General features: G+C 41.9%; 4 protein-coding genes across 4 annotated transcripts; 1 reads left to right on the top strand and 3 right to left on the bottom strand.

The window, feature by feature from the left end:
* Positions 1 to 7403: 7403 nt before the first annotated feature.
* tecta (tectorin alpha) lies at positions 7404 to 35733 on the bottom strand. The gene is made up of 24 exons (XM_034237228.1): positions 35645 to 35733; positions 35426 to 35565; positions 35041 to 35328; positions 34112 to 34249; positions 32786 to 32951; positions 30785 to 31197; positions 29734 to 30304; positions 28714 to 29324; positions 27892 to 28462; positions 26634 to 27262; positions 22539 to 22799; positions 21234 to 21624; positions 20539 to 20738; positions 19444 to 19824; positions 18770 to 19056; positions 16984 to 17264; positions 16105 to 16215; positions 13461 to 13663; positions 12613 to 12776; positions 11867 to 12115; positions 11105 to 11267; positions 10931 to 11015; positions 10118 to 10237; positions 7404 to 8852 (listed from the first exon to the last, which is right to left on the bottom strand). The coding sequence occupies exons 1-24, from the start codon at positions 35706 to 35708 to the stop codon at positions 8773 to 8775; spliced, it is 6567 nt and encodes a 2188-aa protein (XP_034093119.1). The 5' UTR covers positions 35709 to 35733; the 3' UTR covers positions 7404 to 8772.
* Positions 35734 to 49163: 13430 nt separating this feature from the next.
* Positions 49164 to 73051, bottom strand: LOC117560368 (tubulin-specific chaperone cofactor E-like protein). The gene is made up of 9 exons (XM_034237227.1): positions 72975 to 73051; positions 68570 to 68649; positions 66765 to 66916; positions 65706 to 65845; positions 64102 to 64283; positions 63264 to 63520; positions 59121 to 59247; positions 58920 to 59036; positions 49164 to 49996 (listed from the first exon to the last, which is right to left on the bottom strand). Exons 3-9 carry the CDS (start codon positions 66904 to 66906, stop codon positions 49648 to 49650), a joined length of 1314 nt encoding a protein of 437 aa, XP_034093118.1. The 5' UTR covers positions 66907 to 66916; positions 68570 to 68649; positions 72975 to 73051; the 3' UTR covers positions 49164 to 49647.
* An 843-nt stretch (positions 73052 to 73894) lies between these two features.
* Positions 73895 to 98350, bottom strand: LOC117560370 (protein NLRC3-like). Its single transcript, XM_034237229.1, has 11 exons — positions 98195 to 98350; positions 97716 to 97850; positions 96641 to 96775; positions 95592 to 95635; positions 93590 to 95429; positions 92641 to 92814; positions 87563 to 87733; positions 84653 to 84823; positions 84197 to 84240; positions 84008 to 84035; positions 73895 to 75534 (listed from the first exon to the last, which is right to left on the bottom strand). The coding sequence occupies exons 2-10, from the start codon at positions 97838 to 97840 to the stop codon at positions 84022 to 84024; spliced, it is 2718 nt and encodes a 905-aa protein (XP_034093120.1). The 5' UTR covers positions 97841 to 97850; positions 98195 to 98350; the 3' UTR covers positions 73895 to 75534; positions 84008 to 84021.
* A 2837-nt stretch (positions 98351 to 101187) lies between these two features.
* Positions 101188 to 112457, top strand: plekhb1 (pleckstrin homology domain containing B1). Its single transcript, XM_034237225.1, has 6 exons — positions 101188 to 101278; positions 105895 to 106047; positions 109751 to 109853; positions 110483 to 110522; positions 110609 to 110699; positions 112175 to 112457. The coding sequence occupies exons 1-6, from the start codon at positions 101188 to 101190 to the stop codon at positions 112306 to 112308; spliced, it is 612 nt and encodes a 203-aa protein (XP_034093116.1). The 3' UTR covers positions 112309 to 112457.
* Positions 112458 to 112500: the final 43 nt, after the last annotated feature.

The following is a 112500-nucleotide window of genomic DNA, read 5'->3' as shown; positions in this document are numbered from 1 at the left end:
TAAACTGAACACATTGAAGAAGAATGTGATGCGCTCACTTAAATACTTTCAATAATGAGATCACATTCCAGGTTTATTACAGTAAGAACAACTTGTTTAAGGGCACATAGAATCACTATGTACTCTTGAACAAGTTGTTCTTACTGCTTTGAGGTGGGGAGCTGCTGACAATGGTTTGTTTCCATTATAGAGAGGTGCAGAAATGAGTTCTCAAACCTGGAAATGGGTCAACATTTTACCACTTCCTGTTCTTTTGTGAACATGTTTGTGGTAAGACATCGGAAACACGAGCTGAAGAGACTTTCATGTATTGATCTGCGACATAAAAGAGTCAGTGTAAACCTGTTTAATTTTGGAAAGCTTCCTTAAATCAGTAATTATTTGACCTACCAAAGTCTGGCGACCATGAATGTGTGTTGTGCTAAATGTAATTGCTAATTATCTAATTGTTTTAAAGATAATTTAATCTGTGAACCAACTATCTAAAAGGCCAACACGGCATCCCTAATTTAGTTTTGGATATTCATTTCCCCCAGAGGATAAACCCATTTTGTTTTGGAAAGCTTTCCTAAATCAAGAATTATTTGACCTTTCTTAAACCTTTTGTTACGACTGCATGTATTCCCTGTTTTCTGTTTCTGGAGGAGAGGGACGAAGATTGATATTTGAACATGTTAATTGTATCAATCCTATGAATTTGGTTGATTTTAAAGGTGTCTTTTGTGTTGAATTTGAGCAGCAGTAGATTTTGTTAGCCCCATTGTGCCATTTTAAGGGTGGGGCGTAACCCTTTCTTTCAAAAAATAGTAAAGTGCGAGAAAGAAAGACTTTTACTTTTCAAATGAAATATAAAACAACCAATATGGGTAATTTTTCTGCCACTGGTAAACAAATAAAATAAGGAATGACACAGCGGTAGACAAAATTAAGGGGTGAACTCAAAATAATTAAGTATTGAATTACCTTTCTTGAATCAGTAATTATTTGACCTTTCTTTTAAAATAAATAGCTCGTGACAATTTAATCCAAAGGCAAAGAACAAAGAAAAAATAGAAATCCGCTTTCTTCATAATGTATCACATCGATTGGTATAAAAGCTGCTTGACTTTCTTTGTATGCCCCCAATGGCCTTTTGTTCTAGCACATCTCTGAATCATTAATCATTAGGGTCAATAAAATGTGGTTTAAAATGACATTTATGGGGTGGATGAATCCTGATAAGAGAGAGATAATTAAACAGCCATGTGCCTCACACTATGATAAGAAATATTTGTTAATAATTACCTCTGAAAGCCATGTGATGTAAACAAGCAAGAGCACATGCATGCAATCAAAGTATTATGTCACAGATATACAAGTTTCTCAGAAACCTTAGAACTCACCTTTGCCGTTCTAACAAAGCCGATCCCTTTATTGAATAATGCAAATATGTATTTGATCATCCCACACACGTAATTGAAGGAATATCTTTAGCAAACTCAGTGAAACCTTTTCTATAAACTTCACCTTAACTAAACTTTAAAGTGACTCACTAACCGCCTTTACAAAGAGAAGTGAATCATGCGCGAGTGAAATACCTGCAACGTGACGAAATACGTAACAGATGCATGCAAAAATACTTTAAGCATCATCTAACTAGTCATAATTGATATGGACTACTGAAATCAATTAGTTGCAACATTGATGATTTTGTCCTTTGTTACTTGATTCTGATTGGTCAATTTGGACATTTAAAGGTCTGTTGTTTTTCACTAACAGACCGTTGCTAAGGAGAGCACACCGTTGCTAAGGAGAGCAGTCAGTTGCTAAGGAAAACAGACCGTTGCTAAGGAGAGCAGACTGTTGCTAAGGAGAGCAGACCGTTGCTAAGGAGGATCAAGGGACTATGTGCGGTCATATCAATCGGGAGAAAGAAGTTCAGTAAAACATTTTTTATTAATGATGACTAAACTTTCCTAAAGAAAATAAAAAAGGGAGCAAGAGAAGGAAAGAGGTTAAAAGAGAGAGCTGGACGTCAGAGAAATGAAAGAAGAAGACAGACAGGAAGTAAACACTAAAGGGAAACAGCAGAAGAAGACAGACAGGAAGTAAACACTAAAGGCAACAGCAGAAGAAGACAGACAGACAGACAGACAGGAAGTAAACACTAAAGGGAACAGAAGAAGACAGACAGGAAGTAAACACTAAAGGGAACAGAAGAAGAAGACAGACAGGAAGTGAACACTAAAGGGAACAGCAGAAGAAGACAGACAGGAAGTAAACATTAACAGGAAGTTAGTAAGTTACGTTGCTGTTTCCGCAATTACAGCCACGAAGTGGAATGGACTGCTTTTTCTTAGTGGAAGCAATATGATCAATTTTAAAGCATTAAAATCATTTTAAATCTATATTGTGAATTAAGTCGTTGGTTTATTACGCGTGTAGCCATTTCACTTTGAGATCCTACTCACCCTGTCAGTGTTTGTTTTTTAATAATGACCCATAAAGAAAGGCTGACATCTACAAAACAACAAAGATAAGAAATGACAAAGCAAGTATTTATATATATTGTTTAATGCTTGTTTGCAGCCCAGCCTTTCACTCGTCATTCAGTCACTGATAGCTGAGTGATGACTACTTAAAGAGTAACACAATCACTAGGCGTGTGCTGCATGAGACGGATGCAGGGCCGGCCCTTGCCACAGGCAGTATAGGCAAATGCGCATCAACCCATCAGGGGCGCCGACAATTGGGGAGAAAAAAAAAAAGTTAGAAATTTCACAACAACACAATTTCCCGTGATGAGTCTCCATTGTGATTTGAAAACTTCCATCAAACGAGTCCTTTGGTGGGCGGGAAAAAAAACGCGTCAGAATCGTCACTTCCTGTACTGACAGCGGAGGTGTCCTGAGAGTGGAGGTCTGCAGGCAGGCTCCCATGGGAATAACCGCCGAAACTGAATATGTGACGTGGATCATAAATAGATCAGCAATCAAACAAAATCTTCAATTTCTCTTCACACAATATACGTCTCCTTGCAGTATCAATACTAATTCGACTGACTTTTATATTTGATCCAATCGGTATATTGGTATTGTACACCATAACGGCGCACAGCTGATAGAAAGGGACACCTGGTGGTTAAAGCACGTTATTGACGTGTATTATTTGTATTATTAGATATTAATAGGAGACACAGACAGACAAACTAATAAGGCTTTATTTAAACATTAAAGAATACTTTAGATTAAGGTCTTATTTTGAATAAGAAAAAAGCTTTGGGGGTATAAATATTAAGCCTGACAAAGTACTAATATATTGCTTTCCTGCAATGTTAACTACTGTATGTTTAAGCACTTATTTTAACTGATATTATACATATGTATTATACTCTTATAAGATGTATGTAGATAGTATAAGAAATGTGCAGAATATGACAGTTTAATGGTGGAGGTATACACACATATTGATAGATGTCTTGTAATGCGCTGTTGAGGAACCTGCGACCCAAGTTTTTCATCTCCGACCTTGTCAGGTATTGAACAATCAATAAATAAAGAACACAGAATTATTAAATATAAAACAAAGAATTTGTGTGATTATACTAAATGATTTACAAATAAACACCACTGCATATTTACAACTGTTACACATGCTGCTGTAACGCAAATGTTTTCAACTTAGGATCAATAAAGTATATCTTATCTCTCTCTTATCTCTTTCGACTCCACTTCGAGCGATATAATTACCAACAAAGCACTTATATACTAACAAAGGACTGGCTTATCTAAAGCCAGTTGAGTAGCACTTGAAATGTTTTGGCTCTATGAAACCTGATGTACTTATATGATTCTGTTTTCTTCAAGTTTGTATCTTCTTGGTCGAATGTACTTATTGTAAGTCGCTTTGGATAAAAGCGTCAGCTAAATGCAATGTAATGTAATGTAAGATGATCGATGGCTACTGCCATATTTGCCTCTGAACCTTGACAAGTGCATGTTTCAGGCTTATCAATGAACAACAGGAGGGGTCACAGACATAAGACCAGCTGTTAAATAAAGCTCTTCTGACCTTAGCTGTCATGTGTGTATATATTAATGCTGCCCATTATGGACACAAGCAATTTTCACCCATTTATTAATTATATGTTTTAAATGTGAGTGTTTCCTATCCCCTAAACCTCCAGGGATGTACACAGTTTAATACTGGCAACTTCTTATTATGGGAAATACCAAAACGTCTTTTAAAACTACAATTCCCAGTAGAGACGTGCCATAGATAGAGAACATGTTGCGAAACACACAATAGCCAGCATGTGTAGTTCTGGGGACGGGGTGGGGGAGGGGGGGACGGGGTGGACCCGTTCAAATCCAGTTTTGGACAGTCTGCCGTGGTTCCATCCCATTTCAAAGTGCTGTTCGACGCTCGGAGTAACCCTCGGCGCACACTCAAACATCCAATCACAGAGCTTGAGGACTATCACAGGGTTTGTCAAGCGAAGCGGAGAGAATACTTACTTCCGGGTGTAATATTCTCTAAAGAAAATGAGCTGCTCCGACCCTCGGTCCTGACGGACTCCAACTTGTGTTTATTTATCAAACAAATAAATAAACATAAGGATAATTATGTGTTATTGTTGAGTAAATAACAGTGTGTGGTTTAGAAAAGAATACAAAATTAGAAGGAAAAAACGATGAAACAATACAGATTTCAGTTTTCTGAGCCCTGACTCTCCCCAGAACTGACGGAAACAAAAGTCCTAAATTATTCAATTAAAATAAAGAAGTGAAAACAATAAGTGTGGCTTGATATTGAGTTAGAAAAAGGTTGATAAACGCTGTGAGAATGGATCTGCGGAGAGCATTTCGCCACGATCTCAACCCGTCTATTACCAACGTTCAGGGAGCTCTATGCAAGTCAATGGGACGCCCTGCCCGTTGAAAACTGACTCTCAAGGGGTACCCTGTCCGTAATACAGTGACGGGGAGGGGCCCTGACCGACCGTCAACATGTGACGGGTTGGGAGTGAGAACGTGTTGGTTAGAGACCAGCGCCCACCTATAGCTCTCCCCAGGCAGGTCCCTCCCCATCCTGTTCCGGATGCGTCCGTGAACACTGTGATGTAGGAGGTCACCCGTCCCAGTGGAGACCCCCTCCGGAGGTGATCCGGGGACCCCCAGAACCAGAGGTTGCCCTCCACTGAGGGGGGGATGGTCACCAGACGCCGTTTGTGCCTCTTGGTATCTAAACGCAGGCTGGAGAACCACCTCTGCAGGCGGCGCATATGAACCCGAGCGGGACCACAATATGAGCCGACGCCATGTGACCCAGAGTTTGCATGACTGTCAAAGCTGTCACTGTTGCCCCCTGTCGCAGTCTGCAAACTGCCCGAAGCAAGGATACCTGCTCTCTGACAGGGTGGCGCGTAGCCTGCCTGCATCGAGCACCACTCCCAAATACAGCGCCTGTTGGTGAGGTATGGGGGTGCTCTTCTTCCAATTGATCGCAAAGCCCACCACATTGCCCGTTCCCTGGACCCGGCCATGACTATGAGGTCGTCCGGATAAAAGAAAACTCACATGCCATGGGCGCGCAGCAGCTGGAGCACAGTGGCCACACATTTGCTGAACGTGCGTGGGGACAGGGAGTAGCCGAATGGTAGTCTGTTGTACTCGTAAGCTACTCGCTGGAAGGCAAAACGCAAATACTTTCTGTGTTTCTGAACACTCTCGACATGAAAGTAAGCGTCCTTCAGGTCGATGGTTGTGAACCAATCGCCTGGCTGCACCAGTCCCAGTAACTGTTTTATAGTTAACATCTGGAATTTTCTGCGTGCAATGTGGAGATTCAGGCTGCGAAGATCCAGAATTGGCCTGAATTCGCCTGTCTTCTTGGGAACCAGGAAGTACAGGGAATAGTGCCCCTCCTCTCTGTGCTGAGGGTGCACAACAGACACCGCCTGTTTTTGCACCATCCCCTCGGGATGATAGCTTTGTCTCTCTTATGCCTGTGAATGGCGGAGGGATGCTGCAAAACGGAATAACCCAGTCTCAGCTTCCTGTCCATCCACTCCGTTAACACACAGCTGCGCTTCCATTCCCCATAACACTGCGTTAGGGGATGTGCAATCAGCTGTGGGGCCCCAGCGATAAAGCTGTGGTACTCTCTGGTGACCCGTCCCGCCGCAAAACTCCCCGCGAAGGGAAGCTCTGCCGGTGGTCGACACAGAAAGGGCCGACTCTCTACTGAGGTCCTTGAACGCGCGCTCCGCCATGATACATTCACCCAAACAGTGAAATGCATCAAGCAGAGTTTTTACACTCGCCGTTATGTGTCTCCTAACCCTGCTATGCCGGCCATAATGTCCCTGTACCCGCATAGCGCGGTTTATCACTCCCACCCGCGCATGCTGCCTCCTTTACTGGAGTTACAACCAGGGCAGCAAGTGGGGAATCTGTACGGTTAACATTATGTGGGAGTGTGGGTTTGTGGAAAGAAAAGACACTGGGAGATTTTTATCTTCCCATTTTATTCTTCCTGGGTATGGTGACGTGACCATACCCAAATGGACCCATTAGTCCAAAATTAGTCCGAAACTGTGACGCGCTGGGGGGGGGGGGGTGCTAGTGGAACCTCGCAGATGGGGGTGCTGCAGCCCCCTCAGCACCCCCCCCCCCTTCCCGCTATCATTCGTGATGTCTCGCTGTCTCGCTGACCCCCACGCAGCAACCAGGAAATGATCCCAGCTCACACTGTCCGCTCCTCACAGCAGCGAGCCGTGCAACGTCCCGCTGTCAGACCCCACGCAGCATTCTCATCTGTTTGTCAAACACTGATGTTCCACTGTAACGGTGGTGGACTCATCAGAGCAGAGTGGGCGAGCCGACCAATCAGAGCACAGTGGGCTCACAGGGGGGGGGGGGGGCAGGAGCTCCAACAAGCCGTGTAGGACAGAGAGTGAATACACATACTATACAGAGATGCTGTATGAGAAACCAATGTGAGTTTGGAACATTGAACAATGTGAATCTATTCTAGTCGACCTCAACAATGGAATTATGATCAGTAGAAATGGCCGTGACACGGGACCTTTAAGTTCTCTTTTCGTTACGTTTTGTTTTTCCTCCTTTTGAGCGTTTTTTGTTAAACCAGTTACCTACTCGGTTAAGAGGGATTTTTGTTCATCGATATTAAAGATAGTTACATTCAATACTGTGTCTCTGGGTTGTGCATTTGGGTTCTCCAGGTTGTGTCGAGGATGTGACATAAATTATATTTTGATGCAGTTTTTACTTGTGATAAAGTGTTTTCTCCGATGTATTTGTATCCGTTTAGTAAAGTCAAGGATCTTCTGAATGTGGTGCGTTAAATAAACTGGACTCACACTGACTTTGAGAACTTCTTCATTTATTAAAAGTCGGGTGGTGCTGCTCTCAAAGGAAAAAAAAGGCTTTCGGTCACGTTTTAAAACCCAAAAAGACTCTGAAATAAAAAATAAAAGTCATGACATAAAGCACCACACTGACAGACTGTACATTTGTACATAGAAGGTAATAAAACAGGCCTACCTATAACAAAACTTACTGACTGTAACTAACCCAACATTTCATTACATTTATCCACATTTAAAACGCATAAGATGCCAAATGGACAACATGAACCAGGAGAACATCACGCTATTGACAGTATAGCTATTATATCGATTAAAATACAACTGATTGCATATCTTACAGCCTGGGCACTACGAGAACAAATAATGAGTTAAAAACTTATTTAGAGTATGTATTTCTCCTCACACATAAATATTTCATTCATTTACTCCTCCTTGACTTCCCAGATAAAAGTATTACAGTATCTTCAGCCTCTTTTATTTGATTTTTAAAAGTCTGAAACTCGGATAAAGGTTGGGAAAAGTTGTTTACTCGCTCGATTCCTGTTTGCCTGCAGGGAATGTTAACCACAATGCATTCTGGGTTCCTATACGTGACGTGAACGTTAACATATTAAATATTTGGAGGCCAATGTCAAGTTAACAAATGGGGATACAGGACACCGAACAGACAGAAGTAACATAGCTAATGTTATGCTAACTGGATGCCAACAAATCCTGGGCGTATCATGCTAAATGTTCATATTTCTTCTTTTGTACGGCGAGTAAAATTAAACAAAAGTATTGATTGATGTCCAAAAATGAAAATTCTGTGAATAAATTAAACAGCTAATTGATAAACGGTAAGTTTCAAGATATGGTATTACACTATACCGAGGTTTGATGTGGACTTAATTAATTATTGAGTGTTAAGACAGAGACAGAAAGGTGTAGATACCAAATATCAATATAACAGCTGCTACCTACAACTCTTAGTAATCAATATTAAGATCTAATGTAAATCAGGGTGTGTTAATAGCAGTGGCTGTGGAGCCCTGGAAATTGGGGCCCATATTTTGCATTTCATTGACATTAAAAATACCTATAACAGTCACACGTTGGCTCCATCTTGTGGCGGTGTAAAGAAGAAACAGACTTGAATGCATTCAAAGTAATTTGAAAGATAATCACATTAATAATGATCAGTGGCTTTACATCGAGGGTAACAGAGTGAGATGTCCTGATATATGTGGGGAATATTATACAATTATGCCAAGTAAAATAACTCACTTTTCCTCATAGAAATGTGCATTTCAGTCTATTTTTCTGACTGTAACGCAATCCAACATTAATCCTTGCTGATAAACTTTGTGCATCTTCAAGTCTTTTTCTGTGTTTTGCTTCTTTTCCTTTGCTGGCAGGTGTTATGAGAGCAGAGAGAGAAACACAGCGCTGACGCTCAGCAGAGGAAGCACAGGTGTGAGGTTACAGCTGGAGCTCACCGCTGGGAAAACAGAAAGAAAAACACTTATTGTTATTATTTTTGGTATTGTGGAGAAACAGGGCAGATGTACTGTATTCGTCAGAGTCAGGTTTATTACCAGTTAGGTTAACACATACAAGGAATTTGACTTGGTTTTGTGACGCATTCAAAATGTAATTAAAATCACAGATAGAAAAATATTTTAAGAAAAATATAAAAACATAAAAAACATTTAATTGACGTTGAAATCGTAGAAATAGAATTGGAAGAAAATATATGCAGTAATAAAAAACAAGTTATAAAACGGACAAGTCAAATCAAGCAATCTGATTGGTTCTTAGTCGTGATATAATGAGCGTATGTCACGGGTAGAATTGTAGTTACTTTTCACAAGTCAGTATCCCTCCGCGTCTGAGAAAAGCTACAACCGTTACAACCGTTACATTACGTCTAACTAACAAAGCTTAAGATGGAAACATTTAAGGTTAACTTCGACCTCCGGGGGGGTCTTACAATGGAGGAGTGGATTGAGGAGTGCCTATCTCCAGAAAGCACCTAAACAACGACATGCAGAGCTACGTGGAGAGCAGGTAGACCAACTGGAGAAGTACCACCATTCAAAAGCTTTCTGATGCAGGTCTTGAAAGCAGAGAAATGATGGCCGTTAGTGGCCACAGGTGCGAAAGCTCTCTCCAGAGCTGCTGGAAGCCGAATCTCGGGGACCGGAGAAAGTGGAGCAATATTCTCACCAAGCCGAGCAACAGCCTAGAACAGCCTCAACCTATACAAGTGACCTCGTAAGCATGCTGCTGATGCTGGACAGGTTTTCAGTGGGTGCACAATAAACGGCAACATACAAACTGTTATTAGCTATTGCTTGAATATTGTATACATTGTGCACATTCATTTAATGCATAAAGTCTAATGAAAGTCAGCATGTCAGATATGTCAAATTTAGAGAAGAAAATCAGGGATGATAACAATACTAATATTTTTTTTAATATTTAATTTATAAATATAATCCCCAAGAAATGATCATATAACAGTAATAATAATAAAATAATAATTAAGTAAATAAATAAATACAAATATCTTCCCTTAAAAACAATAAGGAAGACGTCCTGACTCAGATATCTGCTTTTCAACCACGTCATCTTACATTCAAGTGCAGAAAGAATAGTGTCAACTAAGATAACGTCTGTATGTCCGTCTGTATGTCCGTCTGTCTGTGTGTGTGTGTGTGTGTGTGTGTGTGTGTGTGTGTGTGTGTGTGTGTGTGTTCTCACTCCGGCAGCTCTTCCCGTCTCTCTGCAGCATGCCGGTCACGCAGCTGCAGACAGGTCCGCTCGACTTGCTGCTGCAGATCTGCTCACAGCCGCCGTTTCCAAACTCACACCAATCTGACTCTGAGGGCGATACATTTGAGACTTTAGAATACAGGGAAAGTCAGAATTCTCCCAAAAAAAAGTCAGAATACTGAAATTGTACAAATTTGAAAAAAGTACAAAAAACTGAAAAATATAAAGATTCTAAAAAATTCCTCAAATAAAGTCAAAGGTCTCAATAAAAGTCCTAAAAAATTATTCCATTCGCATTCTCACTCCAGTCCAACTCTGAGGGGATGACACATGTGAATCTTTAAAATACAGGAACAAAATCTGGATTCTTTTAACAAAGTCAAAGTTCTGAAAAACACAAAACAAGTCAAAAAAATCTAAAAACTACTGAAAAAAAGTTAACTATTGAAAAAGTAAAAATTCTGACAAAATAGTCAAAATTCTAGAAATAGTCAAAAAATCAACATTCTGTGAAAAAGTAAAAAAAATAATTAAATGAGTCAAAATTCTGAAAAAGTGAAAAATTCTGAAAAAAAGTTAACATTCAGAAAATAAGTCAAAAATCTGGGGAAAAAAATCAAAGTTCTGAAAAATGGTCACAACATTTTTATATAAAAGGTTCCAAAGTTCAACGTCCAAAACATACATAAAATGTTTGTTGTGGAAAAATAATACATGTGTTTAATTATAATATGCTTTGCTTTGAGTCCCCTGCAGAAGAATAGTAAACAAACTTTCAAAACCTGAACTGATTTGACTCACCTCTCCTTCTGATGGGCCCCACACTCAGAATGTGCTCTTGATGGTTACCTTCCTCTGAGTACATCCTTCTTTTGTGAGGACAGTTCTGTGTACACAACATAATATCACATTAATGCAGCAGACAAAGTTTCATAACCTTTATTAAAACACAACAACATTTGAACAAGTCCTCACCACTTTGCAGGCGCTAGTTTCCGAGTCGCACAGCGTGACGTCGCAGTGGAGATGAACCTCGTCGTAATCTCCGATGAATTTGAAGACGGTGACGTGGAAACGGCAAGTCAACGACACGCCGTTTTCTGCCATCCCGATGGTGTTGTCCTTGATGTTCGGACACCTGGAGAGAGTGAAGAAGATTTACTTTACTATTGTGTTTTTCAAAAAACGATTGTTAAAATGATATTGAACCTTTTTTTAAATAATAAAAATATATGAAAAGATTTATTTTCAAAAAAAGATATTTTAAATAAATCTAAAGACGGATTGTGGAATGAAAACCTAAAATAAAAGATATTTTAAATAAACCTAAAGACGGATTGTGGAATGAAAACCTAAAATAAAAGATATTTTAAATAAACCTAAAGACGGATTGTGGAATGAAAACCTAAAATAAAAGATATTTTTAAAAGCATAAGAAGTAAAATATGTAATACAAGTGCAAAAAATATTTGTATGGACATAAGAAGTTCAAGTAAGAATTGGTAAGAAAGAATAAGTTAAAGTTTTTAAATAATAATAAATTATGATATTCATTCAAGTAAAATTTCCACTAAATGATTGCATTTAACTTTATTGAATACAATTATTTATAGCTATTTATCATCACACCACAAGATGAATCAATGTTTGTGATGCTAAGCTCTACATTGTGTGTGTGTGTGTGTGTGTGTGTGTGTGTGTGTGTGTGTGTGTGTGCGTGTGTGTGTGTGTGTGTACCCTCTCTCGATGATGATGTAGCGCAGGCGGTCGCTGCTGTATCGTGACGGCGTCGCCCAGCACATGTTGACGATGAGGATAAGCTGGTTCTCGTCGGCTCCCTCGACGAAGACTCCGACGAAGAGGATGTCCCGCGTGCTGAGCACCACTTCACCCTCTCTGTAGGGGTTTCTGTACGAAGAGTTCTTATACAGAGCCATCTTCGTGACAAAGTTCCCCTCCTGAGTCGGTAGCGTCAGGTTTATCACACTGCAAGGGGGGGGGGGAATGAAGCCGGGGTTTGAAATCACAAATAATATTTAGTTTTGTTGAAATTGAACGGATTCAAATCTGTTCAAAAAACAGATGCTACATTTAAGAATGAAAACAATTATGATGATAACATTTAAATTAGTATACATTCAAATAAATATAGATCCAAAATATTGTTTTAAAAGTCAAAATTCTGAAAATAAGTCAAAGTTTTGAAAAAAGTCGTAATTTAGCAAATATTAAAAAATTCTGAAAAAAAGCCAAATTCTGAAAAAAAGTCTAAACTCTGTAAAAAAAAAAGTCAAACTACTGAAAAAAAAGTCAGAATTGTGAAAAAAACACATTCTATAAAAAAAAGTTGAGATTTAGAAAATATTTCAAATTCTGAGAAAAAAATCTGAGAAAAAACCCTGAAAATTCGATAGAAAAATTAAGATTTTGAAATTAATTCAAAATTCTGAAAAACTATATTAAACATTAATAAAGTGTCGGACCTGAGCATGGGCTTGAGGACGGTCTCCAGGGAGATCTTCAGGTCCAGCTCGTAGGCGCAGGAGAACTCAACGTTGATGGTTCGGTCTCTCGTGATCACGTTCCCCGTGTTGTTCACGCTCTCAATCCACACCGTGTTCTTATACATGATGTGGGTCCCGTTAGACTGTCGAAAAACACATTTAAACTCAAATTATAAGTATATATTTCACTGGAGAACATCTTACATTTTGGGAAACATTGCTTCAGAGTGAAATTAGAGGTTATTATTAATCTCATGTCTGTGTGTTAAATACAGAGCTGTTAGCTTAGCTTAGCATGGCCTAGCATACACCTCTAAAACTTACCAATAAATGTATGCATTTCATAAATAAAATCAATAAACACACAAATTATTATTATCCTATCCTATATTTAATTTGGTGTTCGAACTTCTTGTGATTAGATATATTTTAATTTATTATTACATGTTTGGTTTGGTTCTATTTTAGTTTGTCTGTTTCATCTGAAGTGTAGGTCTTTGTATTGTATCATATTTTTGCGTTGAAAAAAACAACTTGATACTTCGTCCTGCAATGTCCATATTTAATGATATATTTTAATATAATATAATATTACAGAAAATGATGTTACATCCAAGTTTTAAAGGCTTTATTGACATTTGCATAAAGGTTGTTGGAAATCAAAATGTTAAGTCCCTCTAATAGTGAAACATACAATATACATAAGACAACAAATAAATAAAGTAATTGAATAGTGCAAGAAAAAAGCAGTATGTTTTTTATATACCAATTCATGTTTGATTAATTGTCTGAGTACATTATTAATAAACAGATGAATATATCATCACCTGTACGATGGATCCGCAGTGGCCCTTGGTGTTGTTGATGTGGAAGGAGATGAAGTCTTCACCCTCGATGCCTCCGCAGTGCTCGTCGTTGATCCGGACGTCTTCCCGCTCGAAGCCCAACTGGAAGAGCTTACACTTTGAGATGGAGACCTCCATCTTAGTGTGTTTACAGGTCACCTCCGCCTGAATGATGTCATCATCACCTGCAGAGACACACACACACACACAATTTAGTTGATTTAAAATGAATGGCATTGCTTCCGCTAAGAAAAAGTAGTCCGTCCCACTTCTGGCGAAAGATAAAAAACCTCTAGAGCAGGGGTGGCCAACCAGTCAGAGGTTAAGAGCCACATTTTTTCTATGTTACTGCAAAGAGCCACATCAAACACACAGTCACTGATACCGCTTGTTTCAGTTTTTTGTTTTCTGGAGACAAGATTTCAACCACGTCACTGATGCATTTTTGTGGCATTGGGATATATATTTTTAAAATCCTCTGGAGCAGAGAGAGGAGCTGTGGATTATTGTTATTGATTAATGCATCAGTGTTTCTTAGGGTCAAAAACACTAAACTCACAACTTCAAATGAAAGCGTTTAGTTTATTTAATAAAAGAGCACATGTTCAATGTGAAAAGTGACAGTAGTTATAGATTATTTGCAATTTGGTGCTATATATATATTTTTTTTTAAAAAAGTATATATATATTTTTTTTAAACACCTTGAATTTCAGGAGGGCGCAGGGCTCCGTTGGCGGGGCTCCGTTGGCGGGGCGCAGCGCCCCTCCAAGACAATGGCAGGGGAAATACTGGATAATGTTTCATCAACGATAGGTTTTCCCCCCCCTCAAAGGTGATTGGTTCACTGCATCGCAGGTATTATTGTGATTGGCTCTTGGGCCACATCAAAATTATACGCGCTGTCATCCTCTCATACTGACACCACACATACACAACATACATAACACGGGACGAAAGTAACGGAGCGATTTTATCCGAACCCAAACAACTTTGACCGGCCAAATTACGTCAGAATTATCAGCATTCAATACTTAACAGACCTACTAAATATCAGGTTTAACTGTCAGGAGTAGCTGGTGTTGTCACGATACCAACATTTTGGTTTTGATACCAAGTCAAGAATTGCGATTCCGATTCTTTTTCGATATTTTCTTAAAAAAAGGGAAACAGTCTTAAATGTAATTATTGTGCTTTATTTCACACCAGAACCATAACCATAACACAAACGTTTAAACAATGAGAACAATAAATAAAATAAATGACAAGAATTCGTATTAAATACAATTAATAAATGTCTTACAGACAGGCCTCGTGGTGTCCGTAGGCTTGCCCTCACTGTCAGAGATATCGCTCAAATACTTCCAAATTTCGCTCCTGGCGTCTTTTTTGTCAACAAGCCGAGGCGCAGCGGCAGTTGCACTCCCACTTGCAGCCATACTTCTCGTTTTCTCAGATGCTCTGGCAGCTAGCGCGTGCACGAGAGAGGGGAGGCACTTAGAGCGTGCTTGAGAGGGGAGGGACTGCAGGCACGGCTGCAGTGCAGGGAGTGGAAGCAGAGCGCTGATCATACACGGCTCTTATTAAAACGGCGCTTTCTCACCGGAGTACTTTTCCCCGTCATTCTTAAAGTACCGATACTAATGAAACGGAGGAATCGTAACGTTTTTAACGGCAGGGTATCGCGGTACCTTTCAAGTATCGGTACACCGTGCAACACTAGTAAGGAGTCAGTGTCTCTCCCCCAAACTCACACATATAAAATTCGATATGAACTGAAGAGCCGCATGAAACTAGGCAAAGAGCCGCATGCGGCTCGAGAGCCGCGGGTTGGCCACCCCTGCACTAGAAGGTTCAAGGTATTCAATAAGAATCGAGTATTCAACTAAGCCGTGTAATACAGGATATTTAAAGTTCTACTATTATACTATTTGTAGGCCTACATAGGTCTGCTGCTGGCCACGCTCCTTTGGAGCATCCGCATGCAAGCAGTGAGCTCTGTGAAGAGAGTGATTGAACGCCATATTATGTTCCAAACCACATCAAGCATTATTTCTTAAACAGTTTGGAGCTCAAAGGCTTTCTCTCGCTGGTTTACCACAAGGTGAGTTCCTTTTTTTATCCTGCTTCTTTACAGATAGGCTACTCTCTCCAGTACAGGTTAGCTCTGAGTGTTAGCAATGCTAATGTAAACAAAGACCATATTACTTCCAAAACACGTTGCACATTGTTTCTGATAGCAAAGTTTCTGATAGGCCCGTGGGTGTAAAGCCCGCCCACATATTGGTAATGACGTCATTACGCAGCAAATCTGGATCAGCTCCGTTGTTCCCCCGTTTTTAGAGATGTGGGTACGGAGGAAAAGAGAGAGGGTTGTATTTGTATTGTATTACACACCAGGGACACATATTTAAGTATAAAAGACATCAGAAAGGGCATTTTGCATAATATGTGACCTTTAAAATTAAAGTAAAACACGTAAAATATTGGGATAGAATGCAAAAATTATCCCAGTAGAGATTTTCTTTTTTCTGTAATGACGGGCTCGCTGCACATTAACCCATTACGTGTGGCTAACAGGACACGGTTAGAGCAAGCGATGGATGATTTGCCGGTTTCGTTGCTCACCGCCGGTGCTTGTGGGTAACTCCGGACAGCCGCACAGGTCTCCTCCGTTCTCCAGCTCGCAGGTGAAGTTTGTGCAGATCTCTCCTGCACAGGGGTCGTAGATCCATTCTGCTAAAGACAGGTCCACACACAATGTTAGCTGTCACACACGCTGTTAGCTGTCACACACACTGTTAGCTGTCACACACACTGTTAGCTGTCACACACACTGTTAGCTGTCACACACATTGTTAGCTGTCACACACATTGTTAGCTGTCACACACATTGTTAGCTGTCACACACACTGATAGCTCCAGTTAGCATGCATTCACTAAGGGGACTCAAAGAGACGAACACAATACTACCCACCATTATTATGGAAGTCAGTGTCCTCTTAAGGTCCAAGATAGACATAGTTGTGTGTGTCGTTGTATTTGTGTGTCCTCACAAGTTGCATTTAAAGCAGGTCTACAGCCTTAGAGAAAACCCCCAGATATGTAAGTCTTCCTAGAAGCATGGAAATTAATCACTTTGATTCCCAGGTCTGTAGGACTTTGGGAAAGATGAGTCCCCAATCATCACTTTGTTTTTGCTAGTCCTGATATATCATGTAAAAGTGTATGTGTGTGTGTCCTCACAAGTAGCATTTAAGAAAAGTCTACAGCCTTAGAGAACATCTCCACAGATGTAAGTCTTCCTAGAGTCATGGACATTATTTACTTTGATTCCCAAGTCTCTAGGATGTTGGGAAACACGTGTCCCCATTCGTCACACCTTTTTACAAGTCCTGATATATCCTGAAAATATGTATGTGTGTGTGTGTGTGTGTGTGTGTGTGTGTGTGTGTGTGTGTGTGTGTGTGTGTGTGTGTGTGTGCTCCAGGAGGCTGGTGCCCTTACAGCAGTTCTCCTGGGTGATCCACTTGGTGGTAAGGGTCCCCATGGAGCGGCAGGCCTCAGCGTAGGCAGCCAGCGAGCCGCACACCTGGGCCTTCTGGTGGTTGTAGCAGCCGTCCAGGTAGCAGGACTGGTAGAAGGGTCTCGGGTCCAGAAGCCCGTGGCACGGCTGGAAGAATCCCTTCGGCTGGGTCAGCTTCTGGCAGGCGTCCTCGCTCTGCAGAGCCAGAACCGCCGTGTTGTCGCAGGACTGAGCCAGAGCTACGAACTGGGTCTCATCACAACTGCAGGAGGAGGAGAAACATCAACCTTATGGTTTAAATCAGGGGTGGGGAACCTTTTTCCTCTCAAGGGCCATTTCAATTTTTTCAACATCCTCCGAGGGCCGTACAAATTATTGACGTCTGCTTAAAAATACTAAAATCACAGCCCATTCATTTGGCCATTCTTTCATTCTGTGCAAAGAAAAAGCAACCTCTGAATCCAGATATCTCACCATGACTCGCGCATGCATGCACGTGCACGATTGTGGCATGACCACCAAAACAGAAAGATATGGGCACAAGATGTGTGCAATTTAGTTTCCTATCCATGTGAACATGATTTAAGTGGGGGGGGGGGACCTAACCTCCTCTAGGGGGGTCCGGGCGGCATGCTCCCCCGGGAAGATTTTTTTTTAAATGTAGAAGTGAAAAGCATCAATCTGTTGCACTTTGAGAGCAACATGAAGAGATCTATGGATACATCTCTCAACACCCAGATGAAACAGAACTGGAAGCAGATTTATTTTTCTTTATGGATATTTTACAAATCACTCCTCTTTCAAACTGTATTCTTGTTTATTAATAACAACTTTTTTTTACTGTCATATAGTATTTTATACCTGTTTACTTTATTCTCTTATTTTTGTATAACTATAATGATCATATAAAGATGTGCCTTTACCTCACTGGTTGGAGAAAAAGCTTCTTATATATTCGTTAGCATAGCTAGCTAACCAGATGCTAATAACAACAAAGTTATTGACTGTATGATCAGTATGACAGATGAACAGATCGCCACTGGGCTTTCAACTAAAGACACAGCCACGCAGAAACTGCGGCATGTGTATGGGTCCCGCCCGGAGCGACGTCCTGGTGCTCTCCGGCAGCTCTAAACCCCTGTCGGACGAGACATATACCACGTGATGACACGTTAGCCTCGTGTTGTGTTCAAGGACCCTGACCTTGGCCAGGAAAAACAGGCACTCGCTTGTTTAATTATTTTGCGGTCTAGATTTCTTAATTTGTTTTCTTTTTTGCGTGAGTTACCTCGCGGGCCGTATCGAATTGTCTCGCGGGACGTATACGGCCCGGGGGCCGGAGGTTCCCCACCCCTGGTTTAAATGTTTCTAAATCAGCTTCGGTTCATTCATACTACCACTGGTTCAAAAACAGAAACATGAAATGTAGCCTGTCAATGACACAATGGGAGATCAGCAATGCTAGAAACAACAATAATAAAAGTTTATCAAAAGACAAATCTATAACCTACCTTAGAAACATATTTTTAAAAGGGTTCAATCGTAAACAAAAAGGGTTTTCTGATTCCTTCTCGCTCTAAACTCTTTTATTGGCACTTAAACATACTGAATCATCTTGTGTTTTGCAACAAAATTAGTTTATCTTTTCTTACATTGATATATTTTCGATTATCCCAATAATATATAATCACCACAAGCGACAAGCTTCTCTATTTGCTCCTATCCCTAGTACAGTATTTTCCAGTATTTCCTGAGAGCCTCACCCACCTGTTCTGCATACCGTTGGTCTTCCAGCTCTGGGCGAGCTCCAGCGCGCTGACGGCCGGTTTCCCCCTGGATGTGATGTAGTCGTCACCGGGGTCTCCGTTGAAGTTTCCACAGAGTCCGCACACCTTGTTCTGCAGCCGCTGGCCCATCGTGATGCTCAGCGTGTTGAAGCGGTTGTATCGGATCTGGATGTCCTGTGGCGTGTCGATGACGAGGAAACCTTCGGACGTGGACAGACGCGTCATCAGCCCGGTGAGAAACGGGACTGAAATTGGGGTACCGTTCACCTGCGGAGAAACAGCAACATTTGTTAGAAATATTTTACCCTTACATTTTGTCTGTATCCTGGGTTACATTTATTTGGCAGGTCGTGTCCATGTGTACAAAGGGTGTAATAGCAGTGAAGTTACGGTGTAATAGGGGGTAATATTGGTGTTACATGGGTGTAATATGGGTAAAATAAAAGTCTAATCACAGTGCAATATGGGTCTAATTACAGTGTAATTATGGTGTATTATGAGTGTTGCATGGGTCTAATAACGGCTTAATAACAGTCTAATTATGGTGTGATATTGAGTTAATATTGGTGTTACATGGGTGAAATAGGGGCTTAATAACTGACTGATCCAACAAATATTGGAGACTAAAACAATATGTACTCGATCCCCTCTCACCTTGACCGTGCTCCCAGAGATGAGGATATTCTCCTCGTTGAGGTAGAGGTAGACGTGGGAGATGGTGGTGAGGTTGGGCGTGCTCCACTTATCAAAGTTGGCGATGAGTTGGAAGGAGAGGTCGGGCAGCTTGTGACAGTTTGTGGAAAGGACGAAGGAGCAGGAGGCCGGGAGGCGGAGCGAAGCACCGTCGAAGGTCCTGAAAACCCCCCCTCCCGAGGCAACGCAGTGTTGGGAACGTCGAGCGAAACATCCACGAACCCCGTAACGTAGCGCACACTCTTCTTCAGCTTTACAACGCCGCGGGTCGCACTGGATCAGGTTTCGTCCGATGCACTGGCAGCGTTTGGTACAGTCAGTGTTCCAAAACAGCTGTTTGGGCTGAAATAAAGAAAGATTTCTGTTAAAACCGAGATGTAATATTAAGTCTGTTTTGTCTCCGAGATATATTCTGTGACCAAAACAGAGCTAAAATGAGTGTAAAAGTTAACTAAGGGTATTCATTTTTCTTCATAGTTAGAAAATGGGTCATCCACACTATTCCTGTACTTTCCTGGTATTCCTGGTGCATTTAAAAACTGATTCAAAACCATTTTGAGTCATGAAAACTTTATACAAAACATAAAAATCCCTAACTTCCAACAATACATTTTAGGTTCAAGTGTTCTTAAATTTGTCAGCCGGATAGAAACATAACCTGAAATGATTGTAAACAGTTTTCCGTTGACATTGTTTTGAGTTAACTCTGCATCTTTGCAGCTAAAAGTCAGTATGGGAGAGGGAGGGTGGAGACCAAAACTGAGCAAAATTGGCTGTAAAAGGTTGACTTAAATTTGTCAGTCGGACTGAAACGGAACCTGAAATGATTGTAAATGTTTCTTTATGCTAAATACAATGTTATTCATAGATAGAAAAGAAATACAACTTCACCTCTAGTAAATGGCACTAATAGAGTGTTAACTTTAAACTTGATCTCCCAGTTAAGTAAGATAATTTGATTGCAACGTTGTAACACCAGTCTGATTTGGTGTTTAGCACTAAAAAGCCAGTTTTGTCACTGAGTTTCTTCCATGTGGTGCTGGATGTGAGACTGACCTCATAGTACTTGCCATCAGTGTAGCAGCCACAGTTCTGCGGCAGGATGCAGCTCTTTCCGTTTAGAACGTAACCCGGGTCGCACTGACATCCCTCCACACACTCATGACTGCAGTCCCTCTGCCCGCGGGCGGGGGCGCACTGCGGCGGGCACACCGACACACAGCTGGAGTAATGGCTGTTCGGGGGACAGCTCTGAACTGGGACCACACAGGGAGGAAAGACGTTAGCAAACGATTACACTGAATACAATAAGTGTGGTCCGATAAGTCAAATGTCTAAAAGCCCGATGGATGGAGCTCTCATAACGGTGTAAGAGTTGAGTGAGAGATGCTGGACTATTCTCACACTCAACTACATAACGTCTTATCAAAGGTGAACTTTTTTGGGAGTTCTTAGAGACGTCAGATAAACACTTCTCTTTCAGAACTCTTATTTTCCCCAAAAAAATCTGAAAACAATTCTTGGAGACTAAAAAATATTCAAAAAGAAAGCATCTTGAGAAGAAAAACCTTTTTAGAATTGTTTTTTGAAGAATTCAGATTTTCAGGGAGAAAAAAATAGAAACTTATATTTTTTTACTGAATTCTGGTATTCAGGGAAAAAAATTAGAAACAAATATAAAAATAAAGCTTTATTATTATCATTTTTTGCAAGCTGCAAAGATGAGACATAGCTGCAGTTCCCAGACTCACCACAGGGGGTGTCGCTCCTCCAGCCGCTCACAGGAACCCCTTGTGTCAGACACGTGGTGGCGTACATCCCGAGCCAGTTGCACACCGTCTCCTGCGACCCCTGGTCCAGACAGGTGTCCTGCAGGCAGCTCTGATAGAAGAACGCCGGCGCCACCTTGCTGTGGCATCGTGCAAACACACCTCCTCGATCCACAATCAGCCCGCATAACCTCACAGCCTCGGGCTCCACGTACACATACAGTCCGTCTCCCATGTGGAAACGAATGCCAGTTTCCACTTCATTCGCCGCGTTTTCAGCATCCAAGTTTGCGTCCGCCACCATGAGAGGAGCGTCGTTCAGCGAGCTGGTTTCTCCGAGGCCACATCGAGGGCACGAGTCTCCGCAGCCCACCTTTTATTTGATTTTTTGTGTTAGTCAATTCATTGAACATATCAGAAACAAAACATACAACAATACATTCTCAAATAGTCTCTGTCATGTACAACGGGGGCAAGAAGAAGCTTAAAAACGTTCCTGGTCCCTCTAGCATACATTTTTCTTGAAAATAAAAGATTAGGTCATCTTCATCCGTGATATTGGATTCATGGATTCATTGATTGCATTATATTTGTTACTGGAAAGTTGTATTTTCCACATCCACGTATATATGTTTTTTTCTTTAAATTTTAACGCTATTTTATTTCTATTTCAGAAATATTTTGGACTGTTTATTTCTTGTGTCTTAATTTCTCTTATTTACATTGCCTATCATTGTTTTCTTGGCGCGAGATGTTTATTCAGCGCCACTCTACGGCAAGAACATATCAATATCGGCAAAAACTAATTGATACGGTTTGTTTCACCAAACTACGAGTCAATCGGATTAAAACTGTATGAGTTAATGGTTTTGGTGCGAACACTGAAAAGGGCAAAAGTTGAAGATTCAAAAAATGATGGCAGACTTCCTGTTGGGTTTACGATATGCCTCGTGCTGACTTTTCTCTGCTTCCCATCATGCTACATATATCTACCGAGTTTCAGATTTGTAGGTGAAAGCACAACCAAACGCTGCTTGTTAGGGGGCGCTATAGAGCCATTTTGTGTGCGCCACTTATGAAACCCCCAATAGAAATATATTTACACCTGACCCGACAAGTGTCTTTTAAGCATTCTAAGGCCCTCAAAAAGGCAATTCATTTGGTAGAAAACAATTATAATAAAAATAATTCCAAGGATTACAATAGGTCTTCGCCTTCGACTTTCAGGCCCTAATAACTTTTACAATGACAAGAAATAACAAGTATGAGTTGACAGGTCCTGCTCACCTGGCAGAAGGTGTCCCTCTCGGCCCACGCCATGCCCCAGTCGGTGGTGGTGAGGGTGGGGGGGGATAAGGGCATTCCCTGGCAGAGGCCACAGGAGGAGTTGAAGAGGTCGCGGGGTAACGTCAGCAGCAGCAACGTGTTCCAGTCAAACGCCACCTTCAGGCCGAAATCTGTCTCCAGAATGAGCTGCATGCCCCACGAGAAGATGTGGATCTTCCCCGGGCCGAGCTTCAGAGGCAGGTACAAACGCTCCTTATTCACCTGAGAGAGGAGAATCAGAATTCCTTACTTACAGTTCGAGATTGAAGGCTTTATTGTCATTAGCAACGCAATGAACAACAATGAGAAACTGAAGTCACAGGCTCCTCCAACAGTGCAACATATATATAGGACATAGAAGAAATAGAAATACATGTTAGACATAGAACAAATAAAACAGATAAAATAGTGCAAGACAATGTTTAGAGATGATATATAATCATTTAAAACATATAGTCTTATACTCTGATTGCCTTTTACTCTGTGAAATTGTATTTCTTGTCTGGTATGTGTTTAACAGAGGCACATGTTGAGGAGTTAAATTTCAGGAAGGTAAAGGAAGTTAAACACCTGAACTTTTGAAAGAACATCCATAACATTCATCTGTTTGCAACTTGCAAATTATTTAACTAATATATCATATTCAAACTACTTGTATATAGACCCTCCTTGCACTATTTATATTCTATTTGTCTATCTTAACTATTTTATCTGCTTTATTGTGTTGCACTGTTGGAGGAGCCTGTGACATGTCTACCCTGTAGCTATGTACACATGACAATAAAAGCCTTGAATCTTGAAAAGTGTAAAAGCTGGATTTGCAAATGGTTAAGGACTGGGAGGTTTTATGGTTTAATGATGGGATGGAGGACCAGTTGTTTCTAGGGATGCACGATAATTATCGTTCCGATATTAGGAATTATGACGTCATCCCGATAAACCCGATACCAGTATTAATAGCCCCGATAATATACAATATATTTTTTGGGTAAAAAAAAAGAAAAAAATACTGCGGTGTGGGTGGATTGGGATGAGAGGCGCTTGTTTTTCACTCGGCTCCTCCCGTTTTACCAGTACTGTGGTATTAGTGGTCTAGGAAGAGTGGAGTTCTTCACAAATCCAGCGCTCCCTAACTCATGCCTGGCTGTGACGTAAATGGTGTGCAGCCGTGAAGCCAGGACAGTAAACAAACATGTCGTCGGTGGTATGGGCGTTGGAGCTATGTGCAACTCAAGGCATATGCTCGAACCGGAGCTGCCTGGACGCTGCAATCATGAGTGTGCTGACTTTTCGTACAATGTCCCACTGTCTGGCTTCCTGCATAAAGTCAAGTGCTCGGCGCAGTTGTGGCGAAATGTCGCTCCTCTGTTTTCATTTAAACAGCTCCGTATATCCGTTAGCGCAGCTAGCTAGCACCAGATGCTAACAACAACAATGCACGTAAGGTCTCTCTCTCGCTCGCTCGGGCCACACATACACACACCCTCCCGGTCCTCCAGATGGCCAGTCGGTGCCTGCCGGTGAGCGTGGAAGTGTGGTCTGCCGCAAGCGGACGGCAGGAGCGGGGCTGTCAGCATCAGCTTGTAGATGGTATTTTAAACTCGATGCGCTCTGAAACTACGGGGCGGCCAAGGAAAAAAAATACACATGCGTTAATCGCGTTAAAATAATTAGTGGCGTAAACAATTTTTTATTATCGGTTATCGGTTTCAAAAAACCAATATCGTGCACCCTAGTTGTTTCCTTAATGAATATATAGAGAGACTGTAAGCAGAACTTCTCTATCCTCTGAGGATGAAGCTTCTCTGTTCCTGCATTTGGGATCGTTTTCAATTGTATATTTACTTTCTTTATTACTTTATTAAATATACAAAAATACAAACTTTGTCCATGAATCATTTATCAGTTTCTCTTAAAGTGGACCTATCATGCTATATAAGGCATATTTATACTTTTTATTTTTCAAAATACCAAACGGATCATGCATTTTAGCCATTCCTCATTTCGCTCAATTTAACACAGTCTTTGCACGGGCTGATTCTGTGAGAACAGCACCACCTACAGGCCTGGCATATGTACTACAGCGTCTCCAGCGCGTTCGAACGGCAATGTCCGTGGCTGTCTCCTCCTGATTGGTGGAGTTGGCCCAATAGCCGTAGCGCCACTTCTGTGACGTCATAGAAGTGTTCAAATCTGGATCAGTCTGTATCAGATCCGTTGCAGCCCCTTTTTAAGAGATTTGGGTATGGAGGAAAAGAGAGAGGGTTGTGTTTTCTGACACTTGGTGAGTTCCCTGGAACACCGGGGACACATGTTCATGTATAAAAGACGTACAAAAGTGCATTTTGCATGATAGGTCCCCTTTAAGCATTTCCTCCACAAGGAGAATCAGAATTCCTTTATGAGTCCCACAGCGGGGGAACTTACAGTGTCACGGCAATAGTGGCATTGCAGGTAAAAAAGGCAAGCAATAATCCAAAAGAAAAGTACACATTAGTGAAAAAACATGGCTTAATGATGAGTAGCAGCAATTTAAAACGACTTAGTGACATAAATAACAATAATGAGACCTTATAAAAATGTATGTTGTTACGCTATTGTATTATTCACCTGAGTGAGGAGAATCAGAATTCCTTCATTAGACCCACAGCGGGGAAACTTACAGTTCAAGATTCAAGGCTTTATTGTCATGTGCACAGAAGCTACAGTGTAGATATGGCAATGAAAAACTTAATTCACAGGCTCCTCCAACAGTGCAGCATGAATATATATAGGACATAGAAGAAATACAACTGATAAAATAGTGCAAGAGAATGTTTTGAGATGTACAAGTAACTAAAAATAAAATAGTGTCACAGTAATAGTGGCATTGCAGGTAAAAAAGGCAAGCAATAATCCAAAGAAAAGTACACATGGCTTAATGATGAGCAGCAGCAATTTAAAACTACTAAGTGACTTAAATAACATATTTAAGTATTGAGACCTTTATAAAAATGTATGTTTTTACGCTATTGCACACTACAAAGTGTTTATATTGCACATTGCAGGTTTATTGCACAATATTGCAACGTTAAACAGGGGCTAAGAGAGATTCAATAAAACGACTTATTGTTGGAGGATTAGCACACTCTCCTACGGAAAGCCTGTTTCGCACGTCTGAGCAACAAGTATGAGGGGGAATCCCGGTGTTGAACGGATGTGATTAAGACTCACTGAAAGAGTGTTTCTCATATAATCTAATTCTATGAGAGAATGAAAAAATGGTGTGTGTGTGTGTGTGTGTGTGCGTGTGTGTGTGTGTGTGTGTGTGTGTGTGTGTGTGTGTGTGTGTGTGTGTGTGAGCATTGTGTCATTTCTATTCCTCCTCAGATCTTTGAGTCGGTTTGTGAACCCGGTCCAAATGTCGCTCAGGGTCGGGGGTTCTGAGCCAAATCCAGCCTGATAAAAGATGCCTATTGAAATTAGATCCACCTTAAGCCAATCAAAGAGGAATTCACCCTCTGCCCGGTTATTCAATCGGCTTGATTCGAAATAAAATGTCCTCAAATGTCTTCAAATAAAACCACAATGACTTTCAGAGGGCCATGTTTGAAAATGGCTTTAACATAAATATCTATATCATGATACAGTAACCAAAATATTAATTAACTCACCGTGAGCTTTGAGACGCTTTCAATCTTATTCTTGTAGACCTCCAGTTTTTTGCATATTTTTTATTTTTGAGATTCTGAAATGTGTTAGAATTTAAGCTTTTTAAATTCTGAGAAAAAAAATCATTTATTTGTTCACATGTGGCAGTAATCGTCTTTCATACTTTCACAATGTAAGTCAATAGGGAAAGTATTTTTGGACCAAATGATGTCGCAGACTGAAATTGAAGTTGTAGTACCACCGTTTGGCTTAACGACAAATAGATTAGTGTTTCACCCAATTGGGAAAATAATAATAAAAATGTCCTCTCACTTATCTCTATTGGAAACTAGCCATGCGCATTTTGAAATATGGTTTTAAGATAAGTATTCATATCATGATACATTTTCCACAACAGTTACTCACCGTGACAGTGTTTTTGTAGCTCCGAGACACTTCAATCTCATACTCGTAGACCTCCAGTACAAAGCCCCTCACCCAGATTGCCTGGCCTGTGTCTCTTTCCTCGTTACGAGCTGCCAGTTTGAACTGAGGAAAAGCCCCACCGATGGTTTCCTGACCCGTGTTTTCTCCCCCACACACCGTGGTGGCCATCTTGAGAGTACAAGAGCTCTGCAGGTCAAACGGGACGCTACCAAACGGCAGGAAGTGTCCGTAACCCGCCGCCACGCACAGGGCTTCGGTGCGGGGAAAGCAGAAGTACAGGTCGTCGTCTTCCTGGCAGTATTCCTCGGGGTTGCAGGGAGCGAGCTGACAGTAAACGCTGTTGTCGGAGCCGTTGCAGTAGCAGCGTTCCTGACATTCCCAGTCCGTCCAGAAGGTCAGATTCGTGGCGAGCGTTCGGCCGTGGCTCATGCAGCCGCAATCACTGCGCGCCACGCAAAGGCCATCTCGAAGAGCAAATCCTTCCTCACACTGACAGCCCTCCTGACAGGGCAGAGGGCACGGCTCCTCGGGGTCGTCGAGGTTGTCACAGGTCAAAGGGCAGGCGCTGGTGCACTCGTCAAAATGGCTGTTCGGTGGACAGGGAAGAGCTGAAACACAAGAGAGAAGGAAAATCATTGTACGATTAAAAGGTGGCTTTGAAGAGTTTTTTTTAAAGGTAACCGGTTTTTCCCTCTCCTGTAGTGTGGTATATAGGTTTGTGTGGATGTAAATGGTCTGCAAAGGCTAAAATCCATGTGGTCCTTTGTTTACTTCCGGAACATAGTTCTCTATTGGCTAGTGATGGCTTAAAAAAAATCCTGATTTGGGATTAATAAAGTATACGTATCTTAAATTCTATTCTATTTAAACCTTTAAAGAAAAAATTAAAGGGGTGACATTTATATTTTATGGCTTCCAAAGGAGGAGCACCTGTAGAGGAAGTTAAATACTGGTATTTTTGTGGATCTACTACAGAAACAAGAAGCTGAAAGCAAACTAGCTAGCCAAGAAGGATGGGCCTACAACCCAATTCCAAGTCTGTATGTTGTATGTTTGTATATTTGAGTTGTTAATCTGTTAATGAATATAAAACCTGTACAGATATTGTTGAAGAAAGGCTTTCTTGCTAGTTTTATGTTTAGACAAAAAATGTTGAAGGGATTCTTTTAATGTTTTTTTTATCTCCGTTTTGGACTGATTGATGATAATCCAAATATATAAAGATAAGTGAACTCACGGCAGTTGGTGACACTCCTCCAGGACGCGAGGCCTACTTGAGCGTCCTGACAGGCGCTGGCGTACGCCTGCAGGGACGAACACAGCACTGAACGGTTCCCTTCCTTCACACACATGTTATACAGGCAGTTCCTGAAGAATGGCGAGGGGTTCACCACTGCGTGACACGCCAGAAATGAACTATTCCCCGGGTCGTTGATGTTGCCACACATCCACGGATTCTGGTAGAGACGCAAGTCCGTGCACATTCGATAAAGATCGTCGCAGTCGCCGTTACACGTGAGATCATCGGCGATGGAGCGCCATCCCTCCGTGAACTGCTCAGTAGAGTCCGCCAGGCGTCCGTTGGGAAGGCGGAGGTCGTCGGTGGTGTTGCTGTTGAAGACGCCACATAGTCCACATGTGGCGTTGTAGAAGATGGTGGACAGGGAGATGTTGAGGAATCCCTGGCGATTGTACTGGACACGAAGCAGACCACGGGACTCCACCACTGTGGCGTTGCCTGGCGCTTTGTAGATCATCATCGTCTCCATCGGATGGACATATGGGAGCGTCACTGGTTCACCATTCACCTGCAACACAATAATGTCATAATGTCATTTTACTAGGAATTTAACCACATATTGTAAAAGGTTGTTGGTAGTTCAACTACTGTCTCATTTGTGTACTAATTCAAGTATTATTTGGAGTTAACGGCCGGAGAACTGACAAAACGGGTGCTGCCGCCACAAGGTGACAAAGCCAAACCAATTCTGAAGATCTCTAAGTTATGGACCTAGGAAGATATTAGATTTCCCCAACACACAGTGTATAAAATACTAACCTTTACTATGTCAAAATCGGACCCTCCCATCTGAGCTTCCAGGTTAGCCACTGTAACTACCACAGGTCTTTTCCACGTTGGGCCTTTGTTCACAAACCGCCGGCCCATCTTCACCTCCACCATGGAGCCGTTAGCTGGCACCGGACTGCACAGCTTCAGCAGGTAGTAGGAGCTGTCATCTGGGAACAGCAGGAAGGTGCCATCAAAGGAGGTGGTCACTGAGTTCTGGGTGATTGAGCACACTCCCTCCCTCCGCGGGTAACAACCCAGCAAGCCCACCTCGGCCACACACACCTCACCCTCCTTGCAGGACGAGTTGAAGCAGGAAACTTCCCCATTTGGCCTGCAGGTGCAACGAAGGGTACATTCACCTTCTTCCCCGCTGGCACCTACCCAGAAAGTGTTATTGAGGGGGTAATAGAGGCCGTTATGCTCACAGCCACAGTCTTCGCGCTGTACACAACTACTCCCGCTGAGAATGTGGCCTGGGTCACACTGGCAGCCCTCGGTGCAAGGGTGGACACAATGCAGGGGGGAGGTGAGGTCCGAGCAGGACGCCGGGCAGGCACTTGTGCACACTTGGTAGTTGCTGTTTTCTGGACAAGTCAAAGCTAAGACCCAGAGAGAGAAAAATAAATCAAGTTAGATGACACAAAGATCACAAATCTGCAAGAACTATTCTGGTTTGAATGCTGAGAACATGCTCCAAAACATATGTTCTTCATCTGTAAACAAATCTGACACGTTTTTTGATTGCCTTCTTCTCACACTTTTTTCTATCCTAGAAGCGCAGTTCAAACATCAAAATGTGCAGCTCAATAAGGACATGCGTGCTATTACTCCGGACATCCATAATTCCAGAAATATTAAACATAGTTCATCGACATTTTACATATAAGTCTTTGCCCTTGTATTACACATCTAAGCCAACATTGCAGTTTAGCGATAGCTTTTCAGCATACATCATTCACACCGCAATTTCCTCAGGTATTGCATTCTCTAGTTAAAGCTGAAACTCACCACAGAAGGTACGAGATCTCCAGGATCGTATGGTGACTCCAAGAGCCTGACAAGCCAGAGCATAGGCTTGGATTGCCTGGCAAAGTGTGGTGATGTTATCCCGGTTGCTGCACATGTCATACACACAGCTATACACAAAGGCGGTAGGGTCCACTACGGCTCGGCAGTCCCTGAAAGGTCCATCGGTTTTGTTAATGAGTCCACAGTAGTCTGGGCGAAAGTAGAAGGCTTCTGTAACGGGATCACACACACTGCAGTTCTGAGCACAACCATCTGTACACCTCCAGTCCGTGTCTTCTGCTCGCCAGCTGCCTCCTAACTCCACCACGCTTTCTGCTAGCGAGCCGTCGGGAAGCACGGGATCATCGGACGGATCGTCGTTATAGTTACCACAAAGGCCACAAGTGTTGTTGAAGTAGGAGCTCGGTAGGGAGATGGATGCATAGTGTTGGCCGTCGTAGGTCACCAAGAGTCCAAAGTCTGTTTCTAAAGCAATGGCAACCCCGGACTGGTATACCTTGATAGCACCAAGCTCGAGTTGGACCGGCAAAGTCTTCATCAAGCCGTCCACCTGGAGAGAAGAGAAGGATGAACAATAAAGCATGATGGTAGAAAACTTGGTCCATTGTCAACATATGCCAATCGAGAATACCATTACTTTCTTGCTCTCCTTTTATCATGACAGAACCTTAAAAACTTGTATCCTGGATCGTCAGAGTGTACTTGGATATTTTGCCAGATACATCCAAGAGCAACTGCCCAAACTACTCTTCCAAGGTGGTCAAAGAAGGACTTGCCTAGCAAAGTATGAATGCAGCCACATAATCTGAATAAACACTCTTGCATCAGGCCCAACAAGAAGGAATCACAAGGCAAACACTGCGATAGACCCTGGTATAAGATAAGATAAGAAGTAATTTATTGATCCCAATTTGGCATTGTACAATATAAATGTAAAAGACTAGAAATAAACAAAAAAGTAGAAAATATACATGTTGAATTTACAAATTAACAATAACAAAAGGGTATAAAAGGGTCTAAAGTGTCTTACCTGGACTGCCCCAACACTGCCTTTGGGTAACATGACTCTGTGTCCGTACACCTCCACTGTCACATCTCTAAGCCAAGAAACCGAGGCCATGCCACGGTTCTCATTTTTGGCCTCCACGCTGAAGAAAGGCAGCCCTGTCACCTCCCAGCAGGGCCGAGCCAGCAGGTAGGAGCAGGTTCCCTGGAAGTGATAGAGGAAGCCGTCGAAGGTATGGTAATGAGGGTCTCCGAAGACCACACAGGTGCTCGTGCGGGTCGGCTGGCAGTAGAAGGCGCCTTCTTGCAGCTCGCAGGTCTCCAGCTGCCCACATGGAGCCTCTTGGCACTGCACCTCGTTGTCAATGTCAAGGCATCGGCATCGCTGGGAACACTGGTCCGACAGCCAGAAGACTTCCCCTCGTCTGTAAAAACGCCCTGGAAAATATGAACGCATGAAAGTACAGTTCTGCATAAGAGAAATGTGTGGTCAAATATTTGTATTGAGAAGAAGCAAACAAGTTTAAGTAATAGTACAGACTTTGTAGGAGCCAAAATGCTGTGGTAGCCTGTGTTTATAGTTATATAATCTTCATTATTTGTTAACACCACACACACTTGTAATTGGTTGTTTCCGGTGATGGTCACATTACATTACATTACATTACATTGCATTTAGCTGACGCTTTTATCCAAAGCGACTTACAATAAGTACATTCGACCAGGAAGACACAACCTTGAAGAAAACAGAATCATATAAGTACATCAGGTTTCATAGAGCCAAACATTTCAAGTGCTACTCAACTGGCTTTAGGTAAGCCAGTCCTTTATTAGTATAAAAGTGCTTCGTTAATAGTTCTAACGCTCGAAGTGGAGTCGAAAGAGATGAGTTTTCAGTTTGCGCCGGAAGATGTGCAAGCTATCTGCCGTCCTGATGTCAATGGGGAGCTCATTCCACCATCCTGGAGCCAGGACAGCAAACCCACGTGTTTTCGCCGATGGGAACTTGGGTCCCCCTCGCAGCGAGGGTGCAGCGAGTCGTTTGGCTGATGCAGAGCGTAGTGCACGCGCTGGGGTGTACGGTTTAACCATGTCCTGGATGTAGGAAGGGCCAGATCCATTCGCAGCATGGTAAGCAAGTACCACATGGGTGTGGTTAATGATATTTAGGGCACCTGGTGTATGTGGAGGTTTGGGTAGCATGACAATGGGGGTGAGCTTAGCTCTGATATCTTTTGTTGACCGTATGATTCTGTTTGTTTATTGTTTTGAGTTACAATATCAAATATTCTTAAAACATCGAGTTCAGTACAGACTTTATTATTTATACGCGTCACATCAATGAGCGAAGTTTAGCCTCAGGACGGCCGTATTCAATGGGAATATAGCCGCCACAGACTTCTTTGGGGTGGAAATCATGCTTCCCTTTTTCAACATAGAAGACAAACATAAAAGCCAACAAGAAATAATAAAGAAAAAACATAGCATGACAGGAATACCATACTTAATGACAGTGGCGAACCGTATTGTTCTGGGTCTCTGGGTAGAATATCCTTCAACCAAGGTATTCTACATCCTTGATCGAATGCCCTGGCCGTTGCACTGAATGAGAGCGTACGTTTGGACTGACAGTTTGATCAACCAATCAGATATTGATTTGTAGCCAATGGGCGTGTTCTTTCAGAGGTTCCCTCGGTTCCAGGGTGCTCTAGAAGGCCCGCTAGTTAACTGGCTCCAGACAGAGGATTTAGATGAATGCAACGAAGCAATTCATGCCGTTTTATTGTTTTTAACGTTGAAATGACAAGTGCAACAGGTGAAGATTAAGTTGTTGCGAAATTGTTGTGAGTTCCCTTTTCTAGACGACAATTCAGTGAAAAGACGGACATTATAACGGTTGTGTGTGTCTACAGAAGGTCCAGTTGTGATAGACACGGTTTGCGACATACATAGTCATAGTGGGAAAGAACATACAAAATAGTATATATGTGGTCAGAATGATTAAGTGTTAGATGTTTGAACTTGCCATTAAAGCTGCAACCATTGGCAGGATTGATCAGTTCAGTGTCGACGCGGAATAACCAGCGCCCGGGCGTGTTCACATTGGTCGTCTGTTCGATGTTCACCACGTCGTTTGACCGAGATCCCGGCAGGTTGAAGAAGTGACCGATGTCTCCACCGTTAAAACCTGACTGGAAAGGGGAAAGGTGTGAGGGACGTGAGGTCAAATGTTTGCTGATGCTAAATCCAAAGCTGTCATCCAAAGCAACTTCAATCAATCATGAAGATACAAACAAAAAAAAAGCAAGAATCCTGAGAGTATTTTAGTTATCAATAACAATAACAGACCCTTCAAGTTGCAGTTGAAACAGATGGGTTTTTACTATGTGGAAGAAATGTAGACATTCTGCTGTCCTGATATCAATGGGGAGCTTGATCTATCATTGTCTATCCTGTCAATTCTATATAAGGAAATGAATTGATTACATATTGTGGGAAAATACTGAATGTCCTCTTCCAGTATGAGAGTAACGTGATAACAAAGGCATCCCAACTGTAGCTGTGTTCATGACAGGATGTGTGATTACCTAGAAGAGCATCAGGACTGTTTGAGGCAGATGATAGCTATGTGATTAACATGATGATTCAGCCTCTATGGAGAGAGACATCAAGCATGCTCATTTCTGACGTGGAGCTAATCTGAAGTAAACATTGAATACTGCTTTCTATTCCTCCATCTTGTGACTGTGTAACTCCCTCTCTTGGATATCAGCATGTGAAGGACACTGTTCAGGAACTAGTTGATGCTCTGTATGTGATGACTCCTTCCATTCTGGAGAGGATCACAGATACATGGATCCTGAGATTGAAGGTGACGAGGGATTATTAACATTAAGTATTCAGAAAAAGTCCGAATTTCGAAAAAAAAAAATAATAATTAGATTTTTGAGAAAAAGTCAGATTTTTGTGATTTTGAGAAAAAGTCATTTTTTTGAGAAAAAGTCAGATTTTTGAGAAAAAGTCAGATTTTGGGGGATTTTGAGAAAAAGTCAGGATTTTGATATTTTGAGGGAAAAGTCAGGATTTTGAGAAAAAGTCAGAATGTTGAGAATTGTGTACAGTACAGGATGTACTGCTTTCTATTCCTCCATCTTGTGACTGTGTAACTCCCTCTCTTGGATATCAGCATGTGAAGGACACTGTTCAGGAACTAGTTGATGCTCTGTATGTGATGACTTCCATTCTGGAGAGGATCACACATACATGGATCCTGAGATTCAAGCTCAAGCCGGTGATCGGTGAGATTTTTCTTCCACATATGGTTTTGGTTTTAGAGACATTGTGAGAATACCTGAGCTGTCGTCCCACCCAGTCCCGTTAAAGGATCTCCACCACTGGCGGTTCCTGTGCTCCATGAGATTTCTCCATAGTTGAACATAGTGAAGAACGCCTCGCCATCTGCGATTAGTACAGTTTGGAATGTGTTCACCTTTTAATCAAACAAGAGGATGAGAAAAGTTTTACAAACAGAAAAACATAAACTCCAACAACGAAACAAATGCTTTCAAAATTGAACACGTTTTACCTGCAGACAAAACTGCAGATTGACTCAATTGCGTAAAATCAATACATGGGATTTCAAAATGGCAATGAGATAAACTGTTCACCATGTGGCCAATTGCTTTAAAATCAAAGCACTTGAATATATTTTCAATCCTTCAAGGTTTTGGTGTTTTGCAGATAAACAATTAGTCGGACTCGTTACAATGATATGAAAACAATAGGTTAAATGTAAAGATTTACAAGTGTATTCCAGTTTAAACACTACGTACAAATGTCAATATAAGCAAATCACTAGCAAAATGCTAACTTGACTGGTAGAGTGCTACAGTTTGCCTTGCATTGTTTTATTCTAGCTAAGCAAAAAGACTGGAAGCAGGGTAACTGCTAGCATCGAGCTAACCCTAACCCTAACCGCTAAAGTCAAACAATCACCACCAAAAATAGCATTAGCAACTTACAATGTTGATGTACAAATCATTAACTTGACTTAAGCCAACGTTGATACCTATCTCTGTTTCTGTAGTTTGTTTGTGCATTCCAACACAAAGTAGATACTGAGCTAAAGACGGGATGCGCTTTTTTTTTTGTCAGATGAGCAAATGTTAAAAGGCATTTTTGTTTTTTATCCACCTAGGCTAGCAGTTGCTAAGCTAGGTTAAACTCTGGAACTGTGTATACGTGCAACAAACATGTTTTATTAGGTGATTTAGACTTTACCGGGGTTGTCTGGCTTCCTCCATAGAAGGTGACTTGGTGCCATGTTGTAATAAAGGCCCAGGTGGCTGTAAACGTGGGCATCTTTTTAAAGTATCTCCGAATATCTTGTGTAGCCCTTTCCAGTATTTCCGGCTCAGTGGTCTCTCGGTAGTACACATCTCCTCGGATGCCGTTGTGCACATCGGCCCAAAGTGGAGCAATGAAGGATCTGCTGTCGCTCAGAGGGAAAGCCTCCGGTGTGAACTGGCTAACCTGCACGTTGAAGGAGATCACACCATTGTTGTTGATCTGTGGACAGAAAAAAAACAGTGTTTCAGCTACATTGCAAATACGTTGTTCAAGTCTAACTTTATATGCAATAACAAGAGCCAGGGTCAAGACTTACATAGATGATACGATATGGTGCATTGAAGAAAACGAAATTAGAGCTTAAAGTAATTTCAGGAGAACTCCCATCATCCATCTTTGGGGTTTCTAGATCCCTGTGGTTGGGTCCATATGGATACAGGATTTCCCAAGTATGAGCTACAAAAGAAAGACAAGGCATAAGGGCTCATTGAAATGACGTTTCTCCACCCTAGAAGACAAAGACATTGACTCATACCTCCTGACTGCACAAAGATGCCGAAGAGGTGGAGCAGAATGACTGGACAGCCTGGCCTGACCATTCTTTAAAAAAACAGAAGAAAAGAGACGGTTAATTTGCTTATTATGTTACCACTTCCTGAACAAGAGTAACAGTCACATGAGTCATAGGACAACTTCTCATAAACGAGGCCGTTAAAAAGGTCGATAGGAGGGAGAACCATGAAACCAACGTCACTGTTCCTTCTTTAAGATCAGGCTCCCAGGTCTCCCCTGAGGACCCTTGAAAAGGCCCTTTTATGCATGCCAGAACAATGTGTCAGGATCACATTTGCCTTACGGTCCCAGGTGAGCCGGTGGACTACGGGACTCTCTGTGCTTCGGTTCCCTGCAGCTGACCGACCTGGCCCTCGGTGCTCCGGTGTCTCAGTGTGTGAAGCCGCGAGAATGCTTAGGACCTCATTACCACTTCTGTTTGGGAGCCATCCATGCCTTGTTTGGCTGGAGGGAGAGGAGCGAAAATACTCTAATGGCTTTAAGTGAGCAGGTTTGAGTTGCCGTGCAGTGGTCCTTAGGGGCTGTTCAGTGGTTTGGCAAGCTTCCCATTGGGTACAGCCAAGCCATTTCCCTAAAACACTATTGTTGTGTATTAAAGATACAACTGCTGACAATTCATCAGAAGTTGACAGATCAACCACAGAACCAAAGGTCATTCTTAGCTTTCTGACGATCAATATAATAGCAGTAACCTATTCAAAGCTGCACTGTTCAGATCTAAATTGACACTGAAAGAAAAACTAGTACCTTTTGGTCCTACAACAATTATGCTGAGCGTTATCAAACTACTCTGTACTGCAATGTATTTAAAAAATAGACATGTATACAAAAGCAATCCAGTCAAAAGACAAAACCACATTGTATGGATACAAACATGTTGACCCTTGGCTCTTTAATATAGAATTTTAAACATTTGTTCAATGAAACTGATTGAGACTTTAAAAGGTGGCGTCCATATGAGTGAATTAGTGGGCCTGCGCATCACTGCCACCTTTAGCCATTAGTTAAAACGGCTGCATCCCATGTATACCATCATGCATTTTGTTAATAGAGGAATATATGAAGAAAACTGTTGAGAAATTAACCGTTAATATTTCTTAAACGTGGTTGATTCATCAAAATGTTGTAGTGTTTTAAATGTACCATATAACCCATTAGTACCTGGGTCAAAATCCAACATTTGTCTCACTTAACTTTGAGGTAGTAAGGTTTTTATTAGTTGACAATATCGCTGTAACTGTATAATTTTAAATGGAAATGAACAAAGTCAGGTTGATGCATGATGCTGACCAACACACATTATCGAGGATTACATATGTTATATGTTGACTTTAGCTGATGTCATTGAAGGCTAAAATAGTGGACCTAAGATATTTAATTTGGAATCTAGACTCTGCTATACACTTGGATATTGGACTCTCAATCTCTCAATGTGTGAATTGCACTCAGCTTGAAGGTAAATTGTGTCCAGGTGAGCCCGGCTGAGTCTGACTGCTGAGAGAGTTCTGCTCTCCTGTCATCAGCCTCTCATCGAACATCATCAACAGAAAGATTAACACAATTGCTCTTTTGACCCTGTAGCTCTCCATCTTATCTGACCGTTGTTAACTCGGTGTCTTTTAGCGAGGCCATTTAGATAAAGCCCCGAAGACTTAAAAGATGAACAAGCCACTTTAACATCCTTATCCTTCAAAAAACAAGTGAGAAAGGTAATGCAAGTAACTAAATACAATCTAGCAAACTTTAGATATACAAGGAATTGTTTGACAACACCTGTAGCAAAACTCTATATGACTGCCATGATCCTTCCCCACCTAACATACTGTATGACCAGCTGGACCCAGGTGAACCAGCTGGACCCAGGCGAACCAGCTAAACCCAGGTGAACCAGCTGGACCCAGGTGAACCAGCTGGACCCAGGCGAACCAGCTAAACCCAGGTGAACCAGCTGGACCCAGGTGAACCAGCTGGACCCAGGTGAACCAGCTGAACCCAGGTGAACCAGCTGGACCCAGGTGAACCAGCTAAACCCAGTTGAACCAGCTGGACCCAGGTGAACCAGCTGGACCCAGGTGAACCAGCTAAACCCAGGTGAACCAGCTGGACCCAGGTGAACCAGCTAAACCCAGGTGAACCAGCTAAAACCAGGTGAACCAGCTAAATCCAGGTGAACCAGCTGGACCCAGGTGAACCAGCTGAACCCAGGTGAACCAACTGGACCCAGGTGAACAAGCTGAACCCAGGTGTACCAGCTGGACCCAGGTGAACCAGCTGGACCCAGGCAAATAGCACAACATTAAGGCCTATCCTATCACTTCACAAACAAGCTCTCAAAGTGTTGGACAGAAAGCCTAAGCTATACCACCATTGCAAAATCCTGGACAAACATAACCTGCTCAGCTGGGGAAATATTTTAAAACACACTGATGCATGTCTCATTTTTAAAATTCTAAACGGCAAGGCACCCCCACCGCTCTGCACTTTTATACAGCAGAAACATTCAAACAGCAGAACCACAAGGTCTGCCCTAGAGGGGACTGTGTAGTCCCTCTTAGGTCCAGCTCCTTTGGTAAACACTGTTTCTCTGTGAGGGCATCAACACTCTGGAACACAACACCAATACAGATAAGGAATAACACTTCCTATCATACATTTAACCGCAATCATAACAACTGGCTTTTAAGCAATCAAAAATGTGAACACTTTTAACTGTATCAAGGTATGATGATATTTCATCTGTTTGCATGTTTGTTCCTCTCGATTGTTGTACTGCTATTTATTTATTGTTGTCTGCTGTACTCTACTTAATTATGTTTTTATTTTCTAGTCTTGTTGTGGTCATTTAACATCTTGCCAAGGACAACAGTTGAAAATTAGCCTGCTGGCTAACACTGGCTCATTTACAGCAATGTGGATTAATGTGCACTGTCCTTTAAATAAATAAACTAAACTAAACATGTGTATCTGTGGCCTCAGAGAAAGACAACTCAGGTCTTTATCACTCTCTGAAGCTCATTTATTCAATGTATACTTCTGTCTGTATCTGGGGCTTCAAGGTGAATTTAAGTCAGAGTTGTGAACTAAAAGTGTGCTTTGTTATACAGTACAATACAAGTAAAAAATGTTCTTTTGTATAGATTGTATACTAACATTAGTGGAAATGTACCTGCAAAAGTAGACCAGTGGTTTCTAATCTGGGGTCTAGGACCTTATCGAGGTCACAGGATGATGGAAAGTTGGTAATATTTTTGTTATGGTCCATTTATTACGTGAAGTCCTAGATTACATTACATCTACCTGGTCATAAAAATCCCCAAAATTAAGAAAATGGTGGGAATCAACCCCAAAAGCTAATATACAGGGTTTGCGACCCCTTAAATATTAAAATAAGCGTGGGGAAAAACATTAAATTAGCAATAAAAAGTAACGTGAAGGATATCAGAAACTATATAAGACCATGAAGCAATAGTGACTGTCTATAGAGTATATAACGGTTCCCCCAACTGGACCTGTACACCTACATCATTAACATATTCCTGCTTATTCTAGCTTTTTTTCTTGCACAATTATGTCAATTGAACCATTTTTCATAATTGTCTATTATGTATTGTATGTTGCATTGACAGTAAAGCCTTTCAATCCTGAACCAAATAGTAAACCGTTGATCAATGAACATAAATATTTGACACAAAAGTCCTTTTAAGCAGCATCAAACAATGAGGCTAAGGACAAACATTAAGGTTCATAAAGAAACTGATGAGTAGAGGAGGAAATGATGCCCTCACCTGCCTTCAGAAGATGGACATCTAGCACCTCAATAGTGTAACCTGGCAGCCTCCTTTAGAGCAGCGTCCCATCCAGCAGAGGACCATCCACTGAGCAGTGGTGATGGACGGAGTAAAACAGGTGATTCTGATGAAGCACGTCCAACTCCAGCTGCACAGAAACCCCAGCAGCAGAAAAGCAATCCAAAAGGTTTGTGTGCTGGGAGTTTAAATGTCCTTACAGGAGAAACAGTTTGGAAAACACCCGTTGAAGCGGTGGAAGGAGCCTGAAGAAGCGGGTGCAAACTTTACCTGGGATACTGTTGAACTTAATCTGAGATCAGTGTTTGGGGAAAGGGGGGTAGGCGGGGAGGAGAGGGAAGCTGAGGGGAGGGACGGCATAGGAATCTGAGGACTAGAGAGAGAGGGGAGAGAGATGATGGAGGCAATTGGGGAAAAAACCACAGAGAAATGCTGCCTGCAGACACGTTTTAAACGGGGGGAAGGAATGTGGCGTACAAAGAGAGGCTCTCACACGGGATGGATGTCAAGCCTTCTGAGCAAAATCTGTCATTAACACCTGCGAGGTGCCACACGATGATAACACATGTCTTTGGTGGACAATTTGGAGGAAACACTGTGGCTTTTATCTTTGAGGAATGGCGCTTGAATACCACATTCTTAATAATATTTCAATCAAGCAGCATTTTAAAACAATTGGTGATCATATGTATATAAGTGGAGTGTCTTGATAAGTCTCTAGCAGGTTCACAGTGGATGTTCTGCCTTTGGATCAGGCCTTGTGTGAGCAAGAGTTCAATAAGTGCATTTAGGGCAGACTACTGAGCACTCACAACTTACCAAAGTAGTACAGTCTGACTCTGGGGCATTTATGGACAAAACCCAGAAACACACACACCTTGCTTTTCAAAGCTCGGTGGTAGGTAGAGTTACAGAATTAACATCAGTCACTTTGGAGACTGTGTACCCCCTTTTTTTTTTAATTAGGACCAGCCTCATTTACAGGGTTATACAAGACACCTTATTTCCATAGATGGTTGGGGAGATAGCGAGGGGAAATCTCACGTGGATCCACACTGATAGGGTCTGGGAAGGAGAAGGCAGTCAGTCAGGTCTTTGTTGACGAGGACAGTGAAAGTAACTAGAGAGGCAGGGAGCAAGATGTCTGAAAGGCTCCAGGTAGGGCAGGACCCAGGCCCCCATTAAGCAGAACCCAGGCTCTCTGTGGAGGCTTCTTTTATACCTCCCACTTCTTGTTGAGTCAATGGACACATACTTTAAACCGAGCTGTGAAAGAGAACGTCTCACAAAGAACAGGTACAGGTGACCTACTGGGCCGGGGGAGGCTTCCCGATGTGTGTTTTTAGGGATGGAGAAGTGAGGAGGATCGAGATTTACTGATACATCTGATTTGTTTTCCATTCACTGACACTCACAACAACTCATTAGGAACAGAAAACACAATGGGAAATGACTTGCTTTTTTTCCCTTCTCGATTACTTGATAGCAACCGATCCGGGGACTTTTCCCTTGATGTAAAGGCCACGCCCCTTTTTGGGCGAAATATCTGCTGTAATTTGACTGCTGCTAAATACCAAATTCTAAGGTTTTGGGCAATAACATCAAAAAATGAAGAAAACCGTGCATTTCTTTTATCTCCAAGGAGCCCAAATGTGGTGGTCAGTCAGGCGACAACTACTCAATGTCATTGGAGATCAATAATTGGCATTGACACATGTTGAAGCTAAAAACAAACGGGGATCGATGTCCTTTCAGTCTGCCTGAGGATGAATGGCAAGCACTGAAACTGGGATTACCTTGGCTTGTCAGTCTTTTATATTTCAATGGAGCATTGATACTACTTTCACTACCATCATAATGAAGCTGTGATACAATGTTTCCCACAGAAGTAAGGAACGATCGGGTCCCATTGACTACCTTTTCGTCCTCTCTGTAGACGGCTCGGGCCGCAGATCTTTTACTGTCCTTTTTTCGAAGTAAACGTTAAGATAAATCCTAACTTTAAACCTTTTTTTGTTTGAAAATAATCTTTCAGTCAATTGTTCTGGTTCATCAGCCATCATCTTTCAATGAGGAGGATATATCAGTTTGGCCATTCTGAAAAACTCCTTTGCTTCTGGATGTGGTAATTCAACTCCTAGTACGACTGTTTTAAGCATCTCCACCTCGATGTCACAGAGACTCTGATTCTCTTCTCGGTTGTTGAATGGGACGATGCATCATGCTTCTCTATCCCTGGAGAAGAGGCTACATCAAAACACCAACAGCATGTGTGTCTTCATGGTGGTGTTATATAAAATCACGTCCTCCCCAGAAATGGGAGTGGCTGAGAGCATCAGTTTTAGCGTCCGATGCCAGTGGGCCGTTCAGCTCATAACACCTTTACATTTGATGTCAAGACACAGAAACAGAAATTGTGATGGAAACTTCTGAAGCAATGGAGACAAAACTCAGAGAGACACGGAGAGAGCGGGAACTTTGATGGCAAACACTGTAGTGGTGTTTTAACCTGTTTCTAAAGGTTGGCTACTTTTCTCTATGGGGTTGTGGGTTATGACGCGCCTCTCTTCCAAACAAATGTTGCGGAGATCGTTGTAGAGTTGAATCACATCAGCTGTGTCCCATTGCAATCCCATAGACATATAGACATGCACGTCATACCTGACAGCGCACATTTCACAGCAAATAAGTGAGACTTAAATAGGGTTGCAAAGGGGCGGAAAGTTTCCATGAGAAGTTAAAGGTGGGTTAGTTAATTTTGGAGAAAGCAGCTCGAGTGCGCTAGAATTTGAAAATACACAGCCGGAAAAAATCTGCCACTTCCTTACAGAGCCCCTCCTCCAACACACACGAACGCGCACATGACCAATGAGGGCACGAGATAAGTTTGTGCACAGATGGAAGGCTGACCTACAGTACCTACCCCACCTTTAAGCTGGGGAATTTTGGAAATATTCGATGCAAAATTAAACAAAAAAACATGACATTTCAACAGATTTTTTTTTTAAAAGGTTTTTTTTTTTTAACTGAACAAGTTTTAATTATTTTATTGAACAATTATTTGTTTCATTGAAGAACGAAAACAGGAATGTTGAGTTAAATGTTACTCATCCCCCCCAACCCCACTCATTAATAAAAAATGAACAAAAATGCACCTCCCATCCAAAGATCCCCACAAAGTCCCATTAAAAACGTTAAATGAAAAGAGCCCTTCTCCCTCCAAAAAGTCCCATTAAACATGCAAATCTTCCTTCAAGCGATCCTCTGCATTTTGGCTAAACCCTTTCAGTCAACGGGCTCTTCCTGGGCCTCATCAGTGTCACTGTCCAGCCTTGTTGAGGATGGCTCTGTGTCCGGCTCAAAGACCCTTAGGTTTGCCCGAATGCCAACCAGTTTTTCCACTCTCACATGTGTGAGCCTGTTGCGAACCTTTGTGTGGTCTCAATAGCCATGCGGTAAGCAGTGTGCTATGGCATGGATATTCAAGTATACTTGAATGGCATCTGTTTGTTTTAGTCAATATTATGCTAAAATATACTTTCCCCAACTATATTTAAGTTCCCTATGAAGAGCCAACCTTCAATTTAGAAAATTCCCAGTTTATTCCCATAAATTCCCGTTAATTCCCGTTAAATCCCATTAATTCCCGTGGAAAGTTTCCATCTTTGAAAATTCCCGGAATTTTTCAACCCTAGACTTAATAAACCCCGAGCCTGTTTTTCAGGTTTCAGGCTCGAAAATGACATTCCCAGAACAAATGACCATATCTTCCCTTCTAAAAGGGTTACATTAATAATCTTTTTTCTCAAAGTAATGATAAACCTGTGAGTTGGATGTAGAAAAGTCAGAATCAATATAGATGTTTTTTATTTTAAAGAAAATTCAGATTGAACATGGTAAAAAACTGTAAATTATAGTGTCCGTCCAAAATATATTTTGTACTTATAGTGAAAACTAACCTTGGATGATGGGTTAGTAGATTAAAAGCTTTAGGAATCTAAAGTACAACATATACTAAGTACCCTGTATCAAGATTGATGCAAAACAAGTGATATTTGACCTTTTTAGACAGATTTAGCAAAAAAAAACCTCTTCTGGGGCCATTTGGGTGGATTTTCCATATCTCTGGCCCCCCTTGCTCGATTTTGACATGTATTTAGCAAGTTCTGAGAGAATAATCAACATTTTGCATAAGAAGATAAAGCACTAGAATATGACACCTCCATCAGCTGACCCCAGCAGGCAGGAATAGAGAGAGAAAACACTGAGAGCAGCCTTTCAAGGTGACAGGCCTGTGCTCAGTGAGGCCAGTACAAACTGATAAACTGGGTCAAAGTTATGGGTCTAGGAAAATATTTCCCCAACAGAAATGACATCAAAGATTTGTGAGCAGCAGGAGGTTAACGTGTGGGAACAGGGTCAAAGTATCCAGCATCTGGAGAGTCCATGAAGCCTGACCTTCACAAAGAAGGTCTTGGACTGGATACCCGCTCTGAAATCTGTTCGGCGGTCACCCAATCCGAGGAGTGGGCCACTCTAATTCAACCCTGGTGCCCAGCGGTTGGCTCTGCCCTGCCCTCCTCTCCTAGCTTTCCATTCACAATGCTGACCCTCCTTCACGTAACCCAACCCTTCTTACCCCAATGACTCCTTCACCTCGGCACACAAAAGGCTCCGTTCAGCCCCCAGTGCCCCCAATCCCACTTCATAATGCAATGGGGCAGATCAAGGGCAGATCAGAATACAGACGGGTCCTGTTTATGCAGCAAGGTGCGATCTATACAATGCATCCATCCCATAGTCTGACCTCGATGATCGGCTAAGGAAACAGCTGTGACTTTTGAGGAAGGCTCTCTCTTAGGCCTTAATGGTCACTAAGAAATCCACACGTTGGGACTAATGGATTGTATTTGTTAAAAGTTCACTTAAATATGTACACTTTTCTAGAAATTCAATATCCATTGTGGGTGATTTCTTTGCCACATGCCAAAAACAAGACGTGCTAGTGCTAGCGGCTCTGATAGACTTTACTTAGACACAACAACATTCAAAGATTTATTGTCATATACACAACTACGGTTGATGAAGGAAAACACTTAGATCACAGGTTCCTCAACAGTGCAATTACAAGACATACATTTGGTAAATGCTAATGTCTGCTAGCAAGTATTTACAATGCTAACATCTAACTTAATTTAGCGTGTGCGCCTGTGTACACTTGATGGTTTTGCAAAAATTAGAACGGAGACTTGGAGGACGTTTATGCGATGAGATTTGGTCACACACCAAAGTTTCGGACACATCCTTTTCTTGCTGTTTGTTTACAGGAAATGTATCATTATGTAGTGTTATTATTTAAGTTCTTTAAAGTAGCTGTTTATGCTTTTATTTTGAAGGCAGCTTTGGGCACCAGGTGATGAGGTATTAATTGGAGACAAGTGGAGGTGAACTTGGCGCATCAGAGGGCCAGCAAATGGGCAGCAAGGCCAGAATAGGTGAACACATTGTTCGGTGTACTTTTGGATTATTGGAATGCAAAGCAATAAACTCCAAAAAGGATATTCTTGCGAGAGGGAATGCCCCAGAAACACAACTCCGCCTGACATGTATGGAATGGACTCTTTGACGCTCGAATATAAAACGCGGCTGCTAGAAAGAGAGAAGATCTGCAGGATCCCCATCTTCTCCACGGCCAAGCATTGAGGCTGTGAAACTGAGCGCTACATGCTGGACACGTGCACGTTCTGCCCGTAACACGAGTGACGCCCCCCCCCCCCCGGACCTTTATCTCTCCATCAGGACTCAGGAAGTGCTTCGGAACATGCTGGTGCAGCGATGCTACAGCGTGTAAAACACAGCTTTCACATCTAACGGGATAATTAGGATCCAAAGAAAAGGTAACTGTATTCCCTTACAGTTACATAAAGAAAACAGATACCTGGATAACAATCAGGATTACACTGTTAGTTAAAAACTAAAGAGCATCTAGTGTTTGTTGTGAAGGATCAGATGTTATCTCTTCTCTGTAAGCTGTACTGATCTGTAGGATAATACTTAAAGTGTGAATCTATACGCCTCCTGCCTGAGTCTGCTTTACGGTTTTCACTTTCTTTGGTTCATTTGTTCTGTTTTTAATTCAGCAGGTGAACCTGTTCATACAATCCAGAACTGGTGTCTGATTGCGAACCTAGAGAAAGTCTATAGATAGATCGAAATACGTCACAAGAAAGAACAAAATACACAATAACATATGCTAGTAGAAAACGGCTAATGCCTCAATGAAAGCAACAAGTAAGAATAGCTTCGGTGGCTATGCTCATCCAAGTCATACTAGATCAACTTTATTTATGGCGCTAGGTGGCCAATTGCACTTTAAAACTGAACAAAGTATTCATTTATGGGGAAATAGTCAAATGCATCAGGGTACGTTACTTGTGTGACAGTCAGACGGTGAGTTAGTACTTTCCGGTGGTGGATGCTGTTAGCAAACGCTAGGCTAAATGCCACTGAATTATAGAAGCAAACACGTACCCACGTCACTCTGGAGAACAGGTAAACGTTGGAGAAATCGTGCTTCAATTCAATCTGACTTTGAGATTAAGAGCAACATGAACACAGCTCCGACGCAGTCTGCCGTTGTTGTTGTTGTTGTTGTGTACTCTGACGTCTTGATGTGGATCCAACAGGGCTCTGATTGGTGGAATAAAAGCCTTGAATCCTATTTAGTTTGAAAACTAATGCCGAAACAAACTAGAGCTGGCACGAAAAGCACAGAACTAATTCTGACTGGAAAAGCGGTAACGAAATGCTAAAAAAAGATCCCAAAAGATGCATTTGATATTCTTTGATTTAAAGCAAATCACGCGAATACAGCTGACTCACGTTGTCCTGAGGGAGCTTACCTACCAGTAAGACCAGTGAAACCATCTGATTTCTAATCATTTATTTCTTAAAGAGAGGTGAAAGCAGCGATACAGGTGTAGAAATGGCAACATGATCTCAAGAAAGAAAGAAACAAGACCATTGAATATATATCAGGATAAACATTAAAGAAAGGACAAAAGCAAACGTTAATATAAAGTAAACACCATCTACTATTCAGCTCACGGCAAACAGTTTTATAGATTAGCAAATATCTTTTAGATTCTTTAGTCTGTATATAATATTTGTTATTTGGTATTAATGAAGGGTAAGAGAGGGGAAGAAGCACAAAGTTTCAAATATAACACATTCCCATTATCAACACTGTTTCCCTGAAATGACACATCCTATAAACATTTTAAATCAAACATACCAAGAACATGCAACCCACCACCGATGTAAGCACTCGGTAATAATATAGTATATTTACAAGATCTCCAGTTATCTACTACTCTAACATATTTGTCTGAAAGATATTTTATCCTAGCAGTTCACCCGATGCAAATCCAAACTCCTCCACACTCCAATATAAAAAAAAAAAATGGCCATACGAATGACTATACATACATTTTTATAATTGTTGTAGTCAACAAATGACAATGGGTTGATTTAACGGCCCGTCCACACAGCGGCGTGCGTTGAAGCTTGCCGGCGGGCGTGTCTGAAACTCGACCAACAACCAATCACATGAATCTCCCGCCCCTGACACACAAGCAGCAGTTTGATTGGCTAGAGCTTGTACTGGCATATGATTCGATTGGCTGACGCTTCTGCCGAGGCGTCAAAAGTTGAACATTGCTCAACCTTTGCAGCGAGCCACGCCAGCAAAGCTCCGCGTCGCTTCCCACAATGCAGTTCGGCGAAAAGTGACATCACCCCATTCAAAGTGAATGGTGAAGCGTCAACGCACGCCGCTGTGTGGACGGGCCGTAACACTGCAAACCTGCAATAAGCATGGTGTGTATCCAGAGTCATGTAACCTCCTATAAAACCCAGCATTCATTGAACAAATGGCGGGAAAACATCAACAAAACGTATTTTCGTTTAGTTTTAGAGTCACCGATGTAAATGACATGCCTGTCTTCGGGCTACAAGAGGAAACTAAAAGTTATTGGAGACTCTTACACTAAAACGAAATATATTTTGTTGAGGTTTTCCCGCCTTTTTGTTCAATGAATGCTTGGTTTTATAGGAAGCTACTCTGGATACACACTTTACCATGCGTATTGCAGGTTAAAGTGTTCATTCAGCCCATTGTCATTTGTTTATAAAAAATATACAATTAGCTAGTCAGTAATTTAAAATGTATTGGTAACAAAACACTGATTATGTTAATGAGAACGCAGATAGCTCAACTCCTGAAACAATACAACGAGTCCATTAATGTCTCTCAAATCTGTACTCACTTCCGTCCAAATGAAATATGGCAAAACGCACTACTAGAAGCATCCAGATGGTGCTCTTTTAAGGGTGAAAACCACTATAATTACATCAAAAAGAAGAATTTCCATGTGATTATATCAATTTAAAAGGTATATCAGAAGACTTTTCATTGTCTGGTTGAAAGGTAATCAAAGAAAAATCCTCCTTCCTCCACTTCACATGATTCTTAAGTTCTGGTTATGAGCTGCAGTGGAAAACCTGTCACCTATCAGCAGGTGTGAATCCCTTTTTCTGTCTATTCTTTGACTGGAAACAATCCACAGTGAAGTGAGCCGATGCAGAAGTTCCCGACCTCCTGTGAAACTGCAGACACTCGGAGGTGTCGGGTTTTTCCCAGACGGATGTAAAGGAGAGATCGGGGTGAATGGGTGAGGGGCGGGGGTCTGTTAGCTGAACCCTTTCGAACCCAAACGCAGCGGAAGTGTAGGTGACACAGCGGCTGGTGTGAAGTTTCCCTGCAGCCCTCAGCGTTTCACTCTACAGGCGAGAGAGATCCTCCATTCAAGACCTGCAGTAACTCGAGCATCAACGCTCCTTCCTTTCCTCCGTCCTCGCCCCCTTACTCACTTTAAACTTATCTCGTAGGGCGTACTGACTGTGTTGCACGTTATCCCCAACACACTGCATTGTGGGTACATATCACAGGGTATGTAGCCACCACGATCATGTGTTTAAAGACCTTCTTGTTCTCCCGTGCTTTTGCAGACCACGTATAAGACGTATCAGTCTGTGTTTTCTATTTTGTTGTGTTTTTAAATGTCGTTACATCGTGTATGAGAGTTTTTCAGTCTGGCTACAAGTATGGTTTTATTGTCTCGTGCTTTTACATTAGTTTTTTTGTCTAAATGTATTTATGCTGCTTTTTATATGTATTGATGTGGAGCACTTTATGTCAACACTGTTGTTTTTAAATGTGCTATATAAATAAAGTTGGATTGGATGTGGAAAGAGAAAGGGATCCAACGGGAAGAAGCAGAGAAAGCTTTCCGTCCTCAGGAGTAAATCTGCTCAAACAAAAAAAGCCTCTGAGTCTACCGTAAATAAAACATAATAACTTTTCCTTTTGTTTGCCTCATAACTTATCTGTATTCTGGTGTGTGTTTGTGTCAGCTTGGTTGCATGATATAAGTTCAATGTTGGTTATTGTGTTGTCTTCTAAGGAGTATATTGCTAGAACTGTACTGTCCAAAGATGCACTGCTCACAGATTAAAGCAAACGGGCCTAAGAGCAAACATCTAGAAAGGAAAGTCAGCATAGGCCTTTTGAAAACACAATGAACAGTGTAACTGCATAATGCAAACAGCAGCTTGTATTGTGTGCCTAATTTATTCTTCCTCAACCAATTTTAAAACAGTTTAACAGTTATATAAACACTACTAAGTCCCATGCATGTGGCAAGCAAGGGAGACATTTTTTTGCAACCTAACATCTTACGTTTAATAACAAAAACAACCCTATTATAAAATAGTTTTAGATTAATGTGCGTTTAACTGGTACAACTATTTCCGGAGGACTATGAAAACAGGTCCGAATTTGCATAACATTTTTAAAATTAGATGTTAGCTGCATCGTTACCTCAAGCCACTAAAGCACAGCGTCTTAAGCTTTGTGAATGCGGAGCACCTATGTGCAAATACTTCTATCGTATAGATTTGTTCTGGACATTAAACATCGTTACATTCAAGACTGACATTAATCTCCTCTTTTTGTTTATCTAAAAAAAGGGTCAAGTCAAAGCTTAGTATCCAGTAAGTGTTCATTGGAGGTTCCTAAAGTACCGGAGGACTTCTCGACTCAAAGACCCGAGGAGCTGCTGCTACGACTTTTGACTTTCGGCACGACTAGAATTTCGTCCCCGTCTTGAATCCGGTAGGAATGAAGAGCCCGAGTGCCGCACTTTAACTCCTCGGGTCCCAACACCGAACACATCTCCCGGTTGATGTAGAAGAGCCGGATGCCGTGGTGGGGAAGCTGTAAGAGAGCCCGGATGTGCTTCCTAAGTTCAGCCACCGTCTGCTCCAAATGGAGACTCATGGCCTCCACTTTTTCCCCCCAGCGAATGTCCACCATGGTGCTGCGGGGGCTCAGGTCCACCTCCGCCAGCGGGGCCAACCGACCGTACTTTGATACGAGGACGTGGTACCTGGGAGGAAGCATGTGAGAAAGATCACTGAAGGGTTCTGTATTTGGGTTGATATGAAGAAAGCTGGATTTAAAAGTAGGTGAGAAACATGGTTAGGGTTAGGTACATATGGTTAGTATGTAAATACACTGTCAGCTAACAGGCCATGCGTGGCTGCTGTAGTAATTTAAAGCCAACTAAGTAAATTAGGGTGCGTTTACACCACTAGATCTGAGCGAATAAATGAGGCAATGCAAAATGTGGTTTCCTTAGAAGTTGGCGGGATACACACTATCTTGTTTTGAGTCCTAAACCTTGGAAATTACTCACTGTTTTACCACTTCCGGTTATCTTTTCGGAAGTCAATGTTTTTTTGACTGTTTTTGGTTGTTAGCCTGAAATAAGGTCTGTAGTTAACACAAGCTGAAGAGATTTTAACATATTGTAAATAATTACCCACTGGTGAATTAAAGTGTCTAAATGAGACGACTAAACGTCATCACGCCCAACATTAGCCACCTTTAGCTTAGCGGTGGTGACTTGAAGTCATGTGACCGTGCTGTAGTTCCTTTATAGCCCAACATTAGCCTCCTTTAGCTTAGCGGTGGTGACGTGAAGTCATGTGACCGTGCTGTAGTTCCTTTATAGCCCAACATTAGCCTCCTTTAGCTTAGCGGTGGTGACTTGAAGTCATGTGACCGTGCTGTAGTTCCTTTATAGCCCAACATTAGCCACCTTTAGCTTAGCGGTGGTGACGTGAAGTCATGTGACCGTCCTGTAGTTCCTTTATAGCCCAACATTAGCCTCCTTTAGCTTAGCGGTGGTGACGTGAAGTCATGTGACCGTGCTGTAGTTCCTTTATAGCCCAACATTAGCCACCTTTAGCTTAGCGGTGGTGACGTGAAGTCATGTGACCGTGCTGTAGTTCCTTTATAGCCCAACATTAGCCTCCTTTAGCTTAGCGGTGGTGACGTGAAGTCATGTGACCGTGCTGTAGTTCCTTTATAGCCCAACATTAGCCACCTTTAGCTTAGCGGTGGTGACGTGAAGTCATGTGACCGTGCTGTAGTTCCTTTATAGCCCAACATTAGCCACCTTTAGCTTAGCGGTGGTGACGTGAAGTCATGTGACCGTGCTGTAGTTCCTTTATAGCCCAACATTAGCTTTTTACTTGTCCGAAGCTTCTATGCGTCATAAAAACAGGGTTTGCAAACTGACTGTGCAAACTACTAAACGTCATCACGCCAACATAAGACCGCTTTTAGTTTAGGGATGGTGATGCGGTGGAGTCTTGTCCATAAGAAACACGAGTTCATGAGCTTTAGAGGTTGATATTGGTTCACTGTAAGGCTTTTATCAGCCACTATGATAATGTAGAGGAGGGTGATAAGCAACAAGGCCCCTGTCTGGACTAACCCTAACCCAAACAATAACCCTAACCCAGGGAAAGTTACTGTGCATACTTCCTGGTGAGATGGAGGCCTTTGAGTGGAAGAACATCTTTTGTCGAGCAAACAGGAAGCAGAGGCAACATTAAGGTATCTTTCTATCAGCCATTGTTGCGTCTTCTCTTTCCAATTTGCCAACAAAAACTATTCTATGTCCTCCTGGTGTTTGCCTCGTAAGAAAATTGAAAAACGATCATAATAACCGGTAAAGGAAAAGGAACCCTGTGTGTTCAACAGGCAGAGAAACACCTCTTAAACCTCAGTGAGTTCTCTGCCTCCTGCTAGCCGTGAGAAAGCTCTCAGTCACCTCGGGGGAATGTGTGTTCGAGATAAGGACCCAGGAACGATTAAATAAAATCCCGGAGAAAAGGCCTGTGCTTTCAAAGCTACTGTAACAGCTGGGCTAATCAAAGCAATTTCCCTTCCCTCCCCAAAAAGTCCCCGACAAAGCCGATCCCCCTGGCCCGGAGTTTCTGGCAAAACCCTCGCCATCCACCCTGGGAATTCTCCTCGGTACAAAAAGTGCCATTCTGAGAGCGGCCATTTAGCTAAAAGGCTTCATTTCAAAAAGGTGGTAAGCATGCTATAATGGAAGCAAATAAAGCTGCAAGGTGATCTCAAGTCAGCTTTCCAAATATCAAATCCAGCATTCTTCTGTAATGGACGGCAAATTAGCAGCGAGAGCAACAGGGTTCAGATTGGTTATCTAGCCAAGATCTTAGCTGACTTTTCTTTAGGTGTTTCTCTAATTTCTCCCGTTGAAAGATGACCTGCTTAAAAAGTTAAAATGTCGATTTACTCTCTTCCCTCCCACAGTGGCGCTGGATTTCCACGGTTCCCCTCTACTTATTCTACTGGATGCTCTCACATTTCTTCTTTCTCCATCTAGACCTCTCTTTTCAGTCTTTGCTCGCCACTAATCCTTCCTGTCTAGCCATCATGTTCCTTCCTTCATATTCCTGTTTTACTGAACCCCTTACATAAATAATATCCTGCTTTAATTTGTGTCTAAAGCCCTTCAATAGTGCTTTATTATCAGAGTAGTATCAGAGTTTTTTATTTTCACGGTCTACTACTGTATATTTTCTACTTTTTAATAGTCGTTTTAATTCTGTTTTCAGATGTTTAAATTCTAGTATTGTTTGTTATATATTATATAGTTCTACATAGTTGTATTTCCACATGTATATTTTTCCACATCCACATATATATATATTTCTTTCAACTTTTAATGCTATTTCAGAAATATTTTGGACTGTTTATTTCTAGTGTCTTAATTTATCTTATGTAGATTGCCTTGTTCTATCTACCTACCTAGTACCTACCAGTCAGTCAGTCAGTCAGTCCATCCATCCATCCATCCATCCATCTATCCATCTATCTATCCATCGATCTATCCATCGATCCATCCATCCATCCATCATCCATCAATCTATCCATCTATCCATCCATCTATCCATCTATCCATCTATCCATCCATCTATCTATTGCTATCAAATCCCTATCCGGCCATCTATCATCTATCCATGTAGCCATCTATCCATCTATCCATCTATCCATCTATCCATCGATCCATCTATCTATCCATCGATCTATCCATCTATCCATCCATCTATCTATCTATCCATCCATCCATCTATCCATCTATCCATCTATCCATCCATCTATCTACCTATCCATCTATCTATCTATCCATCCATCCATCTATCCATCTATCCATCTATCTATCCATCTATCCATCTATCTACCTATCCATCTATCCATCTATCCATCTATCTATCTATCTATCGATCTATCCATCGATCTATCCATCAATCTATCCATCGATCTATCCATCTATCTATCCATCTATCCATCTATCCATCTATCCATCTATCTATCCATCTATCCATCTATCTATCCATCTATCCATCTATCTACCTATCCATCTATCTATCTATCTTGTTTTGGTTTTTTTATGCTGCTGCAACGCACACATTTCCCAATTTGGCATCACTAAAGTAGCTCTTATCTTATCTTATCTCTTTACCCTCAATCTTCATATCGTCCAGTTTATTGAGGTATATCAGTCGGTATCAAACTGCTTTGAGTTGCGTTTATAGTTACTCAAAGTCAGATGTGTTTACCCTCCGATAGGAAAGGGGATAGCGGTGAGTTCCCTGCTTACAGAGCGTGTCCGACACCCAGCTGCATTCTGGGTGATCCCTAACTTTAGACCGACACAGAGATCCTGGATCCGAACCACCGTTTATGGGAAAAGTGGAACTGAACAACGGGATTCGGTCCAAAAGGTCTTTAGGTAGTTTTGGCCAAGTATGATGGCTAGTATAGTATGTTCTAAATACCAAAATACATCCTGAAACTTCACGTGCAAAATGAATAAGATTGATCAGAAGAATCAGAATCAAGTTTATTTCCAGGTGCGTTTACACATACAAGGAATTTGATTTGGTAAAAAATATAAGGATAATAAAAAAAGGATGAGAAGTTGTTTCTTAAAAATCCTTATTTTTTATTATCCTTATATATTTCTTTTTATTGACCTACTTTACAACTTATTTATTTCAAATTCCTTGTATGACAACACAATAAAATGTCTTTAGCTGTCTTTAAAAAGGGATTAAGGCCGCAGTTGTTAACCTAATTTATTATACAGCTTAGTTGAATACTCGATTGTGATTGGTCGATTCCAGAAGTGGTTAATTCTCGCTAACAGACCGTTGCTAAGGAAGATGAAGCGACTACAACAAACATTAGTTTTCTCCGTCAGAAAATAAACGGGGAATACTTTCTTAAATATGAATTCAAAACGTCAGAAAAATCAACAGAAGAAGACAGACAGGAAGTAAACACTAACAGGAACAGGGATGGCTTTGGACTTTTAAACAAGTCACTCTGAAGTCCATTTAATTCATAATATTATTTACCCTTTGTTACGTATCTGTATCAATTAGATTCAAACCAATGCAATGGGACCATTTAGTAGTTGGGATTAGATTAGTTTTAGGGTGTTTAGTTAGTAGTAGCTTGTTATTTCTTCTGTATAATACATGTTCTGTTACTTTTAGTTTACTTTCTGGGTCCTATTCTCAAGCTTCAGATCAGGGAGTCCCATTTCACACATGTCCATTATGTCTTATAATTGTCCTTGTATTTGGGAATTTGGTAAAAGAGCACTTTCTCTTAACCGTAAATCAGTACGACGATTCCTAACCGAGAGATCCAGCGACGTCAGGACACAAATCAATCTCTCAATTGACAAAGTACGTAGGCGTATACATATATATATATTAGGGCTGTCAGTCGATTAAAATAGTTAATCGCGATTAATCGCAAATTAATCGCACATTTTTGATCTGTTCTAAATGTAGCTTAGAGGAATATTTTTCAAGTTTTTAATACTCTTATCAACATATGAGTGGAAAAATATGCTTTATGCTAATAAATATTCTCATGAATATTAAACACAACAACCTGTGTGTGTGTGTGTGTGTGTGTGTGTGTGTGTGTGTGTGTGTGTGTGTGTGTGTGTGTGTGTGTGTGTGTGTGTGTGTGTGTGTGTGTGTGTGATGGATCGTTGGAGCTATGTGGAACTCAAGGCCTATGCTCGAACCGGAGCTGCCTGGACGCTGCAATCATGTTGCGCACTATCCGTGCTGAGTGTGCTGACTTCTCGTACAATGTCCCACTGTCTGGCTTCCTGCATAAAGTCAAGTGCTCGGCGCAGTTGTGGCGAATGTCGCTCCTCTGTTTTCATTTAAATAGCTCCTTATATCCGTTAGCGCAGCTAGCTAGCACCAGATGCTAACAACAACAATGCACGTAAGGTCTCTCTCTCGCTCGCTCGGGCCACACATACACACACCCTCCCGGTCCTCCAGATGGCCAGTCGGTGCCTGCCGGTGAGCGTGGAAGTGTGGTCTGCAGCAAGCGGGCGGCAGGAGCGGGGCTGTCAGCATCAGCTTGTAGATGGTATTTTAAACTCGATGCGCTCTGAAACTACGGGGCGGCCGAGGACAAAAAATACACATGCGTTAATCGCGTTAAAATAATTAGTGGCGTTAATTTTTGTTTGCGTTAACGTGTTATTAACGCGTTAACTTGACAGCCCTAAAATATATATATATAAAAAAGAGGGAAACATCAACCTTCTGCTACCTTCTGTATCACTTTTCCAATCAGAGAATTCCTCGCACAAAGGCCTCATTGAGCAGCGAGAGACTGGGGGCTTTGTCTCCCAAAGGTTAGTTTCCCCCACTACACCTTCCTCCACATTCTGCCCAGGTCAAGTGGAATGCAGCCCATAAAGAGCACCAGCAATTATGGGCACTTTTAAATAACAAAAAACAAATATACTGCTACTTTTTTATACCAATATCGCCATATCTGCCATTTGTTTTTCTCACTTATTGAGTTATTTTATTATAAATAACGTGTGCATACTTAGTTATTTTTGTAAGTCTACTCTTCTCACTTTATATGCTGTTTCCAAATAAAGGTATTCTGATTCTGATTATATCACAATGTTTGAGGACAAAGGGCACAAGTGGTTGCCTTTAGTACAACTTTTAGGGCAAGGAACATTTCAAATGAACTTTCATGAACAGAAAACACACTTTAAAAAAGGTTGAAGCTACAAAATATAAAAGCCACCGGATTCAGTTGTATTTAAATATATCCAAGTTAAATAATTGTGTAATTTTTGTCCTTATTTCTGAACAAGTGTATTGTTTTACATTTGAGTGATTCATTAAAAAGTAAGGTTACGGTTAAAGGGGATGCAGTCCGTAAAGAGGACGAGGAATTATTAAAGTGCAGAGGAGGGCTTTCTAAATATTAAATCTTAATGTATTGAGGACAGAAAAGCACTATTGCTGTTGGTACGACTTAAAAACGGTTAACGGAAGTTAGGCAATCAGAAGTAAGTAATCATGTTATATTTATTTCATGTTTTGATACTCAGATTAGGTCACATTGTTTAGGTAACTAGTATTTGTAACAGATTACCAGAGGTTTAAGAAGTACTCACATCTTGTTCTTGAGTAAAAGTAGAAGTACTCAGATCTTGTTCTTGAGTAAAAGTAGAAGTACTCAGATCTTGTACTTGAGTAAAAAGTTAGAAGTACTCAGATCTTGTACTTGAAGTAAAAGTAGAAGTACTCAGATCTTGTACTTGAGTAAAAGTAGAAGTACTCAGATCTTGTCTTGAGTAAAAGTAGAAGTACTCAGATTGTACTTGAGTAAAAGTAGAAGTACTCAGATCTTCTTGAGAAAGTAGAAGTACTCAGATCTTGTCTTGAGTAAAAGTAGAAGTACTCAGATCTTGTACTTGAGTAAAAGTAGAAGTACTCAGATCTTGTACTTGAGTAAAAGTAGAAGAGAAGTACTCAGATCTTGTACTTGAGTAAAAGTAGAAGTACTCAGATCTTGTACTTGAGTAAAAGTAGAAGTACTCAGATCTTGTACTTGAGTAAAAGTAGAAGTACTCAGATTGTACTTGAGTAAAAGTAGAAGTACTCAGATCTTGTACTTGAGTAAAAGTAGAAGTACTCAGATCTTGTACTTGAGTAAAAGTAGAAGTACTCAGATCTTTACTTGATGTAAAAGTAGAAGTACTCAGATCTTGTACTTGAGTAAAAGTAGAAGTACTCAGATCTTGTACTTGAGTAAAAGTAGAAGTACTCAGATCTTGTACTTGAGTAAAAGTAGAAGTACTCAGATCTTACTTGAGTAAAAGTAGAAGTACTCAGATCTTGTACTTGAGTAAAAGTAGAAGTACTCAGATCTTGTACTTGAGTAAAAGTAGAAGTACTCAGATCTTGTACTTGAGTAAAAGTAGAAGTACTCAGATCTTGTACTTGAGTAAAAGTAGAAGTACTCAGATCTTGTACTTGAGTAAAAGTAGAAGTACTCAGATCTTGTACTTGAGTAAAAGTAGAAGTACTCAGATCTTGTACTTGAGTAAAAGTAGAAGTACTCAGATCTTGTACTTGAGTAAAAGTAGAAGTACTCAGATCTTGTACTTGAGTAAAAGTAGAAGTACTCAGATCTTGTACTTGAGTAAAAGTAGAAGTACTCAGATCTTGTACTTGAGTAAAAGTAGAAGTACTCAGATCTTGTACTTGAGTAAAAGTAGAAGTACTCAGATCTTGTACTTGAGTAAAAGTAGAAGTACTCAGATCTTGTACTTGAGTAAAAGTAGAAGTACTCAGATCTTGTACTTGAGTAAAAGTAGAAGTACTCAGATCTTGTACTTGAGTAAAAGTAGAAGTACTCAGATCTTGTACTTGAGTAAAAGTAGAAGTACTCAGATCTTGTACTTGAGTAAAAGTAGAAGTACTCAGATCTTGTACTTGAGTAAAAGTAGAAGTACTCAGATCTTGTACTTGAGTAAAAGTAGAAGTACTCAGATCTTGTACTTGAGTAAAAGTAGAAGTACTCAGATCTTGTACTTGAGTAAAAGTAGAAGTACTCAGATCTTGTACTTGAGTAAAAGTAGAAGTACTCAGATCTTGTACTTGAGTAAAAGTAGAAGTACTCAGATCTTGTACTTGAGTAAAAGTAGAAGTACTCAGATCTTGTACTTGAGTAAAAGTAGAAGTACTCAGATCTTGTACTTGAGTAAAAGTAGAAGTACTCAGATCTTGTACTTGAGTAAAAGTAGAAGTACTCAGATCTTGTACTTGAGTAAAAGTAGAAGTACTCAGATCTTGTACTTGAGTAAAAGTAGAAGTACTCAGATCTTGTACTTGAGTAAAAGTAGAAGTACTCAGATCTTGTACTTGAGTAAAAGTAGAAGTACTCAGATCTTGTACTTGAGTAAAAGTAGAAGTACTCAGATCTTGTACTTGAGTAAAAGTAGAAGTACTCAGATCTTGTACTTGAGTAAAAGTAGAAGTACTCAGATCTTGTACTTGAGTAAAAGTAGAAGTACTCAGATCTTGTTCTTGAGTAAAAGTAGAAGTACTCAGATCTTGTACTTGAGTAAAAGTAGAAGTACTCAGATCTAGAAGTACCAGAGTGTAGGAATACTCTGTCACAGTAAAAGTCCTGCATTTAAAATGTTCCTCAAGTGAAAGTAGAAAAGTATTCTCATCAAAATATAGTGAAAGTAGCGACAGTGAAAGTAGTCGTTGTGCAGATTGGTCCATTTCAGAATAATATATATGATATGTTTTATAATGATTGATCATGAAAGTGTTCTCAAAGCTGGTGAAGGTGCAGCTAGTTTGAATGACTTGGTATACTGCAGGGTAGCTGGTGGATTTACTCCAGGTGGAACTAAAGATTTAACACTTGATTAGATTTCACATCATTCATCCACATCTGTGAAGTAACTAAAGGTATTACATACATGTAGTGGAGTAGAAGAACAAAGTATCAAAAACAAGTATCTCAAAATGGTCCTTAAGTACAGTACTTGAGTAAATGTACTTAGTTACTTTACACCACAGCATATTACATGTTTAAAGTGACCCTCCAAACCCTGTGTTTACCTTTCAGGAAGTTCCTGTTTTGGGCAGTCCTGGTAATGCCGGATGAAGAACCGCTCGGCATCTTCTCTGTCTCCGTGAGACACCGTGCTGCCGTTCAGCAACACCACAGAGGGCAGCCTGAAGACAGGGACATTCAAAAGTATAGAGATTAGATTCATGACAATTTAAATGTAATATGTGTGTGTGTAGGTTCAGACTCACTGTGCTAAAAGGAGGCTACATCTCTCCTGGTCGGTGTAAGTCTTCAGGAGAGGAATCCCCTTCACTTTCACTTCCTTCAGCTTCGGGAAGAAATTCAGCCTCTCAATGTCCGTCCATTTGCTGAGTCCTGAATAACAAAACATCAGAGTTTTATTTAGGTCACACCATGTCTCTACTTTAATGTTCCAAAAGCTCTTTATTTTTCACAAAACTATGACGTTAAAGGGACTTATGTTCAGGTGTATATCAGTATGTTGTGTCTCTACTTTAAAGAGTCCTCTCCTGCTGATGTTCAGGTGTATATCAGTATGTAGTGTATCTACTTTAAAGAGTCCTCTCCTGCTGATGTTCAGGTGTATATCAGTATGTAGTGTCTCTACTTTAAAGAGTCCTCTCCTGCTGATGTTCAGGTGTATATCAGTATGTAGTGTCTCTACTTTAAAGAGTCCTCTCCTGCTGATGTTCAGGTGGATATCAGTATGTAGTGTCTCTACTTTAAAGAGTCCTCTCCTGCTGATGTTCAGGTGTATATCAGTATGTAGTGTCTCTACTTTAAAGAGTCCTCTTCCTGTTGTTGTTCAGGTGTATATCAGTATGTAGTGTCTCTACTTTAAAGAGTTCCTCTCTGCTGATTGTTCAGGTGTATATCAGTATGTAGTGTCTCTACTTTAAAGAGTCCTTCCTGCTGATGTTCAGGTGTATATCAGTATGTAGTGTCTCTACTTTAAAGAGTCCTCTCCTGCTGATGTTCAGGTGTATATCAGTATGTAGTGTCTCTACTTTAAAGAGTCCTCTCCTGCTGATGTTCAGGTGTATCAGTATGTAGTGTCTCTACTTTAAAGAGTCCTCTCCTGCTGATGTTCAGGTGTATATCAGTATGCAGTGTCTCTACTTTAAAGAGTCTCTCCTGCTGATGTTCAGGTGTATATCAGTAGTAGTATCTCTACTTTAAAGAGTCCTCTCCTGCTGATGTTCAGGTGTATATCAGTATGCAGTGTCTCTACTTTAAAGAGTAATCTCCTGCTGATGTTCAGGTGTATATCAGTATGCAGTGTCTCTACTTTAAAGAGTCCTCTCCTGCTGATGTTCAGGTGTATATCAGTATGTAGTGTCTCTACTTTAAAGAGTCCTCTCCTGCTGATGTTCAGGTGTATATCAGTATGTAGTGTCTCTACTTTAAAGAGTCCTCTCCTGCTGATGTTCAGGTGTATATCAGTATGTAGTGTCTCTACTTTAAAGAGTTCCTCTCCTGCTGATGTTCAGGTGTATTATCAGTATGTAGTGGTCTCTACTTTAAAGAGTCCTCTCCTGCTGATGTTCAGGTGTATATCAGTATGTAGTGTCTCTACTTTAAAGAGTCCTCTCCTGCTGATGTTCAGGTGTATATCAGTATGTAGTGTCTCTACTTTAAGAGTCCTCTCCTGCTGATGTTTCAGGTGTATATCAGTATGTAGTGTCTCTACTTTAAAGAGTCCTCTCCTGCTGATGTTCAGGTGTATATCAGTATGTAGTGTCTCTACTTTAAGAGTCCTCTCCTGCTGATGTTCAGGTGTATATCAGTATGTAGTGTCTCTACTTTAAAGAGTCCTCTCCTGCTGATGTTCAGGTGTATATCAGTATGTAGTGTCTCTACTTTAAAGAGTCCTCTCCTGCTGATGTTCAGGTGTATATCAGTATGTAGTGTCTCTACTTTAAAGAGTCCTCTCCTGCTGATGTTCAGGTTGTATATCAGTATGTAGTGTCTCTACTTTAAAGAGTCCTCTCCTGCTGATGTTCAGGTGTATATCAGTATGTAGTGTCTCTACTTTAAAGAGTCCTCTCCTGCTGATGTTCAGGTGTATATCAGTATGTAGTGTCTCTACTTTAAAGAGTCCTCTCCTGCTGATGTTCAGGTGTATATCAGTATGTAGTGTCTCTACTTTAAAGAGTCCTCTCCTGCTGATGTTCAGGTGTATATCAGTATGTAGTGTCTCTACTTTAAAGAGTCCTCTCCTGCTGATGTTCAGGTGTATATCAGTATGTAGTGTCTCTACTTTAAAGAGTCCTCTCCTGCTGATGTTCAGGTGTATATCAGTATGTAGTGTCTCTACTTTAAAGAGTCCTCTCCTGCTGATGTTCAGGTGTATATCAGTATGTAGTGTCTCTACTTTAAAGAGTCCTCTCCTGCTGATGTTCAGGTGTATATCAGTATGTAGTGTCTCTACTTAAAGAGTCCTCACCTGATGATGTTCAGGTGTATATCAGTATGTAGTGTCTCTACTTTAAAGAGTCCTTCTCCCGCTGATGTTCAGGTGTATATCAGTATGTAGTGTCTCTACTTTAAAGAGTCCTCTCCTGCTGATGTTCAGGTGTATATCAGTATGTAGTGTCTCTACTTTAAAGAGTCCTCTCCTGCTGATGTTCAGGTGTATATCAGTATGTAGTGTCTCTACTTTAAAGAGTCCTCTCCTGCTGATGTTCAGGTGTATATCAGTATGTAGTGTCTCTACTTTAAAGAGTCCTCTCCTGATGATGTTCAGGTGTATATCAGTATGCAGTGTCTCTACTTTAAAGAGTCCTCTCCTGCTGATGTTCAGGTGTATATCAGTCTGTAGTGTCTCTACTTTAAAGAGTCCTCTCCCTGATGTTCAGGTGTATATCAGTATGTAGTGTCTCTACTTAAAGAGTCTCTCCTGCTGATGTTCAGGTGTATATCAGTATGTAGTGTCTCTACTTTAAAGAGTCCTCTCCTGCTGATGTTCAGGTGTATATCAGTATGTAGTGTCTCTACTTTAAAGAGTCCTCTCCTGCTGATGTTCAGGTGTATATCAGTAGTGGTAGTGTATCTTACTTTAAAGAGTCCTCTCCTGCTGATGTTCAAGGTTGTATATCAGTGTGTAGTGTCTCTACTTTAAAGAGTCCTCTCCTGCTGATGTTCAGGTGTATATCAGTATTCGTGGTCTCTACTTTAAAGAGTCCTCTCCTGCTGATGTTCAGGTGTATATCAGTATGTAGTGTCTCTACTTTAAAGAGTCCTCTCCTGCTGATGTTTCAGGTGTATATCAGTATGTAGTGTCTCTACTTTAAAGAGTCCTCTCCTGCTGATGTTCAGGTGTATATCAGTATGTAGTGTCTCTACTTTAAAGAGTCCTCTCCTGCTGATGTTCAGGTGTATATCAGTATGTAGTGTCTCTACTTTAAAGAGTCCTCTCCTGCTGATGTTCAGGTGTATATCAGTATGTAGTGTCTCTACTTTAAAGAGTCCTCTCCTGCTGATGTTCAGGTGTATATCAGTATGTAGTGTCTCTACTTTAAAGAGTCCTCTCCTGCTGATGTTCAGGTGTATATCAGTATGTAGTGCCTACTTAAGTCAGTCCTCTCCTGCTGATGTTCAGCTGTATATCAGTATGTAGTGTCTCTACTTTAAAGAGCTCTCCTGCTGATGTTCAGGTGTATATCAGTGTGTAGTGTCTCTACTTTAAAGAGTCCTCTCCTGCTGATGTTCAGGTGATATCAGTGTGTAGTGTCTCTACTTTAAAGAGTCCTCTCCTGCTGATGTTCAGGTGTATATCAGTATGTAGTGTCTTCTTTAAAGAGTCCTCTCCTGCTGATGTTCAGGTGTATATCAGTATGTAGTGTCTCTATTTTAAAGAGTCCTCTCCTGCTGTTGTTCAGTGTATATCAGTATGTAGTGTCTCTACTTTAAAGAGTCCTCTCCTGCTGATGTTCAGGTGTATATCAGTGTGTAGTGTCTCTACTTTAAAGAGTCCTCTCCTGCTGATGTTCAGGTGTGTATCAGTATGTAGTGTCTCTACTTTAAAGAGTCCTCTCCTGCTGATGTTCAGGTGTATATCAGTATGTAGTGTCTCTACTTTAAAGAGTCCTCTCCTGCTGATGTTCAGGTGTGTATCAGTATGTAGTGTCTCTACTTTAAAGAGTCCTCTCCTGCTGATGTTCAGGTGTGTATCAGTATGTAGTGTCTCTACTTTAAAGAGTCCTCTCCTGCTGATGTTCAGGTGTATATCAGTATGTAGTGTCTCTACTTTAAAGAGTCCTCTCCTGCTGATGTTCAGGTGTATATCAGTATGTAGTGTCTCTACTTTAAAGAGTCCTCTCCTGCTGATGTTCAGGTGTATATCAGTGTGTAGTGTCTCTTCTTTAGACCTGAGTTGTTGAGGTTGATGCTCCTCAGATTGGGGAAAAGGCGCTGCAGAGTTTCTGGAGAGTCGCCCACACAGTCCACGCTGTTGTTGGCCAGAACCAGCGTGTTCAGACTCGGGTAAATCTGCCCAAACTTCCTGACTTCCTTCCACTCCTGCAGCTGGTTGTCTGTGATCTGCAGCAGGCGCAGAGACGGACAGGACGTCTGCGACTCGGACACGGTGTTGAAGCCGTTCAGACACAAGAAAAGCTCCTCCAGCCTGAAGGAGGAGGGAATACGTTAGAGTTATGTACAATAAAACCTTATTTAATTTCATTTACTCCTTTCAGAATCGAGTTATCGGCGAATTGGGTTTAGGTTCGACTCATGTAATGAAATAAAAGGTAACATTTAATACGATTATTTAGATAAACACAAGTTAAAGCTTTTGCAAAAACAATTATATTGACTAATATACAAAGGTACAATGAAACCTTACTTTCCAGCCATATCTGCATTTAAGTTATTCCCTCCTTTCATTACAATATGAATGAAATTGAGATATTTATACAACTATACTGTAAGAGGTTGAATATATGTCCATTAAAAGACAAAATAACTTATAATAGAATAAGTAAATAAATATAACAGGTTAAAGCAAGAATGTGCAATTAAAATGTAAAATAAAATAAAGATATGTATATAAACATAAGAGGCTAAACAAAATATCCAATAAAAGATTAAATAATATTATTTATTAACTATAGAGCCATTTCATCAACAAAAAACAACTCAAAGACGCTTTGACAGAGAAAAACACAAAAACGAAGAAAATACAGAGACAAACAAAACGTCACTTACTCAGGTGTGTGTTTGGTGAGTGTGTGTACGGTGTCCCAGCTGATGTGTGTGTTGATGAGGACGAGCTGTCGGACTCTGGAGAACACCTCGGCCATGCAGGGCTCCAGCTGAACGCCCATCAGAGGGTTCATGCTCAGGTTCAGGAAGTCCAGGTGGGGGATGTTGGAAACGATGGCGCAGATCTGGCAACCCACAAGTAAATAACAAAACCTCAGAGCAGTGTTTCTCTATCGGTTTCATACCAAGGACCACCTCACTCCCCAAATATCCAGGAACAAAAAGGCCTGCTCACCACTCCAACAGTTTATGACAAATTACAGCCGAATAATGACAGCTTAACGTGACCTACATTGAATCAACAATACAAACACAACTACGGATTCCACAAGCATTTCGTTCGTATGCGATTTTAAATGCTAACAGGTTTTACACCTCTTATGAAATGTAGACTACATTTGTTACAAGGCTAGATGCAGGAATCCTGAAGTCAAATGTAAAACCTTTCAAGACCTTTTTTCAGACCCTTTCCATACATTTTAAGACCTCATCGCCAGTTAAGCGAGTTTTAACCGGTTACATTGAAAACATATTTTTTTAATTTAATTTGTTTAAAGTCAGCCTATCATCCATCCTTACTATGGCATTTGCCACTTGATTGACGTACAGGTAAGCCAGTCTGAGTTGTATTGTGCCATACGGGTTCATGCAGTTATGAGGGGGCCTCACCTCCTCATCTGAAGCTCATCTGAAGCGCAAATGCGGCGCAATTAGTGTAAGCTCGCCACAGTTTACCCACCGTTTAGTCCACTAGCACCCCCCCCCCCCCAAGCTGAAAAAGTGTGGGCACCCCTAATATACAGTATTGATTGGCCTTCCTCCTTATCTTCCAACCATTTGGACGCAGACTTGCATTTCCCCATAACGATGTTGTTTAACAACCGGCGTAAACGGACCTTCGCGCGCTATCAAGCAGTGAGCGTGCGATGTCCTGTTCAGATGACGTCAAACCCAACGGGACGCCATAAGTAAACTACACAGAATCACACGACACACCTACGCAATGATTACATTCAGGCAGACTGTAGAATACAACCTCTTTGGACCATTTATATACTTATTGAAAACAAGCTACAACATTTAATACCTTGGAAAATGCCTTTTAATACTTTTTAATAGCCTTCATTTTCGCTAAATTTATTTATCAACTTGTAATACTTTTTAAGACCCCGCGGATCCCCTGACTACGGAGTTAATGTCCGAGCCAACAGACTCACAGATCGTTTTCTACTGAGAGATATTCAAAAGCACCGCATGTAGTACGACACAAACCTCCGCTGTGGATTTTCAAAACTAAATACAGTAAAACTATGGTTAGTTCAACATCATTTCAATAAGTTCATTATTTACACTGGTCCATTTATTTAGCATTGTTTACGCACTCGTTGACTCTACTCTGTTGCCACCCATACTAGCCATTTTTAAACAATTTGAGAAACACTTTGAATTTATCATTTATTTATTTAAAATGTTACCAATATACTCACGGACCAAACACTGAATTAAAAGAACGTATCGTACGATTGTTCGTTATACATCGCCCCTACCTCTTCCCAGTCTTTGAGCTGATTTTGGGACAGGTCCAGCTCGGCCACGTGAACACAGAACGCTGCGATGTCGGACCGATCTCCAGCTTTATTGATCCCAGAGCCGCTCAGAACGAGAGAACAGGGCAGGTAGAGGCGGTCTGCAAAACAAAAAGTGAGGTTTTACGACATTCAGAGGCTTCAAACACTTCATCCTCTCCGATGTATAGCTATTTATTAAACAGCTTAGTTGAATACTCGATTCTGATTGGTCAATATGGACATTCTAGAGGTCTGCTATTTAAAAAAGAATGAAAAAACAGGAAGCAAACACTAAAGGGAACAGCAGAAGAAGACAGACAGGAAGTAAACACTAAAGGGAACAGCAGAAGAAGAAGAAGACAGACAGGAAATAAACACTAAAGGGAACACCAGAAGAAGACAGACAGGAAGTAAACACTAACGGGAACAGCAGAAGAAGACAGACAGGAAGTAAACACTAAAGGGAACAGAAGAAGACAGACAGGAAGTAAACATTAAAGGGAACAGCAGAAGAAGATAGACAGGAAGTAAACACTAAAGGGAACAGCAGAAGAAGACAGACAGGAAGTAAACACTAAAGGGAACATCAGAAGAAGACAGACAGGAAGTAAACACTAAAGGGAACAGCAGAAGAAGATAGACAGGAAGTAAACACTAAAGGGAACAGCAGAAGAAGACAGACAGGAAGTAAACACTAAAGGGAACAGCAGAAGAAGACAGACAGGAAGTAAACACTAAAGGGAACAGCAGAAGAAGACAGACAGGAAGTAAACACTAAAGGGAACAGCAGAAGAAGGCAGACAGGAAGTAAACACAAAAGGGAACAGCAGAAGAAGACAGACAGGAAGTAAACACTAAAGGGAACAGCCGAAGAAGACCTATTTTCCTTCTCTCCCTTGATCCTCCTTAGCAACAGTGTGTTATGCTTAGCAACAGTGTGTTATCGAGTGTTAAAAACCTCTGAATTGTCGCAATTGACCAATCAGAATCGAGTATTCAACCAAGCCGTGTAACATGACTCTCTGCCTGTTTTCACACCTTTGACGGGGGACCCCGGCAGGCTGGGCATCACCATGACTCCCTGGCCGTAGGGGAAGTTCTCCGGGCTGTATTTCTCGCTGAGGACTTGGACGAAGGTGCGGCTCTCCTCTTCATCAGAGGACGTCTCCATGGTGTCCATGGTCCAGGCCCTGAGAACAGAGAAACAACTGGGTCAGTTCCCTTCATCTCTCTGGTGTTTATTGATGTGGAATTATACAGAAAAGCCCAAAAATGTTACCCATTTCTACACACATTTATTTCTGATTCTGTTCATAAGGCCCTCTGTTTGAATTCATTTCATGAACACTGTGATGATGAAAAAGCGTAAATTTGAGAAAGCTCACTGTGTATTTTTATAACTTTGGATTCGTCTACTGCGAGTGGTCACAGTTACAGTTAAAGAATGGTCTTGGGAAAGCTCCTGGTATTAAATACTGTGTACTGTTTTATTCTCATAAAAAGACCAAGATGAGACTAATTTCTCTTCCTCCTCTGACTGTGGGACTCACCACCCAAGTGATCGTATCAATGATGTTTATGGAGTATTTCAAAACCAGTCACATATGTACAGTATTGTAATGTTTAGCAAATTATGGCCAGTGAGGAGAAATTGTATTTTTCCTGAACGCTAGCATCCTTTTTCAATAGTTTCCAACAATTAACCGTTTTCAATTTGTTTCCCGGTTGCTTTGAGCGATTTTAGTTCAAATTCTCGCTGGTGACGTCACTTTTCAGGCACACATTAAAACATATAATATTCATTAAATACTTCCTGTTTCTCAGGATAAATGTAGTCCCACACACACACACACACACACACACACACACACACACACACACACACACACACACACACACACACACACACACCACACACACCACACACACACACACACACACACACACACACACACACACACACACACACACACACACACACACACACACACACACACACACACACACACACACACACACACACACACACACACACACACCACACACACACACCACACACACACACACACACACACACCACACACACACACACACACACACAGTGAGAAACGTGAGAGTGTGACAGCACTGACAGCAGCAGGTGTACAGGGACACAAACACACCAGTTCGTGCTCAAAGTCATTCTGTGTCGCCGACCAATCGATTAGTCGAAACAATTGGTTGTAATGTTGACAAATGAATGTCGTTGATAGAGGGGGAAATAGGCCCAAATGTAGCTTCTCATATAAATACACAGGAAGTAAAAACAGTATATGACTTGTTAAATTGGAGGGCTGTAGTGTTGAATAGAAATAAGGAAAGGCTCACAGTATTGAACAGATTAAGATATTGCTGTATTCAATGTGGCATACATATTTGGTAATGTCAGTTTTAAGTTGTTTTATCATGAAGCTTAAGAGTAGGTAAGAGTACGCAGTCATTTTTCCTGACTTAATGCACGTTGCACAAATAAATAAGTAAAAAAAGACAATTGTATTTGGTTTGCTTAGTGTGTCAGCATGATTCGTCCCCATTTGAATACAACTTGGTGTCAGGGTGTAGCTTTGGCCAAGGACGCCTTTTACATCTGAATTATGGTGCAAATACCTGTGTTATCATTCACTTTTGGACAAGGCCTTGACTGCTGATGATTTCTAGTGAATTAAAACGACATCATTCCTAACGATATAACCTCGGCCCCGGTCTCACCCCGATCAGCCCTATCAGGTTCTGATCATCTTAAACTGTGTGCGGTGTTTCTGTCAGGGTTCGTTTCTGATTCCACAGATTGCTACGACTCATACCTCTGATGGAGCAGAGACCAAAGGGAAGCTTGTCTTCAGCGTCACCTCCGATCACATCGTCTCCACGGCCGCTGAGAGAACTGTGGAACAAGAGGAGAAGAACACGAGTTCAACTGGGTTTGGGAACCAGAGGGAAGTACAGAAACTGTCTTTGAGGTAAAAAGACAGAAAGATCATATTTGGAACAACATTTATTTTTAATTGGGACGAACTCTTCTTCGGTTTTCTGCACTCAACATCCAGAAATATGAAAACAAAATACTTATTAGGGATGTTGAGCGTAGCTGCGAGGAAAGCAATCACAAAGAAATGGCTCAAACCAAACAGAGGATTGGTACGGTATCATTTATGAAATCTTTGTAATGGAAAGAATAACCTTCTCTTTGAGGCTCCAGGAACTTAAAGGGGACCTATCATTCAAAAGTCACTTTCTGATGTCTTCTCTCCATCAACATGTGTCCCCGGTGTGTCTGGGAACTCACGCAGCGTCAGGAAATAAAACCCTCTCTCTTTTCCTCCGTACCCAAATCTCTAAAAACGGGGAACAACGGAGCTGATCCAGATTTGCGTCCGATATGACGTAATATATGAAATATGGACCCACGGCCCAATCAGAAACGTTGCTTTCAGAAAACAATTGATAATCCATGATATGGCGTTTCATCACGGCAGCATTTAGTTTAGACAGTAGCTGCCGGGTCCCGCATGAGCTCAGACCCCTCCTCTTTAAAGCTTTATACCCAAATCAGCACTTTTGAAACAGGAAGTGAAATAGAGGGATATGAGGCAAGGCTAGGCAAGTTTATATAGCACTTTTCAACACACGGCAATTCAAAGTGCTTTACAAAAAACGAAAGACATTAAGAAAATGGCATTTAAAATCAGTCATTAAAAAGAAAAGCTAATAAAAGAAACATTAAAAGAAAAAGTACATGGATAAAAGTTACAGTGCAGTCTAAGATATGAATAGTTCAATTAAAAGCAGCGACAAAAAGAAAAGCCTTCAGCCTGGATTTAAAAGTAGTCAGAGTTGCAGCGGACCTGCAGGTTTCTGGGAGTTTGTTCCAGATATTTGGAGCATAATAACTGAACGCTGCTTCTCCATGTTTAGTTCTGACTCTGGGGACAGAAAGCTGACCAGTCCCTGAAGACCTGAGAGATCTGGATGGTTCATCATTTAGCAGGAGGTCAGAAATGTATTTTGGGCCTAAACCATTCAGTGCTTTATAAACCAGCAGCAGTATTTAGAAATCTATTCTTTGACACACAGGAAGCCAGTGTAAAGACTTCAGAACAGGAGTGATCCACTTTCTTAGTGTTAGTGAGGACTCGAGCAGCGGCGTTCTGAATCAGCTGCAGCTTCCTAATAGATCTTTTAGTGAGACCTGTGAAGACACCATTGCAGTAGTCGAGTCTACTGAAGATAAAAGCATGGACAAGTTTTTCCAAATCCTGCTGTGACATTAGTCTTTTAATCCTAGATATATTCTTTAGGTGATAGTAGGCTGATTTAGTAACAGTTTTAAAGTGACTGTTGAAACTCAGGTCAGAGTCCATGACTACACCTAGATTTCTGGCTTTATCTGTTGTTTTGAACATTGCAGACTGAAGCTCAGCGCTAACTTTTATACGTTCTGACTTGGCTCCAAAAACCATTACCTCAGTTTTATCTTTGTTTAATTGGAGAAAGTTCTGACACATCCAGTCATTGATTTGTTCAATGCACTTACTCAGTGTTTCAATTGGAGCATAGTCTCCTGGTGAAATTGTTACGTAAATTGAAACAGGAAGTGAAATAGAGGGATATGAGGCATGGCTAGAATGATCTGTTTGGTGTTTGGAGCAAAACACTTCATAGACATGTGTTTTATATATTTGTATATATCTGAGACCTGTGCTATTGCCTAAAAGCAGCATGATAGGTGAACTTTACATTTCAGGACATTTGGGAGAAATGGAAAGTGTATATTACCCCGATACGCCCTTCTTTTGTTTAACTGTTTTTTATTTAATGATCTATACTGTCAATGTTTAATATTGAAAATAAACACCCCATGTTCTTGGGTGTTTATTGTTGTTTTGTTAAGAAAAAGAAAAAACACGGACCACTCTGTAAAACTATTTAACTACATATGTACACTGAAGTTGAAATGTGATAAAAATGTTTTTAAAAAAGTAAATAAAAAAAGAAAAGACACAGAACGACAGACGAGTGAAACTTGCACAACAGGTAATGTGAAAGCCAGAGGTTTAAGAAGTACTCAGATATTTCACTCATTTGTGAAAAGCAGCAATACTACTTTGCTTCCTAGATAATATTATTATTACTACTGGCTTCTACTTTTTAGGTATTCAATTCCAACAGGAATCTGTATGTTATTATGTCAATATATTTAAAAAAGTATCTGTATTTTCACTTAATTCTGAAATGTTACACTTATTTTATCTTATAAATACTGCTTTCTTACTTAATTTCCCAGTATGTGTACTTCTGTAAATGTTTTATTTTATTTTAAATACTATGTGCACACCTTTTTATCTCATAGTGTGTGATTTGTATTTGTAGTCTCTATCTATACTTTGCTGTAACAATGTAAACTTCCCCTCGATGGGACCGATGAAGGATTCTGGTGCTCTGGACTGGCATCAAAATATACTTTAAGTACAAAAAGTAGTCATTTTCCGGTATGGTATCAGATTTAAACATATAAAATGTTGTGTTATAATTATTAATCCATTCATGGGATTCTTCAAATGACTTGATATACTGCTGAGTATCTTAGCATATAATAAATAATACATTATGATTTAAATTCTGTGTTATAAATCCATACCTGGAAAGTAGCTTGTAAATTATGGTATAAAGTAGCATAACATGAAAATACTCAAGTGAAGTACAAGTACCTCAAAATGGTACTTAAGTATAGTAGGCTAACCTGGGTAACTACATATGTCTGCTCACCAGCTACACGTCTGAGTGTTTTCTTCAAATCGTCATATTTACCAAGTTTGGTTTCATAACAAAAGTCCAACTTTAAAAATACGCTTGCTACTGCCCCCGTGGTGCGACTGACTGGTAACAATGCTGAACCAAATACAAGAACTACAGTTATACATAAAGTTAAGACTCGTCTTATATTGTTGTTTTAATGCCGAGTTAAACGGGAAGTCAGAAGGATTTAAGAAAAGTCAGAATTATAACTGTACGTGTTATATTCAGTTGCTAGAGGCCAATACAACGTTAAATTAAGAGGTTTTTAATCGGAGTTCGGCAAGGCATTATGCGAAGAAATATAGATTTACATAAAGTAACAACTCGCGTTTTAATGTTGTTTTAATGCCGAATTAAACGTTGAGTCATGACGATTCGGGAAAAGTTATAATTATTATTGTATTACTTATATACGCTTAGTAGCATCCAATACAACGTTACATTTAGATGATATTTTAACGCTGGGTAACTGGCAATAATGCTGAACTAAATAAGATAATTAGTTGTACATAAAGAAACGATCGCTTCTTATTGTTATTTTAATGCCGAATTGAAGGGCGAACCATGACGATTCAGGAAACGTAAAAAATAATAACTGTACATGTTATATTTGCTTGCAATGAGCAAATACAACGTTACATTTTGAGTTTTGTTCACGCTGTTAATGGCAACAATGCTGAACCAAATAACAGTTTTCATAAAGAAAGGACTTGCGTTTTATTACTATTTGAATGCCGAATTAAACTGCAAGCCATGACGATTCGAACAAAGTCAAAAGTATAACTGTAAGTGTTTTATCCACTTGCTAGTAGCTAATACAATGTTAGATTAAGAGGACGTTTTGTAACTGGCGACAATGCACAACCAAATGCAAGAATAACAGTTTTACACAAAGCAACGACTATAATTTACTTGTTGTTTTAATGCCGAATTATACTGCAAATCATCCCGATTTAAGAAAAGTCGAAATGAGAACTGTACGTGTTATATGCACTTGCTAAGAGCGAATACAATGTTACATTAAGAGGTTTTTCAACGGAGTTTTGCAATGCATTCTGCGAGCAAGGTAAGTAGTGCAGATTTGGGGGGGTGGGCAGGTTACGAAACAGGCCTGTCTGCGAATCTCCCTCATGCAAATGTACCTAAATAACATTATTAACATCGACATTTTAAACAGAAACCCAGGGCATATTATGAATTTCACATTTGAACGCTTTTAACATGACTGTCACAGCGAAATGTATGTTTCAAGTACATGTTTTACGGCTTTGTATCAGAATAATTGGGTTTTTTAGATGTAATATTCTGCTAAAGCCGATGCTTTATGATGAGTTTTAAAGCAGACATCTTATATTATTATTAATGCTGTATTTTGTCACTAATACGCTGTTGTTATGAGACCATTTTACTCACCGTCTCCGGAACCTCGATGTTTGTTTTTGTTATTCTTCGGTTAGTTGACAGTTTAAGACCCGCCCCCTCTCCCGGATGTGACGTAGTTTAAATGTCGTTTTTTCCTGTCCTTTCCTGACCGTCAATGTTAAAAAACAAAACTGAAATTGACGAAATATATAAATAAATCCCACATTTCTGAGGTTTAATGTTTGAATCCAAATCATATTGACAATGTTATACTATGAATACTTAAATTGTCTATATAAATATATACCCAAATAAGGCTTGTTTACATTTGAATTGTGGGCAGAAATAGAAGGATATCCATTATTTACATTATATAAAAACATGAAATCCAGAACTAATCAACCAAACGTTTATAAATATGTGCATTTTCTAGCCTTTTCAAGTAAATTGCATCGAAAAATAAGACATTTTTCCTCTTTTTTTTGTATTCTGAGGGATTTTGTACAGATATGCCACACTTTATAAATGATAAACCGGGTATTTAATGCACAGATTAATTCATTTGATGCTCAAAACTCAACTGCTTTGGTCGTTTTATGATCCAATTCTAACACTATGGGCCTTTCTCATTTCTCGAATTCCCCTCCTCGACTCCTATCCTCGTGTCTTATGCTGGGTTCACACCGGACGCGACTATTCGTTTAGGGTTAGGGTTAGCAAGGCTACAGTCAAAAACCAGGAACAGACTACAAAGAGACATTTTCTCCCACAGCTGATATGACAAGTGTAAGAGTAAGCACAAGAGGGACTCATTTTACACCAGATGGACGTTAAGACAGCCTATTTGCATGCACCCATTGATTGTGAAATTTCATTAGGGAAACTGTAAATAACGGAAAGTTAACTTTAGAGTCAATAAACTGAACCCACTCTCTGCTCAGCTGCTCATGCATTTCATTTTAAAGACATCACAGAGTCAGAAAACCTTTATTAGTCCCACAGAGGGTACATGTACATTTGTTCCAGCAGAAAGAGCCAAAGACAGCTTAACGTTAACTAAGAAGCATAACAACAAATATTAAAGAGACTTTTTTTTTAAATGCCACAATTTACAAAATCCACATCCTGTAGCGGTTCTGAAGAGAACACATCTTATAGGTTTCAACAATATCTGATCACATGTCATAAAGACTACATGCACAGCTTTAGCACAGTTTCAATGACACCAGGCAGAGCTCCTTTAGAAGAGTTACAAATCAACGGGAACATTTGAATGGATATTAAAGGTTTCCTATTATGCTATTTTTAGGCAAATATTATGGGTCTCAGATATATAAAAAACATGTCTATTAGGGGTGGGGGAAATAATCGATACAGCATAGTATCGCGATACTTTAATTGGCGATATTGGCAATACACGGATGCCAAGTATCGATATTTTATTAAATACACTTTTTATAATATACACTGTAGCATATTCCTTCGAAAGATGGTCGTATATAAAACAGGAAGTTACGTTAGTATACAATTGCAATGAAAGTAACAAAAACAATGCCATCTCCTTTTCAGGTTCAAATAACACACATTGGGTTAAACTATTCATATTGCAAATACATGTTTTAACCAGGAAGGGAAGACGGACATGGATATGACCCATGTGATCTGCAATATATCGTATCGCAATACTTAGCATATCGTAAGATCACAATACTATCGTATCGTGGCTTAAGTATCGCGATAGTATCGTATCGTGGGGAGCCTGGTGATTCCCAGCCCTAATGTCTATGAAGTGTTTTGCTGAAAATACCAAACAGATCATACATTTTAGAATCCCTCATATCCCTCTGTTCCAGCTGTTAGAGAAACACTGATTCTGGGTCCTTAGCTTTATAAAAAAAGGAGGGGAAGCTTTTGCCTGCTCAGAATTCTCCGGAGATAAAGCTAAACGCTGCGGTGATTAAACGCCATCATGTTCCAAACCACATCAAGGATTATCTCTGAAACAGTTTGGAGCTCAAAGGCTTTCTCTCTTGCCGGTTATACCACAAGGTGAGTTACTTTTTACTTCCTGCTTCTTCACACACATGCTCTCCAGTACAGGTTAGCTCTGAGTGTTAGCGATGCTAATGTAAACACAGACCATATTACGTCCAAAACACGTTCCGCATTGTTTCTGATAGCAACGTTTCTGATTGGGCCGTGGGTCTACATTTCAGATATTACGGCATATCGGACGCAAATCTGGATCAGCTCCGTTGTTCCCCGTTTTTAGAGATTTGGGTACGGAGGAAAAGAGAGAGGGTTTTATTTTCTGACGCTGCGTGAGTCTCCTGACACCGGGGACACATGTTTATGTATAAAATACATCACAAAGTGACTTTTGCCTGATAGGAGACCTTTAAATGAACCCGGGGTGATGAACACAAAGAAGAGCTCAAATCATTTCTTCTTCTTGGCTTTTTCTGACTTTGTCCTCAAAGACTTTGAGAGCGTCTCCAAGAGAACCAGTGCTTTGATTACAGGGAGAACGTCTCCCCCCCAAACGCAGGATTATGGGATGCCTGGGGACCATTTTGAGATGGACACGGGTCAACAGGTAGCCCTCAGGGACCTGGAAGAGAAACAGGGAAATACTTTGGTTACAAAACCAGCAGTAGATTGTAGACGGGCTTCTTCAACTGATAGAGGAGAGTATTTGTTCTCACTGGATCAATACTATCTGATCTGCTCTCATCTCTCTGTACTGTGGTGTGAAGGAACTAAGTATATACTCATGTGCTGTACTAAAGTACCATTTTGATGTACTTGTGCTCTACCTGAGTATTTAAATTGAACCTGTTATCTGAACGTATGAATGTGTATGTTAGGCTGACACCATCCTAGGTTAGTTTACTGTATAGCAGAGGTTCTTTTGAATGCAGTCCCTCATCAGAACCACCTTTATTAACAACAGGTACGTTTACACACACAAGGAAGTAGATTTAGTGTCTGGTGGTGCGAACATAAACAACATAAGAAAATAAGTTGCAATAGAAGGTCAAGAATATAAAGATAACAAAAATAAGTATTTTTAAGAAACTATTTACCATTAAAAAAATAATTAGACAAGTATTTACACCGAATGTAAATGTAAATATACAAAGAACCTTAAAAGCTACAACAATTAGCAGAATGAAAATATGACAATATATGTAAAACTACAGAGAGTTGTATTTTAAAGCAGGGCCGTTTCTAGCTGTTTGGGGGCCCCATGCAAGATGCTGTTTGGGGGCCCCATGCAAGATGGTGTTTGAGGGCCCCATGCAAGATGAAGTTTGGGGGCCCCATGCAAGATGCTGTTTGGGGGCCCCATGCAAGATGGTGTTTGAGGGCCCCATGCAAGTTGAAGTTTTGGGGCCCCATGCAAGATGCTGTTTGGGGGCCCCATGCAAGATGCTGTTTGAGGGCCCCATGCAAGATGAAGTTTGGGGGCCTATGCAAGATGCTGTTTGGGGGCCCTATGCAAGATGCTGTTTGGGGGCCCTATGCAAGATGCTGTTTGGGGGCCCTATGCAAGATGAAGTTTGGGGCCCTATGCAAGATGCTGTTTGGGGCCCTATGCAAGATGCTGTTTGGGGGCCCTATGCAAGATGCTGTTTGGGGGCCCCATGCAAGATGCTGTTTGGGGGCCCCATGCAAGATGCTGTTTGAGGGCCCCATGCAAGTTGAAGTTTTGGGGCCCCATGCAAGATGCTGTTTGGGGGCCCCATGCAAGATGCTGTTTGAGGGCCCCATGCAAGATGAAGTTTGGGGGCCTATGCAAGATGCTGTTTGGGGGCCTATGCAAGATGCTGTTTGGGGGCCCTATGCAAGATGCTGTTTGGGGGCCCTATGCAAGATGAAGTTTGGGGCCCTATGCAATATGCTGTTTGGGGCCCTATGCAAGATGCTGTTTGGGGGCCCTATGCAAGATGCTGTTTGGGGGCCCCATGCAAGATGCTGTTTGGGGGCCCCATGCAAGATGCTGTTTGAGGGCCCCATGCAAGATGCTGTTTGAGGGCCCCATGCAAGATGAAGTTTGGGGGCCTATGCAAGATGCTGTTTGGGGGCCTATGCAAGATGCTGTTTGGGGGCCCTATGCAAGATGCTGTTTGGGGAACCCATGCAAGATGCTGTTTGGGGGCCCCATGCAAGATGCTGTTTGAGGGCCCCATGCAAGTTGAAGTTTTGGGGCCCCATGCAAGATGCTGTTTGGGGGCCCCATGCAAGATGAAGTTTGGGGGCCTATGCAAGATGCTGTTTGGGGGCCTATGCAAGATGCTGTTTGGGGGCCCTATGCAAGATGCTGTTTGGGGGCCCTATGCAAGATGAAGTTTGGGGCCCTATGCAAGATGCTGTTTGGGGCCCTATGCAAGATGCTGTTTGGGGGCCCTATGCAAGATGCTGTTTGGGGGCCCCATGCAAGATGCTGTTTGGGGGCCCCATGCAAGATGCTGTTTGAGGGCCCCATGCAAGTTGAAGTTTTGGGGCCCCATGCAAGATGCTGTTTGGGGGCCCCATGCAAGATGCTGTTTGAGGGCCCCATGCAAGATGAAGTTTGGGGGCCTATGCAAGATGCTGTTTGGGGGGCCTATGCAAGATGCTGTTTGGGGGCCCTATGCAAGATGCTGTTTGGGGGCCCTATGCAAGATGAAGTTTGGGGGCCCCATGCAAGATGCTGTTTGGGGCCCTATGCAAGATGCTGTTTGGGGGCCCTATGCAAGATGCTGTTTGGGGGCCCCATGCAAGATGCTGTTTGAGGGCCCCATGCAAGTTGAAGTTTTGGGGCCCCATGCAAGATGCTGTTTGGGGGCCCCATGCAAGATGCTGTTTGAGGGCCCCATGCAAGATGAAGTTTGGGGGCCTATGCAAGATGCTGTTTGGGGGCCTATGCAAGATGCTGTTTGGGGGCCCTATGCAAGATGCTGTTTGGGGGCCCCATGCAAGATGCTGTTTGGGGGGCCCCATGCAAGATGCTGTTTGAGGGCCCCATGCAAGTTGAAGTTTTGGGGCCCCATGCAAGATGCTGTTTGGGGGCCCCATGCAAGATGCTGTTTGAGGGCCCCATGCAAGATGAAGTTTGGGGGCCTATGCAAGATGCTGTTTGGGGGGCCTATGCAAGATGCAGTTTGGGGGCCCTATGCAAGATGCTGTTTGGGGGCCCTATGCAAGATGAAGTTTGGGGCCCTATGCAAGATGCTGTTTGGGGCCCTATGCAAGATGCTGTTTGGGGGCCCTATGCAAGATGCTGTTTGGGGGCCCCATGCAAGTTGAAGTTTTGGGGCCCCATGCAAGATGCTGTTTGGGGGCCCCATGCAAGATGCTGTTTGAGGGCCCCATGCAAGATGAAGTTTGGGGGCCTATGCAAGATGCTGTTTGGGGGCCTATGCAAGATGCTGTTTGGGGGCCCTATGCAAGATGCTGTTTGGGGGCCCTATGCAAGATGAAGTTTGGGGCCCTATGCAAGATGCTGTTTGGGGCCCTATGCAAGATGCTGTTTGGGGGCCCTATGCAAGATGAAGTTTGGGGGCCCTATGCAAGATGCTGTTTGGGGGCCCTATGCAAGATGCTGTTTGTGGCCCTATGCAAGATGCTGTTTGGGGAACCTATGCAAGATGCTGTTTGGGGCCCTATGCAAGATGCTGTTTGGGGGCCCTATGCAAGATGCTGTTTGGGGGCCCTATGCAAGATGCTGTTTGGGGGCCCCATGCAAGATGAAGTTTGGGGGCCCCATGCAAGATGCTATTTGGGGGCCCTAGGCAAGATGCTGTTTGGGGGCCCTATGCAAGATGAAGTTTGGGGCCCTATGCAAGATGAAGTTTGGGGACCCCATGCAAGATGAAGTTTGGGGGCCCCATGCAAGATGCTGTTTGGGGGCCCCATGCAAGATGCTGTTTGAGGGCCCCATGCAAGATGAAGTTTGGGGGCCTATGCAAGATGCTGTTTGGGGGCCTATGCAAGATGCTGTTTGGGGGCCCTATGCAAGATGCTGTTTGGGGGCCCTATGCAAGATGAAGTTTGGGGCCCTATGCAATATGCTGTTTGGGGCCCTATGCAAGATGCTGTTGGGGGCCCTATGCAAGATGCTGTTTGGGGGCCCCATGCAAGATGCTGTTTGGGGGCCCCATGCAAGATGCTGTTTGAGGGCCCCATGCAAGATGCTGTTTGAGGGCCCCATGCAAGATGAAGTTTGGGGGCCTATGCAAGATGCTGTTTGGGGGCCTATGCAAGATGCTGTTTGGGGGCCCTATGCAAGATGCTGTTTGGGGAACCCATGCAAGATGCTGTTTGGGGGCCCCATGCAAGATGCTGTTTGAGGGCCCCATGCAAGTTGAAGTTTTGGGGCCCCATGCAAGATGCTGTTTGAGGGCCCCATGCAAGATGAAGTTTGGGGGCCTATGCAAGATGCTGTTTGGGGGCCTATGCAAGATGCTGTTTGGGGGCCCTATGCAAGATGCTGTTTGGGGGCCCTATGCAAGATGAAGTTTGGGGCCCTATGCAAGATGCTGTTTGGGGCCCTATGCAAGATGCTGTTTGGGGGGGCCCTATGCAAGATGCTGTTTGGGGGCCCCATGCAAGATGCTGTTTGGGGGCCCCATGCAAGATGCTGTTTGAGGGCCCCATGCAAGTTGAAGTTTTGGGGCCCCATGCAAGATGCTGTTTGGGGGCCCCATGCAAGATGCTGTTTGAGGGCCCCATGCAAGATGAAGTTTGGGGGCCTATGCAAGATGCTGTTTGGGGGCCTATGCAAGATGCTGTTTGGGGGCCCTATGCAAGATGCTGTTTGGGGGCCCTATGCAAGATGAAGTTTGGGGGCCCTATGCAAGATGCTGTTTGGGGCCCTATGCAAGATGCTGTTTGGGGGCCCTATGCAAGATGCTGTTTGGGGGCCCCATGCAAGATGCTGTTTGAGGGCCCCATGCAAGTTGAAGTTTTGGGGCCCCATGCAAGATGCTGTTTGGGGGCCCCATGCAAGATGCTGTTTGAGGGCCCCATGCAAGATGAAGTTTGGGGGCCTATGCAAGATGCTGTTTGGGGGCCTATGCAAGATGCTGTTTGGGGGCCCTATGCAAGATGCTGTTTGGGGGCCCCATGCAAGATGCTGTTTGGGGGCCCCATGCAAGATGCTGTTTGAGGGCCCCATGCAAGTTGAAGTTTTGGGGGCCCCATGCAAGATGCTGTTTGGGGGCCCCATGCAAGATGCTGTTTGAGGGCCCCATGCAAGATGAAGTTTGGGGGCCTATGCAAGATGCTGTTTGGGGGCCTATGCAAGATGCTGTTTGGGGGCCCTATGCAAGATGCTGTTTGGGGGCCCTATGCAAGATGAAGTTTGGGGCCCTATGCAAGATGCTGTTTGGGGCCCTATGCAAGATGCTGTTTGGGGGCCCTATGCAAGATGCTGTTTGGGGGCCCCATGCAAGTTGAAGTTTTGGGGCCCCATGCAAGATGCTGTTTGGGGGGCCCCATGCAAGATGCTGTTTGAGGGCCCCATGCAAGATGAAGTTTGGGGGCCTATGCAAGATGCTGTTTGGGGGCCTATGCAAGATGCTGTTTGGGGGCCCTATGCAAGATGCTGTTTGGGGGCCCTATGCAAGATGAAGTTTGGGGCCCTATGCAAGATGCTGTTTGGGGCCCTATGCAAGATGCTGTTTGGGGGCCCTATGCAAGATGAAGTTTGGGGGCCCTATGCAAGATGCTGTTTGGGGGCCCTATGCAAGATGCTGTTTGTGGCCCTATGCAAGATGCTGTTTGGGGAACCTATGCAAGATGCTGTTTGGGGCCCTATGCAAGATGCTGTTTGGGGGCCCTATGCAAGATGCTGTTTGGGGAACCTATGCAAGATGCTGTTTGGGGGCCCCATGCAAGATGAAGTTTGGGGGCCCCATGCAAGATGCTATTTGGGGGCCCTAGGCAAGATGCTGTTTGGGGGGCCCTATGCAAGATGAAGTTTGGGGCCCTATGCAAGATGAAGTTTGGGGACCCCATGCAAGATGAAGTTTGGGGGCCCTATGCAAGATGCTGTTTGGGGGCCCCATGCAAGATGCTGTTTGGGGGCCCTATGCAAGATGAAGTTTGGGGCCCTATGCAAGATGCTGTTTGTGGCCCTATGCAAGATGCTGTTTGGGGAACCTATGCAAGATGCTGTTTGGGGCCCTATGCAAGATGCTGTTTGGGGGCCCCATGCAAGATGCTATTTGGGGGGCCCTAGGCAAGATGCTGTTTGGGGGCCCTATGCAAGATGCTGTTTGGGGGCCCCATGCAAGATGAAGTTTGGGGGCCCCATGCAAGATGCTATTTGGGGGGCCCTAGGCAAGATGCTGTTTGGGGGCCCTATGCAAGATGAAGTTTGGGGCCCTATGCAAGATGAAGTTTGGGGACCCCATGCAAGATGAAGTTTGGGGGCCCTATGCAAGATGCTGTTTGGGGGCCCCATGCAAGATGCTGTTTGGGGGCCCTATGCAAGATGAAGTTTGGGGCCCTATGCAAGATGAAGTTTGGGGGCCCTATGCAAGATGCTGTTTGGGGGCCCTATGCAAGATGCTGTTTGGGGGCCCATGCAAGATGCTGTTTGGGGGCCCTATGCAAGATGAAGTTTGGGGGCCCCATGCAAGATGCTGTTTGGGGGCCCATGCAAGATACTGTTTGGGGGCCCTATGCAAGATGAAGTTTGGGGGCCCCATGCAAGATGCTGTTTGGGGCCCCATGCAAGATGAAGTTTGGGGGCCCTATGCAAGATGAAGTTTGGGGGCCCTATGCAAGATGCTGTTTGGGGGCCCTATGCAAGATGCTGTTTGGGGGCCCATGCAAGATACTGTTTGGGGGCCCTATGCAAGATGAAGTTTGGGGGCCCCATGCAAGATGCTGTTTGGGGCCCTATGCAAGATGAAGTTTGGGGGCCCTATGCAAGATGCTGTTTGGGGGCCCTATGCAAGATGCTGTTTGGGGCCCCATGCAAGATGCTGTTTGGGGGCCCCATGCAAGATGCTGTTTGGGGCCCCATGCAAGATGCTGTTTGGGGCCCTATGCAAGATGCTGTTTGGGGGCCCCATGCAAGATGCTGTTTGGGGGCCCTATGCAAGATGCTGTTTGGGGCCCCATGCAAGATGCTGTTTGGGGGCCCCATGCAAGATGCTGTTTGGGGCCCCATGCAAGATGCTGTTTGGGGCCCTATGCAAGATGCTGTTTGGGGCCCCATGCAAGATGCTGTTTGGGGCCCCATGCAAGATGCTGTTTGGGGCCCTATGCAAGATGCTGTTTGGGGCCCTATGCAAGATGCTGTTTGGGGGCCCCATGCAAGATGCTGTTTGGGGGCCCTATGCAAGATGCTGTTTGGGGCCCCATGCAAGATGCTGTTTGGGGGCCCCATGCAAGATGCTGTTTGGGGCCCCATGCAAGATGCTGTTTGGGGCCCTATGCAAGATGCTGTTTGGGGGCCCCATGCAAGATGCTGTTTGGGGGCCCCATGCAAGATGCTGTTTGGGGGCCCCATGCAAGATGCTGTTTGGGGCCCCATGCAAGATGCTGTTTGGGGGCCCTATGCAAGATGCTGTTTGGGGCCCCATGCAAGATGCTGTTTGGGGCCCCATGCAAGATGCTGTTTGGGGCCCTATGCAAGATGCTGTTTGGGGCCCTATGCAAGATGCTGTTTGGGGCCCCATGCAAGATGCTGTTTGGGGCCCCATGCAAGATGCTGTTTGGGGGCCCTATGCAAGATGCTGTTTGGGGGGCCCCATGCAAGATGCTGTTTGGGGGCCCTATGCAAGATGCTGTTTGGGGCCCTATGCAAGATGCTGTTTGGGGCCCCATGCAAGATGCTGTTTGGGGCCCTATGCAAGATGCTGTTTGGGGCCCCATGCAAGATGCTGTTTGGGGCCCTATGCAAGATGCTGTTTGGGGCCCCATGCAAGATGCTGTTTGGGGGCCCTAGTCTTTACAGTGTTTTAACTACAATGGGGGATCCTGAAGCTTTTAAAAAGCCAAACAAAAGGCTCCTCTACGTCAATAAATGCAAGAGATGCAGCATTTTCTCAACAATGTATAATTTACATTTCTCATCTTCCTCAGACGTCACTCATTGGCTGACAGCCCAAAAATGATTTGGACGTTATTGATCCCCACAAACACAAGCCTCAGCTTTGCTATCGTTGCAGTTTAGTTGTGTTTATATCCTACATTTGATTCTTAAGCATATAATGCTTCACTGAACACAGGAGGGGGCTGTCTACAAATAAAGACGGTCATTTGAATTCTCCACAAATATATTGAGGCTGAACCTGAACTTTCAGCTTGGGGGCCCTAGTGGGCACGGGGGCCCCCTAGTGGGCATCCGCATAGTCCGCCTATAGGAAGAAACGGCCCTGCTTTAAAGTGGAGGGCTGTGCAGACGTGTGCAAACATGGCATGAAATGAAAGAAGGATGGTTATATAAAGATATTATTGAAGTAGTGTTTGGTCGTGTTAGAGGATCAGCTGTATGAAGATCCAGGTGTGTGTTCAGGTGAGAAGAACACTGGAGCCTGGAGTTATGAAACAGAGTTAGCTCAACTCCAGCTCAACGAACACAAACTACAATAACAGAACATCCAGAGACCAAAGCTAAGTATTCAGATTACTGGGAACCTCTGAGTTCGTTGTTGATTTCCAAAGGATTATTAACGAGTTAACATGTGACAGCAGGACCAGCCAATCACAGCAGAGCGTGAGACATTGATCACAGCAGATTAACTGATATATAATTACATATATTTATTCATTTAAATGTATGTTCAGGTTATGGTGACACATCTTTGTTCTTAAGAAAAGCTTTAAGTACAATTGATTGTTTTTGTTCATTTAATGTTGAGGACAGCCAACAGGAAGTCTCAGCTGCAGCCTTCTTTCATACTTTCCTAAATGCCTCCACGCTCCTCTGTACGTCTCAAACTCGCCCCGTGATAAATCAACTGTGAACAAATAAAACCTGAGCTGCAGATTTCTCTTGAATCCCAGAAAACACTGACCAGTAACTACATTTTAATCTGTAGGGAAACCTCAATAAATAAAGTTCACACGGTACGACCTCTCACCTTCCTGTGTGTCTTCACTTCCTGTCACCTGAGAGCAGAAGGAGAGAGAGAGAGAATGATGATGATGATAAAACATGAAGAGAAACAGACAAGATGATGAAGAGAGAAACCAGAGTGTTGTTTTCCTCTGAGCTCATGCTCCATTAAAGAGTCTCATATCTGGATGAATGGAGGATATTCAGTACTCACAGGTCTTCTGGATCGTGGCTCTGAACGTCTCATCCCATCCGATCCTGTAAGGATGAACACAATCCAACAGCTTTAGATCCAGTTTAAAATAAGAGTTAGTTCTTTGAGTCAGCTTCAGAGTCCTGATCTCATGCTTTACATCCCATCATATCTTCTCTGCAAACACTACGACTGCCTGCCTCAGCTCTCAGCTGACAGGAAGTAACCAGTCATTAGAAACTAAAAACATCCCATAAGAACAGACTACCTTTCCCTCTCTTCTGTAAACCCCACATGTCTGTCAGAGAGTAGATTACTAAAGTGAGGCTTTGCATTTCCAGCTGGCCTTCTCTAGTTGATGGAAGAATGGAAGAGCCTGCAGTCAGTGGGTAACATCACTGATCTGTTCCCCAGAGAGAGAAACACCTCCCTGAGTTTCATACCATACTGCTGAACCAGCAGAGACCCCTCACTGACCTGAGGGTCTCCAGTCTGCAGTCTGGACTCTCCAGAAGATCTCTCAGCAGCTCCACTCCTGAATCCTGCAGAGCGTTCTGACTCAGGTCCAGATCTCTCAGATGGAGGTTGGACTTCAGAGCTGAGGCCAGAGCAGAACAGCTGATCTCTGACAAACTGCAGCTCCTCAGTCTGAATAAAGAAAACATGATGTAACTTTAGAAAACAAAGTTCCTGTTAGAAATAACTCCAGGTTTAATAATCTGATCAGAGTCAAACAGGGTTTGAATTAGGGATGGGAATGATTCATCCAATATTCAAAATGATTCAGGTATTGGAATATGAGTTATGAATATCTGTATTGTAATGATTATTGTTTCTATGGGAGGGGTGCCTAAGTTGATTACATATTATCAAATGGATTAATTCAATGTTTACGACCGTGCCATTTTAAATATCTTAAGAAAAATATCAACAACAAAAAAACACGTGTAACGTTTCCAGGGCTCAGCCCAGAGGACGATGCTCTGACGTCATCACCCTCGCACACTTCTCACATGTTTACTAAAAACTATATATATGTTAAAACTTTTCTCGTTCTTAATATAGACTTTATTTAAGGTCCATATGAGTTGACTCAGAGTGTGTGTGTGTGTGTGTGTGTGTGTGTGTGTGTGTGTGTGTGTGTGTGTGTGTGTGTGTGTGTGTGTGTGTGCTATACTCGAGCAGCTCTACAAATGAACTGAGATCTCCACACAAATTATCTTCAGCAAGTGTGCAGAGCAACGTTGATTTAAAATAGTCATTTGAAGGTTGGATATTTCTAAACCTTTTGTTTATATATTAATAATTTAATATAAACCCTCGCACCTCCACAGAGAGCCCCCCCACATATCAAACACCAACTTAACCCCTGAACGTTACTCTCTAACGGAGAGTCCTACACGACAAACAAAAATGTATTATTAAAAATATATATATTATAGGATATTGTAGTGATCACTGTTTATCATAATTCACCCATGGAACTACAAGTTGGGGGTATTGTTCCGCACAGACACACATGTTAACTGTACCTCTTGTGTACCTACTGTGTGCCCTCCTTTCTCTTCTCCCCTTCTCTTCCCGGACTGCAACCGGACAACATGTGCTTTTCTGCTGCTCAATAAAGCCAACTTTGCACCTTCGACGCCCCGCCTCCGACTCCCTTCTCTCGGCACTACAATATGTACATTTCTAATATTCTGTTAACTGTTTTTTGGGGGTCGACTATTCGAATATAAATTTGCTCTCAAATTCCAATCCCTGGTTAATAGAGTGATGCAGGGACAAGTCCTAAAACCAGGAAGTGAGTCAGCATTTCTCCACTTCCTGTTCCCTCGTCTCAGAGCCAATGGGATCTCTCCATAGGATTTAGGAAAATATCTGGAACTAAGGTCTGTGTTTGAGACTCATTGAAGAGACGGGTCACGTTTTGTTCTGCGACTTTAAATCCATCAGCAGTGACCCCACTGGTGATTTCTGAAGAGTTGACGTGTCTGAAAAACGATGGTTGTTACCAAGTGGCTGAATAGGACTACAGAAGTTGAGGTCGTTGTACGTCATTACACCGAACACGTAAACACTCCTCTAAGTTAGTTTGCCCTGTTCTGCTTGAAAGCAAGTCCCTGCCTCCTGCAAAGTGTTCAAACAAACGCTTCAACTCGTGCCATTTATAATCTGTAGTTTTGAATATGGATCTTAAGTCGGCGTGACCTTGAAATCGTGCTGCTGAACTTGGCTGTAGTTCCTTTACAGCATAACGTTAGCATTTTGCTTCTAGCGATTAGATTTATGATTCGAACACTATAAAAGTAGGGTAGACATGTGGAGATTATCCGGCTGAACAAAACGTGCATTTATCAAACAGGTTGGTTTTCCACAGACATTATTTCCAGCTATTTTCCAAAATCCTATGGAGGAATCCCATTGCTTTTTTTCCGGGTAAATACGTCATCCCTGCACCTCTCTATATCAGAGATGATTTAGAAACAATCCACTGATAATCTGGAACTCTAACTTTGATCAGATGTTTAACAACTCCTTCATCTCCCTCACAGCTCATCAGTACTGACAGCATCTCCACTGACTCATGGAGCTCAGAGGGAGTCTGTTATATCTCATCTCAGCTCTTAAGGTTGCCTTTCTGGTGGATCAGGTACAACTGGCAAAAAGGGGTGGAGCACCAAGATTGGTCCATAACCAAAGGTGAATAACTTCAATACTCAATCACATCCCAGAGGCACACTGTGGTAGGCTCTGTGGGAGGCATGGTTCCCTTACTCTGCTCTGTGACTGCAGAGCTGCTGGAAGTCCTTCTCTGGGGGATAGACCCATGCATTTGAGGAGAACATCATTTGACTAGATGTTATGTTTGCATGATTATTCATAATGTATAGAAAGACATATGTTGGAGGAGAGTCAGCTCGTCTGTTTCTCTTGTGATCCTGATGTTCATATTTATTAAAGTCAGCATTGCTCAAATTAACAATTGTGTGAAAATTAAAGGATAAAGAACAAAAACCAGATGAAGCCAGGCCAGCTGTTTCCCCATCTGTTTGCTGAGTCAAGCTAACCAGCTGCTCATGGTAGCATGATGACATCCAGATGTGATGACATACCAGCCATTAGTCTACAAACTGAAAACATCACATAAAAAACATTAAAATAAAGAACAGACTACCTTTCCCTCTCTTCTGTAAACCCCACATGTCTGTCAGAGAGTAGATTACTAAAGTGAGGCTTTGCATTTCCAGCTGGCCTTCTCTAGTTGATGGAAGAATGGAAGAGCCTGCAGTCAGTGGGTAACATCACTGATCTGTTCCCCAGAGAGAGAAACACCTCCCTGAGTTTCATACAATACTGCTGAACCAGCAGAGACCCCTCACTGACCTGAGGGTCTCCAGTCTGCAGTCTGGACTCTCCAGAAGATCTCTCAGCAGCTCCACTCCTGAATCCTTCAGAGCGTTCCAACTCAGGTCCAGATCTCTCAGATGGATGTTGGACTTCAGAGCTGAGGCCAGAGCAGAACAGCTGATCTCTGACAACCTGCAGCCCTTCAGACTGAATAAAGAAAACATGATGTAACTTTAGAAAACAATGTTCCTGTTAGAAATAACTCCAGGTTTAATAATCTGATCAGAGTTAAACAGGGTTTGAATTAGGGATGGGAATGATTCATCCAATATTCAAAATGATTCAGGTATTGGAATATGAGTTATGAATATCTGTATTGTAATGATTATTGTTTCTATGGGAGGGGTGCCTAAGTTGATTACATATTATCAAATGGATTAATTCAATGTTTACGACCGTGCCATTTTAAATATCTTAAGAACTATATCAACAAAAAAACACGTGTAACGTTTCCAGGGCTCAGCCCAGAGGACGATGCTCTGACGTCATCACCCTCGCACACTTCTCACATGTTTACAAAAAACTATATAGATGTTAAAACTTTTCTCGTTCTTAATATAGACTTTATTTAAGGTCCATATGAGTTGACTTTCATTTAAAATAGATCTCTGTGACCGGATAGAGTTTTTCGTCTTAGTGAACGTGTCTCTGCTGTGTGTGTGTGTGGGGGGGGGGGCGTGCGTGTGTGTGTGTCAAACACCCTGACCCGCCCTGTAACACGGAGCCGTTCCCTAAGCCATGCTAAATGTGTGTGTGTGTGTGTGTGTGTGTGTGTGTGTGTGTGTGTGTGTGTGTGTGTGTGTGTGTGTGTGTGCGCTATACTCGAGCAGCTCTACAAATGAACTGAGATCTCCACACAAATGATCTTCAGCAAGTGTGCAGAGCGACGTTGATTTAAAATAGTCATTTGAAGGTTGGATATTTCTAAACCTTTTGTTTATATATTAATAATTTAATATAAACCCTCGCACCTCCACAGAGAGCCCCCCCACGTATCAAACACCAACTTAACCCCTGAACGTTGCTCTCTAACGGAGAGTCCTACACGACAAACACAAATGTGTTTATTATTTAAAATGTATTAATTTTTTTTACAGCATCTCCTCTGACTCATGGAGCTCAGAGGGAGTCTGTTATACAGACCCGGCGCCAGAACAAATCTAAAGGGAGGGCATATGATTTTCATGGATGGCACACAAAACCGTCACGTGCTGCGGGCCTGCGGCACAACATATATCAAACAGCGAGGCCAACAGCATCGCACAAAGACGCACACTTATCGCAAACACACACAAATAAAGGGCAACATAGAAACCACTTTGAAACATTGTGTGCGTGGCAGCACAGACACTGGTAAATCACGAGCAAGGCACACTGGTTAAGGATGGCAGCTTCCTCATCGCTGCACTCAGAGAGAAATAGTAGAGACGGAGACGATGAGCTGTTTAGCCCGCCTTGGGCATGGTTTATGTTCCTATGCACTGCACTCAGACATGCTGTGGAGTGAATCGAGTCACCTCTGAGAGGGAGTTGGTTGACAGCTAAAAAAGCTATAATATCCGTCCGTCTCTCTCTCTCTCTCTCTCTCTCTCTCTCTCTCTCTCTCTCTCCCTCTCTCTCCTCCTCTCTATCTCGCTCTCTTACTCTCTCTCTCTCTCTCTCTCTCTCTGTAAATCTCTCTCTCTCTCTCTCTCTCTCTCTCTCTCTCTCTCTCTCTCTCTCTCTCTCTCTCTCTCTGTAAATCTCTCTCTCTCTCTCTCTCTCTCTCTCTCTCTCTCCACCAACTCTCACATGAAATGTGTTCTTTTGATGCGGCATGCCTTAGCAGTCCTTTATCAGTCTGTAATGCGTGTTTCCAGTCGCAAAAACCTTTGACAGTAAAAGCCGCATCAGATGAAGACGTATTTACTTTAAACTGTCTACAGGGGAAACAAAAGGCTGCGTCTGCTTTTAACAACTCTTCAAGCCGGTCTGTTGTGTACCATGCAGCGGCAAAAGTGCGCTTCTTTCCTGAAAACAATCTCCCTGGATAACGATCCAGTTTCACCTGGTTGGGTTTATTAACCCCAAGATCATCTGGGGCTGTTGGTCTTTGAGCGGTTGCTGGCCCAATAGAACCTGTTGATGTGCTGCAAGGTAGCGTCTGTAGTGGAGGCACCGGCACGGAGGAGGAGGAGGAGGAGGAGGAGGAGGAGGAGGAGGAGGAGGAGGAGGAGGAGGAGGAGGAGGAGGAGGAGGAGGAGGATGCTGGCGGGTGTGGTACAGGGTGTGGCAACGCAGGTGGTGATGGTAGGGGCACAAGGAGCTGTGCCTCGGAGGACAGCGTTGGTGGCGGCCGCCTTGATGAGTCAAGGCTTGGGCTCGCTAACTCAGCCCCGGGGTTTGCCGAGGTCAAGCTTGTGACATTAAGGCGTGCTGCTGCAACGGCAGGTGCAGGGTCGCCAGCAGCTGCATCGGCTGCAGTTCTTTCATCGCTATTTCGTTTTAATAAATCCTTAAACCTTTTTAAGCCAATTTCTGATGTACATTTTGTAATTCAAACATAAATGGGAGTCTACAGAATGCACAATAAACAAATCCAGAATGTGACGCTGTGATTGGTCTAAATGTGGACGAATCACAAATCACAACAGACACATGCATTTATTTGACGTAGCCTGCGATTTTTTGTTTTAGTTACTATCTGACATCACATACATCGTAGCATAAAAGTTCACCGTTTATTTATAATTAAAAAAATAAAATATATATATTTTATTTTTATAAATAATAAAAAACGTGTTTATTGGGGGAGGGCAGGAATATTAAATGGGAGGGCCTGGCCCTCCCACGGCGCCGGGCATGCTGTTATATCTCATCTCAGCTCTAAAGGTTGCCTTTCTGGTGGGTCAGGTACAACTGGCAAAAAGGGGAGGAGCACCAAGATTGGTCCATAACCAAAGGTGAATAACTTCAATACGCATCACATCCCAGAGGCACACTGTGGTAGGCTCTGTGGGAGGCATGGCTCCCTTACTCTGCTCTGTGACTGCAGAGCTGCTGGAAGTCCTTCTCTGGGGGATGGACCCATGCATTTGAGGAGAACATCATTTGACTAGATGTTATGTTGGCGTGATTATTCATAATGGATAGAAAGACATGTGTTGGAGGAGAGTCAGCTCGTCTGTTTCTCTTGTGATCCTGATGTTCATATTTATTAAAGTCAGCATTGCTCAAATTAACAATTGTGTGAAAATTAAAGGATAAAGAACAAAAACCAGAGGAAGCCAGGCCAGCTGTTTCCCCATCTGTTTGCTGAGTCAAGCTAACCAGCTGCTCATGGTAGCATGATGACATCCAGATGTGATGACATACCAGCCATTAGTCTACAAACTGAAAACATCACATACAAAACATTAAAATAAAGAACAGACTACCTTTCCCTCTCTTCTGTAAACCCCACATGTCTGTCAGAGAGTAGATTACTAAAGTGAGGCTTTGCATTTCCAGCTGGCCTTCTCTAGTTGATGGAAGAATGGAAGAGCCTGCAGTCAGTGGGTAACATCACTGATCTGTTCCCCAGAGAGAGAAACACCTCCCTGAGTTTCATACAATACTGCTGAACCAGCAGAGACCCCTCACTGACCTGAGGGTCTCCAGTCTGCAGTCTGGACTCTCCAGAAGATCTCTCAGCAGCTCCACTCCTGAATCCTGCGGATCGTTGTAACTCAGGTTCAGATCTCTCAGATGGATGTTGGACTTCAGAGCTGAGGCCAGAGCAGAACAGCTGATCTCTGACAAACTGCAGCTCCTTCAGTCTGAATAAAGAAAACATGATGTAAGTTTAGAAAACAAAGTTCCTGTTAGAAATAACTCCAGGTTTAATAATCTGATCAGAGTCAAACAGGGTTTGAATTAGGGATGGGAATGATTCATCCAATATTCAAAATGTCTCAGGTATTGGAATATGAGTTATGAATATCTGTATTGTAATGATTATTGTTTCTATGGGAGGGGTGCCTAAGTTGATTACATATTATCAAATGGATTAATTCAATGTTTACGACCGTGCCATTTTAAATATCTTAAGAAAAATATCAACAACAAAAAAACACGTGTAACGTTTCCAGGGCTCAGCCCAGAGGACGATGCTCTGACGTCATCACCCTCGCACACTTCTCACATGTTTACTAAAAACTATATAGATGTTAAAACTTTTCTCGTTCTTAATATAGACTTTATTTAAGGTCCATATGAGTTGACTCAGAGTGTGTGTGTGTGTGTGTGTGTGTGTGTGTGTGTGTGTGTGTGTGTGTGTGTGTGTGTGTGTGTGTGTGTGTGTGTGTGTGTGTGTGTGTGTGTGTGTGTGTGTGTGCGCTATACTCGAGCAGCTCTACAAATGAACTGAGATCTCCACACAAATGATCTTCAGCAAGTGTGCAGAGCAACGTTGATTTAAAATAGTCATTTGAAGGTTGGATATTTCTAAACCTTTTGTTTATATATTAATAATTTAATATAAACCCTCGCACCTCCACAGAGAGCCCCCCCACGTATCAAACACCAACTTAACCCCTGAATGTTACTCTCTAACGGAGAGTCCTACACGACAAACACAAATGTATTTATTATTAAAAATATTATTTTTTTTAACATTTAAAAACATATATATATATTATTGGATTTGTACATTTTGAATATTCGGTTAACCGTTTTTTGGGGGTCGAATATTCGAACATACATTTACTTTCAAATTGCCATCCCTAGTTGATGTCAGAGATGATTTAGAAACAATCCACTGATAATCTGGAACTCTAACTTTGATCAGATGTTCATCAACTCCTTCCTCTCCCTCACAGCTCATCAGTCCTGACAGCATCTCCACTGACTCCTGGAGCTCAGAGTGAGTCTGTGGAAGCTCAGACTCTCTCCCTCACACATTCACCTTCTCTCTGTTACTCTGATCAATATTCAGTCATTAGCAAAGTGGACAAAATAACAATAATATTCTATTTGTTCTTTCAGTAAATAATAAACACAAACAGATCTGTATGAACTGCAGTCAGTGAACTGACCTGAGAGCCTTTAGTCTGCAGTTTGGACTCTTTAGTCCAGAACTCAGACGCTCCACATCTGAGTCCTTCAGAGGGCTGTGACTCAGGTTCAGATCTCTCAGGTGGGAGGGGTCAGACTTCAGAGCTGAGGCCACGACTTCACATTCAGTCTCTGAGAGTCCACAGTTAGTGAGTCTATAATAACATATAAATTACAACATGTGTTAAAAAGAGGAAACATTACATTAAACTCAAGCATTTGATGAAAACACATTTGACATGTTCTGATAGACATTTGCTGTCAGTCCATTTAATATGATGTATAATAGTAGAGTGTAATGAGTTGTCAGTGTGATCTGATCACATGTCTGTGCTCCTGCTGTCACTGGCTGTTACCAAAGAAACAGGAACATTAAATAAATCACAATGTTAGAGATGTACATATTTAGATGTGGATGTGAATGAATGATGGAGGATGTTTTGGCTTCTCTGAGCATCTGAACATTTACTGCACACACAATTAACAAAGCAATGACGTTTCAATATGTTCAACTGAATACCATCAGATGTTCCCAGAACATCAGCATTAAGACTTAACTCTGTTATTGGTGGGAAATGATATAGATCTTATTTTAAACTCCAACACATTGTGATAAAAACGTGTGTGTCTTAATGATAAAGAAACTACTAGAAAGTAATAAGTGCTTTCTGTGATAACTGTGAGTCCTGCTGTGTGGTGTGATCACATGCTGAGAAACCTCTAGAGTCCTTCATGTGTTTGACATGTCGCCTCCTTCACTCAACATGAAGAGAGGAACGCTTCAGTTGAACTATTATTATAAATAAATAGAAGAACAGTGTTGGTTTATTTTGCTCTCAGTATTTAAACAGCAGAAATGTTATCGTGTTTATTTGAATAATTAAACTCCTGATCCTCATTAGTTTATAAAGTGAATCACATCTGACTCACTTGGCCTTCCTGCAGTTCCTCACAGCTGGAATCAGTCTCCGTTGTCCCTCCTCTGATGCTCTGTACTTCTTTAGGTCCAACTCATCCAGAACCTCCTCTGACATCTGCAGCATGTAGGCCAGAGCAGAGCAGTGGATCTCAGAGAGTTCCTTCTCTGATCTGTTCTCTGTCTTCAGGAACTCTGTGATCTCCTGATGTACTGAGTGGTCCTTCATCTCTGTCAGACAGTGGAAGATGTTGATGCTCCTGTCAGGAGAGATTTCATCACTGCTCATCTCCTTCAGGTTGCTGATGGCTCTCTGGATGGTTTCTGGAGTGTTGTCTGTGCGACCCAGCTGGCCTCTGAAGAGTCTCTGGATGATTGTTGGACGGCTGTCTGTGGGACCCAGCAGGCCTCCTAACAGTCTCTGGTTGGACTCCAGAGAGAGGCCGTGGAGAAAGCGGACAAACAGGTCCAGGTGGCCATTTTCACTTCTGAGGGATTTCTCCATGGCTCTCTTCAGGAAGACATCCAGGGATGAGTAATCCTGATCACTCTGCAGGAAGTCCTTCAGGACCTTTTTGTTCCTGTTGGTGTAACAGTGCAACATGTAGACTGCAGCCAGAAACTCCTGAATGCTCAGATGAACAAAGCAGTAGACTGTTTTCTCAAAGATCACACTCTCTCTTTTGAAGATCTGTGTACAAACTCCTGAGTGCACCAAGGCCTCGGTGACACCAAGGCCACAGCGCTGCAGGTCTTCTTGGTAGAACATGATCTCTCCTTTCACCAGATGTTCAAACGCCAGCCTCCCCAGCTTCAGAAGAAGCTCCCTGTCAGCCTCCGTCAGCTGCTGTGGACTCGTCTCATGTCCCTCTTCATACTTCTGCTTCTTCCTCTTGGTCTGGACCAGCAGGAAGTGTGAGTACATGTCAGTGAGGGTCTGGGGCAGCTCTCCTCTCTGGTCTGTAGTCAACATGTGTTCCAGAACTGCAGCAGTGATCCAGCAGAAGACTGGGATCTGACACATGATGTGGAGGCTCCTGGAGCTCTTGATGTGAGAGATGATTCTGCTGGACAGGTCTTCATCACTCAATCTCCTCCTGAAGTACTCCTCCTTCTGGGCGTCAGTGAAGCCTCGTACTTCTGTCACCCTGTCCACACACTCAGGAGGGATCTGATTGGCCGCTGCAGGTCTGGAAGTTATCCAGACGAGAGCCGAGGGAAGCAGCTTCCCCCTGATGAGGTTTGTCAGCAGCACGTTGACTGAGGACTGCTGAGAGACATCAGACACAACCTTATTGTTTCTGAAGTCCAGAGAAAGTCTGCTTTCATCCAGGCCGTCAAAGATGAGCAGCACTTTGCAGACAGCCAGCTGCTCTGCTGTGACCTTCTGTAAGGTGGGATGGAAAACATGGAGCAGCCTGAGAAGACTGTACTGCTCAGCTTTGATCAGGTTCAGCTCCCTGAAGGAGAGCGGGATCACCAGACTCACATCTTGGTTTCCCAAACCCTCGGCCCAGTCCAGAGTGAACTTCTGCACTGAGATGGTTTTTCCAACTCCAGCGACTCCGTTGGTCAGGACCGCTCTGATGAGAGTCTGTTGGTCAGGTGAGGCTTTAAAGATGTCCCTGCACTTGATTGGAGTGTCATGGAGGGGCTTCTTCTTGGAAGCTGTCTCCAGCTGCCTCACCTCATGCTGGGTATTAACCTCTTCACTCTGGCCTTGTGTGATGTAGAGCTCAGTGAAGATGCTGTTGAGGAGGGTTTCACTTCTATCAGTTCCTTCAGTCACACGTTCACATCTCCTCCTCAGACTGAGCCTATGTTCATCTAGAACCTCCTGCAGACCACTCTCTGCTGGAAGAGAAGCAAACAGGAGAGAATCAGGAACATGCTCTGAGAATCTAATGAAAAAACTGAGTTTAAATGTTTTATAAACAGCTTAATGTCTCTGCTCTACAACAGTATACAAATGAACCAGGAAGAGGAATGAAGCGCTGCAGGAGTTCGGCCTCTTACCTCGTGCAGTTCTGGTCTGCCTGGCAGGACTCCTCCTCTTCCCTCTGTGGAGATGAACACATCCTTTATAGCACTCTACATTAGTGGAGCTGATCCTCACCAATGGGCCGAGCGTCACTTTACACTCAAGATGAAATGTTTCACGCTGCACGAATACGCAGGTGACACGAATTTCACATCTTCACTTCCTGTGTGTTGCCAGGCACAGATCTGGGCTTTGCATTGACTACATGTAATCTAAAAAAAAACGTTATATATATGTTTTGTTTTGCCTGTCCTTGTTTGTCTACCCTCCCTCATAAGCGTCTTTGAATTCCAGAAAAGCGCTATATAAATATAATGTATTATTATTATATCTGCTAGGGCTGGGAGTCACCAGGCTCCCCGCGATACGATACTATTGCGATACTTAAGCCACGATACGATAGTATTGTGATCCTACGATATGCTAAGTATTGCGATACGATATATTGCAAATCACATGGGTCGTATCCATGTCCGTCTTCCCTTCCTGGTTAAAACATGTATTTGCAATATGAATAGTTTATGTAAATAACCCAATGTGTGTTCTTTGAACCTGAAAAGGAGATGGCATTGTTTTTGTTACTTTCATTGCAATTGTATTCATGTCTTAATGTAACTTCCTGTTTTATATACGACCATCTTTTGGATATGCTACAGTTTATATATTTTTTAAAACTTGGCATCCGTGTATCGATACAATATCGCCACGCAAATATCGCGATACTATGCTGTATGGATTATTTCCCCCACCCCTAATATCTGATAATGCTAAACACAACCAGCTCACCAGGTTATCACTATTATTAATAAACATCTTAATAATACATAAACATGCCCAAGTAGTGAATAATGTTTTCAACTATATATTTAATTTTTAGTTAGTTTTTATCAATATTTGTGCCATTTAAAACCATGTTATGCCACAGATGCAATGATACTATGATTGCATATTGAAATATCCTTAATATATCAGGTTGTATGAAAACTGAATCCTCTTCAGGTCAGTTTACAGCAGAAACTCTTACTCTGTGTCTGAGGGTCCAGGTTCATTTCTGAAGTCTGGAAGCCAGCCTTTAGACCGATCACTCTTCAGAGACAGACAGCTGGAGACTGAAGATGTGTCCTCTTCCTCATCTTTTAAATCACTCATCTTCTCCAGTCTGAGAGTAAGACACACCACACACACACACACACACACACACACACACACACACACACACACACACACACACACACACACACACACACACACACACACACACACACACACACTATAATAACACACTTTTTTCAATCCAAACCATCATAGTAATAAACTTGGTTAAAAACATCAAATCAGTCAGACTTCAGACAGGCCTCCATTTTGACTGCGCTGTCACATGTTCTCTAATTTATTATTATTATATCTGCTAGGGCTGGGAATCACCAGGCTCCCCACAATACGATACTATTGCAATACTTAAGCCACGATACGATAGTATTGTGATTCTACGATATGCTAAGTATTGCGATACGATATATTGCAAATCACATGGGTCGTATCCATGTCCGTCTTCCCTTCCTGGTTAAAACATGTATTTGCAATATCAATAGTTTATGTAAATAACCCAATGTGTTTTATTAGAACCTGAAAAGGAGATGACTTTGTTTTTGTTACTTTCATTGCAATTCTTTTCATGTCTTAAAGTAACTTCCTGTTTTATATACGACCATCTTTTGGATATGCTACAGTTTATATATTTTTTAAAACTTGGCATCCGTGTATCGATACAATATCGCCATGCAAAGTATCGCGATACTATGCTGTATCGATTATTTCCCCCACCCCTAATATCTGCTAATGCCAAACACAACCAGCTCACCAGGTTATCACTATTATTAATAAACATCTTAATAATACATAAACATGCCCAAGTAGCGAATAATGTTTTAGACGATATATTTAGTTTTCAGTTAGTTTTTATCAATATTTGTGCCATTTAAAACCATTTTATGACACAGATGCAATGATACTATGATTGCATATTGAAATATCCTTAATATATTAGGTTGTATAAAAGCTGAATCCTCTTCAGGTCAGTTTACAGCAGAAACTCTTACTCTGTGTCTGAGGGTCCAGGTTCATTTCTGAAGTCTGGAAGCCAGCCTTTAGACCGATCACTCTTCAGAGACAGACAGCCGGAGACTGAAGGTGTGTCCTCTTCCTCATCTTTTAAATCACTCATCTTCTCCAGTCTGAGAGATACATCAGTAGACACACACACGCACGCACACACACACACACACACACACACACACACACACAAACATTATAATAACACGCTTTTTTCAATCCAAACCATCATAGTAATAAACTTGGTTAAAAACATCAAATCAGTCAGACTTCAGACAGGCCTCCATTTTGACTGCGCTGTCACATGTTATGTAACTCTGACGGAGCAGCAAACAGGAAATACAAAGAGTTAGCAGAAGTCTCATTGGACTCAAGGACAATGATTTTTAACAAAGAAGTTATGTTATCAGTCTAACAGAGTAAATAATGAATATTTTAGAAAGCAGATCTTGGTGTTTACACTCACCCCGTTGTTCTCCTTCTGCTCCGTGAGCTGTAAAATGGCGTCTGGCTGTCTGGCAGTCTTACTACTTTCACTTTCAACTTCCCTCCCTGTCTGCAGCTCCTCCCTTTGTGTTATAACCAGCCTTATCAGCTGAACCAGTTCACATCAAGGTACTCTGTTCAGTGAGATAGAGCTAAAAACAAGCTCAACAAAGTTATTGAAAACATGAATACCAGTGTGGAAATAACCCAGTAAACATCCTGCATTCAAAACCTCACTGAAGTTAAAGTGTTGAGGTATTTAAGTACTCTAGTGTTAACTGTGCATTCAATTGTTCCCTATTATATACATGTGTTTCTGGATTATTAACCCTGCTGCATTTATTGCATCTATTACTCTATTCTCCCAGAATATGAATGGACTTTTTAAAAAAAACTGAGTCCTTCTACTTTTACTCAAGTACAAGATCTGAGTACTTATACTTTTACTCAAGTACAAGATCTGAGTACTACTACTGGTACTCAAGTACAAGTGTAACAGTTGTGATTATGCAGTGGTGTTTATGTGTAAATAATTTAGTATAATCACACACATTCTGTGTTTTATTTTTAATAATTCTGTATTCTTCATTTATTGAATGTTCAATACCTGACAAGGTCGGAGGTCAGTGGGCGGAACCTCTGAAACTTAGTCACTGTACTCAGAAGATAATTTTTGTGGGGACTTCCCCCTTCCTAATGTGTCCCTCACGTTTCCTCTTGCCTTTTTGTAAATGTTCCATGTGAGAGGAGTCACTGTGAGGGATACTAAATGTAATACTGATTTGTTATCTTTGGTCAGATAGTCAGTGATTAAACTGATATCGTCTAAACCACAAATGTCAAACTCAAGGCCCGGGGGCCAAATCCGGCCCGTGGTGGATTTAATTTCGGCCCGCAGGATAATTTCTAATTACTATTAGATCTGGCCCGCCGGTATACCAGCGAACCGTCTATCACAACTGGACCTTCTGTAGACACACACACCTCCTACCGCCGCTGACCCCCCCTCCCCCCCCCCTCCCCGGCATTATAATGTTCGTCTTTTCACTGAATTGTCGTCTTGAAAAAGGTACTCACAACAATTCCGCAACAACTTCACCTGTTGCACTTGTCATTTCAACGTTAAAAACAATAAAACGGCATGAATTGCTTCGTCGCATTCATCTATCCTCTGTCTCGAGCCAGTTAACTAGCGGGCCTTCTAGAGCAGTGGTTCCCAACCTGGTGGGCACGCCCCCCTTGGGGGGGCGCCAAAGATCGCAGGGGGGGCACCAGGCCTCAGATGATTTGAGGCCAAATATCATATTTAGACTTTTTTTTGTACACATAATTGTAAGGCAATACATGATTGTCACTAAAAGCCTTGTCATTACAATAAAATATACAAAATAATTGATTATTTAGTTTTAATACAAATTCAAGTTAGTATTAAAGGCATAAAAAGACAGAAATGTATAATTATTTCTTTAATAGAAATGTTTCTTCTGCCCATAAAGTGTCCAAACCAGGCTTGTCTGGATAAGCGCATTTTTAAAACATAGTCATTGTCCATGCCGGTTTCAGTTGGATTATTTGTCACAGTTGCTCCGATCAGATCGGTCTCCTCCATTTTGTAGATTATTTACGACTTTTGAATCCACATAAACACATCGGCAAAATCCGGCTTACTTTGAGCAACAGTTGAATCCCTTTGTGAATTGTTTCCACTTGAGCCGTCCTTTAATTTCTTCATACAGCGGGAATCCAAATAAATTAATCCTGAGTCCAATAACCATCAAAGTCACTCCAATAGTGCTCCTTAATTATGCTTTCATCCTCCTTTAACAAAATACTTCACATTCATCTAGTTTGTGACAGTAGTTGTAGCATTTTGAGACTTTTAAACTTGAATTACCGCTTATGCGCCCTTGGGGGGGCTCTTGAGCAGGGGCGGTTCTAGGGGGGGGGGGGGGAGTGCCCCCCTAACACTGACCTCTGACCCCCCTGTGGCCCCCCCAACAATGAAAAGTTTTTGTTTTTTTTTAAACGTATATTTTCTGTTTGCCAAAAACCGCAGGATTTTGTTGCTGTAATGTGAGATTGTGCAGAAAACCCTTATGTAAAGTAGAGATGTAACTGTTCATTGCCTTTATTTTTATATAAATATGGTGTTAGTGCAAATATTGCACTATAACTTAAGCTGAAGCTAACAGTAATAACTATAAGATATATCTGAAATAAATAAGTGTACTGAAACAAATACCAATAACTGTATTGCATTGTTTTCTTATGCGCAATTACTTCATACTGTCTAGTTCTCTTTTTCGTCCTGCATTTATTGTGCCCCCCTCAGAAAATAACTGGCCCCCCAGTGGCCCCCCCCAGTCAAATTGGTCTAGAACCGCAACTGCTCTTGGGAAAAAAGGTTTGGAACCACTGTTCTAGAGTACCCTGGAACAATAGGGTTTCACCGCGGCTGTCAGCTGTGTTTACTCCATGGTTTACTCGCATCATTCAAACAAGACGCGCTGGCTCGGGAGCTACAACTACAACAAAATGAACATATTTTACCGTGATTGAATTGTAATACACGTTTCAAAATGGTGCCGAAGTAACAACATACTGATACCGGTCTGCAGACAAGACGGCAGGCGAAAAACCTTTTAAAATGCGTGTTTTCTGAATGAAGATCGGGTCGACCAGGCTAAGCTAACGTTGTATATGCTCCGTCCCCACTCATAACAACGGCCTACAGACATAAATAAACCAGTGACTGTATTCGCCATGACACAGACAGTCTGTGGTTTGTACTTGTTTAACTTGTGTCCAGTTTCTGAACAGATATGAGGAGCTGTGAGCTCGGCTAACTGCTAACGGCTGATGTTTTAGTTTTGTGGTTCTACTTCAGTGACGGCAGGCTGAGATCCTCACCGCTGATTGGCTACCGCGAGATCACGTCACGGGAATTTGACGCTCGAGTTGAAAAAATTGAACATGAGCGTTTGTCGCGGCCCCCTCCAATCGCCTCAATCGCGCCGCGACATTCGCATCAACCGCTTCATGCTCGCCGTCGGAGCGAATTCGCGTCTGTCCGCGTCTCTGCATTAATAATAATAATAATAATACATTTATTTTGGGGGGCGCCTTTCATAACACCCAAGGACACCTTACAGGGTTACAGATTTACAATTTACATTTACAATTTTACCTTACAAATTAAAACAGTGGATTTAGTGAAGTATCAGCCGGGGTAAGACAAGACAAACAACAGGAAATGGACTACAGAAGGACACAAAGGGACACAGGGTACAGATTATAAAGAAAATGCCAGTTTGAACAGGTGGGTTTTGAGTTGGGTTTTGAATGTTGTTATGGAATCAGACTGTCGGATGTGTCGTGGCAGGGAGTTCCGGAGTCTGGGAGCCGAGCAGCTGAAAGCTCGAGCACCCATGGTTTTGAGGCGAGAGCTTGGGACGGTGAGAAGTCCTACGGACGAATAGCGGAGGGTGCGGGAGTGGGTGTACTCCTGAAGGAGGTCAGTGATGTAGATGGGGGCAAGGTTATGGACAGCTTTGTATATGAGTAGAATGTTTTTGTAGTCAATACGGTAGCCAGTGTAGCTGAGTGAGAATGGGGGTGATGTGGTCGGATGAGTTGGTGCAGGTGATGATCCGGGCAGCAGAGTTCTGAATTATTTGCAGTCTATTGAGGAGCTTGATGGGAAGGCCAGTCAGAAGTGCATTGCAGTAATCAATCCGGGATGTGACGAATGAGTGGACCAGGATTTGACTTTACATGTAGGCTAATCGCGCCGCCCCCAAACATCGCATCGCGTCCGCTGTGAACGCAGCATTAGTCCCGCCCACAGGAGATGCGAGCGGAGGAATCGAGGAGGGGAACCGAGGAGAGAGGAGGGGAAATTAGTGAAATAAGAAAGGCCCTCTATGGCACCTAACTAGACAACATGAATAAGAAGAAGGCTGCAAAAAAGAAAGAAATGCATTTAATTTTTCATTATAAAATGACATGAGTGAATCTTGGACTAAATTGAATGTAACGTTTATCAAATATTTGTATTTTATTGCAATTGTTGTTAGTTAGTGCAGAAATAGAAGTTAGTTAGGTTATATAAAAGTATGAAATGAAATATTTATCAGACAAATTGTTGTATTTGTTTGCTTGCTTTCACTTTATAATGTTATTTTTATTTAAATGTTGTTGCTGAATTTGGTTAAAACTGCTCTTAGAATATGCAAAATCTTTATCTACAAGTCAAAGGATCTCAATTAGGAAGGTAAGTGCAATTGTAAGACATAATACTATAGAAACACAGTACAATATCTACCTGAAATGTATAGTATAAGTACTATACATGTGCTGCCAGCAGATGGCAGTGTTGTTGTGTACTCTTCTTTACAGAGTAAAAAAACACGGGAATACCATGAATTGTTTTGGAGATTGCAACATTTTTAAATACTTTGCCAAATATAAAAAGTCCTGCCCTTGCAATCATACTTTAGTGAAGTAATAAAGAGTACAATCAGCTCAGTTAACTTAAAGTATTAGTATCACATCTATGTATATAGGCTACTCGCATTTTAGACTCTGTTACTAACTGTATATCTGTAGACTTGGTATGTCTTAAATGTTCGGTTAGGATGTATTAGAACGAAATCTAAAATGAAAATTGTAAATAAGCAATCTGTATGTAAAAAACCACCTGTATGTAAATTGTAAATAAGCCATCTGTATGTCAAATATGTCTTATATGTCTTAAATGATATGATGAATTGGAAATGGGGGACCCTGATGTAAACAAGACGAAAGTCTTTCTCTGGTCTGCATCCCCTTAACAATTGTATGTTTTGAGCTGTACTGTACTGTACCCAATATACAAGCTGTTAATAAACTTTTCAATCAATCAACAAGTTAATTTGTCTGTCCAAAGCCCAACAGCAGCGACCCACCCTGGAGCACCTACAGCGCCATGGCTTCAACAATGCAACCTTTTACCCAGAAACCCAAAGTGAGAGCATAAGATCTATTGAAATCAGAAAAAGTTATTATTATTATTATTGGCGCAATGAATCACATTTCTGAGGGCCTTAACCTGCTGCCAAGGTTGACCTTATTTTGCAGGATTGTCAGGACTGGTGAAGGCTTTGATATTTGAAGTTATCTCGTTATCGGTGTAGGCAAAAAGGCTCTATAGCTAGGAGGTAAGATTGTTAGTGTTTTATTAAAGACATCACTTAAAGGTGGGGTAGGTCATTTTGGAGAATCCAGCTCGAGTGCGCTAGAATTTGAAAATACACAGCCGAAACAAATCTGCCACTTCCTTACAGAGCCCCTCCTCCAACACACACGAACGCGCACATGACCAATGAGGACATGAGATAAGTTTGTGCCCAGATGGAAGGCTGACAGTCAGGTAGGCCATCCAGTTACTTTAGCCGGGCCGGCTCAGAGGATTGGTCGTGCTTTTTACAGCGCCACAGCTTCCACAGATGACATTTATTTATGGATTTTTTGTCAAAGCACTTCAGATATTCATTGCTATCGGGATGTTAAGAGCATTCCATGGAATATAACAAAAAGTGTATCTCGAGCCGGTTTCTCAAACTTACCTACCCACCTTTAATAAAACCCCAGATTGGCACTCGTGGGAAACTGTAAGCACAGGCGCATTAGTATAAGGCATTTTAGAAGTGATTTAGACAAAGGCATAATGTAAATATTGAATATGACTTATAGGCAAAGAGAAAATATGTTTCTCTTCGGTGTCAAATCCCGAATTTACAACCAATGTGTAGGCCTCTGGGTTAGACCTAAACTCTAGCCTATGGGTGAGTTACAGTGATATCAAAGGTTTATTTATGGTTTTATTATGAATAACAAAATTGCATCGAACAATTTGACATTTTTCCTCTTTTTTTTATTCTGGAGGATTTCGTGCAGATATGCCACATTTTATAAATGATAAACCGGGTATTTAATAGAAAGATCAATTCAGTTGATGCTCAAAACCCTGCTTTGATCGTTTTATGATAAACATTGCTTGTCTAACCCTAACCGTCTAACCCTAGCGTCAAGTACATTCAACATACAAAAAAAGCGACATTTGAAAAAACTAAAACGATAGATTACTTCACGCGAAAAAAATGGCATCACTGCGGAAAATGTGACACTTATTTTTGAGATAATTAAATACTATAAATTAATAATCAGGTGACGAATAGGAAAGCAGTGTTTCCTTTAAACTGTAAAAGGAAACCGCAGCGTCACCAGCAGTGAATCAGCCTGCAGATTTAACCCCACAAATAGGTTAATCCTCATGTTGTTACTTGCAGGGATTAACTTGTAAAATATCGTATGCGGACAACGACTAATGTGACAAGTCCTGTAAGAGTTCAGTTTAAGAGCAAGCATTTAGTAAAGAAGACGTAAAAACAGTGTATCTATCGGCAGGAGAAGATATTCCAGAAAGAGTCAGGAGGAGCGGACGAACAATCCTAATCCAGAATGATCCAGTGAGTCAGATTTAGTCCAGATTAACGCAGCGACTCACCGTCTGAGAGGCAAAGTGAACACAAACACAGACAGATGCATTTAAAACAAGCTGCTGCATATTTGAACGTGTACAACTCAGATCTTTCCTTTGTTTCTGTAACTGGACTACCATTATTTTTAACTGGGACATCACATGGCTCTGCTGAGGTCAGGCTGGCTTTGGAGACAGAGTGAGTATTTGTGTCGTTGTTGTAATATACAGTATACCCTTAATAGTCCGACAGAGGGGACATTTCATTTCAATTCTGCATTTGACCGAGTGTTAGGAGCAGTGGCGTATGCTCTACCTGATCAAAGGACTAATCGCTTTTCAAAATCATGTATCCCTTCTGCACTCAAACTTTTAAATTCTTGAAAGGCTTTAACTTGATTATTTATTTATTATTGTGATGCTATGAACTATTTATAGTGTACATTTGAATTATCTGTGTTCCCGGGTGTATCTGTGTGTTTTCTTCTTGTATGTTTCTGCCTGTGTTCATGACATAAACTGCTGCTCATAACCAATTGCGCCTTGCGGGATTAATAAAGTTGTTGATTGATTGGGCAGCCATTGTGTTATTCATTTGAATCTGTAATTAATGTTGTGTTTTATATATTTTAAGTGTGTTGTTTTTATGAATTTGTACTCTGTAAAGTGTCTTTAGGAGTTTCAAGAATAGCACTCAATTAATTATTATTATGTGTGGCGCCCGGGGAATACATGATACATCCAGGATGCTTATTTTGTTATATGTCATTAAGGGGAAGTAAGAATTGATTGTTATGATAAAAAGCACAATTCCAATTTCTCAAATGTGTGGATTATTAGTTTTTTCTTATAGTTGAAAATGGTTCTTCAGGAAGCTGAACATGAGAGCATTGTCCATTATGTTTGACAACAACATCCTGGGTGTAACAAGAACATTCCCAATAAATCAAGATGCTTGTTTGGCTCTTCTCTTTGACTCGTTCCCAATGAAACCTGTACTGAAGTTAAGGTTTAACGCTGTTTAAGAAGAAAGAAACAATAACAAATATCTGACCCCAGCTCCCCCTCTTTTTCTTTCCCTCGGATATCGTGAATCATATATTGCTATTTTTTTGTAAATCGTGCTCCCCTACTGATGCTCCACTGTGTCTCTCCTCCAGCTTCTGTCCTGAAACGCTGGAAGTTGAACTGGTGCGACCTTTGGATCGATGGGAATCTTTGCTTTTATAAGAACGAGAGCAGGAGAGACCTGGAGCACCGAGTCAGCCTCAAGACAAGGTGTGTGGACGTGAGGTCAGGCCTGGAGTGTGGAGGTAAGATAACCCATACACAGTGGTGCAGTGATGACGTATTTTTGTAGACTGTAGTTGACAGATAGTATCTTTCTGGTTCCCTCCACAACACGGAAATGGGATATTTATTTCCTTTGGATTTAGGATTAGGCCTATTGCAGAAAATAATCAACGTTTATGATACTTAGACGTTTTGTTCAGCAGGATAATCTCCACATATTAACAACATTTTATGATTTCTGAAGTAAAAAGCTAACGTTGGGCTATAAAGGAACTACAGCACGGTCACATGACTTCACATCACCATCGCTAAGCTAAAGGTGGCTAACGTTGGGCTATAAAGGAACTACAGCACGGTCACATGACTTCACGTCACCACCGCTAAGCTAAAGGTGGCTAATGTTGGGCTATAAAGGAATGACAGCACGGTCACATGACTTCACGTCACCACCGCTAAGCTAAAGGTGGCTAATGTTGGGCTATAAAGGAATGACAGCAAGGTCACATGACTTCACGTCACTACCGCTAAGCTAAAGGTGGCTGTTGCACTATAAAGGAAATACAGCACGGTCACATGACTTCACATCATCACCGCTAAGCAGGGGCGGTTCTAGGGGGGGGGGGGGGGGGGGGCAGGGGGGCCAGTGCCCCATAACACTGACCTCTGACCCCCCTGTGGGGAAAAGTTTTTATTTATTTTTTTAAATGTATATTTTCTGGTACTCGGTTTGCCAAAAACCGCAGGATTTTGTTGCTGTAATGTGAGATTGTGCAGACACCCTTATGTAAAGTAGAGATGTAACTGTTCATTGCCTTTATTTTTATATAAATATGGTGTTAGTGCAAACATTGCACTATAATTTAAGCTGAAGCTGACAGTAATAACTATAAGATCTATCTGAAATAAATAAGTGTACTGAAACAAATACCAATAACTGTATTGCATTGTTTTCTTATGCGCAATTACTTCATACTGTCTAGTTCTCTTTTTCGTCCTGCATTTATTGTGCCCCCCTCAGAAAATAACTGGCCCCCCAGTGGCCCCCCCAGTCAAATTGGTCTAGAACCGCCACTGCCGCTAAGCTAAAGGTGGCTAATGTTGGGCTATAAAGGAACTACAGCACGGCCACATGACTTCACGCCACCACCGCTAAGCTAAAGGAGGCTAATGTTGGGCTATAAAGGAACTACAGCACGGTCACATGACTTCACGTCACCACCGCTAAGCTAAAGGCGGCTAATGTTGGGCTATAAAGGAACTACAGCACGGTCACATGACTTCACGTCACCACCGCTAAGCTAAAGGCGGCTAATGTTGGGCTATAAAGGAACTACAGCACGGTCACATGACTTCACGTCACCACCGCTAAGCTAAAGGTAGCTAATGTTGGGCTATAAAGGAACTACAGCACGGTCACATGACTTCACGTCACCACCGCTAAGCTAAAGGCAGCTAATGTTGGGCTATAAAGGAACTATAGCACGGTCACATGACTTCACGTCACCACCGCTAAGCTAAAGGAGGCTAATGTTGGGCTATAAAGGAACTACAGCACGGCCACATGACTTCACGTCACCACCGCTAAGCTAAAGGCGGCTAATGTTGGGCTATAAAGGAACTACAAAGGAACTGTAGTTCCTTTATAGTCCAACACAGAAAATGGAGCTCGAGAAAACCTTTCCAAACAAACAATAGAAACTATTGAAAAACATCTGGGACTTATCTTAATTGCACTTCTGAAACCACAGTTTGATTGACATCCCATTTTCTGCAAGTATAAAAAAGTTCTCATAATAATTATAATAATAAAAATAAATAATAAAAAGCGTCTAACAAGTGACATGTAATAATAATTGCACAAACAGTGTTTACTAAAAGATAAGTATGTCATGTATATAATGCATACAATTAGTATTTAGTATGGAACTGGGACACAGCTTTTATTTGATGATTGCTCTGCAGGAGCACTCATCAGCGAAGCAGTCTGAGATTCATTTATAGGAACAGATTCTTCAGAACAAGACAGAACGTCACTATCCGTCTTCAAGCAAGAATAACAACGAAAAACTTAAAGGGGCCCTATTCTGCTTTATGGTGTCTTCCCTCTCCTGTAGTGTGTTATATAGGTTTTAGTGCATGTACATGGTCTGCAAAGGATAAAGTCCCTGTGTTCCCTCCAGGGGGAGTTTCTCTCTAACACTAACCTTTGTTTACTTCCTTAACATAATGACATCACTATGGAACACTCGCTCTCCTATTGGCTAGGGCTTCAACACCTTGTTCAGATGGATGGATAGATGGATAGATAGATAGATGGATGGATGGATGGATGGATGGATGGATGGATGGATGGATGGATGGATGGATGGATGGATAGATAGATAGATAGATGGATGGATAGATAGAGAAATAGATAGATAGATAGATAAATAGATAGATAGATAGAGAAATAGATAGATAGATAGAGAAATAGATAGATCGATGGATAGATAGATAGAGAGATAGAGAGATAGATAGATAGAGAGATATATGGATGGATGGATAGATAGATAGATGGATAGATAGATAGATAAATAGATAGATAGATAGATAGATAAATGGATGGATAGATAGATAGATAGAGAGATAGATAGATAGAGATAGAGAGATAGATGGATGGATGGATGGATAGATAGATAGATGGATAGATAGATAGATAAATAGATAAATGGATGGATAGATAGATAGAGAGATAGAGAGATAGATGGATGGATGGATAGATAGAGAGATAGAGAGATAGATGGATGGATGGATAGAGAGATAGATAGAGAGATAGATGGATAGATAGAGAGACAGGTACTTTATTGATCCCAATTTGGGAAATTCTTTATTAGGGCTAAGGGGCGGGACATCTCTAGGCGGTTATCCAATCACAACAGAGCCGGCCAGCTAACCAAGACAGAGGGTGTTCATTCTTAAACCGTACTATTATTATTCTCTCAATTGAGTCAGTCCAGTCCTTCGTTATCATTCCAGGTACAGATATAAAGGTTTACTCTAACCCTTTAATCATTGAGACATAACTATATATGTATGAAAAGGTCCTACAAGGTTTCACTTTTTATTAAGCAACTCTCAAAATGACCTACACTTAAAGCTATCATGCAAAATGCACTTTTGTACGTCTTTTATACATGAATATGTGTCCCCGGTGATCCAGGGAACTCACCAAGTGTCAGAAAACACAACCCTCTCTATTTTCCTCCATACCCAAATCTCTAAAAAAGAGTCTGCAACGGATCTGATACAGACTGATCCAGATTTGAACACTTCTATGACGTCACAGAAGTGGCGCTACGGCTATTGGGTCAACTCCACCAATCAGGAGGAGACAGCCACGGACATTGCCGTTCGAACGCGCTGGAGACGCTGTAGTACATATGCCAGGCCTGTAGATGGTGCTGTTCTCACAGAATCAGCCCGTGCTAAGACTGTGTTAAATTGAGCGAAATGAGGAATGGCTAAAATGCATGATCTGTTTGGTATTTTGAAAAATAAAAAGTATAAATATGCCTTACATAGGTATGGTCCTACACTATATCATTCAAATATAGCATGATAGGTCCACTTTAAGTATAAAGAGACCTCGCTCTTTCTCTGATGTTTGGAGTGATTTAACACAGATGACAACTTGCATATTTTATAGTGAACTGCTCCTTTTTATAATGTGTGTTCTCTCTCCAGGAGTGCCTCCTCCAGAGAGTAATCCCAGGGAGAACCTGATCGTGGTTCAGCTCTCTAACGGCTCCACAGTCAACCTGTGTGCTAACAGTGAGGATGAGTCCATGTAGGTTTCTCCACTTCTCTCATGTCATTATTCACTCTAGCTTTCAAACTAGCTTTAAACTCTGATCAACAATTAGGGCTACAGTCTATGGGTGTTTCTCAATCTCGAGTAAAGTTGCTCCAGAGCCACTATTTCAAGTATACTACGTCATCGAGTGCCGCCGAAGGACTGTTCCAATGTCCAGCATACTTGGAAATCTACCGAGCCCGGCGTACTTCGTTTGGAGACATTTCGAGGCTGCACATGGGTAGACTGCGCGGTCTTAAAATCCCCACAATGCTTTGCGCACGGACCAATTTCCCCAAATCTGTGGTGGAAAATGTAAGGCGGGGCATTGCATCTGACGCACACCTGCACACTTGCTCGCCTGTTCCACTCAATGCCAGGAAGGATTCTTGCCTCGCTTCTGAAGCAAGTTACTCGGAAGACATGTGCTACCAAGCAAGCGTACTCGACATTGAGAAACACCCTATGTATTTGGTTTTCTTTGTTCTGTTCCTGTTCGGATTTGACGTAAAGCGTCTTTGAGCATTAGGAAACACGCTATAGAAATCCCATGTATTATTATTATTATGTCTTCTTTTCTCTGCTTCACTTTACATCTTCACAGCTTCTTGTCTTTCTTTCAGAGCGTGGAAACTGACTCTGCTCGACACCAGGAGAAACCCCGTGAGTTTTATTTAAATTTTAAAAAGCTGAGTTTTGATCTGCTTATACTGTCAGAGCTGTTATTTCAAACCGTTCTCTCTCTACAGGTGTTTCAATACGACCCATACGAAGACTCCTACGAAGCTATCCCCATCAACAGCTACCACACGGTCTACATCACACCTGGAGCAGGACCAGGTATGTTGAAATAAATAAATGAAGAGACGCCTTTCAGGACATTATTTCAGAGACAAAATAAATAGTGATTATTTATTGGTTACATTAGCAATGCATGGAACAATTCATGATCAATGAATGTGTTATATAGTGTAGTTGTTTTATATTGGTTCATATTTAGCAGGACACAGCTAGACCTTCATCGTATGCAAATGTGCCCAAAAGCAGTTTAGTCCAATACATGCCTATCTTTAAGTTGTGGGTCACCAAAGCTTTACTTGTTTTTTTCAGGTAAAGGTTATATCACCTGAAATAGTAAGAGTGTATGGTGTAAGACAAGATGAAGTCATACAAAATCAGAATTGGAAAAAGTATTTTTTTTTATCCTGGGAGAAACTCAGAGTTGATTTCAGGCAACACATAAACATTAAAGGGGACCTATTATGCAAAATCCTCTTCTCCATGTCTCTTCTACATCAACATGTGTCCCCTCTTCCTAATGTCTCTTCTACATCAACACGTGTCCCCTCTTCTCCATGTCTCTTCTACATCAACATGTGTCCCCTCTTCTCCATGTCTCTTCTACATCAACATGTGTCCCCTCTTCTTCATGTCTCTTCTACATCAACATGTGTCCCCTCTTCTTCATGTCTCTTCTACATCAACATGTGTCCCCTCTTCTTCATGTCTCTTCTACATCAACATGTGTCCCCTCTTCTTCATGTCTCTTCTACATCAACATGTGTCCCCTCTTGTTCATGTATCTTCTACATCAACATGTGTCCCCTCTTCTTCATGTCTCTTCTACATCAACATGTGTCCCCTCTTCTTCATGTCTCTTCTACATCAACATGTGTCCCCTCTTCTTCATGTCTCTTCTACATCAACATGTGTCCCCTCTTCTCCATGTCTCTTCTACATCAACATGTGTCCCCTCTTCTTCATGTCTCTTCTACATCAACATGTGTCCCCTCTTCTTCATGTCTCTTCTACATCAACATGTGTCCCCTCTTCTTCATGTCTCTTCTACATCAACATGTGTCCCCTCTGTGGAAAGAGACTCTGAAAGTTCCAGGAACAAAGATTCTCTCTCTTTTTGATCCATTTCTATAAAAACCTGTCTGAAAATGAGCTGATCAGATTTTGGCCACTTTATGATGTCATAACGATGTGTTGGCTTGTGTAACCATTAGCCAATCAGCAACCAAGGTAACCCCCCCCCCCCTATCACCTGAATCTCCTCCTAGAGCACCATTGAGTTCTTTGTAACCAAATCTCTCTCAGAGGGGCGTGGGGAGGGGCTCCTTATTTTCATCTAAAGTAACAGACAGAGAATCAGCACTTTGGAAACAGGGCTGAAACAGAGGGGATTATGGGTAATGCTGCCATGATCTGTTTGGTGTTTCAGCCAATCAGAGACAGGTTCTGGATATATCTGAGACCTGTGATATATTGATGAGAAACAGTATGATAGGGGACCTTTAAATGTGTTTCAGGGACGCACCAGGTTCTGGTTCAGAGGGACCCGTTCGACGGGGCGATGGAGCGCATGGCTCTGGGTTTACTGGCTGGGATGGCAGCAGGGACGGCCATGAGGTCCTTCCTCTACATGCCCTTCTTCTTCTGCTGAAATAACCCCCCTCACTAACAAGGAAACACTGCATGCACCTGTCTGTGTGGGAAGACAACCCTCTGATTTTATATCATGTCTGCTGTAACGCTGCTCTTCTGGTTGTTCTGTCTTTATGTGCACGTTAGCATTCGACACTTAAGAAGCTGAAAACTTGCTTTATGGAAACACTTAATTCCTGATAGTAAAGAA

The sequence above is a fragment of the Gymnodraco acuticeps genome, unplaced genomic scaffold, assembly GCF_902827175.1.
Source record: "Gymnodraco acuticeps unplaced genomic scaffold, fGymAcu1.1, whole genome shotgun sequence".
Lineage (NCBI taxonomy): Eukaryota > Metazoa > Chordata > Actinopteri > Perciformes > Bathydraconidae > Gymnodraco > Gymnodraco acuticeps.
Note: the sequence above shows the minus strand (reverse complement) of the source record. Positions and strands in the feature narration are given on the sequence as shown.

Bases quoted from the DNA above. Each gene is read 5' to 3' on its own strand.
- LOC117560370 (XM_034237229.1), bottom strand. From the start codon at position 97,840: ATGAGTGATTTAAAAGATGAGGAAGAGGACACACCTTCAGTCTCCGGC. The intron at 96,776-97,715 runs GTAAGAGTTTCT...TCTTACTCTCAG, and splicing joins CCTGGACCCTCAGACACAGA to ACTGGAGAAGATGAGTGATT. The intron at 84,824-87,562 runs GTCAGTGAGGGG...TTCTTTATTCAG, and splicing joins TGCAGACTGGAGACCCTCAG to ACTGAGGAGCTGCAGTTTGT.
- LOC117560368 (XM_034237227.1), bottom strand. From the start codon at position 66,906: ATGGACACCATGGAGACGTCCTCTGATGAAGAGGAGAGCCGCACCTTC. The intron at 64,284-65,705 runs GTAGGGGCGATG...GTGGGTTGCCAG, and splicing joins AGCTCAAAGACTGGGAAGAG to ATCTGCGCCATCGTTTCCAA. The intron at 63,521-64,101 runs GTAAGTGACGTT...CTCCTCCTTCAG, and splicing joins CTCACCAAACACACACCTGA to GCTGGAGGAGCTTTTCTTGT.
- plekhb1 (XM_034237225.1), top strand. From the start codon at position 101,188: ATGAGCGTTTGTCGCGGCCCCCTCCAATCGCCTCAATCGCGCCGCGAC. The intron at 109,854-110,482 runs GTAGGTTTCTCC...TCTTTCTTTCAG, and splicing joins AACAGTGAGGATGAGTCCAT to AGCGTGGAAACTGACTCTGC. The intron at 110,523-110,608 runs GTGAGTTTTATT...CTCTCTCTACAG, and splicing joins TCGACACCAGGAGAAACCCC to GTGTTTCAATACGACCCATA.
- tecta (XM_034237228.1), bottom strand. From the start codon at position 35,708: ATGGTCAGGCCAGGCTGTCCAGTCATTCTGCTCCACCTCTTCGGCATC. The intron at 31,198-32,785 runs GCAAGTTCAAAC...CATATTTTCCAG, and splicing joins CAATGGTTGCAGCTTTAATG to GGCGTTTTTACAGACGAGGG. The intron at 28,463-28,713 runs GTTAGTATTTTA...ATTGTGTTGCAG, and splicing joins CCGATTTTGACATAGTAAAG to GTGAATGGTGAACCAGTGAC.